At 42.0% G+C, this 144179-nt stretch overlaps 1 long non-coding RNA gene across 1 annotated transcript; it reads right to left on the bottom strand.

Moving 5' to 3' along the window:
• Positions 1-32783: 32783 nt before the first annotated feature.
• Positions 32784-127755, bottom strand: LOC128139391 (uncharacterized). The gene is made up of 3 exons (XR_008234364.1): positions 127704-127755; positions 39299-39371; positions 32784-33170 (listed from the first exon to the last, which is right to left on the bottom strand). It is a non-coding gene; the product is annotated as an uncharacterized LOC128139391 (long non-coding RNA).
• Positions 127756-144179: the final 16424 nt, after the last annotated feature.

Here is a 144179-nt window from a genome sequence, read left to right as displayed (position 1 = left end):
AAACTGCAATTCGTTCAGTGTAGTAACTATGAACAATACTCCTGGTGTATCTCCAAGAGTCACGAAGAGCAATGTGCTGAGAAGTCTTAGGAAGTGATGGAGCCGGTCTAGGTCTACAAGTTAGACACCAACCTGGCTTCTGTCCCTTCCCCTTCCAAATAAATGGCTGCCTGCACTCCTGTCCTCTACAAGTTAGCATCTTGGGGGCAAATCCTTTTCTGTCTCCCTTTGTTCCCAGTCCCCAAGCTCCAAATGTTCCCTCCTCTCTTGTAGTGGTGACAAATTAACACCAAGTGAGTGAGGACAGGTGGAAATGGGCTCTGAGATCCTGAAGGCTGTGATGACTTTGTGCCCAAAAGCAGCTACAAGCTGAGCTGAGGGCAAGGTGCTGCAGCCACACTGGTCCTATGGCTACATCTCACTTCTTCACTCCAGGCCCCTTGTCTGGAGTGGGACTGCTCTGAGAAGTGAAGCATGCAGACATCGTGGGAAGGAGGACAACACCCTCATGGCACCCTGTGGGGCCTCGGGAGGGCTCTCAATCATTTCAAGACACCAGTGAGGCGTGGAGGGGGCTTTTAAGGAGCAAGGGCTGTCCCTTTTCCAGGGGGAAGGGAAGAGTGCAGGCAACATGAATTTTTCACCTGGGAGTGAAGACTATGATGGAAGAGTTTGTCTAGTATCCCACTCTTTCCAAAGCTTCAGAGATGTAAGCAGGGCTACAGCAGGCAATTCTGCCCCATTCAGAGCCAGGACCGCTAGACCACTTACTTACCATTATTTTTCAAATAACTGAAAACTCCTTTCTTTCTCTAAAACAGCAGTAGTTGCCTTTAATATAGTACAGTTGTAGTGAAGGCTCAGGTAGTTAGAGGCTGCGGCTCTTATCCACCTGCAGAAGTTCAAACTCACATTTCCCAGAAGTGCACGCTCACCACAGTGGCTAGGTTATGGGGGAACTCCTGTTTTTTCCTATTGAATCCATGCAAGCATGGCAAAAACAATGTTGACCTGGTCCTGGTGTGCAAGGAAAGGCTGCCTGAAGGATGTGGCGACTGTAGCCTGGGAGTTAGGGCACTTGGGTAAAAGCAGAAAGTTTGGGACACTGGTCCCTATTCCCAGGTTTATTGCTCGGGGGTTTAGGTATCTCCAGAGCCAGGCTCGTGTCTAAGCTTTATTCAGCATCACTTTAGACTTCTACGTTCTGCCTAGGTCCCAGTTTAGAAATCTTTCTTCAAAAATACGTGCTGCTTTTAATCCTGGGTGTAGCTAAACTGCCTCCCAAAGGGAGGTTTCAGCTGTGCATTTGCTGGCACCCAGGAGACAGCCTGTGTGTGCTGCTGCAAGAGAAGGCAAAGGATGAGAAGCAAGGCTATGGAAGAAGATCCTCTTTTTCTTTCCACCCAAAGAATTAGAGCAGTAAACATGCTATTTATTCTTTCCTGTGAGAAACTCTGTCAAGACTTTGAGATGGACTGACTTTTCCGTAACCTTTTTCTGATAGACTAGTGTAGCTTCAATAGTCCTGTTGATCAGAACATGGATTGTCCTGGTTTCAGCTGGGATAGAGTTAATTTTCTTTCTAGTAGCTGGTACAGTGCTGTGTTTTTGAGTTAGGTATGAGAAGAATGTTGATAACACACTGATGTTTTCAGTTGCTGATAAGTAATGTTTACACTAAGTCAAGGATTTTTCAGCTTCTGATGCCCAGCCAGCAAGAAGGCTGGAGGGGCACAAGGAGTTGGAAGGGGACACAGCAAGGACAGCTGACCCAAAGTGGCCAACAGGGTATTCCATACCACATGACATGATGCCCAGTATATAAACTGGGGGGAGTGGAGGTAGGGGGATCACCGCTTGGAGACTAACTGGGCATCGGTCGGTGGGTGGTGAGCAATTGCACTGTGCATCACTTGTATATTCCAATTCTTTTACTATTACTATTGTCATTTTATTAGTGTTATCATTATCATTATTAGTTTATTCTTTTCTGTTCTATTAAACTGTTCTTACCTCAACCCACGGGTTTTGCTTCTTTTCCCAATTCTCTCTCCCATCCCACTCGGTGGGGGGGAGTGAGTGAGCAGCTGCGTGGTGCTTGGTTGCTGGCTGGGGTTAAACCACGACATGGATCTATGACCCAAACAATAAACTGTTGTGACTATGAGCTGAAAGGAGTATGGAAGCATCGGAGCTGCTTCATATCTCAGAGGTTTTCAGTAGTTTTTCACACGGTAGTTTTTATGTTTGTTTTGTTGGTACCAGAAGCCCATCTAAAGTAGCTCTTACCACCCACCTACAGACACTGACTTAAAAGGAGATAAGCCTTACCATGCTCCAAAATCCACTCCTTCAAGTGCAGATGTCCTGTCTGCAGCACAAGGTGGGGAGAAAACATAGGGTGCAGTAGAGAGGGTAGGCCAACATGGAATTGAATTCTCAAGTTTTGCACATCAACTCTAAGAAATAATCATCTTCTAGCATCTCCTCCTATCTGATCTTTAGCTGGATTTGTCCCCACAAAAATCTTCATCCCTGCTCATGCCTTGGCAGGCCTGCAGGTGACCAAACATAATTGAGTGCTGCAGCACGTTGAATAAGAGATTGATTGATTTGGCAACGACTGCCATGCACATGATTCCGCTTATTGAACAACCTTTAGTTAACAAACCAGCATGCTAAGATGGTGTTAGTATTATTTCAGCATCATTTGTCATTTGCTCATGTTCTTTTAACGACATAAAATCTGTTCACTCCGCAATTCTTATTGCATATGATTCTTTACAGCTCCTCATTTTAAAAGTCAAGTGCCTATTGACCTTGCTGAACAGAGCTACATTATTGTAAAAATTATTCTAAACGTTTACTACTTCTGTAGGTCTCTTAATATATACCACAACTCCGCAAGTTCTGACCTGACAAAGGACAGAAAAGTATTTTCATCCCCCATTTTACAAAAAAGGAAATTGAAGCGTGGAGAAGTTATTAGTCCAGTCATGGGGCTAGTCATTGACAAAGCAAGGAGTAGTACGCGGGGCTCTAAAACCCAGGCTGCAGTGCGTACAAAAAGATTGGCAAGAAAACAAGTGAAAAGAAACATAGCAAAGTAATGGAAGGTTGTTGTTTATCTTCGCTGGTGACATAAATGAGGAATGTGTACAAAGCAAGAAATTTCAGTGCTCATCCACTCAATTAGTCTTGGGACCACTTCTTTTAAGAGCCTTTGGTGCAATTTCCAGAGAAACAAGGATCAAAATAATTGATGCTTAGACCTTCACAGACCATCTCACTGAAGAATTTGAATGGCTGATGAACAATTTGCCAGTTCATTTGTTTATAGTCTCTTTCTTCCATCTAATGGTCAGCAAAACTACTCCTCAAAAATTCCATTAAGTTTTATAATTACTATTTATTATCTACCCTGGATCCTTTACTTCCAGCCTCTTCTGCCTCTTGAGTAACTGATCTTCAAAATGCTTCTTTTTGGATTATGTATTGCTCCAATCCATCATCAGAGAGTTGAATTAGTGCAATACATCATAAAGGAGTTGCTATTCAATCACTCACTAATGTAACTACCCGACAACAGCATCTAGGGAATACTCCAGTTTTATATCTAATGTTTGGCTTCAGCGTTCAAGTATTTAAGGTTATTTTTTTAAGGATTTAATCAATAAAAAGTCATAGTGAAAGCAATAAATCATTAGTGGAAGAAGCCATTCTCAGCACAGGAAAGACATGGACCTGTTGGAGGGGGTCCAGAGGAGGGCCACAAAGATGATCAGGGGGCTGGAACACCTCTCCTGAGAAGACAGGCTGAGAGAGTTGGGCTTGTTCAGCCTGGAGAAGAGAAGGCTCCGGGGAGACCTTATAGCAGTTCTCCAGTACCTACAGGGGGACTACAGGACAGATGGGGAGGGACTTTTTACAAGGGCATGTAGTGATAGGACAAGGGGTAATGGCTTTAAACTGAAAGAGGGTAGATTCAGACTAGATAGAAGGAAGAAAGTTTTTGCCAGGAGGTTGGTGAAACACTGGCACATGTTGCCCAGAGAGGTGGTAGATGCCCCATCCCTGGAAACATTCCAGGTCAGGCTGGACGGGGCTCTGAGCAACCTGATCGAGTTGAAGACGTCCCTGCTCACTGCAGGGGGATTGGACTAGATGACTTTTAAAGGTCCCTTCCAACCCAAACTGTTCTATGATTCCAATGAGAATTTTATGTGAATAAAGTGAATTGGAAATATTTTTATATAATGTGTCTTAGAAAATACAATCACAATGAAGGGTTTGAAAATTTAAGGAAAACACTTTGGCTTTGCTTTTGCAAATTTGTGCTTTTTGTTGGTGCCAAATCACTAAAGTACAGAGATTTCCAGGAACTCTGTCTCACTATGCACTTGCGTAGAACCCAGCATGGTCATGTTAAAACCAGCCCATTAACTAGGACAAAGCTATAGTGTTAAGAATTGGTTCCTGGCATGATTTAGTCTGGACCAACTGGTACTCTCACCAGCCATTCTCAGACCAACCACAGGATTTGTCATGGTCAAGAAATCATTCCCAATAAGAAGTTTGGATGTACACCCCCAGTTTTGGAGGTTAAGAGAGTCAAAATATTATGGATATGGGCTGACCATGCCAGCTGGCCTCAGAGCCAGAGAGCAGACCTGGCTGCTGTCATAGTCCTAGGCAGAATTGTCTGCATGTAAAATTTCTTCTGAACACTTTCCAAGTAACCTGAGGAAAATAAAAGCTAAATTCTCAAAACTTCTTGAAAGAGCAGTATTTCAAGAATTGAGAAACAGTGTCAAGAAAGTAGCTTAGAGACAGTGTTTGACATTTTACAAAAGTAACAGCCCAGTCCTGCATGTTTGTAAAAGCTGATACATAAACAAATATATTGAACCTCTTAAAATTAAAAATTAAGTTTGCTGTAATTGCTTATGCCTTTTGCATATTTCTGTATATATTTCAATAACTTTTTGTATTTATACTGCACAGATCAGAGGGAAGAGTACGCAACTATCAAAATAAACACAGTGCAGGTTCCCAGCCAGAGTTCTTTGGAGAGGGGGATCTCCAAAACACCCATTTTCAGATGAGCATGCTTTTCAATGTGGGATGTGTGGATTGGATTGGGTCGGGGTTTTGTTTTAGAATTATTAGGTGACTACCATTATTTCATTATTATGGCCTTATTTAGTAAATTCCAGACACAAAGCACATCCACACTCTGTTGACTTGAACAAATGAATATTCCAAATATGGCTCACCTTGAAATACATAACTAACTTGCTACAGGTCACCAATCAATGTTTGCTTTCCTAGAGGTGGTTTTCTGTCTTTGTATCCAACTACGTATCCAATACTGGGTGTTCTGAGGAGGCTTTGTCTGACAATTCAAAGCACTTTTTCACCTTGGCCCAAGGATGTAAAATCCTACTTTAGATCCCCTGAAAAATAAAGTAACTTGTCATTATTCTTCTTCAGTGTCTTTGTTCTTCACAAATAATACAATAGTCTACCTCTAACCTGCACTGATTTTTTACGATCTGGGTACCAGGCTCCTGAAAAGCAACCAGTAGACAAGATTTCAGCCAAAGCAAGACAGTAATCAAGGGAGGGTGACCCATGTTGGTGGTGGCAGGGGAGAGGAGGCTGCATGGTATTTCTGAGCCCGAGCAGAGCACACAAGTTGAGTTACGAGCCCTTTATCCTGCTAGTCAACATGGAATTCATAGCTGAAAACATCCTAAGCTTTGCACTGAGAATATATCTGCTTCATACCAAGTCACACTGAATTTGTATAAACTAGGATTTGAGGGAGGTTTTTTTTTTAATTTATTTTTACATAAATACATCATCCCTTTACACTTATGTTCTGGAATAAGGGTGCAATTAAAAGATTGCCCAACTTCATTAAAACAGAGAGGAAATAACATACTGTAGCCATCCTGATATTTCACCGTCGGCATCCTTGGCACTTTGAAAATTTTTAAGAATACTAAAAATTCTGGCTGAGTTGCCTACATTCCCCAAGGACCACTTGTAAAACAAGATATTTGTAACTTAATGAGATTGACCCATTGCACTTTTAAAAAATAAATAGATACAACAAAGAAATTATGGCTTGAGGATTTCCAAGAAAAATAAATCTGGCCATGCAAAGGTTGTGTCCAACTTGTATCAGCTCCCTGTGCTCCGAGTTAGTCTTTTATACGCGAATATTGTCTGTTAACATTTTACTGCTATATATTGTTCTGTAGTTTCCTATTGTAGATGTAAAGAAACAAAGCTCTAAGTAGGCCCACATTTAAATTGTGTTAGAAGTTTCATTTCAACCCACTATTTATTATTCTCCTCCTCAACCAGCTGCAGATAACAATAAAGATAAGAATTAATGAATTAAATCCGAATGTAAACGGTATCAATAGGTTGCGTTAAGTTCCAGTAAGACTGTGAATTAATTCTGTTCATGGGGAAGATACCTAAATAACTTGTGGCAAGTTATTAAGTCTTCCTGTCCCTTGTGGTGTAGTTTCCATAACTCATGGAGTTCATTAAAGGGTTTGCATAAATATAGATCATCCATGGAAAGTAATTAATCCTGTTACCTGTTTGGTAGCCTGTGTGTTCTATCTTATTAAATATGCCATATAAATATTAATAGTCCAGGAAAAATGCTTATGGGAAAGGTAAAATTTCTGATTTTGCTTTTATATTTTACTGTAGCGTTTAGCTGGGGTTTTCTTTTTTTTTTAATAAGTAAGCAACTATGTGCTTAGTGTCAGGGCATAATTAAGGTAGCAAAACCAGGCATTAATAATAATTCATTACACAGTGAGGCTAGTCATAATCCATTGAACTCTGTGAGAGATTTGCCATTGATTTCAATGAAAGCAAGGTCCAGCCCACTGAGTTTCAAGATAATTGCTGTAAAGTATCCATTAAATAATAAAGGAGATTATGAATAAGTGGACACTAAGATGCTTTCATTTATCATTAGATTAATATTTTAAATTATCTTGAATGTAAGCAGTACTCAAGAAACAAAGCATTGCAGCTTATCTGCCAGAAAGTATGTTGTTAAATAATTAGCCCAGCTGAACCTGAATGAATGGTAGTTTATACCACTAATTCTAGAACAACTTAAAGCAATAGGTAATTGTTTTTCAGAATTGTCAGAAATTTTGCATAAGTAAAATATTTGCTATATATTTATACAATACATGTTTGCTAAGAGAGCAAACTAACAAACAATTTTGGATAAAGAATAACCCCATACACAGAATCATAGAATCATTTAGGTTGGAAAAGACCTTCAAGATCATGGTTCTTTTTAGGCTTCTCTAAGAAAATCCTGCATTTATCCAAGAAACATAAATTCATTAGTATTTTGTACTGAATGCACGAGGAAGGACTTCAACTTCATAAGACCATAAAGTAAGAAAGACAACAGATTAATAAAAAACTATTTAAAAAGAAACTTAAGTAGGGGTAGCTAACTTTACTTAAGGGAAAGATACAAACAAAGGCTGCTTAAAAGACTCCTTAAAGATTGCAAAGACTACCCCCCACAAGCTGTCCATGACAAGGGGGTGGCTCCAGCCCCTGAGATCCCCCATGTCTCTGCTGGCCCCCCGAGATCTGGAGGAGGAGGAGAAGGAGGGAAGCAGAAGGGCATTTCTGTGCTGCTCTCCACACACCTGCACTCTTTCCTTTGCATTTTTCCGACCGATTTAAACTAATTTTATAGCAGTGAAACCAAAAGCCTTTGAATGCCCCCTTAGGCCAAGTATGGCAGGATGACGTGATGGACAAGAGCGACACTTACCTGCTACCAGTCGCTGCTTTGTAACAGAGAAAACAAAACAGGATACTTGCCCAGTTACAGCTGCCCCAACTTTCAATCACCTAACTGATTGTCTTGAATAGTAATTGAGTAAATAAACTTCAATTACCTAACTGATTGTCTTGAACAGCCAGTAAATAAGCTTTCAGGTGTTCAAATTGTGCTGTTGACTTGCGAGGTGAAGTTGACCGCCCTTTCTATAGGACGGTCAATGCCAGCATGAGCGAGGTACAAGAGGCAGATGGGGCAGTAATGTTAGAAATCACCGTGATAGCCCCAGGAAAGGTACAGCCCCAGCAGGAAGAAAGCCATGACCCTCAGACTAGAGCTGACCAGCACTGTGAAATAGAAATGAGATGTGTCCCAGGGTGAGAATTCACTCACTGGGACTTAATCTGGACAAGACTGAGAGAGTGGTAGCAGAAGAAACCAAGGAAGATATGGCAAAACATGGGCTTAATCATTGTGGTTTCTAATATCCTGCTTTCCAGAATAGACCCAGCTCCTTCAGGACAGGACTGGAAGAACTTTTTATTTGATTCTTTTTCTCATCTTTTAAGATAGATATTCATTTGTCATAAGATAGAAGAAAAATCAGTCCTATATGTTGCACTCTGAACTCTTTGATTTTTTTTTTTTTTTCTTTTACAACCCCAGTAAATTTTATGGAAGTGACAGTTAGAAGTAAGTTCTCTGGGTTTTCTTTCTTTTTTCTTTTTTTTCTCTGACACTCAATCTACAGTGAGCTGGCTGTGTTACTTATTTTTGTTTATGGATGAGAAGTCATTTCATTTAATTCTTTATTGGTTATACAGTATATCAGTAATGCTAAAATATAGTTAGAAATATTGGGTTTTTTCAAATACCTGTGTATTGCAGTATCAAACACCTGTAAAACCACATAGTATTGAGAATTTCCATTAGAGAGGTTTTTATGATAGCTTTAGACTGATGTGTGGATGAATCTGCATTTCATTTTCCCTTCAGACACGTGAAAGACACATCTTTGGGTTGTGTCCTCAAAAAGTACAGCAAATAATTGTGTGTATTGTGTCCTTGCTTGTCTTTAACTGTATACCATTTTGAATGCAAGTACAGTGAAAATGTGTTCTCCTCGTGAGAGATCATCTGAGAATTAACCATCTCAAAGCCCTGTGGACAATATTATTACTTATTATATTCAAATATTCTTCTTAACAGTAATTCCGTTCATGACTATTTAGGTACATCATTGCCAAGGATTCATTCCCATTGGTGTCCTTCAATTGCTTTATGAAATGGTCATAAAAATTGCATGGATGAGAGGAGAAGTGTTCTATGTGGAAAAAAACATCAAAGGCAAGAAAGAATTTCATATCTCTTTGAAGTCACTCAGCTTCAGGTGAGAGCATTACAGCTTGCGGGAGTGCTAATTAAAACCAATAGTTATTTGATTGACTTTAAAATAGCTTGTAAAACTTGCCATTCCTGACAGGAGGAAGATCCTGGGTCCATGAATGATTTACAAGTCTAAGTCTTCCTCCTTTTCCCTTACAGACATAAATGTAATGATCTTTGAATCTAAGAACCAAAAGATGGAGCTGTGCATACTAATCTTAAGAGCACAACAATTCACACTAGGGAAAAGCCTTTTCTTTTCCTGCCATCTTTGGGAGATCAGTGAAGGAGAATTGATTAACCTAAGTGTGATATTGACATTGTTTTCCTTACAATTGTTTCTAACAATGTCATTTCTAACCTAGGACAAAGCTGACGCTTACTAACATCACCTCATTGGAGAATGTCACTAGCAGCTCTGCCTTGTTACTCTTTCCCTGGGTGACAGCAGTCTCAGATACACCACACACTTTCTCTAATCCTCTTAAGGAGATATTGTTGGAGGGAGTGATGTCATATTCAGTCTTGGATCAAAATCAGTAACTTATTTTCTTTTTCTTTGTTTCGGTAATATCGGTTATTTCACTACTGACAGCCCATATGGCCTAGAACAGATTAACAGGCAAAAAACGTGAAGTGCTCATGAAAGATCATTTTTGCTCTGGGAAAGATTTTCCAAAACGTGTGAAGTATAAAAAAGAATGTACATGAAAGTAATTCCTCTTCAAAAAGTATTTGCTGGCAGCTTTCAGTTTCAGCTATCATGAGCCAATTAGATAGGAAAAAATAAACATCTTCTTGACACCATGGAATATTTCTCTATAATGAAGGCTTGGGCCATTGAGGGTAGTGTCAAAACATTGAGTGTCTTTGCACTCAAAGGGGATGTAGGACTTTTCCTGATGATTTGGGGGGGGATTCTGCTGCTTTCTGTGTGCTGTTTGTAAATACTGTTTTTCAGCTAGACAGGTTTCTGTTGGGTAACTTTAGAGTAATTCCATTGCTTGTTTGATTTTTATGGCAATAGTCCAGACAAATGCAACAGTCAACAAAGGGGTAATTTGGACCAGTGTGTGTTAACCTGCTATCCACCATTAGATTGTACTGTATTTCCCTGGTTATTCTCTAACTACCCATGGCTAAATACCTTGTCCTTCACTTTCACTTCTTCCTTTAGTCTCTAACAGCTAGTTTGCTGTTTCTCTTCTTCTGTCTCATCTGAGGCTGATGAGTATATGTAGAGAAATCTGCTTTTTATATGTCCTGACTCAACACAAAGAACTGTTTGTCCTCACATTTCAGCATGCTGCCCTGTAAAAGTTTGTCTGCTGGTATATACAATAACCTCAGACTAAAAGTTTTTAAGAAGACAAGACAGATTGTGTAACATGTTTGGTTTTTTTTTTTTTTGCAATAAGGTATTTTCATAGATTGATAGCACCATGGATCCATACAAGCTGGAAGGAACCTCAGGAAATTTCTGCTCCCACCTTCTGCTCAAAAACCAGGATCAACCATGAATTCAGACCAGGTTGCTCAGGGCTTGATCAGAACTTGAAAATACCCAAAGGTGTTAAACAAGACACATCCCAGGATAACGCCCTGTGTCACTCTACTTGCCACAGCCATCCAGGTAAACTATAACCCATTAACCACTATTCTGTAAGCTCAACCATCCAATCATTTGGATACAAGAATATCGTGGGAGATAGTGTCAAAAGCCTTGTTAAAGTGGAGGTAAATGACATTCACTACTCTTCTCTCATCCACAGATCCAGTCAGTTTATGATAGAAGTCAGTGACATTGGTCAGCATGACTTATCCTTGGTAAAATCAAAATCGTCTCCCCTTTGAACCCTGTTCCTAAGCACAAAAGTGTGGGAGACCTTGTTGTTGAAGACTGAGACAAAGACATTGAATATGGCAAAGCCCTTATCTGCATTTGCTGTCACTAAATCATGTCCCATTCAACAGCTGGTCCACATTTTTTTGTTTGTTTATTCTTTTCCTACTGAGGTAGTGGTAGAAGCTCTTGTTGCCCTTGCCAGTTTTCCAGATACCATCCCTTCATGCCTGGGCAATATTCTTCCATTGTAGCCTGTCCTCACTTTTGCCTCCTTCGTACTTTTTATATTTTAACTTTATTTTCCCCCTTCACTTTCCCTTTTCACCTTGGAGCATTGTCACAAGTACTTTCTTTAGCCAGGCTGGTCTCCTGATATGTCCACTCAGTTTTCTGAGTATCAGGATGGACCACTCTTGTGCTTTGGCAAAGGATGCATTTGGTTTCCTGAGGTCCTCTGAGCTTCAGAGCTACATTCCTTGGGATCCCATCTACCAGTTACCTGAATAAAAAAAAGAGATACTGTGGTCATAAAAGGCAAGGCACTGCCTGCAACACTAATCATGCTGCCAGCTGTTAACTTGCAAGGTACATCCACTCCCACTTGAGCCTTTCCCCTTGACCTGAAGGATTAAGGAAGACATCGGCTGAGTCCCTGTGTCTCACTTTTCCCCCAGAACTCTCTGTAGGCACTCTTGATTTGCTCCATGTGCTCCTTGGTAGTGTCAAATTCAAATCTGAGGGCAGAGAAGCAGCATTGCTCCTGCTGTCAGAAGTCACAAATCTCCAGCTTTCCCCATCTTGGGAGTATCCAGCCACCACTCGTTCAAGCCTCCAGCTGTCCCTCTTTCCTTGCACCATGTGGCTCAGGATGTCTGCAAGGTTTCTGTGAAGACCCAGCCTCTTATGAATAAGAGGGAGCTATTTCAGGCTTACCACTTGGAAATTTCTGAAATATCAAGTTGTTCTGAACCATACTGTGCTGCCTCAAGAAAATTGCTTTACATATATTAAGTATATCAGAGTAAGCAAAAGCATTTTACTTCAAAATCTGTTTATATCCAAATGCCATCTGCTGCTGGGTGGGTCCTTCATGAAATAAACGTTGATATGCTACAAAGGTCATACTTACTGCTCTATTGATATTTCAGCATGACACCCAATTTCAAAGAGGAATCTCATGCAGAAATGATTTGTTGTGCTACAGAGTCTGGGTGTAATGTTTAAATGCTCTGTCATAAAATAAAGGACAGTTTCTGTACCTTAGCACACTGGAATGAGTACGTTCATTGATTTTAGGACAGCTGCATGCTAGTGTTACAGCACTGGAAGTTATTGATATAAGGAACCTGTGGAGAACACAGGAAGAACAAAGCAAGTATTTAAGTTGTGTGGTGCTAGTGATCAGTACTCCTTCTATAGCTAATTTCTATGATCCTTATATTGTACTTTTGGACATCCAAGTAGTAGGTAAAAATTCCTATCATTCTTTTCCTGTGATGTCTTAGAGTATGTCAAAATGCCCCTTTGCAATGGAGGTTATGTTATTCTTTCTAGTAGCAGAAGAAAATATCATTCTGAGAACGTCCTAATGTGAAACATGAACTTTAACACTTCAGTGTAAACATCTCTGTAAAATACTCATGCCACAATCCCTGTTCCACGTATTTCTCTGTGACACTATATGTTGCCATCTGTTAGAGAATGGTTCTGTCACTCATTGCTGGATCTTAGGTAAATAATGAGTAAAAAACTGCTCTTTTAAAAAACAAAGAAACAAACAAATAAAACAAACACTACCTTGGTCTTATTTTTATCATTACTAGTACTGTTTGTGGTCAAAGCTAGGCTCAGATGAACAACGGCATTTTTGCTGTTGCTGTCTTCGGCTACAATATCACATTCAAATGTGATCCTAGCAGGGTGCCTGTGCTCTCCCCGTGCCTGGCGAGGCACGCACAACAGAAAGTACAGCCTTGTTAGAAGGCGCTGCGACATCCCAGTTAACCAAGGGGGAAATGCTGAATGCAATGTTGTGTCTTAAATCCTGCTCTGCTTTGGGACCTCAATGTGTTATTCGGTGCTTGCAGAGACAGCTGCTTCTGCTAAGACTTCACAGGTCTGCTCTCCTCCTCGGTTAGTGGAAGCACTATCTATAGCCTTGTCCCGTTCTCGTTTCATGCTTCTAGTATCAAATCTGATTTCTTCTGGACAGAACTTGCTGATGGAAAGGAGGGTGAGAGCATGAGGGACAGGCAGGGGTCTGGTGCAGAGAGCCCAGGAGTGGGTGAGGACATTCCCCCCCAGGGAGGCAAGCGTGACTATGAATCCCTGCAGTACAGACATAAGATCTCCCATTGAGCTATCACGTGGAGGAGTGACAAAGGCAGCAGGAACCGCTGTTTCACGGACAGCGTGACTGCTGTGGTGACTGCTGCAAGGCTCGCTCTGGGAGATGGACACGAGGGAGCCTGCCAGTCCACCGCCTTCAGGGAAAGAGCACCCGCTCTCTTGGATCCACAGCCGGCTAAAGTGTAATCAGCTAAAGGCTGATTTCAAGTTGTTCAAAATTTGTGGTAATTTGTGCATGTGCAGGTGTGAAATGAAGGTGCTCAGGCATTAAGATGTCAAATACTGAGAAGGTTACAGAGCCTGGGAAACTCGGTAACTAGGAACAGCAGAAGGTTTTTGAAGACTGTATTTTTATTAGGCTTCTAAATCGCTAGCTTCAATCTCTCCACAGAAACCCTAGTGGAACAGTTACAAATGGATCTGGAAACATCTGACAGCTAACAGTGGCACAGCCTAGATCCTTTAAGAGACGTTTTTCAGATGCTCAGAGCTCAATTTTTTCAAATATTTTTTTAACAGAGTCAAGTCTGTGCAGTGAGAGAGGATTAAGATGAGGAAAATTTGAGTGGTTTAGAGTAACTAAAGACAGCTTCATAACACAAATGTGCCAAATAGTGTTCATCTTATGTTGAATCTTCTTATGTATGTGATACCCACCGTAAGTATATAGTCATCATACTCCTGCCTCTTTGCAAGCATTGAGTCATTGTGACTTAAGTGTTCAGGGGTGCAGCCTGTATTGTATTCTTACTCATATATATATGTATATTTAAGAAATATTCAGCGTGAGGTATTAATATGACAGCTACAAACTGGGAACTTCCAGCTTAATGCTTTTTAAGCAGTACCTAATAATTCCTCAAGTTAGAGAACGCATGATTTTCACTCTCTCCTTACTTTAATCATTAAATGGATACTTTCAGACAGCTTGTTTTAAGTGCATGCTACTTCTACTAATCCATTGAAAAGTAACAGGGTAGAAGTGCCCTTCTCTGTAGCCAAATTTTTAAGACCAATGCACCTGTATACCTTCCAAGCCTCAACAACATGCTGAAAGGAAGAAAAAAATCAAAAAGTACTCTGTTGAACTGTTAACATTTGCACCACCAAAAGATTGCTTTGGTTTCTTCTGTATTTTAGCTCTTTCCCTCTTAATTCTGGCAAAGCAAGGCCGCAAGAAAAAAACAAATCAAGCAGATTTCTATCCATACAACCACAGGATTCAGAAATCACACCACCAAAAAAACAGTAACAGAACAACCTTTCCACTATAAATCTTGTTACATTTGCAACCACTATGTCAATGAGATGATTGAAATCTGAGTGTCTCAACATGATGACCATAGGCAATGTTGCTCCCCTGACTCTTTCCTGTTGCTCACAGACTCAAAAAATGAATACTGATTTTTCAGCCTTTGATACCATTGTGCTCTGCTTTAATTTTTTTTTTTTTTTGGTCAGTTTGAGAAAGATTCTCAATTAGCAAGGATACATTTGTAAGACAGATAGAATACTTACTTCAAAAGAAAACAAAGGGTAATTTTAAAAGGTAGTTGGTGAAAGACCTGCTTGTCTTGATTTTTTCACAAAACTAAAATGTTTAAATATACAGATTGCATCATAAGGCTGACGAACTGTCTTTTGGAGAGCTCTGCTGTCAAACAGGAGCTACAGAAATTTGGTGCTGTCTTGCACTACTTGCTGAATGGTGTAATCTCCTTTAACTGACTGGCCACCTAAAACTTGTAGTTACAATGAACTTATGTGGGCAATATCTGTTCAATTTCATGGTTCCACAAGTTACTTGGGGCTACAGCTATCGAAAAATGGGAGATATGGCAATTATCAGCCCTGCAGCAAAATGTTAGGTGTTTTGCTGCTTGGGTCCAAGCCACAGTCTTGAGCCACACAGACTTTATTGAGGTCAGTCACCTATCATTAGAGCAATGGGAAGGGCGGGGCAGGCTGGCTGGTGGAGCCTTGAGTCATGGTACGCATACCTTATTACTCAATATATTGCACAGGTTTCTTTGTTGGAAAGAAAAAGGGCTTTTTAAGGAAGTCTGTCTTTAAAAGGAAAAACACGGTGGCCTGTTTACTGTGACTTCATTTAATTCTGCAGCTATCTGCTATTTTAAATGGTTTTTTACACAGGAACCATGCTAATATGCTTTCACCGCTCAGTAATTCTTTCCCAATTTTTATACTCTACGATATTTCATATGCTATTACTTGCGTGCATTACAATTTTTAAAAATGTACATTTTGTTCTCATATTCTTTTTTTATTTAATACTAGCAAAAGATCACTTGTTGGTCATGCGTCTGTTTATTTACCTTATGCATTCTTCAAGTATTTCTTTGCAAACATCCTGCTTGTAGGCCAAAGTGAGTAGTTTAGGAATATGTGCAATGACCACAATGTAGAAAGGAAGCACTTGCTAACAGCTACCACACGACACATCATATACCAATATGGATCCAATTTTCATAACAGAAATACATGTAACATTTTAATTACTGCTGCCACAGGTTTTATTGACAATTGAATGCTAGTTATAATAGATATAGAATCAACATGAAAAATTAATCTTTTCTAAGATAAAGGGAAAGATATATGTATTTCTACATTAAGGATGTTGCATCTTCAAATTTTTAGAACTGGACTCTGTTCAGAAAAAGTGGCCATGTAATCAGTAATACTACTGATGCCACATGTTAAAGGAGAGAGCTGCATCTTGTTCTGTCTCAGGGACTCTATTTTTGTCACTTCTCATTTTGTGGCTTTCCTTAGTCCTAAAAAACCAGGTACTTGTAGGACTGAGAAATGCAATGGTATTACCTGAAAGAAGAAGGTTTCGTCATTGTTCTCAGGCCAGTATCCAAAGCAAAGACATCAGTAACAAACAAGAAAACAGTGCAAAACTATGAGGAACTGCTCATCTTTCAGGTAAACTGAGGCTGGGTGTACTTTAAACAGAAGGAAAAAATGTTCTGAGAATTAAGTTCTTATGAACCATTTAGGATATACAAAAGCAATGCCTACAGATTTCACATAGAAAATTGTAAACATCTCACCTTCACTTCAAAACAATAAATCTGATTTTACCTTGGAAATTAAATTTAAGAAGCTCGGAGGAAATAATAACCTAGTGTCTCACCTGAAGCTTTTAATATTGTCGTGGTTTAACCCCAGCCAGCAACTAAGCACCACGCAGCCGCTCACTCACTCCCCCCCACCCCCCAGTGGGATGGGGGAGAAAATCGGGAAAAGAAGCAAAACCCGTGGGTTGAGATAAGAACGGTTTAATAGAACAGAAAAGAAGAAACTAATAATGAAAATGATAACACTAATAAAATGACAACAGCAATAATGAAAGGATTGGAATGTACAAATGATGCACAGTGCAATTGCTCACCACCCGCCGACCGACACCCAGCCAGTCCCCGAGCGGCGAATCCCTGCCCCCACTTCCCCGTTCCTAAACTGGATGGGACGTCACAGGGTATGGAATACACCGTTGGCCAGTTTGGGTCAGGTGCCCTGGCTGTGTCCTGTGCCAACTTCTTGTGCCCCTCCAGCTTTCTCACTGGCTGGGCATGAGAAGCTGAAAAATCCTTGACATTAGTCTAAACACTACTGAGCAACAACTGAAAACATCAGTGTTATCAACATTCTTCGCATACTGAACTCAAAACATAGCACTGCACCAGCTACTAGGAAGACAGTTAACTCTATGCCCCCTGAAACTAGGACAAATATTCATTGTTTGTGTTCCCTGGGTTCTCAAATACAAAGAGGAAAAACTAGAGTTGCAAACACAAAAATAAATTATAGAAGAGTGGTAATACCTCTAGCCATCATTTTGCACCATCTGTGCATCTCAGTACTGCACATCTCACTGAATTACTTTACCTCTGAGTAATTTGCTGTGTTTTCAAGAAAGAACATTCCGCCTTTGCAAGCAAAGTGGAACTTAGGTGGTATTTTCATCTTCCCATAACCATACCTGTTTGGCAGATGTCCCTCCTCCAGATTAGAGCTCTGGGTCCACGTAGGATGTGGAGCTGCTCTGTTTCAATGATGAGACCTGTCTGAGATGCTGACCAGATCCCAGGCCTTGGCACCATACAACAGCCAACTGACCAGCTCTTCTGTGGGACTGCAATCACTTTACGGCACTGTTGTAGGAAATCCTAAAATAACCTGGAAATGTTTGTATTTTTATTACTCCTCTTAATTCCTCCTCAGAATACTGTCCATCTCTTTTCTGGGGTTGCATGGCAAGGTTTTGGTGGAGAGAGGGCTACAGGGGTGGCTTCTGTGAGAAGCTGCTAGAAGCTTCCCCCATGTCCGACAGAGCCAATGCCAGCCGGCTCCAAGACGGACCCGCCGCTGGCCAAGGCCGAGCCCATCAGTGATGGTGGTAGTGCCTCTGGGAGAACAGATTTCAGAAGGGGGAAAAAAAACCTGCACAATTGCAGCCGGAGAAGAGAGGAGTGAGAAGATGTGAGAGCACCAGCCCTGCAGACCCCCAGGTCAGTGCAGAAGGAGGGGAGGAGATGCTCCAGGCACCGGAGCAGAGATTCCCCTGCAGCCCATGGGGAAGACCATGGTGAGGCAGGCTGTCCCCCTGCAGCCCAGGGAGGTCCACGGGGGAGCAGATCTCCACCTGCAGCCCGGGGAGAGAGGACCCCACGCCAGAGCAGGTGGGTGCCCGAAGGAGGCTGTGACCCCGTGGGAAGCCCGCGCTGGAGCAGGCTCCTGGCAGGACCTGTGGCCCCGTGGAGAGAGGAGCCCATGCTGGAGCAGGTTTTCTGGCAGGACTTGTGACCCCGCGGGGGACCCACACTGGAGCAGTCTGTGCCTGAAGGACTGCAGCCCAGGGAAGGGACCCACGCTGGAGAAGTTCGTGGAGGACTGTCTCCCGTGGGAGGCACCCCACGCTGGAGCAGGGGAAGAGTGAGGAGTCCTGCCCCCGAGGAGGAAGGAGCGGCAGAGACAAGGTGTGATGAACTGACCCCAACCCCCATTCCCCATCCCCCTGCACCGCTGAGGGGGAGGAGGTAGAGAAAATCAGGAGTGAAGTTAAGCCTGGGAAGAAGGGAGGAGTGGGAGGAAGGTGTTTTTAAGGTTTGGTTTTATTTCTCATTATCCTAGTCTGATTTGATTGGTAATAAATTAAATTAATTTTTCCCCAAGTTGAGTCTGTTTTGCCTGTGACAGTAATTGGTGAGCGATCTCTCCCTGTCCTTCTCTTGACTCATGAGCCTTTTGTTATATTTCCTCTCCCCTGTCCAGCTGAGGAGGGGAGTGACAAAGTGGCTTTGGTGGGCACCTGACGTCCAGCCAGGGTCAATCCACCACAGCAATAAAACAATTCTCTACTTAGCTGGTGGCTTTTTTTTTCTCAGAGGAAGCCTCCTTTCACCAAAGTCTGACATAAAGCACAAATCCAGACATCTTGAACACTGTGTCAAGTCTACTATTTTGGAAACTTATTCTTCTTGCTTGGCTCCCCTGTACCCTACAAGTGGCTTACTGTATCCACCCAGGTGGCTTCACATTTCGGCTGATGCTGAAGCTTCACAGATCCTCTCTTGCATCTTGCCTTGCCTTCTACTGTATAGTTCAGTATCTGCCTACAGTATCTGAAAGCAACATTATTGGAGATGTGGGCATTAATGATGGAGATTTTAGTCTCATTTTCAAGATCCTTATGCCATGTGCTTATCCCAAGGAATTCAACCACCTCTCTGCTTGTGTCATTCTAACCCCTCCAGCTTGCAGCTGCCTCCTCCCTGAGCTATCCAATCTTTCTTGAGGGCCTTCTACTACTTTCATCTCTTTGGTGTCACAGTAAAGAATAACTTCCATGTCAGCTAGATGAGTAGAAATAAATATCTTCAAAGGGGAGTAATCAGAAATAAAATGTTGATATTGATTGACCACCTGACAGGATTTGAGCAATTTGGGTTTTCTCCCGTACACAGTGATCCATAAGAAATGGAACAAGTTTGTCCACCTTACAGTCCTCCTGTGATGAAGTGGGCTGCCATGACTGTTTTCACATGTCACTGTCAAGAGTTTGACAGCACTGACAGTCAATCAGAAATCTCCCCTTGCCATTTAAATTGCAAGGCTATTTTCTTAATTTCTTCATTAGGGTACGGATTGCCTTTTGTAGTGAGAATTTCATTTTTCCTCTTGTAGGAAAGTAAAACTACCCCCCAATCCTTATGCAAATGGAGAGCAATTTAAACACAGTTATTAATACTACCTACCCAGTAGCTGGAAGAAATACTAACCTCAGGGCTAGAAAATGAGTCTGTCTTGTTTAAATGCTGGAAGGACCTCTTTGCTTTTGTGCTTGCAGAAGTAGACCAAAAAAGAAGGACGAAGGATCACATTATCACATTCCAAACACAGTCCTAGGCTTGTCTTTTTTTCCCCTCAGTTTCATGTTTTGCACATTTTCAGTGTTTCATGGAGACAAAGAAAGCTCAACTCATTGCTAAAGTGACACAAAACATACTTGGGAAATTTGTCTTCCTTCTAGAAAAAAACCTTTCCATTTAAATATTCATTTCTTCTCAGCATCTTTGTCTTGAGGGATTTCTTGTATAGATTGTACAGAGCTGAAAACTGAAAATCTGCATTTAGATAGAAATCTCAGGAAAGGCCTTCTATACAAACTAAGCACTATTGCTTTTTTCTTGCTTCCAGTGTAATATGAAATAATTTTTCTCTTCGATTCCTTAAACAATGACACTAAAGCAGGGCTTCAGGGTCCCCTAAACACTGACAGTGAAGATGCTGTAATAACTCTTAATTTTGTACGATGAACCAACCTTCCTGCATCAAATGCCCCAAAAGCTGTAATTTTTTGTTTACTATAAACATCTTCTGTTTTTCATTCAAGTATGATGACCATATTAGAGGTCAATGGAAACGAATGGGAGAACTAGGGAATAAAATTCCTATTATATTTGTGCGCAAGGTCTTGCTGCAGTCCATGTACTGTGAAAAAAAAGGTTAAAAGTGACTGATGACATTTTAATAGGTTTTCCTAGATTTCAGTGGCTGTCATTTGTTTTCAGTCAATAATTCACATGGTTACGGAAGGCAACACCATTGATTTTTAGTGTAGCAGTACTTGGACAAAAGGATTGTAAAATGCTTCATAACCTTTTACACATGCTGCCCCAGCTCACATCCCAAGTAATATCACTGATTTTGCAAAGGCTGGATGAGACCCAGAGGAATGACGTTGGAAGTAACGCATGTATAATCTGTATGAGAAGAGAAATGCCTCATTCGCTCGTGGAATACCAGGTGCAAGGAAAAGGGGAAGAACACAGTTTGAGAGCAAATGGAAATCTTGGGCTCAGAACGATCCCATGCACTCTATTGGAAAAACACTGACCCTCTTGAAAGGAATAAGAATTTTCCCGTTGATGTAAACAGTAAGTTTATTGTGGCCTTCTGTTTTTCTCCACAAATAACGGTCTTCGCTTAAAGGGCAAATTAATGAAAGTCACTTCTGTAGCACCAAGCATATCTGTAAGTTACAGCAAAATGTCTTTAACGTGGCCAGGGTGGTTCATACCAAATCTACCAGACAGTAAAATACAGGCAGATTTAATGAGGTGAATTCACAGTCAGCAGTTTTCCAGGAACCACGCACGACTCGATACTTATTATGATTTCCAGAGGAAACAAGTCAGTCATGTAATTGTACTTTCAGTTAATAATGGTATGTGCAAAGCAGCTTCCTCAGAGTTGTGTTTTCAAGCATTATGCTTATGATAGGGACGTATTTGCAGCAGATGGCTCCCAAAAGACCTTTGTTATAGAAAATTACAGCTTGGTGATCACAATTTACTTTCCTTTATGAAAAACATACAGAAACCTCATGCCATTTAACGTGTTTCCATGTAAATTAACCTAATGAAACTTGTGATCTGAAAGACAGAGGATAAGGCAGCTTGAGTGGTCAGACCCCGGAACGACGTACCGTGATAAATAACACTGACCCTGAGGATCCCAGTGTCCTGGATGCATCATTAACAAGCTGCAGAAGTTGAAGGATCTGTTGTAGTGCTGCTCTTTGAGTGAAGGAAAATGATTTAATCATCTTCTTCAGAAGACTTATAACCTTATGGATCCAATTGAGTGCCCTGGCCAAAACCTTTGAAAACATGTTGACGTGAACATATGATCCTAGGAATCCTTACAAAAATCAGAATACATAAGCTTTATAATGATCTTTGGTTTTCTGATGAGCCTTATTGCAAGTTTAGAAGCAAGGGAGGGTGATCACTGTTTTGCTGGCTCACTCCCCATTTGGGAAACAAACTTGAAGTAGTCAAAGTTCAATTTATGTACCATACAGGGCCAGGAATGAATGGAGTTCCTGCATGGATTTACTAGGTTAACAGAATACTTTATTTTAAATTATCGAGTCAAGATATTCACCATTCACTTCAAAAATACTGTCACCTGAAAATAAAAACTATTGTAATGAAATTCAGCAAGTTTAAAAGAATTTGCAAGGGCTGGGACTGCACATTATTCTTACAATCTATTCTTTATTTATCCTCATCAACATATTGCTTACAGCAGCTTGGTGAAAGCTCTATGGTACCTGAGCTGAGAGGAGCAGATGAATAATGAAGTAGAAGCATAGCAAGGCTTCATAACAGATTGATTGTGCTTACAGGTTATAATTAATCTATTGTTGCTATTTCTCATAACTTTTCATTGTTGGTAGCAACTTGTAAAATACATAACTCTATTCCTACTAAGGATCTGATAGTTTCAGAGTTAAAATGAGTATTTTTCCAATTTAAAGACATTTAAGTGTCCATCAGGCTGTCTTATGATTTAAGACACTTAGATCCAAAAGAAAGCACAGAATCACAGAATCATTGAGGTTGGAAGGGACATCTTGAGACCAGCTAGTTCACTCCCTCAGCTTAAACAGGCTCAGCTACGGCAGGTTGCCCAGGACCACGTCCAGTTGAGTTTTGAATGTCTCCATGGATGGAGAATCCACAACCTCTCTGGGCAACTTGATCCAGTGTTCAACCACCCTCACAGTAAAACTACGTTTTGGTGTGTTTAGACAGAACCTCTTGTGTTTCAATTTGTGCCCATTGCCTCTTGTCCTGTCACTGGATACCACTGAGAAGAGCCTGGCTCTGTCTTCTTTACTCCCCACGTCAGGTATTTATACACATTGATAAGACCCCCCCCCCGAGCCTTCTCTTCTCCAGGCTGTGGAATAATTACTGGGTATTTCAGGGTGGAATGCAACTGGTATGCAAGGAATCCATTCCACAGTGGTTCCCTAGACAGCATTGCCTGCAAAATGGCACGGAGGGTGGAGCGGAGTGAAGACTCTGTGGCCAGGCTCTGTGAATCACTGCAGAGATGGGAACTTCATGGTACTATGGTACTGATAAGCTGCCTATTTGCCACCCTGGGCTAATAGTCTGTCATATTTTGACAAGATGTTGTCCTTTGTGTGAACTTTGCTCATTATAATATCATTATAATACCAAAACACACCTCCATCCCAAAAGTTACCACCTCCAAGGTGCAACCACCCCCTCACGGAGCACGTGCTCTGAATTTTTTCTAGTATATACCTTTAAAAGCAAAGCGAGAAAACTTTATACCAATCAAAATAAAGGTATGTATGACTAGAGTCACTCAAGCTCCACCTAAAAGGAAAAATAGGATAAAAAGACCCCAAAAGAGGAAGACTATTGGGGGAAGATACCATCATAGACAAGTCGGGAGGACATCTCTGACTTCTGGGATCAGTCGATGGGCTGAACCTCTGTCCCCGCCTCCCCCATAGGGAAACCTATTGGGTAAGATTCGAACCCTCAGTTATACCGAGTGCTTCCCTGGGAAACTTAGAAATCTTTAGAGCTCTTTTCTTTCATAATTTTATGTGCTTGTAGTTGACTGTATTATCATTTGCACGTGCTTTGCAGACAGTGTATTTATCACCGGCAGTCCTTAAGAACCTGTATTTCTCTTGCTTTAATAAACTGCACTATTCATTAAGCTACCCGTAAGAGTTTCTCACTGGGAGCTGCCAAATTCTCAAAGTCTGGCCGTGTGAGTCCATGGAGTGCAACTAAGCTGAAAGTGCAGTGCGCTATTAGTGCATCCATAATCGTGAGAGTTCAATCAGTTGAACGTGACCGGACTAATAGTGCCAAATTGGATATCACTCAGAATCTAAACCTAGCCACCCCCAGCCCCTCTGATATCTGAGGATAAGCTGGAACACAAAGGGGTTTATGTTCTGCCAAATTACTTTACCCTTTCACGTGACACAGGCTGAACAGTCCCAACTCTCTCAGTCTCTCCTTATATGTCACATAATCCAAGCCCTTTATTATCTTCATGGCCCTTTGCTAGACTGATGACTCTTGTATATCCATGTCTCCCTTGTGCTGGGGAGTCCAGAACTGGGCCCAGCACTCCAGGTACATCTCACCAGTGCTGAGTAGAGGGGAAGGATCACCTCCTTTGACCTGCTAGAAATGATCCCCCTCCTGCTGCCCAGGATGCTGTTGGCCGCCTTTGTCACGAGGATGCATTGCCGGCTCATGGTCAACTGGTTGTCCACCAGGATCCCCAGGTCCTTCCCAGCAAAGCTGCTTCAGCCACAGCAGTATTATATAGTATTAAAGCATTAAATACTATTAAAGAACCTGTAAATGGTGCCGTTTCTTCTGAGTGGGTTATTTTCTGCACCAGGAGACAGTTGCTTTAATTGTCCTCTATTAAGACACGTAAAGAAGATTTTAATGTCAGTTAAAGAGTAAAGACTGTTTAATTCTTTAAAATGGCATCATTTGTGATATTATACCACAGGCTATATAGAGAGTTCTGCTTTTACTTAACCTACTAATATGCCTTTTGATTTACTTAAAGCCAGAATTGCTCACTAGGGATTGAAGACATCTGAACTGGAAAATGAGCCTTTCAGTCACTCAGTCTTGGCTCTAGATGAGAAATTAGTCCAAAGCTTGTTCACTGAGAACATCTTTCTCATTCCCCAGAGCTTCATTTATAGGAACCGAGAGCATTAGTGCCCAGTGAGAAACTGTCTAGATGGTATTTAGCCAGAAATTAAACACTCTATGTTTCCAAACCATTCTATTCAGTACAGGGTGGGTTTTTTTCAAGTAGTGTTTTTGCAGGAAACATAAGTGGAGGGTAGGTTAGCAGACTATTGCCCCCTCTGTTAGCACTGCTCTCTTGTTCTTATGTCCCAGTATGGAAAACCAGTCCAGTGTAACGTCAGTTTTGCTCTGGCTCTTCTGTCCCGTGTACAAGTTGCGAGGAGCCAGCTGTGCAAGAACAAGGCAGTGTATATCCTTGCTTATTTGAAGTTTTCTGCCCCATGACACATCTGAGTACAAGTGGGAAGGGGATATCCCTAACACAAATGTGTAAAAGCACACAGCCCTTATTCAGGTAGCAGTTACATCGAACCCAGACCCTGTAAAAACCCAGTAACAATCAAGAATATAAAAGCACAGTCTAGTTTCTACCCCCTGGACAAGAAGTGAGACCTAAGTTCTTCAACAACTAGCTGACTCTAATTGTTTGAGCTTTCCTCCAGCTTGCTGTGATTACCATGCCTTGTCTGGATTTACCCAATTCCTTCTCCCTTAGCTGTGTGGAGGGGGGACCAGTAGGGCAGGTCGTTCCAGCCCTTCTGCTCTCAGTCCTCAGGGAGGATCCTGGCTCCTTACATTGCAGTATGTCTCCTGTGGGTATTTACTGGTTTCTTCTATATGCCCTTGGCTTTCCGTCTCAGCCTGGAGAAGTAACCTTAGAAATTTGGGCTCAATTGGAATAAGAAAGGTATTTTGTAAACAAATTAGGACACCACTGACCACAAATGATGGGACAGGTTGAGACACACAAAGTGTGTCAGTGTGTGGGAGATGATAGATGATGGGACAGAGTTTACCTAGAAGCTAAGAAGAAATGTTCCCTCCTGACCTAAAAAGTTATATTTCCATGCAGAAATGTGTCAGTATTGGCTCAAGAACTTTACCAGTAAGCAGCAGAAATGTTTCCATGATGACCTTGCTTCGCCCAGTGTCCTGTTTTCAGCTGGGATAGGTTAATTTTCTTCCTAGCAGCTGGTATAGTGCAGTGGTTTGGATTTAGGATGAGAGCAATGTTGATCACACACTAATGTTTTCAGTTGTTGCTAAGCAGTGTTTAGACTAAGGCAAGGACTTTTCAGGTTCTCATATTGCCCTGCCAGCAGAGACTGGGAGTGCACAAGAAGTTTGGAGGGGACACAGTGGGACAGCTGACCCAAACTGGCCAAAGGAATATTCCATAGCACGTGACCTCATGTCTAGTATATAAACTGGGGAGATTTGGCCAGAGGACACCACAGCTCAGGGATTGCCTGGGCATCAGTCAGCAAGTGGTGAGCAATTGTATTGTGCATCACTTGTTTTGTATATCCTTCTATTATTATTATTATTATTATCCCTTCCTTTTCTGTCCTATTAAACTGCCTTTATCTCAACCCCTGAGTTTTAACTTTTTTTTTTTTTTTCCCCCAATTCTCTCCCCCATCCCACTGAGCAGGAGAGTGAGCGAGCAGCTGTGTGGTGCTTAATTGCCAGCTCGGGTTAAACCATGACACCCAGTAAGCACATTCCACTTTCCCTATTCAAAAAGCAATAAATTCATTGATTGCTACCTCATGGTGCTGGGTTTTGGTGGGACTCCTAGGTTGATTCACTGACCTACAAATAATGAAGTAATGTATTTGGAACCGGGCATCTCTGCTGTCCTAAGATCCATGGGGTCCTGCTTTTAAGCTCTTCTCCATCTCAGGCTATTGGTCAACAGAGCACTGCTTCAGGCAGATTTCCCTGTGGCAGCATCAGGGTGTGATACTCGACTTTAAACTCGTGTTGTGGCTCTGCTGTTCAGTGCCAGACCAGCAAGGACTGAAACACCTGCCCTCTCCAGTGCCAGGTCTGCAGAGACAAGCTGGGGATCGGAGGAGCTGGCCTGCCAGCTCCAGAAGTTTTGATGCAGCATTTTGGCAGTTATAAGCTACATCTTGGCTTTTCCTCTTCTGTCTTCTTACTGACCCACTTGTTTCCCAGGCCATGTGGTATATGGGGGTTTGGCAGAAGCAAGGAGAGTGACTGCACACTCATGATTTCCTTGCAAGAAGGAGTTATAAGCACTATGAAGAAAGAATAAGACATTGTGTAGACATTGGAAAATAGCGTCAAGGTTGTTGGGGACACTAAAATGCACCGATCATGGTCTGATTGCCTCTTACAGAACAGATATTTCCTAGCTGCCCAGCTCATGCTAAAAGGAAGATAACAGCCTAACAGCCGAAGCCTTCTACCTATCAGCCATTTGCACCTACGGGAATCAGTCCTCAGGCTTGGGGAGTTGCTAGACAGTGAAAGGCTGCCCGTTTGAGGAGCCAATTAACTGTAATTTGGTCAGCCAGTTTTGTGGAGGTGAATCCAGGCAATAATTCTTCTATAGCTGACATAACCACATGGATAGAAACCGGTCTTTTCAAAGACTCTTCCAGCACAAGGGAAGAGAAGACGATGCAGGAGTTGACCTGAGAGCTCAGCCTCTCCTGCTGATACCGTCGTGGCACACGGTGTTAACCAGGCTGCCAGGTACGTGGCTCACAACCACCAGCGGATGAGGGCAAGGTGTCAGGCCAGCCTGCATGTCTGGAAGGGGAGTCTTTTCAGCTGTCTGACTTATAGCATTAGGGCTGAAAAGCACGTGAAGCCACTGCTGACAGGACTCAGAGTACCTACACATTTTCCTTGCTTAATTTATTAAAGTTCCTGATTCAGTGATATCTGGTTAGGTTCCAAGCCTTTAATAATCCAGAGCTCTTCCACAACCATCCTTTTAAATTTCCACCACAAAGAGTTTATTCACTGACAGCTTTAAGCCAACTGATACGTGAGCAGTGCTCTCCGGGTGGTTGTCTGTCTTGTAACCTGACACATAAATGAACCCCTCTCTGTGTATTTATATATCTCAGATTGCTTTTGACAGAACATGTTATTCTGAAGTTCTTCAGTAAATACCGTAAGCACCAGCTGCTCACTACATTCACTACGCTCTTGTCTTAAGAATTAGCTTATTGTTGAGTGTTGTAAATAATCACTTCAGAGCTTTGGGGATATTTTATTTGTTCTGTCACACATACCAGCATGGCAATATTCATGCATAAGACAGATGTTTAACCATGATAGTTTACATAGACAGAGCTCCTGACTTCTGCAGTTTTGAGAAACAAAATGCACTCATGAGAGAATAGTAAGCTTTGATATTTCCTCTCCCCTCACCTCCCTAAGCCTTTCAGGAAGATGGTTTCCAATTATGAAATTCTCATTGAAGCCCTGCTTTTGAGGCACTTCTTAAGGCCACTCCCAAGCTAAGTGAAAGGGGTCGCTAAAAGTCATAGACCCAGGTTGCTCACAAAGACAGTAAAATCTTGTGTGAAAGCAACGAAGGAAAGAAACACACGCTCTTAAGACAGCAAGGATACTTTGGTGTGATAGGAAAGAACTTCACATGGTCTCTAGGAGTTGAAGTATCGCAAAGGTGCTCAAAATCTTTGTTTTGAAAAGAGTTTGAAAATGGAACAATGATGCTCTTACCCCACATCCTTAGAAAACCTCTTGATCTTTAAGTAAATACATGAGGAGGACACAGACAGCTCTTCCATGAAAAGCTGTTAGGTTTCTTTTTCCCAATTCAAAAGAAGAAAAAAAAAAGAAAATGGAAATATTCTTATGTGTTAGGCTTCAAATATTCAAAGGCATTCAGAGTTTTAGTATGGTATCCTTAAGAAATGTCACAGTAAAGATTATTGGCAAGTTTTCCCCAAACTTCTGTTTCCAGTGCAGGATATTTGCAAACCTGATCACCTGAATCTATTATCCCTTCTCAACTTGAAGAGCACAGATGAGAAGTTAATAGTCTTACTTCTTGAAAAAGTCTCTTTCATCACCACTTAAGACTGCAGGATTGGATTCTGAGAAGACAAAGTGTCACTCAGTGAGAACCACTGCATAAAAGAGGGTAGATTTAGATTAGATGTAAGGAAGAAGTTCTTCACTGTGAGGGTGGTGAGGCACTGGCACAGGTTGCCCAGAGAGGCTGTGGCTGCCCCATCCCTGGCAGTGTTCAAGGCCAGGTTGGATGGGGCTTTGAGCAACCTGGTCTAGTGGAAGGTGTCCCTGCCCATGGCAGGGGGGGTGGAACTGGATGATCTTTAAGGTCCCTTCCAACCCAAACCATTCTACGATTCTATGAAAATCTTGTCTTCCCCTGCTATATAATGAAATCCCTTCAATTTTCATATGTGTTAAAAGTGTATTATTTTGTGTGTAGTCTTGGACTGACAGTGTTTTGGATTCAGAGTCACTGGTCCTGCGTACTGCACATTACTTTGTATGGCCATTTGGAATTCATGACATATTTCTGACTCTGAGTCTTTTCATTCAGAAAACTGAAATATGGAAAGCAATCTTCCTATGTAAAATGCTTTGGCAGTTAGAAATGGAAATAGGCAAACTAACCACTAGCAGCAGAATGGTAATATTAGTAACACACAATTTAATAAAAATTAGTCCAGAACTAATAAACATCTACTGTAGTATTTCTCAGCAGTAAACTTCTGCCTAACAGCTGTAGAAATATAAACACTAATTGCATTTAGAAAAGGAAGACATTCCGATCATTCCATGAATTCCATCTTAATGAAATAGCACTTCTTCAAAAAATTAAAATAATTTGCCAATTTTCAGTGATTACACCAAACTATGTAGTAAATAGGTAGTTAGATTCATTCAGTAAAATCCTAATACTATTGAAGTCAGGGTGAATTTTGACACTGACATAAACCCAGATATTTTTTCTCTGTTATTCAGAAAGATCCTGTCTGTTGCTTGTACAAGATTATACGCATACTTGAATTAGTAACATCGGGTTATTTTGTCACTGAAATGTCATATAAAAACAAAAAAAATGGAAGTGTAAAATTGAGAAAAAACAATAATGCACAATCTTATTAAACATTTCATCAATACAAAAAATGTGAAAACTTTGTGTTAGTGTTTCTTTAAATCCACTTAAAAGATTCAACTAATCATTTAAATCAATTTAAGATCCCCAGTTCCACAGTATCTGGCTCTCCAGAGTGGCGAATCTTCCCAAAATGTGTTTAAAAGCCATGGAATTATTCATCAGACCTAGCATGAAATCCTAGTTACTGTACAGGGAAAACCTAAAACATCCAATTTTCCATTGCCCTATGCTTCCAATTTTCTGGTGGGTTTTTTTTGTTTGGTTTTTTTTTTAAAAGCTTTAGTGCTGCTTTACAGATGAGCTTGGGAAAAAAAAAAGGAGCATGAGAATCCATTTTTAGACAGTAACACAGTATACGCAAACCCCAATAAAATAATACCTGTTAATATTTAAATTACTGCTTCTTCAAACAGAATGCATTTGTGACTAAGTTACCACACAGTGAGATACTGATTTAATAAGCTTGATCTAATTTCAACTGCTTAAAACTATTTATCATCAAAGATTTTTGTTTTTTACCAAGGAAGAGCAACGACAGAGGGAACTATCAGAACGTGAGACTGTCATTTCTCTGTCTCCCATTTATGGTGGCTTTCAAATTAGGATGGCTAGTAGTCTGAAAAGCCTTTGATCGCAGAATAATAGAGTTTAAAAAACTGGGAGAAACACAACTCTAAACTTTCTGCAGAATGATGCCAGGCCCAAAGAGCAAAGGCTGTCACCATAAATATCAGACATCTTGTGTTTTACTTCTACTCTTTCATCTCTCTCTGCCAGAATTGGGCCTAGTTCTGCTAAGAAATGTTTTCATTTGCCCTTCAAACCTCTACACTGCCAAGAGAATTGTTAATATCATCATCTAATGGTTTTGTTTAACAATGAGAATAAGATTCTACATTTTTTGGATAAATGAATATGTACAAACACATTAAATGTAACTTTCAGAAGCTTGAAGTAAATTGCCATCTTTGCCTGCAAAATACTCTCTTGACAGGGCAGACTTTTTTCTCTCATTCAGTTTTTCCTGAATGATACTGGATCTTACATTTCACCAACAGCTTTTTCCATTTTGGATCAGCCCTAGTTTTAATTCATTTATCATCACAATTGTTGCAGTCACTACTATTCATACATATATATATACATAACTTCCATTACATATATTTCTAAACACAATTAAGCTGATTCATTAACTTCACTCTCTGAAAGTTTAGATGCAGCTGACTTTTTGCTTTACACTCACTAATATAAACATTAACTCAAGTAATCCCAGAGCCTGACCACTACAAATTTCATTAATTGGGCAGAATCCAGCATCACCTTCCTTCATTTTATAAACATCTCCTAGGTTATTCAGAACCTCTGTGACTCCCTCCTAGCACTAGTCCTTCATTTAGAATAGAATACAATGGAATAGAACAGAACAGTTCAGTTGGAAGGGACCTACAACGATCGTCTAGTCAAACTGCCTGGACTTGTCATGGTTTGATCCTTTTTCTCTCCAGTTTTGATAATTTTAACTGAAGATCTAGATTTGCTGTTCTTCAAAAACTTTATTCAGGGTGGTCATGCCATCCTTGCGCCACTCCAGCAGCAATATGACAGTATCATCTGTCCCATGCAGATTTTGCTACAGTTTCCACTGTGGATATGACTCTTCAGTCCCTTTCTTCTGCTTGTCCATCTACCAGCAGATCATTCTACCTCTGTTATCTTTTGCTCTCCAATACATTACTTTTTCTGTCCTTGGGCCTTGTCACTTACCCCTTTCATCACATTAACCTTGTTATGGACCTGATAAACATTCTTGTGATTTTTTTTTTTTATTTATTTCTACTTCTCCTCTTCCTTCTCCACTAAAAACTCTTTATTCTTCTACTCCATTTTCCTGCTGTAAGCCAGTCTCTTCCTCTTTGTTCTGCTGGTCTCACAGTCATGTCTTTTCATGGTCCTTCTCTTCATCTTGTCAGGGATCCATCTTTCCAGTCCTCTTGCTGGGCAGATGATTGCCTTTGCCATCAGCCCTTTCTGCTCAGTTTCTCTGTTATATCTCCAAATTCCTCCATTGCCCTCACTGTCATCCCTGGCTACACCTCTTCTCCTCGTAAGTTCTTGTTCATGAGTTCAGCCAGCAATGCTGCATACATGTGAACTGTGATCTTTATTACCTTCTCGTCCAATCATTTCAGTTGTCTCCTCCGATATCCAGGACCTCTTTAACCATCACAGTATTCTTTTCACAGTATTTCTTTTTAAGCAAAAAGAAGGTGAAATTTCACCTAAATTCCCTACTTGGGGTTTTCCCCAGCTGCGCTCTCTGGTCCCCAACCTCTTCTGTTATTTACAGTGTTTATTAAGCTTTGTGCCTAGATCAGTTCTGATTCTCAGGCCCCCAGAATGACCATTCCTGACCAGAACAATAGTCCACCTAATTTGGTACCCTGTACCTAACAGGGTACTGGACTGCTTGGCTTTCTCCAAAGCATCCTTATTCAGTTTTTAGGAGGTTGCACACAAAGAAATTAACTTTCTGAAAAGCTTAGGGGAAAAACTAGGCTCCCTATGACCCAAAGCCTGGTGCTTTTACAGGATTGCAATGCCATGCATTTTTCCACCTTAGAAAAGCCAAATTAGTGATGAAATTGTGGGTTTAGAGACATAGTCTCTAAGAGACAAGTCTGGAAGTTTTGCCATTCCTCAGGTAGTGATTTGTTTCATGATGCATAAAGCAGAATTATTGCTAGAAGAATATAGAAGAAGGTATGGGGCCTGTAGCTCAAAGGTCAAATAAGGAACCTCTAGAGATGTACCATCAGAGTACCCCCAGTTCAGCACCCCATTAGTTATTTGATTTTTTCCCAGCTAACCGGAGAAGGCACATGACCAGCTGTTTCCAGTAAAGCAGTCCATACCACAGGATCTCAGACAGAAATGCAGCCCCTTAACTAGTCCACGAACTTTGAATAATAGAAAATCTCTTCATTTCTTTAACCGGCACCTAACCTTTAAGTACATTAGGCTTGACCCTCCCCTAAGCAGCACCTGTGAGTGCAATAGTTCTCCTTACAGCTCTCTAGGATGTTCGAGGGTGAATGTCTATGTGGATGTCCGTGCCATGCAGCTGCAGTAATTTGGGGCTGCTTTCAGCTTATCTTAAGACATGTCTGTTCACAAAGTCCTCCTTAAGACAGAGGCAATCTTTACTTCTTTTCCAAGGCTAATGCTTGTCTAAAGCATTTCCATCTTTCTTTCCACGCAGTCTGTGCACTGCCATGGCTTTGCAGCTCTCCACGGCAGACTGGGCCAGGAGGGCTTATGGTCGGTCTGCTCCCGGCCATGTGTTAAAAACACAAAACCTGGGCTATTTGCCTGTCAGCTGAACACACTGTGAATTCAGTGGTTTGGGGAACCAAAGCAGACAAAAACAAATCAGGGTATTCAGGCATCTTCTACAGTGACTGGTATGGCTGGAGCACAGTCACAGCTCACTTGCGGAGTCACTGAAAGTGTAGCATCATCCCCACTCAAAGCAGAAAGACATATTTCCCTAGAAAACACCTCTTTGCAATAGCGCTTCTGCAGGAGATAGTTCTGAAAGCAGGACAGATAAAATAAAGGGGTTAACTTTATAAAAAAAAATGCTCCCTCAGTAAATGAGCTACTCAGATTGTTTGTAAATATACAGATAGTTTTTAGATTGCAGAGTGCCTCGCAGCAACTCCATTTCATTTTTGGAAAAGTATCTTACACATTTTGTAGCACTATCAATAAAGAACAATACTTGGTAAAATCAAACAAGCTGGGAAACAATTTGGTATTGATAACATGAGACAGTGCAGTATCCAAACATACATTCACAGATTGTAAATCTCCCTGATCTGCCTGCAGAATCAAAAAGCTGAATGGACTTCAAAGACCCTAAACATTTAGCTAATCATTTAACAGACTTCTTACAATTTTAATGAAAAATATAATTTACCACAATTACGGTTTAATTACTTCACCCTCAGCATACTCTCTTCTATGATAGCTATCAGATCTAATTATTTCCTTTCCATTTGAGTTTATTAAAAAAGGAATTGGGCCAATGTAATTGCTCGAGTAAATCTAGCTATAGTGGAGTAACACAGCTGAGCTTTTATGATGCATCTACTGGGGCGCCACTAGCTTAAATTGGGGAAATCTGTACTTTGGAAGAAATCCAGAAATTTTAGTGCAAATAAGACCCACTCAAATACCTCTACGTTTTCGCCAAAAAGCTTCAATGCAGCAGATCTAAACCTCCATTTGAACCAATGAACACTTGTGTACTGCAATTGGAAAGGACAGTACACCATTCAGGACCTGAAAATGAAGATGACTTGGCTATTACAACACTGTAACAAAAATTTAAATCACAGCTGGTGGAAACAATCTGGTATCCTCAAATGTCTCAGTCATACAATGTTTTGATAGTATTGTTGGTAGGGAATTTTCCGTCTTACCTGTTTTTACCATTGGTGCTGCTGAAACTCTGATATTTTCACTAGAATACATAAAATGAAATAATAAATTTTAAACTACTTGACTGTGAATCTACATTTGCTTTTGATGCTGCATTTCCTCAGGGCACTTTGGCATTCCCGCTGGCCCCTGGCTTAGAAAACACAGCACAGTCTCGCCTCTGATCTAGCAGTACTGCATGTCCTGCGAGTCATGCAGCTGCAGATGCACCAGCAGAGATACTGTCTCCAACGGCCAACTGAATTACACTTTTCTGGAGACAAGGCAGCAACAAAGATGCAAATTAGTGATGAAATTACTAGAAAAGAAGCATTTTCAAAGAAACCCTAGGAAGATGGCGGGAACAGTATTAAGCTCAAAATGACAGCATGAACTGTTCTGTTTCATGAATGTCTTAAGTGTGTTGTTTTGGTAGAAAATATCAAACAGAAAGTTTCACCATTTCCTAATCTTCTTTTTCTTCCCTGTAGAAATACTAGCACTTTCTATCAGAGAGAAAAATCTAGTTTTCATTCTGCAGTAGTCATCAGTAAGTTTGGCTAAGAAGATTTCGTTTACAGCACAAAAGTCTTAACATTGATGATATCCTTAACTTGAAGGGCCAAAGGACTTTGGTATTGGGTTTTTTTCCTTGTCTTCAGAACATTACTTTGACATTCTTAAACTCATTTGGTGCTTCTGCAGATGGAGATGTATTAGTTGCCTTCACTCCCAAGCACAATCCCATTTTTACTCTTGCTTATGTTGCCTCTCTAGTTTGACCCATACAGCTTTATGCCTTCCTTGCAAAGTTTTCCCCTCTGCTTAGTGGACTTTGTAAAGATTTGCAAAGACCAGGCTCATTGCTATTTCAGAAGGAATGCCTTTTTCCATCCATTATGCAGTAAAATCTCTTTGCATTCTTCAATGGTCTTTACAACATTATTTAATCAGTCTATTATCCAGAGCACAAAGTCACTTCAGTCGTCTTTCTCAAACACTCTAAGCGTGGCTCAACACCAGCAGGATGAAAAAGCTGTATGAATCTTTAATCTCTGTGTTACAACCCATTTGTCACCCTTTCATTCCTTCTTTTCTTTTGAGTTAAAACCATTGCTCTGTGTACTCTTAATCAAGCAGCAAACAAGTATGACGTACTTGGCATCAGTTTCACTTGAAAAATTTTTGCTTCACATTGGCTTTTCTACACAGAAGTGAAATGGGTCACCTGATCTTTAATAAAACTGCCTGCAGCTCATCAATCTGTTAAGTTTAAGATTAATCAACACTTATTTACTTCAAACAAGAGCGGAGGCTGGATTTTTAAAAACACTCAGCAGCAGTCCCCTCCTTGTCCTCACTGAAATCTATTGGCTTCTGCCACTGATTTCAATGAGCTCAAAAAGCCCTTTTAGAAATCCCAGTCTCTTTGCTTTATGGCCAAGGTTAATGGTTAAAGAGCATCTTCAAATGATGACCTGGGTCATTTCAATATCCAGAACTCTGAAGCTTATAGTCATTTTCTTTCCACTGAGGTCCCTTCCAACCTAGTATTCTATGATGCTATGATTCATACAGAAGTGTTGATATCCTCTCAAAAAGGCTTTCAGATTATTTCCCAAATTTCTCCATGTACTGCAGAATCCAGTGAAATATGACAGTATGAACACTTCCGTTGTTATCCATTTAAACAGTATTTTGAGTGGTCTGCGGTTTTGATACCTCAACAATTTCTGTTTCAGTGCTTGCTACTGAGAAAAGCAAAATCTCTGCAGAAAAGAAGTCAACACATCTTGATAACTCTTTTGTCATCAGATATGGCTCAAAACTTTCAATCTGCCATAGCTATAGCATTGCCTTTAAGACGAATATTATGTGAGAATCAGAAGATATGTGAAATGGGCATATTTTACGTATTTAACACATTTGACATACTTAATTTTGTCTCTTAAAATCATGTCCTGCCTTTTATCTCTAGCTAGGCATACTCATAATGGCCAGCCTCCAGAAACTGAAATCATTTAGGCCTGTTAAGGAGTCCTGAGAGTAGCTTAAAGATCAGGACATTTTTCTAAACCACTTTTTAGATTCTTTGTACCTGTTTTTTGGTGTGAGAACCATTTGGATGGACATACCCAAGATTTTGTCTCACAAACTGAAAAACTGGTTGCTTAAAAAAAAATCTGAGATCTTTTTCTTGGTACAAAAATCCAGAATCTGAAATTTTAGAACAACAAATACCATAAAAAATTGTATGAAAATAATAAAACATGGAAATATGGTACCACACAATCTCCAGAACCTGTCTAATCTCCCACGTTGTTGGCTTTCCACCATTCTTCTTTCCTCTAGGTGAGAAAATATTAGAAGTTGCAGACTATGAGTCTTCATAAGATAACAACATTCTGTTCTAATTTCCCTCCACATCCCCACCCCACAGAGAAGAAATACTTTCCAAATGCAGAACCCAGCTCTTACTTCATTCCCAGCCATAAATATCGTAAATGTGATTCTCTCCTAGGAGGAGATGCAATGGGACTTCATCAATGCCATCCCCAAGGCTTTTGCCAGGGAACAACAGCATCAGCTGTTCCAGCTCAGGTTCTCCTGCAAGGCTGCCAGTGAACATTGTTCAGGAATTGCACTGAATTCCCTAGGGTTACTTGGGAGAAAAGGCAATCTAGTCCATTGCCGCTGGCTCCTTCACTAACCTCCATCAATCTTAACATTTACACCTGCCCTTATTTTCCTGCTGATAGAGCCTTGGCAATGCCAGCAATTCCAGGGTATTCCTGCTGGCTGGGCTTTCCTGACAGCATTCATTAGCAGGTAATTTGCTGGCTGCTCTGAAGGACCATGTTGTGTTCTGTGATTTAAAGATCTCTAACATGCACCTGTTGTGGCTAATTGGATTCTACTAATCCTTGCCGTAGTTACTTTCTTTAAAGGATGCTTGCAGCCTTTTAAAGGAACTATTAAAACACATCCTTTTCCACTTGCAGATTAACAAAACCAGCCAGCTTTTTATCTAGCTATGCCCAGTCTCAGATGGAGCCACACAAGCCTTTCCTTTGCTGTGAGACTTCCAGCAGGTTTTTTTTTTTACTTTGTTTTTACTGCCACTGTTTATTATTTAAGATTAAGTTTCAGAATTACAGCATTCTAGTTTCTCAGTCCGAGCGCTGAATGTTTATGTCCTTTATGTGCAAACTGTATTCTAAGCAATGTTTCATAGCATTTTTATTCAAGAACCACCACACCTTTGGAAAAAAAAAAAATCAGGAAATTTTAGCAGTGCCTTTGGCTGATGTCCATTCATAATAAAAATTAGGCTACACTTTGAATTTTGTTTTCCTGCCATCTGGTATTTCTGTTACATTGGTAGAAATCTCTCTGTTGGATTTTTTGCAGTCATTCCACAGGCCACTCCCCAGTACTGCATGGATCCGTGGTTCACTGAATACAGATTGAGGAATTTTTATCTGACATAGCTGAACCATAAGCCAGGCAAATCTACTCTTGCAAATACAAATGCAGTGCTAGACATGAGAAAAGCAAGCCCGTTTTGATTTTTGAAGCCCTTAAAGGGGGTCTGTATCACAGCCCCTCCTATTTAAGAATATATTTCAATTTTTTTTTATAAAGCTACAAATGCCTGATGCAGCTGAAGCTCTCCTGCCTCCAGAAAAGAGGATTTCAGCCTCAGTGGGCACATGATGCATCAGAATTTCTGATGTAATTTTCCTTCCCCCCCCCCCTTTTTTTTTTAATAATTGCAAAGCTTAAGAACTTGTTTTGAGTGTACAAGTTAGTTTAAATGTAACCATTACTATAAGACAATTTTTTAAATTTGCCTTCCTACCGCTTTATGTAATAATTCTCATTCTCCACGGTCATAATTTTTTGCCTGTGTGAACGATGCAGGCAGTGCAAAACGAGTTATAACGAGATCGTTAGAATCAGCAAAACTTCTGTGCTGCTCTCCAGTACTATGGTGGTCCAGTTAGAGTTGTCCCCAAAATACTTTTTACACCATCTGCACTTATCAACTAAACCTGGAGAGAAACACTCAGGATTATTTAGTGAAGACATAAAAACTGGTATGGAAAGCTATACTTTGGCCTGGAGTATGCTGGAGAGGTCTGGAGGTGAAAGTGCCTTTTTGCCCCATTCCAGTTTTTATACTTCACTGGCATTTCTTTAAGCATCAGGGACAGCTGTGTCCAGCTGCATGGCAGGATTAGACCACCCTTTTACTGCCTGATGCCAGCTCCACTAGGAGACTCCAAGGTGTGAATGGTTTGGGAAGGGAAATTCAAAAGGCTCCTTGCGCTCCAGTGGCTTCTACGTCCTTCCATGTGGGGCATGCCTACATTCTCAGGCAGCGAGTGTTTCCCCTCATCTCTCCTACGTACCGGGTGGCTTGGGTGAGCAGGTTGAGCCTCTCACTCCCAGCAAAGAGCAGGGCACAGTTCTTTTCCTGACGTGGAAATCCTGGCCACTGCTCCTCAGGGCTCTGGTGAGTAATAGTTTAATAAAGTTACGGTTTCCTGCAGTGCCATGTATTTTAGTGGTCCCACATTTCCCAGCTTCTGCCATTTCCTCTCTCTCAAAGTCACTTTCATGCTTGGAACAGGAATTAATTGCAATCCTTTTGTTAGGAGGGTGACTGCTTGCCAGATTAATTCAAATTCTGCTGCTTCTACCCAAAAACCGCCTCCAAGAGCCTTAAAAGAACAAAGAAGCAAGGAAGCTCTGCTCTTAGAAACTCCATCACCTGCTCGCATAGTACTGCAAACAAACATCAAGGCAGATTATGCTGCCAGAATTGAGAATTGTACTGTTCTATCATAGCTGAAGAAATTCAGCTTGGTGCTAGGAATAAATGTAAAAACCTCAGGAGAAACGGAGAAGAAAAAGAGTGAGAAGGGAGAAAAAGTTATGGAAGAGCAATACAGCTGCAATGGAATAAAAATTGAAAGTAAGTAAAAATAACATCCTGCCTTTGACAAGGAAGTTTGAGCTAAGGAAATCATTGCTCTGACATGCCATCTTCACTGGTGCCTGCTGTCAAAACTTCAAAATTCAGAAAATTATTTCCCTTCATAAGGAGACAGAGAAAGTACATTTTAGGTTTGTTTCCACCTATAACTCAAAATAATAGGCCTGTCAGGCAAGGGGCTGCTTGAAGTTCTCTTTTGCTTCCTTTCTTTTTCTTCTTTACTCGTTTCTCTTACCTATGAGGTTCGACTGCAAACGCTTTTGTGAAGGGATGTGGGGGCACATATGTTGGGCAGTCCATTTCCAGACCTAGGGAAACAATAATAAATTCAGTACTTGAAGAGGTGAGTGAAATACCAATTTCTGTTACAAAGACCACCAGAAATTCCGGGACAGCTGCTTCTGAAAAGAGCTGGTGACACCATGAAGTACAAATTTCTCAGACTCCACACAAAAAATCAAACAATTGTCCCGAGTGACTTCTGAAAGATTCAGGGTAGTAATGTAATCCTTTACAAATTTGTCCCTGAAAAACTCTATTTCCTATTGACTGCCTTTTGTTTTCAGTTTATGATGACGTTCAGAAGACTTTGTCTCCCCTTTTTAGCTTTTAATGCTGAGGCATTTGCTCTCTCTTCCATGTTCCCAATTTTTCAATTCTTTTGCCCCCTTCTTTTACGTTATGTTAATAGCGTGACCCTTCTGCGAGGTTTCCTGCCTACTTACCACAGAGAAAGAAAAATAAGCCAACCTCAGACCTTGAGTGGCCACTCCTGGTTAAGCTGGGCTTTCCCTCTCTGGCTGGGGCCACGGTCTGGTGCAGACCACTGGGGTGGTAGGAAGCAACAGCCATCAGACTTTACTGCTCCTGGGCCAGGGGAGAGGCAGGTCTTTCCGCTTCTTAAACTGTATTTTCCCACCATGGAAGAAATCAAATGGACATGTGTATGCTATACCAGCATTTGTCCAGATGTTAAGAGAGTCCATCCGCATTTATTTTTCCTCTGAATATCAGGCAAGCAGGTTGTGCTCCAGGAATTTTTTTTTTTTTCTCTTTTTTACCTCTAGACTGTCACTCTATGTTTGCATTTCCACCTCCACACTCAGGATTTCAGACTTGTATGTGACAAAGCCTTTCTCTAAAAATGACTAAATCACCTGATCTCCGTGGCAACTTGCCTTATAGGACTGCTAATTAACTGACGTTTGTGTTTATAGAGAACTGGCATGCATTATATTTCTTTCCTAGAAAAGCCAGTATCTCCCAAGCCATCCTTTTGCCAGAAAAGGCTGCAAACTCTTCAGCTTAATCCACCATGCAGACTTTCCAATATGTTCATCTGGAGAAAAATGAAGTACTTCTAAGCCACGGTACTGGCAAATTTTTCTTGCCCGGAAATCAAGGAAAAATCCCATACTTTATTTTGTAACGCAGCTCACAGAGTTCTCAGCAGGGGACCAATCCAGACCTAGTTACCAGTTACCTACACCCTGTAGGTGTATTTTCCAAATTAAATACCATGACCCTTCTATGAGGTAGCCTCCAACAGAGAAAACAATGAGCCTCAGACCTTCATTAAACAGTGTGTGGTTAAACACTACTTTTTCTTCCTCAGCTCATAATGTGAGGCAGCTGTTTGGTGGAAAGTGCAGGAGAAACTGGATGAAAAGATGCCAGAGCTGTTTGCTTCCACTCCAGGCACTCCTAAAGGATAGCTTTATTAAACAAATGAAACGGCGAGCTTGAACACAAGCCTGGTTTTGTCTTTTGCTTAAAATCAATGCATTTAGTGATACGCCAAGACTTCTCCTAAAAGCATTTTTTTTGGTTGTTAAAAAAAAAGAGTACAAAGGAACAGAAACCTGAAAAGTTTCCTAATATTTATCTTTGCCTGAGCTGTCTTGATGCCATTTCTTCTGCAGCTGTTTTTCACAAGCTCTCAGATTTGTCTTTTCTTGACTAGGAAGTAAGTCTCAGACCCACATTTGAGTCACATCTGGAAATGCTGCGGGAGTTCCAAAGACTGTGAAAACACCTGTTCGGATCCTGAAAATAGTCTGAAAAGCACCTGTCTGTGGGCATCAGACACTGTAAAATCCATGTTTCCAGAGCACTTCAACATCAATTAAAACTCCTTTTAAATGTGTCAGCTGAACTTAGCTATTCAGCAAATTCCACTGGAATTTTCTTGGGAAATTATCTATCATTCTCTGCACTTCTAATGGCCACATATAGATGCAAAAGAATCACCTTTAATTAAAGTTGTGTTTACTTCTTCTGACCTAAGATACCACAGTCCATGAACAGTCATTTCATTATCCCACTCTGTAGTTATAAAATTGTTTGCTTTTTACAGCAATTCCTGCAAGAGTTTTGAGATGTATCGGTTAAATTTTTTTTGAGAGTTGTGGCTTATAGGACCTTATTTCAAAAAAATTTATTTTAAAGATATCCTGGCATTTTTTTGTCCTTCCATTTCTGGTCAGTATCTGCATCCTTTCCACCCTCACACAAAGTATGGCAATAATATTTCATTCAGCTTTTCTACCAGGGGTTGTATTTGCAGTATCTTCGATATACTTCATTTTCACTCAAAACAAAATATACTGCTCAGTAATTTCATGAGCATCCTGTCTGTTATCTTCTTTCTTCTGAGAGGACTGTATATTTTTCTTTGTGAGAGGACTGTATACTTTTCCTTGTGACTTTGAGGAAGATACCAAGTGCCTAAGGGTGGTTGCATGGTTTTACTTGACAGCTGTTCAACACAAATGACAGAACAAACATACACACACACACACATATTATTTTAAATAATACTATTTACTTCTTTTAGCCATCTTATACCACCACTGCCTTCTCTGTTGAAAAAAAGAAAGAATAGAATAGAATATACTATCTGTGTTGACTTCACTAGAAAGCAGCATTTTATAACAGAATCACAGTGCTAGTAGGAAAGCTGCAACTTAACCCACGTAATCCCATGAACTCCTCTCTCACCCATACAATTTTATAGGACAAAAGCTAAGATAGCATATTAAGGAACCCAAGAAACTTTGATTCTGATCTTGGAGAACCCAAAGATTAACAGAGAGGTGTAAGCACCATAACAGCCAGCTTGCTGTAGCCCTTTGTGAAAGAAGAATGTGAAACATCTGTGCACAGAGTGGATGAGAACACAGAAAAGAGCCAGTGAGGACACAACTCTTCTAAAAGAAATTAGAAGACTCCCAAAGTCTTCAGAAGACAGGCAACAGAGCTGGACTTGTCCTAGATATCCCAAAAGTAAAAGAGTGAGGGAAAGATGATTGGTCACTTTTACAGAAGGAGGGAAAGAAGAAACCTCCTGGCCAGCTGAGCTCACAAAATGTGGAGGTTCCTATAGGAGGAACCAGTTTGTTTTATGGAAGTTATGGAGTTAAGACTCTTGAATAAAGTATCCCATGTGGAGAGCATTTAGAATCTCTTAAGACTAGATTGCAATGGGAACACAGAAATCTTACAATAAGAAACAGGCCTGAGTTAGATTTATAATAAGAAAGAGTGTGGGACAGACCCGGGCCAGGAAGCGGGTCCTGAAACCAAGAAAGCAATACTGCACCCGGGTTACCTCAGACCCACATGAAAAGTTGGGTGTAAAGAAAAACCTCAGTAGAAAAATGAGCAAGGAGCATGAGATCGCCAGCAGCATTGTGGAGGATTTCAGAGTTGAGAAGCAACGTGCTCCACCTTTGGACAGACATGTCACAATTTCATGAAAATATTTTGCGGAAGCCTGCAGAGCAGAATTGTACGCAGCTCTGAAGGAACAAAGTATACACATTCTTCACAAAAAAACAGTCATCGACGATGGTAACTGACCAGAATAGCTATAACTTTTGAAGGTTTAATCACCTGAAAGCTGAGTGGAATATTTTAGTTTAGAAACTGGACACTGGCACACCAGTTCATGTGTGTCAATTGTGGTAACTAGCCTAAGGAGGAAACTTAGATTGAACTCAGGCCAACCTCACATCATACAATAGGCAAAGCATTCCTACTTTGAGTGCATTTAAGCTAGATTTAAAGGTAAAACTTAATCTTGGAAACATGAAATTTATAGCTACTTCAGGAGATAGGATGTCTATTTGAGGACCGAACATACATCAGATAAAAGGTCTCCTTAATGGATGGCTTACTGCAAAAAAATGGGAGCCCATGAAGAGCAATTCCTTGATGACTCAAGGGGCATTGAAAAGCTGTCAAGTGAATATAAAATAATGTTGACAGAAGCCAATATTTTTATCATACTTATGACTAGAATTATCTCTGTGGTGGTCAGATGAAAAATTAGATCAGGAATTAGAAAAACAGGATAAACTCAGGATATAAGAAAAATCAATAAAACTGAAGAACCTACGGGATGGTTTAATTATCTGATAATTATGGAAAAGAAGGACAGAACCCCTTCTCTGTGCATCAGTCCTAAGGATCTAGTAAGAAAGGAACATTTTCCTATATGCTGAATGAAGAGCTTTTTATTAAGTGGCCAGATGCTGCAACCTGATTCTGATATATTCCCCTAGAAAGAAGATTTTTACTGGGTTATCCTCCATATTATGTTCAGGTCCTAAAATATTTTGGAAAAATATATTACTTTTATTTGAAGATATTAAAGTTACTGGAGTTCATACAGCTGATAAGACAATATGGTGTAAAAATAGATGAACATAGAGACTCCAAAATAACTGTGAATGACTTGTGACGATGAATTAAAGATCAGTAAACAATAAGTAAATTTATGGTTAGTGAAATAAACTACCTATGCAGGGGAAAAAAAAAAAAAAGACTGTACAGCTTCATTTGTCATTCTGAAAAAGATTATATGTCAGTATTGGACTGTTCTACCAACTATGCAGCATTAGAATTACTAAAGAACACATCTTTTGAGCATGCAATTATCTGACATGATATCAGAAAGTTGTATTTGTTAAGTATAGAACACCAGCTGGGTATAAGAACTGATAATGGATTGCAATATGCTACGTGTTTAAAAGTTTTAAAAATGAGTAGGATTTTAAGAACGTTTCTTCACAGCCAGGTATGCAGAAACTGGTGAGGATTTTGGTAAATTGTATCAGAAACTGTTGAAAGTATGCTTTAAGAATTATGAGTCAAATTCAGCTTCAAATTTAAATTCACACTCCTAATTGAAGGCATCATCTTTGAATCCAGGACCACCATTTCCTGAAATGCAATGCAGCATGCAGTCTGAGTCATTTCTTGGTGACCTGCACTATGAATGGAAATATGTGTTCTTTTGTACCAGAGTGCAAACTCAATTACTCATTAAAAATAAAATAAATAAATAAAGCCCCTTGCTTTCCTGAAAACTCATGCTTTTTCTTTGAGAAAACACAATTATTCTTGTGGTACATTTTAATAAAAGACCTATCATTCTACAAAGTTGATTATATTCAAATTGAAACTAGGGTGGCATAAGGAACAAGCTAAGAAATCCCCTCAAATGTCAGTTAATCCAGGAGTGAGCTCGCAAGCCTCCTCAAATGAATGTCACTACGAAGCTGCTAGATCTGAGCTTATGGCTTTTTGGACAATTGTAAGATCCATGGATACAGCTTTTATGCTTCACAGGCTTTTATACTAACACTACGGCTCAACGTGTGCTTTTACATGCGGGTACATTAAATGCCACTATTTTATGAATTCACGTACAAAAAAATATGGGCTTGTCTGTCTGGGAGAGACTTCCTACAGGAAGCAGAGTAACACTGTGACCTATGTCACATTCACAAAGAAAGCGTGATCTGTTTCTCACTAGCAATTAGCTTTCTGGTACAAAACTTGCTTTATCCCAGAACCTCAGAAAGATACTATATAAATGTTAATGCCTGAATGGATTCTGTCAACTTTTTATTGTAACTATAACCTTTGCACTAACATTTAGTAGTACATTTCACATGCTAAATCCAAAGAACTGATCTACAATGTGCACTTAAATTAAAACTGAATTTTAAATGATCTTTACCCACTAGCTAGTCAGAATAGTGTTGCTAGTGCTGTACTTAAGCGGCTTGAAAAGACTAAAGATTAAGGTCAGAAATCCAGCTATGTGTTAAATAATAATTGAGCAAAGCGTGCTTTTGGAATCAAAATGCTAAACATTTAGTGTGGTATGGATCTCATGTTGCACAGCTCCCAAGGCAGTGGAAAGGATCCATCCCCTTGTGAATGAATCCAACCTTCAGCATCGGACTTCTTCCTTCAGAAGAGCCACTACTGGCCACCCACCCACAGCAAGTGCCTTTAATCACAGTGGGGGGCTTTGGAAAGTCTTCATATCTGCTCTGCTCTCCTTTGAGTGTTGGGAGCCAATATGGACCTACACGTGCAACACATTTTTTAAGGGTAGGTGGAAGCGAGCATCTGGTTCATTAAGTTATTTAGTTAAGGACTATTCAGTACAAAACAAATAAAAAATAACAAGAAAAGTGATAAATGGAAAGGAAAAGTGACCATAACGAAGACTAGAGCTCTTTGGCCACTGACTGATGGCCATTAAGGAAACTGCTCAGGCACAGTCTTGAGGAGGGTCACCTGAACTGTGTAACTAATAAGGAGGGGAAACATGATTATCATGAGCATTTGGGGATATTTCAGGGGACTTCTATGAAACTTCTGATGGGCTTTTGGAAGGGTCTTGTAGGATTATGTAAAGCTTATTATGGGATGTTTAGGAAAATGGCCAAAGGAAGGATCATAGCATAGCAGGGAGCAACAAGCACAAGAAAAAGAAGAGAGGGGAGAAGGGGCCGGTCACGCATATGCAGCAATATACCCATGGCTGGGTATAGCCACTATAGGAGGGGTATATAGTGAGTGTATTAGGCAAATTTAAGGCCTGTGCTAATATTTGAGGAATGCATGAATGTGGGTGTGCTGGCAAATTGGGAGGGAGACAGGGACGCAGCATATTTCACTAGTGAATTTCAATCCTGACTCAGTAAGTGGTAAGAAGAGGATGGGAACACAAGCAATTAGAGAGAGTTTGTCAGCACAAGACACCTCATTTCTGTTGAGATGTAGCATTACAAACGGGATAATGTGATATGATAGACTACACAGCAGGGGCGTGACCGTGTTGACCCTGTGTGGAAGCTGACAGCAAAGCCCTGACACTCTTCCTGGTCTGGGCAAAGAGAAGACACCAATTTCCATTGCTGCATATATGGCATCTTTCGGAAGAAAACTCTCAGCAGGCAAATTATAAATAAACATCTCATAAAAGAAAATATCCTTTCCTACATTGTTTCAATGAAAATATTTATTCTAAAGGAATGTTTCTTTAATCTAAAAGAAATTAAAGCTGTTAAATCTTCCTGCACAAGTTGTCACAAAACCAGCACAAATCCTTTATCAACAGTTTTCATTAGCCCAGAAAGTCAGCGCAGCAAGAACCCTAACTCTCTATCCATCTGGTATTGAAACAAATATATACATATATATATGTTAAAAAAATCAGATTACTTTTGTACTCCCCAGAGTCTTAATTTTCAGACTGTTGCTTTGAGCACCAGCAAGCAAGATGATACAGCCTTCACATAAAAGAGAAGCATCACACCTTTTGTGTACATTTTTCTGTTCTGTACCTTACTGTGTCTGTAGACAATATGAAACGTAAGAGTGAAACCAGGCTTCTGTGGTTAGGGCAGTAACATCATCAGTAGGTTTACGCTGCTAAATTTGAACAATGAAGGATCACCAATGTGTTGAAAGCCATGACCTGCTATGGGGGATATCAGGAGGATAACCTTGGCCTGAGCCATCTATGGTTATAAGGCACTTGTCATCATCTCATGTAGACTGCAAAGGATTTGTCAACATGAGATAGTCTTCAACTCAGAATCACTGAGGCTGGAAGGGACATCTGTAGATCGCCCAGTCCAACACCCCTGCTTAGAGCAAAGCCAGCTACAGCAGGTTGTTCAGGGCTGTATCCAGGCCAATTTTAAGTATCTCTAAGCATAGAGACTCCGCAATCTCTCTGGGCAACCTTTGCTGTTCGACCGCCCTCACAGTAAAAACTTCTTACTTAAGTTAAAATGGAATTTCCAGTATTTCCAGGCAATTTCCATTGCCTCCCAGCCTGTCACTGGGTGCCACTGAGAAGATCCTGGCTCCACCTTCTTTAGTTCCCCCATTCATGTATTTATATGCATTGATAAGATCCCCCTGAGCCTTCTCTTCTCCAGGCTGAACAGTCCCAGACTTCTCAGCCTCTCCTCGGACATTAGATGCTCCAAGCCCTTCATCATTCACCCCTTCACTGGACTCTCTCCAGTATGTCCACATCTCTCTTCTACCGGGGAGCCCAAAACTGGACTCAGCACTTCAGATATGTCTCACTAGTGCTGAGTAGAGGGGAAGGATCACCTCCTTTGACCTGCTGGCAACACTTCTCCTCATACAGCCCAGGAAACAGTTGACTTTCTTTGCTGTAAGGGCACATTGCTGGGTCACGTTCAACATGGTGTCCACCGGGACCTCCAGGTCATTTTCTGCAAAGCTGCTTTCCTGCCGGTCAGGCCCCAGTGTGTACTGGTGCATGGGGTTGTTCCTCCCCAGGTGCAGGACTTTTCACTTTCCTTTGTGGAAACTCGTGAGCTTCCATGGCCCATTTCTCCAGCCTGTTGAGGTCCCTCTGGATGGCAGCACAGCTCATGTGATATATCAGTCACTCCTCCCAGTTTTGTATTGTCTGCAAACTTGCAAAATCTGTCCCATCATCCAGGTCATAAATGAAAAGTTCTGGCCCTAGTATCAATGCAATGGAGCACACTGCTAGTCACTGGCCTCCAGCTGGACTTTGTGCTGCTGATCACAACCCTCTCAGCCTGGCCATTCTGCCAGTTTTCAGTACACCTCACTTTCCACTTATTTATCCCATACTTCATCAGTTTGTCTGCGTGGATGTTATGGAAGACAATGTTGAAAGCCTTGCTTAAGTTGAGATAAACAACATCCACTGCTCTCCCCTCATCCACCAAGCCAGCCACCTCATTGCAGAAGGCTGTCAGGCTGTTTAAACATAATTTCCCCTTTGTAAATCCATGTTGACTACTCTCAACCACCTGCTTCTCTTTCATATGTTTGGAAATGGCTTCCAGGATGATTTGGCCCATACGGACTTGTTAAATGGTGGGTTAGTTCAGAATGTAAGTATACAACTTTTAGGCAAACAAAATAGGCAGGGAACTGCAGGTGATCTAAGCCCAGCTGTACGTCGGTTGGCTAGAGGAGTAAACTAGACTGTTCATATAAGGTGGTGGTTTGGTTTTGGAGTGCTCAAAACATTTCAGTTATCCTTAGACAGATAAATGGGGGACAGAATGTCCTTCCAATATTCATTACATGGAGACTTAGTCAAAAGTATTGAAGCTTTTGAAATGACACGAATATATTCTGGTAAATTCTGTTTGTCTCTAACGTAACTGAAGCCCTTTTGCTATGGGTATAAGATTTGCATATCATGAAGTTGATCCTGGACTTTGGCTGTTTTAACATCCTTGTTGAACACAGCAATGAGGATAAGTTTGTCAAAGGACTTTTTAGTGCAGGAACTGAAGCAGGAGAGAAAAAAGAAAAATAGCTATAGATGTTTGTACATGAGGACTTTGTGTCCACGCTCCTGTTACTGTCAGTGGTCACCTTATTTTGATTGCCCAAACGTAGGTGCCCAATGCTATTTGAGATGCCCTGAGCATGCCCACATGCATGGATCTGGTAGATAAAGGAACCATAGAAGACCTACACCTTTTCAAAGCAGCTGATGGAGGGCAGGTAGGAGACCCTAGAGCATCTCAAATGGCACTGGGTACCGACACTGGGGTGATTGAACCCCACCCATAATCTCCACTACCTACAGAGCACACCACAAACACTAATGATTAGGTGACATTTTCTCTTCAAAGCAGAAATGTTTTTCTTCCTTCTAGTATCATAGTCAACAGATAGGAGACAAAAAGGACAGTCAGGTACATTGTTTCCCTTAGGCTTCGCAAGCTGGCTGCCAAACCTGTACAATTTATACTTCTTCTCCACTCCCACTTTTAAATGTTTCAAAATGTGTCTATTAAAGCTCTTAAGGGGGAAAAGTTTGGTGTTCATAATTAACAAGACAAATTAGTTGTATCTTTTAAATTAAATAAAAAGTGGAAGCCATGGCTGTAGTGGCTCTTTTTGCAGGAATATTGCAGCTTTGATTTTGTCATATCTGCCTGAAATTCTACTTCCCTCCTTGTTTAGTAGCCAGCCAGGGTCTAAGGATTATATCCAAGCCTGGTTTAACACCAGTCCTAAAGGTGATAAAATCTAGTTTGCTAGGAAGAGAAAAACTCAGCTGAATAGAAATTCATACATCTATTTCAAAAGACTGAACTCATTTGCTCCATATGTTCTTTCATATTTAGAAATTTACATGGAAACATTGCATTTAAGGGCTGATGTAGATAAATTATTTGTGTGCTCAGCAAGCCCATGAAGACTAAGAAAAATACATTCAATAAGAGCATTAATAAAATGCATGATGTAAACGGTAGGTATTGATGTAAAGCAATTTGGTGCTCACTCAAGTGTTTCTGTTACTAAGAGTCAGCACAGAGAATATATTCCCTTCCTTTCTCTGCAGTTCAACAATAGAATGGAAATTGAACTTTTGTGGAGTATGAGAGGTATGTGTCACTGATAGATTTTGGAAAGCAAAAGATACTGAGATACAGCCTCATTTTAGAAAATTCTTGGGTGTTCTGAAAGATCAAAATGATGGTGGCTCAAAAAGGGTTTTAAAATGGCTCTAAGGTTCTTAATACCGAAGGTTATGCAACTCACCTGATGGGTTTTGGGGGCAGAGTTAATCTTTAGTATCAAACAGTTCAGCAAGGCAATTTCTTTGCAGCTTCTATTTGCCCCAGTTCCTCTTTTCCAGAACGTTTAGAAGTACCATGGTCTGTCGCGCTCTGGGGACCATCTTCTGCCTCAGATGCTATGCCAGGGGAAATGCCATGGTAGGAGGAATACAGAGAGCTGCCAGCTGGGTTCACCTTTGGCAGCAAGGCTGTCGTGATACAGCGCAGCACATCAGCACCTCTCTCCTTCCCTGCTGAAGAAGGGAAGGTGGTCCAGAAAGGCCCAGCACCAGGAACTGCAGATCAGGAAACATGCTGCAGCATGATGGGGATGGGGAAGCACACGGCCAGGGGCAAACATCAAAGAGGAAAGCAGGACCTAACACAAAGACGTGAACAAATCAATTTGATGCCGTTTTCTTCCCATTCTTCCTTCTTATTGTCTTCCAGGCCCTTCTTTTTAACTCTTGCTTCTCAAGAGCAGGAGTTTTCATCAATCCTTTCCCCCATGCCCTCTAATCTACTGAACAAAGATTTTCTTAACCAGATTTTCCATACTTTAAAACTTGATTTCCTTTGTTCGACTTTTCTTTCTTTTCTTCCCCAGTATATTTTTCCTGGAACACTTAAACAAGTATCAACCCTACCCAGTCTTTGCTACAACTTTACTGCTCAAATATTCCACCAGTGAATCATCTTTTTCATGTAATTCCATTCGTACTAGGAAACAGTATGATGTGATAACAAGGTAAAAATACTCACCTTGAAATAGTGCTGATATTTGTAAAGTGAACCAACTTTTCTTGCCCACTCTGGGTTCCAGGATGTGTGCTGCAATATTATTATTATACATTTTTACTGGTAACATCAGCAAACACTTCCAAAAAGTGTAGTCACCAGAGGTTAAGCTGACATGGTTGGCTGGCACTACATATAAACAGAGAGTCATATTTTAAAATTTAATTCAAGATAGAAAACCTTTCTTGCCATTTTCATATCACAGCAGACTTTCTATGTGTGTATCACTGTAGTCCAGTTCTGCTCAAGAGAAACAGAAAAAGCACTGCCCTGCTGTCTCAGTGGGAGAGGGCTAAATTATAAAGATGAAAATGAGCCCATCCATGTTGGTAACAACTGGGCAGTTTTGACATGGCTAAGCTCCTAAACTCCTAGTGATCTCCCTTCCTTCAAGCTAGAGCCACTGAGGTTTTTTGGGTCAGCATGGGGTCTTCTCTTCCTGAACAGGAAGAAATGTGACCAAAATTCCCTCTGAGGTGGAAGGAAATGTTCCCCAATGGGACACTTAATTTCTTTGGGGACCTTCTTCCCCTCACCAATCGCAGACATGTTTAGAGAGCCTATCTGATCTTTCCAAACCAGAAAAAAGAAACATCTCTTGCAGCCACTGTACTGTCTGCTCAGGAAGAAAACAGAGTTGGGAAGGAGAGGCTGATTCCTTAAGGCTGATGTCATTCAGAAGTGTCTGGTTGTCTGTTCATTAACACTATAAGACTCAGAAACTTTCTTCTGCTTTACCTAGTCAACCGAGACGCTAGTACGCATACCAAGAGATGTCTTGCATTCTGCAGATCGTATAATGAAATCAGATGGCTATTGGCAGCTGAAATACAATCAAATGCATTGTTTTATATGGAAAAATTATACAGAAATTTTGAAAACTGACTGAATTCTTCCCTTTGTCTATAGGGTATATACCAGGCTAGGCTGTTCTGGCTTATAAACACTCACTGCCCATCTCTCACTGGAGAGTGTGTCTGCCACAGAGCGAAACACTGGCCGTTCTGGCTGAAGGCTGTTAGCTGGCTCATGAAATAAACACCTTTAAAGTCTTAAAAAGCTGCTGGGCACCCAGCTTTTGTTACTTACTACTTAAACACTCTTTGATGCAAGCACTATAGCGTGTTGGTCCACAGCCAGACATACCTTTAAAAAGCAATGTGTGGGGTCCGTCTGTCCATCAGCAGAGTTCTCGCTCACCGCTCTGGGAAGAGCTGCATCACAGGTGTCCTCCTTCGCTAGCTCTTCACTGTGAAAGTCTCCTGACCAGCCCTTAGTTTCTCTCAAGCACTGTTGAAAAGTTGAATTTAAGAAGCACAGAAGAGCTTTACAATGGAATTAACCTGCATCATTGTTGACTTAAGAATCTTTTTCAGTTGGATCCAACCAAACCATCAATTCCTTCAAGGTTTGGTTTTACTTCCAGCCATCTTATTTTCCAAGAACTGTGATACATGACACCTGTGTCTCTCCTTTTCGTGCATTTATTTAATATTGTTCATACTCCCCTCCTTAACAGCAGCCCTGGAGATTGTTCCAGTGCTTTTCTTTTCATACTGCATGAATCAATGAACTGTACACTTGACCATGTGCAGCTGTATTTGTCCCCGTGGTGATCAACTACTTCACCACTATGACAGAGTAATGACTCAAATACATTGTCCATCTATTACCAACTCAGATTTAAGAAGTGGTTGGTTAGAAGAAATCGGGACTTTTTACTTACAAGTAGGTACAACAGCTGAATAATCCCAGTGGGTCTTAAATTTTCAGTCCATCGCTCCAGAAGTCCAGTCACTCATTACAGCACAGTGTGTGATAGTTTTCTAAGAAAGCAATGGCTAATATTGGAGGAAAAAAACAACACCTCAACAAAAAAAAAAGGTGGAGGGAATAAAGATGTATCTGATCTGAGCTCACTATGTACAAAAATTGCTATGGTATTGCAAACAGTTTTTTATTTAGTCAGAGAAAAGTCAGTATTTTCATCAGATTTCTGATCGTTAGTTCAATGCTTTTGTGCTTAACCTAGGAATTTCTTTTCCAAAATACTTTGCTAGCAAAATAAATGCCAGTAGGAAATGATAGGATAGTTTAAAGAAATGTCTTTCCATAGGGCATATTGCTGATCACTGTTAAGTTATCCTGATATGGCAGGGTACCAGATTTTAAGAGAGAAGAGTTTTAATTAAGTGGGAGAGAGCACTTATTGCCTGCTAGAGACAAATCTGGCAGAAAGGTTTGTCATTTCGACTGGGGCCATGTTTCCTGTGCAGAGAGATCCTTTTAAGCCAATGCAATTTCCTTAGTAAGTAATTGAAACACGCTCAGGTGCAATGCTGAGAGCAAATGTCGTGAAAAAGATTTTCTGGGAAGAGTCAAGCAGTCCTACTTCTGATCAGTAATTCAGGCAGAGTTTCACACACAAACAGAGACATAATCATTGTACTGCTGAATGGAGTGATGTGTCGGTGCAGAACTTCACTTCTGATTCAGTGGTAAAGGAGAGCACACAGACCTCGGCCAAGGCTCTGGCAGGCACTGGACAAGCTCACAGGTAGATCCAGTCCCTGCTACAGCACGCTTACTTTTTTTTTCCCTCTGCAGATAGCTTTTCTGAGCATACCAATGCCAATGTATTACCATATTTTATTTTTTAAATGAAAATCACACTCTATAGCTTTGGTATGGCTGTTTTAATACACCACAGAAAGTGGAAATTTGCTTGAATGCCTGTCACTCGACTACTGCAGAATAGCCAGTTGTCCTTCCCTCTTTGTCTGCAATGACAGAGAAGCTGTAGCAATAGGATGATCAGCACCTCTCCACGTTATATATGTGCACACAGGTGCAGCAGCAGCCCTCGAGCAGCGCTTACTGCCTAGCAAGCAGTTACTCACTTTTAAAACGATGTTATGACATTATAGAGAGGCACACTGAAAGGCTAATTTCTCAGTGGCCAGTGCAATTTTGCATGTGAGTGTTATGCAAACATACACACACACAAGGAATACTATCTCATAACAAGAGGGTAATAGGAATAGTTTCATCTGTTGCGATGAAGGCTAGAATAGGTATAGCACTGGTGCATCATCTCCTGCATTTTAACTGTGGTATAATTGTGACGTTAAATAACAATGACCTTGTAAGGGGTATCACAGATGTTATCGTTAGGAAAAGGATTCATAACAGTGTAATCCTATTGTGACATGATAAAACAGATTATTTTTTCTTACAAGGAAGAAATATAAATATAGAAGTTTGTCCTGATGAATTATTCCTTTTGAGGGCTCACCATGATTTACAAAGAACTTACTTTAAACAGCCAGTCTTCAGATTTTGCGCATACTTTAACAGTTTGAAACGTGTAAAAGCAAATGTAGCATAAGCTTTAAGATACGATTTACAGTAAAGTCAGCTTCCTCTAACTATGCATTGAGTTCCTGAAACTGGTTCCAGTACAATGGACATTTCTCTCAATTCCTGTTAAATTTTATTCATGTTATACTGGGGAAAAAGAGAAGTAGAATGTAATTTGTTTCGCAGCATAAACTTTATGGATGCTGGGATTTAACAGTTTGAGGACAGAACTGAGTGGAACTTCAGGAATATAATCTGATATCCTCTGTCTGCTGAGCTCACTGCCAATGACAGAAACAGCATTCCTTTTTTTGTAACAAATCAGTTCTGAAAAAAAACCCCACAGTATAGTTCTTTTGTGATATGTCCATAGAAATCCCCCTGAGTTTTCATTGTGATATGTGTGTTCACATCCACTTTTTTGGTTGGTTATTGGAAACAACCATCATTGCCATACTACAGATATTAAAGCAGGACCTCATACAATAAATAAAGCATAACAGGTAACGAACAACAACATATTCCAGTAACCACATTAGCACACAAAACCCTTTGTCTCACCTGTCAGGCACTCCTTTGGAAAAGCTCAAATCGTAGATTCTGATTTAATGTAGTCCAGAAGCTGGATACAGCAGTGCCGAGACCTGACTTCTCATTCATCAAATGTCGAGAGCTTGTGGGTACGCAGACTCAAGTGGAAGTTTGCAATCTATGGAGATTTCATCTGCTGTGATCCTAATGCTGGGGTGTTGGGTAATTAATAACAAGTGCTGACAGCTGAGATTAATTGATCTGGATCCATGTTATGGTTTTTATAGGAAGCACTGGTTGGAATCTTGGAAAATGTGAGGGATTTGTTAGGTCATGCCAAATGAAGTTGTCCATTAATACTAACAGCAAATAAATCAGCTGTCATTTAAAAACCAGATAAGTAAATTTGGGCAGATTCTGAAAGATTAGCAAACTATTCATTATCTGGAATGTATTAGAGGGAAATATAAGCAACCCGAGTGTATGGACAATGCAGAGAATTCAGATTTTTCCAGACATCTAGGACACCTACACAAACCCCATATGGAAGCAAATTTTTATGTACTGGAGAAATCCAAGAGTGCTGAAATTGGAGCCTTTTATGATATAGAATCACAGAAGAAAGAAAATATGGCTAAAAAAGATATAGAATATTCTACCAAGATGAGAGATGTTAAATATTAAGAAGAGAGAAAAATATGCTTTTGGTATAATAGTAATAATTTCAATGTGTTATTTGTCCCACAAATACCTCTCTGCTATGCAAATTCCAGTGGAGCATGAAAAACAGGAAATTTGAGCTGGAACTCAGTCTGCGCAGAACCTTTCTTGACATCTCTACAGTGCAAAAGCTTTTCTTTAGTTAATGGCTCCACATTAAGAAGGCATATGTATCATGACTAAGTAATGTTTCATAATGGAAGTAGAGTAAGCAGTAAGTAGATTTAATGGAATGAAATTAATCGATGGAAAATTTGGTCTGGTTACAAGAGGAAATTCCTCCTGGGAGTTTAACTTATAATTGTCGCTCAATAGTACCAACTCCATCTTTTGTGTCTCCAAATTAGCTGTAATAGACATGTTTCTTGAGGAACAAACCAAATTGGTTAAATCACTAACAAATCTATCCTACTAAACTATGTAGGACTGTTGGAAAATTATCTGGACGCTCCAGATTTTTTTGCCTGAAATTTCACTGAAGTTACCAGTAAATTTGGTTGCTCTACTGGGATATATGTAATTGTAAGCTTTAAACAAGTGTTGCTGGTGAACACTGAGCTTTAAGAGCAAAAAACAACTCTGGCCTCTGTGTTGATCCATGAATTACTTTATCTTCCAAAAGAAGTTGAAAAGCCTTCAGTAAAATTGAGTAAAAGAACAGAAAAAGTTTAAAATAAGAAAAGGCTTAAATATATGAAAATCAAAATAAAAGGATACCTGAGAAAAAGTATTAGCCCAAACTATTCATCTTTCGTGGCACAAGTATGTATTTCAATGTGGTATCTAATTTATATGCTGCTGTATGCACTCCTGATGTCAAAACAGAAAAAAATAAGCTTACAAATATTCATACAACTGCCTTCCAGTAGGGAAAATGCAATTACACATGTTTCTGCAACCTCTGGCTATGAGGAATAGCAGCAGTGATTTGATTTTAACTTTCCCCAACCTTGCCTAAGAAGCATAAAGATTTCCCTTTTTACCGTGATGTGTGTCCACATGTCAGCTAAAATTCAGCCCAAAGAAAAACTCAAAATGTTATTGTGAGAAAGAAGTGGAGGTTCTGACCACTGAAAACAGGAGATACAATATCTTAAAATAAAATCTCATAAGAAAAGAGGAATTATAGACGAATTGAAAGCCTAATGTCCTTGGGTAAAATGCAATGTGCTTCGTAACTGCAACTGAAATGTCCATGCTGCACTCCACCTGCTCGGATAAATCACAGACTCAGCTTATGCCTTTCCAATAGCTGGACAAAGCATTAAAACAGGAAGCACCTGGGAGAATTTTGAAAGTATTATTTTTTTTTATTTTTCAAAGTGGTAAATTTTTAATTAATTTGGTTACCCACAGAGAAAACAAAGATTCAGTTTGGGGGTTGGGGGGGGGCTGGTTATGGACAAAGAAATATTCTTGGTCTGCCATAAAGAACGTGTATTACTATTTCAGGCATATTGCAAGACTGTCCTTTCTCTTGGGCATTAAAGGAGACAGAATTTTTCTTAAGGGAAGAGGCTGGGGCCAAGGGTAGACTCTTGTAGTGAAAGGTCTAGGCTGATTGTTTACCAAGACATGGTGTTGGTATGCAAATATATATAGATTTATACATGCCTATTGATATGGACTAAGGGGAATAAGTTTCAGGAGCAGACCTACAGGTCAAATTCACTGGCACTTCAGTGAAAGAACACGGCTTCTCCATAGGTCAGCTGAGATACCACAGGAGGTCCTACGGCTGATAAAAGGCACCAAGAGAACGGTAGCTTGGGTCTAAATTACTGCGGAGCCATGACACAAGTTTTAGTTGTAACACAAAACTCTAGGATATTTTAGAGAGAGATGGCTTTCTACAAACGGCTCATAAAAGGCACCAAGAGAACGGTAGCTTGGGTCTAAATTACTGCGGAGCCATGACACAAGTTTTAGTTGTAACACAAAACTCTAGGATATTTTAGAGAGAGATGGCTTTCTACAAATGGCTCATTAGGAGAGGCTTTTTGTCTTCCCTCTTCCAGAATGTAAAGCAGAGGAATTAATTAGCAGAAAGCCTTTAAGTTAGATGACTATTTCTCCAGGAGAAACTGTGGGAAAAGTTAGCTCCCTATTGTCAGGGTATCACGGAGTCTTTGTTGTGTGTGCTTCAGATGGCAGCTTTAACTCTTATGAAGTGTGAGGGTTTATGCTAATTAATTTGAAGAAAAGGTCAAATCCATGCTAATAACCGAATTGAACTGGTGCCTCTGTGTAAAGGTCGCTGGAAAGGAATATGATTATATACAGTTTTCACGTAGGGACTATCAGCTTCATTGTGGCTTTGCCTCTCTTCAGCAGTGTTTCTGTGAGAGCTGTATTTTGCAGAGCTGCAGGAGTCTGAGAAGAGTTTTGTAAATTGGAAAACAGAATAACTGAGGAACACCTCTACTGGGAAATCATATTGGAAGATTGTTTTATATAGTCATGTCATCACCACAATATTTATTCCACTACATTCATAAAAATCCCTTTCCTTAAAACATGCAATGCACCGTGTCCTCTGCAGGTATTCTCCAGGGCCAGCACATTCAGGAACCTGCAGCATTCTAAACCGTCTAAATTTTAAATAGATAAATATAGGTTTTCTTGTCATGGAAAACTAGGGGGACAGGGAGAGGGATGACTACTGTTGTATGAAAAAGCAATTTCCTTTGCCAGTAATCTTTTGAACTCCCATTCCTATTATTTGTGGTGCTTGTGTTTGAATAAGGTCTTTATCTTCCTCAGTACAGCTCTTACATAGATGGAATTATTTATTTTCCTATAAAAATGCCTATTTCCACCAAGAGTATCTATAATTCAGCCTGATTTCCTTTGCTAGGTTAGTTTTGTTAAAAACCCAGGAAACCAGACGCTCCTTCAAGTGTAGAAAGGCAGAAGAAAATATTTCACAAAAACAGCTGGTGCCTTTGACAGAGTAGTAAAATGTTTGTCAACTTTCCACTATGAGTAGATGGACCCCAGAGAGACCTGTCAGGAAAGGATCCCACACAGTAAGCACATAGGCTTCTCCTAAAAAAAAAAAAACCAAACCAAAACACATTGAAAAGACGGAATAAAGGATCTACTTTGAACATACTATGGAAAGAAAGCAAAGCTGAGCAGGGCAGGAAAAACACTTCCACACAACAGAGTGCATATCATAAAAATAAAAATTTTGAAGCGCTCTGCATCTGCCGTGCCACATGGGTGAGGGGTTAAGAACTCCAAGCACTTTCAGATATTTCACTGCTGGTATTTGACTCATTCACTGTGAAATTTTACTTGGAAGATGCCACTGTATTGAACATTTATAGAGAAAACCCAACCCTTCCCTACAGAGAGCAACTCAGGTAGTACACCCAAACCTATCTGAGGTCTGTCTGCTTTCTCTGAAGTGAGATGTTGTGCTCTAGTGACCCTGAGCTAAATTCAGTTTGAGGATAACTGGTAGTCTCTGAGATGTTTGCACTCACTTATGTAGTAACCACTGGCAAGCCTCTGGCTTCAGAAAATACACTTAAACAAAACAAGCATTCTAAGGACTTTTGAGGTTTTAAATTGTATTCCCCAAACTTAGCATCTGGTTATTCAAATTAAGAGCATATTGGTCTCTGAAGACATGAAATTAAAATGCTAGGGCAGTGCAAAGGAGGGTTAATAAAAGCCAAAAGACAAGTCCTTAAAATGTAAAATCAAAAGTTCGTAAGGTTACAGATCATTTGCACAATATTTAGTTTGCTACAAATAGTGGCAGTAGACTTGTTAGTATGATGGTAGCGGATCAGTAACTTTTCTGATTCTGTAACTGAGCTCCAATTCCTGGTTTGATAATTGTGTATTAGATGTTCCTGAAACAATTGCTTATACTTTCACACCAAACAAAAACAATAACTTCTTTTGCTGTGTGCTCTCACCAAATGACAAAAGCAGCATGATCTAGAATATTTGTCAGAGTTTATAAAATAAAACTGAGATCCTTGACTGAGATTAATTTTAACTTCTGGCACATAAAGTAAGGCTGGCATTAATCCTATAACTTTTAGTCATAAGTATCTACTTTACATTGCATTTGAACAAATTAAGAGTATGATTTACCAATAACTTATTGCTTGTTTTCCATTAAGTTTTGCTACAGTGAATGTTAACCTAAGGCTGTGGTTGGTTTATTCTTCCTCTTTGTTTAGATCTGCAAATACCCACTGGTGGAGGTCAACTGGAATGTCAGAAACAAGGGTGCAGGATAGCGTTCCCACTAATAAAAGCAGACATTTTGGATAAAATTAAAACAAGAGCTGAAAATAAGTGGAAGAAATAGTTAAGACGCAACTAAATCCTAAATTCAGAGGAAAATACTCCTGTTATTCCTCTATAAGAGTTCTTTATTTTGAAGGCAATAAATTCTGAACAAGTAAAGGTTTATGGCTCAGTGAAGAAACTGATAGTCTTCAACTGCAGTGAATCTAGATAATGAACATGGGGGTGAGGGCCAGGATACCAGTACTCTGCAACCCTCCTCCTGAGTGACAGAAAGACTCTGATTCACTGGCTTAAAGCTGTCAAGAAGAAAGTGATGGATCTAGGCTTAATACCCAAAGTGGAGTAGGAAAGTTGCATTTGTTGTCACTTGAGAAATTTCCTGCTTTTGTGGGAGGCTGTTGCCCTGTGAGGAAGCCTTACTCCATGCAATGGCAGATGAAGAAAGAGGTAGAAGCCAGAGAGAGAAAAGTCTCTGACTTTGAAAAGAGAGTGGCATGTGAAGAAAAGATCAGGCAGTTCTTCTTTCAATGTTTCCCATATGGAAAAGAAAGAGAATAATCACTGTAAATGTGCCGTTAACATCAAGCACAAGCCACTAGCGGATTCAAGAGCTTAAGTCCTGCCTAATTGTGCATGAGCTCCTTAATCCCAAAATATACGGGGTCAGAGTGTTTACTAGGCTGCTTTCTGGAGTTCATTTCCACACTAGATTTTTCTTTTCTCCTAAAAGGTCTGTTCCTGGGGCTAGTCCAGTAGTACATCATTCTTGACGCCGGGACTAGATCCAAGAGGGTCGGCACATATGTAGGACTGAGTTGCCAAATTTGCACACCTGGCAACTTTCTGTTGCTCACGCATCCTCAGACGGGCATTTTGTGACACTAGAATTTCCTGAGCACCAGAAAGTCCTGCTGTTGGACATGTGCAGAAGCGTCCCAGTCTGGAGACAGCTGAGATTGCCCAGGCACAGAGCATAGCCAACACTTGCTTTTGTTGCCTTGATTTATCAGGCGGTTTCAGGGGAGGCCTGCAGACCTGGGATCCCTGCAAAATCTAGGTCCTTCAAATATGGGTTTTTTCTGCTTCCCGGGTGAGTGCACTAACCATTAGTTACATTATCCTTTCAATGTTACCTTGCTCATGCCTGGGAGGAAAGGTTGCAGGCACCAATATTTCGGAGAGGGATCTGGACTGCAGGAAATGCTGTCTGATGCCTTACCTGAGGGATTATATTTAAAATACATACACAGGGTTTGCACTTCCCACCAGGTACTATGTTCATTATGCCTGCTTGCAACATCTAAAACTACAGCAAGGCAGTGCCTACCTTGTGACTGTGCAAGTTCTTTTTTCTCTTCTGGCTGCATGTCCCTTATACCTTTCAATACATAAAGCTGTTCCTCTGGGCCATTAATGATATGCGAAAATGTGAAACTATGAAGATAATGCATTAAGCCCCTAATTGCTGAGTGAATAAGAAGGCCAAAGATTTGATGGACATACTAGAGGAAGGCTGAAATCTAACTAGTCCCTCTTCCGTGACAGCAACATATTCCTTTATAACCAGATCAAATCTTAGGATTTATGTCCAACCGTTGTGCTATTCTGCCTCCTGGAGAGGAGCCCAGTGGCAGTTCCTCTACAGCCACTCATAGCCAGAGACAGCACCTCGTGCAACAAACTGTTAATCATCCTCCAGTGTTTGGTGCTCACCACAGGACTGAATATCAGAAGAAATCACTGTCGACCAATCTTACTTTGAGCCTGCCATGAAGATATAAGACACAGGTCTTGAAGTCCAAATACACATTACTCCACAAAAATCTGTTTCTGTCATGCTTACGCTAGTAAACAGCAATGACTTTCTTTTAATGAAAGTGGAAACTTTCTGCTTTTTAATGATTATTTTTAAATTCTGAAAAGATATCTAGTAAGTTTATTTTGGGGAGGGGGATTCATTTTTGGTTCTTCTGTTCTCAGCCAATGCAAGCTTTAGGGTAAGAAAAGCAATATTATTTAGGAATTTTTGGCTTTCTTCAAACTTACATAATCACCATCAGGTTTATCATTCTGTGTCTTAGTTTCCAGACAAGGATAAATGTTATCGCATTTATAAAGCCTGTATGGGGAAGGGATTTGGAGACTCAGCAGCTCTGCTCACCGGGACAGAGCACTCACATGTCAGGAGCTGGGCTTACACAAATGCATTTGCCTGACAGGCAGAAATGAGGCTCCTGACAAGCATCCATTCTGTTATTCACCTCCCGCCCATGGGATTCACACCTTGAGACTAGCGAGTCACGCAAAAGGATGAGTTCAGACTGATGAGGGTTCAGATGGGAAAAAATAATGTTGATTTCTTGTGTTATTCAGAAGCGTGACTGAACTACCAGCACATTTTCACACCAACTTTGTCCATACTAGGCTTCCACCCTATGTTTTCCTTTAAATAATATCAAGTACATCATAGTTCCCCTGAGGTTTCACTGGACTTTTAACAAAATTCATGTCTGTGTATCACCGTGAAAGAAGGAAGAAAAGACTGAATACACACAGGTGTGTAAACACTCAGCTACCACCATGAGTCTGAGATACTTCTTCTCAATCACATACCTATTTTGTACAAAGCGAAACAGAGTTGGAGGTTATGGAAGTCCACTTTTTTCACAGTCTGAACTTCGGAGGGGATGATTGTCCACCCATCCTACCATGACTCAGTCACAGACATCAGTTTAAGAGCCTGAAGACACAACAGTCCATGAAAGCCAGGCTGTTCTTGTTCACTGCAATGACCGCACCAGAATTACCCATGTGGCCCTCAGCATTTAGAAGAAGGAAAATGTTAGGGCTTAGTCCTCTCAGACCCTGTATGACCCCAAAGACCTTCATCTCAACAAAGAGGCAGTTATGACCTACATGGATTTAGCCAATTTTAATGTTTGCATCAGTGTTCAAAATTGAGTTGTAATATAACATTCAGCAGAGGAAACGGTTTCATGTGGAGCCATGCCTACAGGGTCACAAACAAATCACTCAGAATACTTTTATCCATGGTTGATGCAAACAGTTATTAATTAGCAAGCCCAGAACAGAAGATGACATCTGGTTTAGCAAAGAGATACTTGCATCTCGGGAAAGAGGAAAAATGTTTTTTCTGCTTCAGAGGAAAGTCTAGATTATTGCCAGGTAAAGAGGAAATAAAATTTACTCCTGGAAGAAAGATGAAATCCGTCCAGAACTGGCAAAGGACTTCAAGGGGGATATTAGCTAACAAGCTCAACTAGTATGGAGTCCTCACTAATGAATGCAATTTGAAACACGAGGCAAGTGCGAAAAAAAGAGCTTCTGACAGCCATCTCATCAGGAGAGCCTACAACAGGTCAGCTGGATAAGGAAGATAGAGAGAGGCACCTTTCTGATTCAGTCTTACTATAAGTAGATTAAGGCAGGCTTTTTTTCCTGTGTCTTTTTTAAACATTCATGACTGAGTATTTTGAGTGGTGTAAAACGTAAAAAAAAAAATTGAACTTGGTTTGAGCAAGGAGTGATTTTGAGGTAGCTGGGTAATGGCAAGGCACCTTGCCATTAGGAATATTGCTGGTGGTGCAAATCCATAAAGCTGGTTCCAGGATTCCCTACCAAATGCCCCAACTTCCCATCATCTGTCCTTTATGATACCCAAAGGGTGGCAGAGGAGCACCCATGAAAGCTGGCTAAGCCAAATGGAGAACTAATATGGTTGGAGAGGGAGAACTATTTTCCATTCCCTGGAATGGCTCAAGATATGAAGGAGGCAGCATACTTGAACCCCAGGGCCAATAATCTGTGCGAAAACACTAAACAAGGCCAAGGCAGAGACACAAGCCCTGGCATGCAATGATCCAAACCGATGACGCTATTTCTGGTACAGCCTGAGGCCAGGATGGTACCTGACATGTTTAGGGGTATCGATGTAGCCTGATCCAGCAGGTTTAAACTCTTGCTGCATGTCAGCTGGATGAGCCTTTCGTTCTAGAGATGAGTTGTTTCTGTCTCTCTGAGAATTTGGAAATAGCTACTCTGAGTAGAAACAAATGAGCAATGTCCTGAAATGCAAGACATATGGAGAGTTTTCTATTCTTCTGCCAGGTTTATTTTAACTAATGGATTCCTGAGAACATACTCTGACCATGTAAATCTAGTAAAATATTTTAAAACTACTTACAGCATCACAATTTTAACAAGCAGCTGGGACTGATTTGGGGTTTTCTCTCAGTAGGATTATAAAAACTGTTTTTTAAAATATCACTATCTAAGCTTAAATTGCTTTCACAAATCCCAAACCTGAATTATTCTAGACAACCAGCAATCATCTGCCTAGACTCTCATCAAACCACAGTTCACATGGGCCCCATTATCTGTGCACACCGGAGAGAGCAGAGCTTACCTTGAACTTTCACAACATACAATTTTGCTTCAGACAAACCAGAACTGTTTGCCCTTTTTTGTGTACTTGTTTAAGTATGTTTTCTGTGATGCCACTGTACAGATACCATATTGGTAGCATCAAGTGACCTGCTGAGCTAGTATGGATTTGGATCCACACAGCTGTTCTTTGGCTCAAACAAAATCTCACAGTTAGGGTTAGTTCTCTCTATTTAAGAAAAATGTGTTATTTGGGGTTGATTACTGTAATTTAAATCTATGGGTAATGGAGGATGAAGTTATTATGCATTATCACAGCTCTTTCATAGCCTCTACAGCACAAATACTTTTTTTTTTCCCTTTTGTTGAAATAGTGTTTTGCTGACTCCAAAGACAGGCTTATTTTAAATTTGCTGGTATCTGTAACAACCGCAATTTGTATTTGATGCACATGGATGGTGTTCACAATTGTTTTAAAGCAGTGGTGCAGAAGCATTCTCTATTACTTGCTGTCAAGAAAATCTATATTACTGCTTTCTTGTAACACTCTCATTCTCTAAGTAGTCAAAATGGGCATTGGCTGCAACCCACAGAGAGTTAATGTAAAAGTATGCTGAAGCTTCTGCAACTTTCAGAAATTGTCTTGCTCTCCCTATTGTAATATCACTTCCCTTTTTAAAAGCTCAGATGTCAGCTTTTAGTTCAGCAGATGATAAGAATTGAACTGCTGATTTCTTCAAGAGAGGTGAACATTAATTTTGACTTCATAAGGAGCAGCTCCGTGGCTAGTTTAAAAAATGCTGTGCAAGTAGCAGAGGATCTTCGTCTACAGTCTCAAAAAACTATCATCAGGCACTTTCTTGTGTGATTACCAGGAAACTTCTCTGGCTGCTCCTAGTATTGCCTGAATAAGGACAATGCTGAAGAGAAAACAGAGCTGAAAATGATAGGTAGCCAGGAAGGGGGTCAAATGAAACAGAAATGCCATTATGCCAACTCATTTTTCTTAATGTGTAATAAGGACTGGCTTTACCACACGCTAATAATGGCTCTCATTTATTTTCTTCATTTGTACATTGGAGCAGTGAAAGAGATCTAAAAAGGTGCTGTACTCAAACAGCATATGTCCACAAAGGTGGGATGGCTCAGCATCTCCTGTTTGTCTGACAAGAAGAGATACCATTGCCTAAGGTAAATAACCTGTTTATTGCTGACAAAGCATTAAGACTGGCACTGGCTGGTAGAACACTGCAAAAGCAATATTATGTGATTAAAAAGAAGCTGAGTTAACCAAAACTTCATATGACACAGGAAACAGCTTTATAAGTCAATTATTAGGATAAAAGATTACAGAGCCCCATTTGTGGATTTGTACTTATGAACTATCCAAAACCATAGTTTTGTGAAACGGTAGTTCTGATGGCCATACTGGCTTCAGAAATGTCTCTTTCTCTCTGTTGTGGTTTAACCCCAGCCAGCAACCAAGCACCATGCAGCCGCTCACTCACTTCCCCCCCACCCAGTGGGATGGGGCAGGGAATCAGGGAAAAAAAAGTAAAACTGGTGGGGTGAGATAAGAGCAGCTTAATAGAACAGAAAGGAAGAAAATACTACTACTGCTAATAACAATAATAAAATGACAATAATAATAATAAAGGAATTGGAGTATACAAAACAAGTGATGCACAATGCAATTGCTCACCACTCGCTGACCGATGCCCAGTTAGTTCCCGAGCAGCGATCCACCCCCCCAGGCCAACTCCCCCCAGTTTATATACTGGGCGTGACGTCACATGGTATGGAATATCCCTTTGGCCAGTTTGGGTCAGCTGTCCTGGCTGTGTCCCCTCCCAACTCCTTGTGCCCCTCCAGCCTTCTTGCTGGCTGGGCATGAGAAGCTGAAAAATCCTTGACTTAGCCTAAACACCACTCAGCAACAACTGAAACCATCAGTGCGTTACCGACATTCTTTTCATACTGAATCCAAAACACAGCACTATACCAGCTGCTAGAAAGAAAATTAACTCTATCCCAGTTGAAACCAGGACACTGTCCCTGGCTACTAATTCTTGTTTTTTTCACCAGTGTATTTCTTGATTTTTAGGCAGTTACATTTTTTTAGCCAGTTCAATGACCCATTTTAGCCCAATCCTAAAAGCAATGGTGCTTGGCGGGGTTATCATGCTGCTATGGAGGGGCAAGTGTGAGCAGACTGTCTGGGTGAAGAGATGGGCAGAAGTCCTTAAACTGACATTGCTGCCTAAAACTGCTTTAACAGGAAAATACATCTGAATCTGGGAAATTAAGAAGAGATTTCACCTCAAATAAATTCCCATTTTTTTGTTAGCAAGCCTGAGGACAGGACTTGTCAATGACTGTATTTCAGCTCTGGGGAACTGTTTAAAATACCCTGGCAGATAGTTAGACAGTCTGCTATCTGCAAGTCACCTAGAAGCAAAACTGCAATAATTTGTTTTTAAATAGAATAACATTTGTGGTGCCTTTGCCTGTTCCTTTAAGGTCTGGTAAGCGTTAAGAGCGATTTCAGGAAACTCAGCAGAAGAGAAGCACGTGAGTTTCCAGTGATCCAGAGCAGAGCAGAGATGCTACCTCTTGTGCCCAGGATCCCAGCATGGTCCCAAGGCTGCTCCTCCTGTGCAGGTAGGATGGGAGTTCCCCGGGTGGCACATGCCAGGAGAGGCTCCTTCACACTCATCAGGCTATGGGGAATGCCAACACTGTCCTCAAAATCATAACAGATGGTTTTTATGCAGGTAAAGATTACTGATATGTGAATGTCGTTGTACTGGTCTGCATGTCCTATCCTGCTGCTCCAAATGCATATAATAAGGATTTCTCTCCTAACCAACAGAGAGATGATGTGCATCCTGCATCTGTAGGGCATACCTTTTTTATTCGTTGTCAGTTCTAACATTAATTCAGTGGTAAAGTATCAATTAGCTTCAAATATGTAATAACTTAGTCTTTTACAGTTGGCCAATTCAGCAATGAAAAGGGCGGTAGAAAAACGGGGTTTGTAGGCCAGCAAAAATTTCTCTGCATAACAGAGGTTTGTATGGAAACAAGCACATGGTGACCAGCTTATCTTATGCTCAGAGCAACAGTGTCTTCCAAAGATATGGACTCTTAACATACAGGCACTCCATTCACTTTGCTTTATTGAGACCCCCACTACAGTACGAACCAAGCCCTAAATGACTTGCCCCCAACCTTCTGAGAAATGAGAGGAAGGAACAAACTCAGAAGCAGTGATAGAGCCCCTGCTGAAAGTAGGGATGCTGCTGGCAAAGGAGTTGGCTGTGCTTAACATTTACTGCAAGGAAAACTGAGAAGTGCCCAGTTGAAGCCAATGAAAGAGCAGTGTGCAATGGAGAGAAAGAATAAGGTTCTAGCACTTTTTCTTTCTCAATGTTTGAAATGTAAAGGAGGCACAAGACAAAGCAAAGGATTAAATCCAAGTAAAAAGTCTAAAAACACCCAGCATGGCCTTAGATGTTTATGTCAAACGTGAATAGTGTCCATCTAATCCTGGAAGTGCCTAAACCCTTGAGTATGATCTTTTCCTTTATATATTCTCCAGAGTTCTGCTTTTTGGACTTTCCACTCTGAGCATTTACTGCACACCTGTAACTGACAGGGCTACGGACACAAGGTGGCTTTCCATCTCAGTCGTGGACGGTGTTGGGCCAAGCCCTCTGTGGCAGTACATCCCGTCCCCCCCATCCTGCCAGCAGGAACCAAAACTTCTCCAGGAAGGGAGAAGGGGAAGGAAACCCTGGAGGCTGCAGGTTGAAATTTGAACTGGCCAATCGAGATGCGCCAGGTACACCGAGGTGACCCTCCTGGCCAATAGAATTAAATGACCACAGGTCAGATTCGACAGGGGTATAAACGGGGTCCCGCCGGAGGACACGTTGGCAGTCCTCCTCGGAGCAGCGGGTCTGCAGTCGGGGACTCCCCCTCGGGCCGGGGCACCGCCCGAGGTAACTCCTCGAGGGAGAGAGCCCTCAGCTTTTAGGTGAGTGATATGCGCGTTTTGAGCCATCACTTTAAATCTTGGGAATTCTTAAGTTGGCCGTGTAGTATTAATTCTCTTTACATCATTGAGCCTGTGGTTTTATTAGATGTTACCGGACTTCTAACCAACTTTTGCTGAAGAATAAATCTGAGTTTTAACACCTGTTGGATTTGGTTAGTCGTGCATCCGTAACACCCTCACAACACATATGGGATCACTTCTTTTGAAAACTTGGGTGTTTCAGGAGTTGCTTGGACTCACCCAGGAAATGAGAGGTCTGAGTTAAATGATCTCTGCAGCTTGAGGGAATTAAAGTCTCATATCCAGGTGTAACCTAACCACCAGCTCTGCAGAGATGAGATACCGCTGCTCCTTGCTTTTTTTCTATCTAGCGACTGATTGAGGCTCAAGTCTGAAAGCATACAGCTCGTTCATTAGCAGGGATGAGCAGTAGTTCCCCCAATTCCAGTTTCTATTTTAAAAGGCAACTGTGAACCTTGCTTAGTTCTGTCAGAGAGAGGTACTTCAGGCTCTTTCCCTGATCATGGGAAGACTCTGAACTCTTGATCCCAAGTGCATGGAAGTACCTGCCTAATGCCGGGGCTCAGGCTTTTGCTCGTGTACCTCCTGTCCTGCAAGTGATTTCATTGCCAGGGTGTTTCCACAGCTGAGAGCTGCGTCAGAGAGGAAGAGTCAATCCCACGTCTCAGTGTGAAGAGCTGAGAACAAGTTTCGAGCTAACTCGCAGAAGACATACCAGTGTTTCACAGATGATTTAGGGAGTGACACTCTAGTTTCAAGGTTGTTGCATTCCTACTAAGAGCAGAGAAGGGAGACTGTGTGAATATGCAGTGGAAATGTAAACACAGACACCATAATGCAATCCCAGAGTAAAGCTGTTGTCTGCAAAAATTGATAGGGGACACAAGCTGGGTTTATCACCTTAAATGGGATTTATCATCTTAATCTAACAGCACACTAACTTGTCTGTCAGGTTTCCATATCAAACCTACCTTGTGTCCTGTCAGCCCAGACCATGGGCTGGACCAACATGTGACAGCATTGCTCTGTATTCATCCCTCCGTATACTTGTTTCAATTTTATTAACTTCTGTCACACCCCCCTTCATTCAGTGCCTTTTTTTTCAAGCTCAGGAATCCTAAACCTATCTAATCTTTTCTCATATGGGAATGATTTCACACATCTGTCCTTCATATACTTGTCCTTCTCTGCAGATTTTCTAGCTCTAAAACTTCCTTTAAAAGGAAGATGACAGATGCATGCAATATTCAAGCAGTGGCAGGAGTTATGGATTTGTACTTTGGCTGCTACTGTAATGATACTTTTTTTGTTTTGTTCTCCAATCTGATTCTATAATGGCATTTGTCTTTTGACTGCCATTGAGTAACAAGCTCACCCATACAGCGTTCACAATACTGTCCACAGTGGTGACTTCCTGAGTGGTAATAATTTCCTTTGAGCTCATTGCCTTGTGTTCATATAGCAGGGATTATTTTTGCCATTGTCACTACTTTGTGTTTATCAACACTGAATCACATCAGATCTCAGCTCACCCCAGCAGCCTGTGCCAAAAGAAGTTCCTGCAACACTTTTTGGTAACTCTGGTTTTGACTATTCTAGTTCTGTAAGATCAGATCCCTGTCCACTCCCTTTCCAGACCACTAACGAATGTGCTGAACAGCAAAGTCATCCTACCTCCATTGTAAAATGTCTTATTATTCCTATCTTTTCTTCTCTATCTTTTCATCCATGTTAATCCATGCATAGAAATTTCTTCTTATACTATGACAGCTTGTAGAAAATAAGTCTTTTGCAACAGGCCTAATCAAACTCTTTTGGAAATTCCGTGTACCATGTATCAAACAGTTCACTGTTATCAACATGTTCACTGACTCTTTTAAAGAGCAATACAGACATGTGAGGCATGACTATCTGCTGCAAGAAAATGCTCTTTTTCCTTGTTGTACCATTTTCATCCATATGTCTCCTAATTCTGTTCTTTATCATAGTTTGCATCAGTTTGCTCAATATAGTAGTCAAGCTTACTGTCGTTTCCTAGATCTCGCCACAGTTTTGTTTTTTTAATGGATGTCATATTTGCCAGTTGACATTTCGCTGGTACCTTGGATGACTTAAACTGTTAGCAAGTCACAGTTAATTGGCAGTTGCATACGCAGGATCCCTCAGAACTCTTGGGTGAACACCCTCAGGTCTCATAAATCAGTTCATATTATTTTCAAAGGCCACTAATAGTTTAACTATTTATGTAACATTACGAGAATTCTTAATGCTAATTAGGAGTGCTACCAATTCTGAACAAGGAATAAACACAAGATTTTATTTGGTGGAGTAACAGCTGCTGCTAAAGCTGCTTTGCAGAGTGACTGCATGTATCAGGAATACTGAATGACTGTCAAGAAGTCAGGTGGTATTTTGTGGCAGTGTAATAGTGAGTGATACAGGTGGGGTACACTCATTGAACACCACAGGAGAGAAAATCCTGTGGTTTCCTAAAGTACACAGCCACTCACAGCACTTAAAATTGTACAAGAGATTAACTTCTGAGGAGTTATTTTTAGAATCTAAAAAGAGGGTGCTTAGATTGAGAAGCCTGATATCCTGTTCGGTTATCTAGTAATAAATCAAGTTTCACGTACCCCCTTCTCATTAGCCTTTTAGATGACAAGCGTCTGCCAGACTCCCCAGGTTGTTCAAACCAAGAGGCATTTTACCTACTTAAAATACATCATTCAGACATAGACTGGACTGCCATGGTTCTGATGCTCTCCAGTGTTTGAGCATAAATTTAGCCTAGAGCTTTATCCAAATAATCATAAAGAGTTGCCACTGTTGTCCTGCAGCTTTCACTGGAAGATACATCAAAGCAGCCTCCAGATTTGGTTTTGCCTGAGCAGGAGACCCGCCAGAATCACAGGATTATTATCACAAATGAAGGAAGCAAGGCTACAGCTCAGCGGAGGAGGTCCGTGTGAGAGGGGAAAGGATACCAATGCCTCAGTTTCTTCTGGATCTTTACAAAAATAACCACAATACATTTTCCTCTTTAATTGATGCTGTCTTATTAGACAAATTGTATCATTTTCTGTGCCCCAATAAAATACAACGTGTGTTGTCTTTCCCTTTGACAACCTCAGGCTTGTGTCTTACCAGGTCAGAGCTCTCCCCGCTCCGGGCCATTGACGACTCAGACACTCATGGAGTAGAAGCAGCAAATGGCGTTTATTGCGTCGCAACAATTACATTTATAGTGTCCAAGAGCGCGCCCTCCCCTTCGTGGGTGTCACCCTCTACCCCCAAGCGCCACCCCTCCGAGGAGGCCGGTGCAATACTTATACTGCATTGCCACTAGTTCCCCACAGTTCCCCCTCCCCATCCTAAAGTGCTGTATCTTCTTGCGTTAAGCGCATATATAAAACGCGATTCTCTACCCTTATCAGCCGTTGCCCTGCTGAGCGTAACCAGCGCACTGCTACGGGTAAAACACAACATAAACATATCCAAGCAATCAATACTCCACCTAAAATCCACCAAATCCACTCCCAATTCAACAACAACAATAGCCATTGCCATACTGAGTCAAAGATATTACCCAACCATTCCCATCCCCCTTGTTTTGCCTCTACGAGCTTAATTATTTCTCGAGCCATGTCCCTCCACCGCGACTCATTAATGGCAAGTTGCTGATAGTCGTCAGTTGTGAGACAACAAAAGGTGGTGTTGCTTAGCACCGCTGCCTTGCAACCCCCTTGCACTATGACAGCGGCCAGCACCTCTATCATCTCCCGGTGTGCCAGAAGAACGTGCTGGGTCTGCTTTGTGACTCTTACCGTCTCATTTCCTAACCACTCCAATACTTTCCCTTGCTTTAATACTTGACATGTTATGCCTTGCAAAGCTTGGGTATTCCGTACCCCAAGCTCAAGCTCGGACCCAGTACACTGTAACGGTGTCTCGCCCCTAAAGCCGCCTTCCGTATTGAGAGTCACGCAACACGACCAACCTCCTGTAGGTAGCTCGCTATGGTTGAGAGGTATTGCTACCGAGCAGCTCTGTGTCCCCAACGGCACACACACTTCCCCATAGGAACGTTTCTGCGCCACGTGCCGTAAGGCTTCCATAAACTGTCCTTGTGCTCCCCCAAGCACGGCCATAAAATAGCCGAGCACCCACACTACCCCGCTACCGCCGAGCCCACCGCCCTGCCCTCCGCTTCGCCTGCTGGCGTTTGACCTTCTCCCAGTCATTTTCCGCAATCTGCCAAATCTGCGGGACCCAGATGTTTCTCCGGCACTCCACGCGGCTTCCCCACGCGCCCAAAGCGTTGACGTGGATGACTTCAGCGGCGGCATCAGAGGCGGCATCTTGTCGACTTTCATGGTCTGCTGACGCACCTGCTCTTGACTCACTTAGATGCTGTAGGCCTTCTCTATAAGACACAAGACAAGGCCTGCAACGAGTTAACAGCCAACTGGCGTGCAGCCAAGAGCGTTTCCCACAGTCAGGACACTGCACAAGCAGCCAAGGGGCACAATCTCTGCAGTCCGGGCACACCACCCGGTTACGTAGGTACCACACCTGTAAAAGACACAGTTACATTTGAGGTTTCACGCACCGTGCTGGTACCCAACGGGTCTGCCCCGTGTCGTCTTGCACGGCAGCGTATCCACGCCCCACCGTTACCAGCCGATACCCCTCCTCCCATTGACCGGTCTTCAAGTCCTTAACGCGCACAGGCGGCCCGATCGCTGGGGATGCTGCCGCCCAGTGTCGGGCCATCGGGGCCCCTGTGGCTCCCGAGCGGGCGAAAAAATTGAGAGAGTAGAGTGCTCTCGCTAGAAGTGGGCCTTGATGTGTCACGGGAATCCCCTGGGAGAAACCTTCCCCCTCCCCAAGCACAACTAGTTTGGCTTTGAGTGTCTGGTTCGCCCGCTCGACAATGCCTTGGCCTTGGGAATTATAGGGGAGGCCCTGTTTTAACTGTATGCCCCAACGGTGTGCCCATTCTCGGGTGCTCGCAGCAGTAAACGCAGAGCCGTTATCTGTTTTAATGCACTGTGGACGGCCCAGGCAGGCTATGACGGCCATCCAATGATGTCGTGCGTGAGAAGCTTTGGTGCCTCTATGGTGTGTAGCCAAGATGACTCCACTGTAGGTGTCGACAGTGACCGCCAACCATGCATTAGGCTTGAACGGCGCAAACCAGGTAAAGTCGGTTTGCCACAGCTCATTGCTACATAGACCACGAGGATTGACGCCCGACAACCAGAGAGGGGTTTTTTGGCAGTGTGGGCAGGCACTGACAACTTCTCTGGCTGTGCTGATAGGAATGTTGCACTCTTTGGCTATCGCATGCGGACCAATATGTAGGTCTTCGTGTAACCGGAACGCTTCCTCCAATGTCCATATCTGTTTAGCTACACGGTCTGCTTCCGCATTGCCTTTAAAATAGCCTTCCGCACTTTGGTGCGCTTTTACATAGGCGAAGAACACTGGTTCCGTCCTCGCCTGTAAAGCTGTATAGATACTCAGTGCTATTTTTGTTCCGGGCCAGCCAGGTTGTCCCATGCGCTCTGCTAACATCACTGTAAAACGAGAGTCAGACACTATGTTGATGGCCGTATGCGGCATGGCTAACAGCGCCATGGCGACAGCTCTGGCCTCCAATTGCTGAACTGAGGCCTTTTTGTCTGTCTCGGTGATGCGTTTCCATTCCCCTTGTTCACGCCACACCACTGCGGCTTGATGCGTCAAAGATGAGGCGTCTGTGAACAGCGTAGGACCGCTTACTGGTTGTTTGGAAACCTTCGGCTGTACAGGGATCAGAGTCCGGCAATGTCTAAAGATGTCTAGAGTGGCTTGTATCTGTATTCGATGTGCTGTGTCTTTCAGCGTGCTAAGGAGGTAATCATCACTGTGACAAAGAAGCTCCCATTCCTGTCGCGTAAAGGGGAGTAGGATTACATCTGGCTCTTTGCCCCAATAACGCGTGCATACGTGTCGTCCTTGGAGTATGAGCAATATGATGACACGTACTACACTCGACCACGCTCGGTCTAACCGTGTGGAGCTCAGCCAATAAAGAGGTCGCAACGCCGAGTGTTCTCCTTGTGCTATTACCCCGACACCGCCATGTTCGGTATTGGTAACCGCCAAGACAAGCGGTAGGGCTGGATCCCATCTGTGTACTGAACTCGTTTGTAGCAATTCCTGTATCCGCTTTAGACTCTCCTTAGCTTCCTCACTTAGCTGACAACTCTCTGTCGCCTCCAGTTTGCCCTTTAATAGGTCAAATAGAGGGTTCAATAGTTCTGGCGTAATAGGTAACAGAGGTCGTAGCCATTGTAGGCAGCCTAAGAGCCTTTGGGCATCATGTAGCGTCCGAATGTCCGTGGGTAGCTCTACCGTTTGCGGAACTATTGAGGTATCTCGGACACTCAGCCCCAGGTATATGACGCCGGGGCTCCTTTGTGTCTTGGCCGTCTGTAACTGCAGTCCCTGACTCTCGCAAGCAGTACACACCGCTTTTTCCGCTTGTGTGAGTTCAGCAGCGGTACTTGCGGCTACTAAAATATCGTCCATGTAATGAATAAAATACACGTGCGGATACTGTTCACGGACAGGCCTTAAAACCGCTGCCACTACTTGTTGACAAATGGTGGGTGAATTCTTCATTCCTTGAGGCAGCACTGTCCACTGATACCTGTTCGCCGGTTGCTGTAAATTAGTCGTGGGTACTGTAAATGCAAAGCGCTCCCGATCCTGCTCGGCTAGTGGTATCGAAAAGAAACAGTCCTTAATATCCATTACCACCACTGGCCAGGTGGTCGGGACCGCCCCCGGCCATGGAATGCCAGGCTGCAGAGCTCCAAAACTCTCGACACAGTTGTTGATCGCACGTAGATCGTGCAGCATGCGGTATCGTTTCTTATCTTTTTTCATAATTACAAAGACTGGTGCATTCCATGGACTCCGAGAGGGCTCAATGCGCCCATCAGTCAGCAAGTCTTGTACAATCAACATGAGGGCGTTCAGCTTTTCTGTCGTCAAGGGCCACTGCTCTACCCACACCGGGTCATCTGTTTTCCATTTCAGTGGTATCGCCCATTTCGCGTCCATTACTAGAACAGTGGCCCTCAGGGTAAATTTGACATCTGACAGCCTATAGCAGCCAAGATGTCTCGTCCCACCAAGTTGGCCCCAAATTGGAAGACATAAGGTCGAACGCCGCAAAAGTCCCCGCCATCCACCTCACAACACAGTTTATATACACTACGAGATGCTTCTACCATTCCGCCGACTCCTTGCACCCCACAGGTTCGTTCCAGCGGCCATGTAGGTGGCCAGTGCTTCATGTCGATAACTGTGACGTCTGCGCCGGTGTCCACCATAGCTTGTACTTCTATAGTCCTCGTCCCATCGGCGCACCGAGGATTGCTCAACCTCAGTCGCACCATCGGGCGTTGCTCAAAGTCTACGACCAAGGCGACGGTGGAGAGGTCTGGGGGTTCTCTCCGGAGTTCTGCCGCATCCCGGGCCTCTGTGGCTGTTCTGGGCGAGGGCTGTTGGCTCCAGCAGTCAGGCCTCGCCTCCCGGCCGCCGGTCCCCCCGTTTCCCTGTCTTCTTCGGCACTCCCTAGCTGTATGTCCAAATCCCCCACACGCCCAGCATCTTATTCCTGCCCTTTGCGTTGTCCCCATTCTTTCTGGACACTGACCTTTAAAGTGCCCTGGGCGACCACACCTATAACATACTTTCTCCCGACCTGCCTGAGTGATAGCTGCAGCGAAAGCCTGTGCTTGTGTCTGCGCTATTCCTTGTTGCTGTTTCTCCAAAACCCACTTAATTAGGCCCCCTACGTCTAGCCCCGTTGGAGCACCGACCATGAGCTGCTGAGTTTGTGGGTTCCCCCTCTGTCGAAGACATTCGGCCATAATCGGGCCCTTAGCCCCCTCGGGAAGGTCTGCCTTTGTTAACGCCTGTTGCAGGCGGTCGCAGAAGGGAAGAAACCCTTCATCAAGCCCCTGGCGAATCGAAAGCCAAGGCTCCCCCCTCTTTTCCAGTTTCGCGATCTTCCGATACGCTTCCCGTGACGCCTGAGTGGTGGCACGGATTTCACGGCCTCTCAGACTAGCTGCCTGCAGCTGGGGTGTGTTGGCAGCTGGGTCAGACCCCTTGAGCTGCTGTAGGGTGGCGTGCCTCAATGGATGTCCCCTGTCCCTAGACGCCTCCGTTAATTGCTGCTGCAGCACATTCACCCATTCCATCTTCCACATTTGGCACATTGTAGGTGGTAGCAGGCATCGCGCCAACATGCGACAATCCCAGGGAAGAAGCCCTGACGCATGAACCTGGTCTAACAAAACACCTGCTAAAGGACCATCAGGCCCTTCCTCCGTCACAGCGCTCTTCAATTGTGCGACCAACTTAGGGTCTAAAGGCTGCCATTCCACCCCTTGGCCCCCAGCCAAAGCGCGCACAGGCGCAATAGTGGGTGGTAGTTGTAACTTGAGCCCTTGTAATGCACACTCCGTGGCGACTAATTGCCAATCCGTCAACGGGAGGGTATACCCCTTTCGCTCTGTCTCCCTATCTTGTGACGCCTGAATTGCTTTCCGGCATAGTTCACTCTGCTTGCTTGTGGTTTCCTTCTGTTTCACCACTTCCTCTCTCAGCAGCTCAAAGAGCCGCTCCAGCTCCGCCCAATTCTGCCCCTCCTCTTTCTCCACCTCCTGAAACCGGACCCTCCTCTGTCTACGCCCCCTGCCTTTTCGCTCCTCCTCCTCTTCCGTCTCACTCCCTGACTCATCGCTTGACCGCACCCACTTCCTGATCGGAGTACCCGGTATCCAATCAACATTCAAGTCCTCGTTTTTCTCCTTATTTGGCCCGTCTCTCGGTCGCCTCCGACCGCCTCCCTCTTCACCCCTTTTTCCCTGCGTAGGAGCCCGTTCTTCGCCCTGTTCCCTGATCTTTAGCTTAGCCAACTCTTCCCAGGGATAGGCGGGAGGTCTCTCCGCCGTTCGATTGTCCTTCTCTTCCCGCCCCTCCGTATCTCCCTGCTCCACGGGTGGTGCAGTGGGCACCTCCCGATAGTCTCCACTGTCCTCATCACTAGCTACTGGCTTGGGCTCCCTCCAACCCCCTTGCCCTGGGCTATCTTTTTGCTCTCCCTCCCCTGACTTCGGGGTCGGTCTCACCGGGCAGGCAGTTGGTGGCTGATCTTCCGTGGTCTCGGTTTCCACAGCCCGTTTCTTTATTTGTTCTTGCGCAATCTCCGCTGCTGCTCGAGATCCGGCTTGAACTGCTACAGAAGAGGGCAAACCCATGATTGCTCTCGCCGCCTTCCACGCTTCTTTCTCTTGATGGGCATGTCGGAGCACGGAGACGATTTGTCCCCACGTCTGCAACTCTTCCGCTTTCCCTGCCATCGCTCGCTCCGTGAGCTCCCGCAAACACTGCGGCCACACACCAGTTGAAAGAACATCAGCCGGTGTGTTGATCACTCCCGTCTTCAGGAGATACCCCACACACTCTCGCACCCGTTTCGATTTCACAGAAATCTCGGCGTCGTGGGCCAGTGCCTTCAGCACCTTCACAACCGCTTCCATGGCTGCAGCCTTCTCGCCCTACCCGGGCCACCTGGCAGTATCACGTCGGGGTCACCACTTGTTGTCTTTCCCTTTGACAACCTCAGGCTTGTGTCTTACCAGGTCAGAGCTCTCCCCGCTCCGGGCCATTGACGACTCAGACACTCATGGAGTAGAAGCAGCAAATGGCGTTTATTGCGTCGCAACAATTACATTTATAGTGTCCAAGAGCGCGCCCTCCCCTTCGTGGGTGTCACCCTCTACCCCCAAGCGCCACCCCTCCGAGGAGGCCGGTGCAATACTTATACTGCATTGCCACTAGTTCCCCACAAACGTGTTTTTATATCATTGTATCTTTTATATTGCAGTGGAAGAGAGGAACTTTTACCTCTGAAAATCTCATTTTTACCTTTTCCCCTCTTCATCAGTAATAAAGGGACCGTTGGTATTTGTATATTAGAAATTCATTAAAAATCGAGTTGCCCGTGAGCCTGTAAGAGTAATACAAATAAATCTGAAAGAGCTACAGTTGTGCAGACAGGTTCTTAGACTGGCACATGGAAGCACTCTGCTCTGACAGCCATGTAATGGCCTCTCCACTTCATTTTTCTCTGCTCACAACAGTGGCTTTACGTTGACTAAATGCTTTTGCTTAGTGTTTTTTACAAATTCATGGTGTCCTAAATGAGGGAGAGTGGGATTTCCAAAGAGCCCTCAGTGTTAGCCAAACCCCGCTCCATGAAAGTTGACCAGATGCCTTACGGAGGGGCATGAGGCCAAACGGGAGTACCGATGAGCTTACCACAGTGGGGATATCGGTCACACACTTCTGGGGAGCACCAGGGTGTAGGACAAATGGCTGGACTTTCCTTCAGGAATTTTAGTCTAGTAGTTGCATTTATTTTCCCTATTATGTTCTGAATTACTTCATATAATGCATAGTAATTGTACATAACGTAGAGTAGATGGACAGGATTCAAATAATTCAACCAATGCCGGTCTCCAGTGTCTCACTTACGGAGAAGTGATGTTCCAGGAACTGCTCTAGGTCTGGCAGCTGGCAGCCTCGTTAGATGCGGGCCCGCAGACCTGTTGTGTGACAGAATCATGAGACTTTCCAGCCAGGAGCAGGGGACACATCTCAGCAGTATCACAGCTCAGGGTCATGGGAGGAAAAAATTCTGCATATAAATACTCCAGAGCTCAGTCTTCCTTCTGGCTCTTGAGTGTTTCCTGTCTCCCAGCCACAAACTCAGAGAGATTATTATTTATAAGATATAAAACTCAGAGAGATTACCATTATGTTGATACAGGGGTATGTCTGAAGTAGAGGAAGAGTAAGAGGGCAGGAAGGCCCTTGTAGTGAGGCGGGTGTTGGTCTCTTCTGTCAGGTGGCTAGAGATAGGACAAGAGGAAATGGCCTCAAGTTGAGGCAAGGGAGATTTAGGTTAGATATTAGGAAAAATTTTTTTACTGAGAGGGTTGTCAAACATTGGAATGGGCTGCCCAGGGAAGTGGTTGAGTCACCATCCCTGGAGGTATTCAAAAAGCGAGTGGACAGGGTACTCCACGGCATGGTTTAGGGGGCATGGTTAATGGTTGGACTCGATGATCTTGAAGGTCTTTTCCAACCGAAATGATTCTATGATTCTATGATTCTATGATTCTTCCTAGCAAAGCAAGGAAGTGTGAGGTGTGACACAGGTTTTGATGGACTGCATGACTGTAAAAAGATGTAAATTATTCTGTCACTGTGCAACAGTAAACAGTTAGAGGGGCACTGGGTTGCAAGTTCAGAGATTTCAGCATGCCTTGTATAATGGTGACAACAACCATTAAAAGTCTTTACAGTTTTGGTTTTTTTAAATACAAAGGAAAAATAGCAGAGTTAAAGCATTTAAAATGTATGGTATGAAATAGTTTATTTTAACCATATTTTTAACATCTTTTCACTTTCTAAGTAAGAACAGAAACCCTTTGAGTGACAATCTCTTGTAGGCTGAAATGATCTTTAGCTACCCTCTGTCCAGAAAAACTCTATTAATCTGAATGTGCTGTGGAAATTACTGCTACTTTCAAAACCCAATCTGCTTCCCAGAAGATGAAACAAACAGAAAAAAGGGAGAAAAGAGAAGGAAGGGAGAGAACAGGGAAGGGAGGGAGAGGAGGAGGGAGACAAGGAAAGAAATAACAGCACAGCAAAGTCTGCAGCTCTGCCATGGTGCGGACTGGCTTATTGCTGCATAGAAGGCCAGTCGCAGCAGCATCTTATCAGCAGCCTCAGAACCTGACATATTTGTACCCAAGTCAGGTTAGGCCAGACTTTTATTAGTGTCTCTGGGCCCAGGCTCACGGCTGTGTTGAAAAAAGATGCAGCTTTGACTAGCTAAACCAAACTTGTTACACAGAAGGCAAAAAAAGGAGAGATAGGGAAAGAAGAAGTCATATAGAGAAGCAAAAGGACACAGAAGGGAGAAAGCGATAACAGGAGTCCCAGTCTCATATCTAGGATTTCACTGAAGCCAGGACCCATGGTGATGGCTTCAGCTCGCTCTTTCTCTGTCTTGAATTTGCCAAGACATCTCTGATCAGATAAAGTCATATACTGTCAGACCATTTGACTTTATCCCAGGGTCATGGGAGATGTGAGGATCTGTGGTAGAGAAATTTGCTTCTTTCAGGCTAGGACATATTCTTAACTTTTCCCTTTTCCTCTTCCCCTTTCCCTTCATTCAGCTTTACAGATGAAGTGTTGCCCAATTTGCTGCACCAAACAGAGAAGGAGATTTACCATCCAGGCTGTTCTTGCTGGACCTGCCTACGTGAGCTGTAAGACTCTTACGAGGCCATGCAGAGTTCTTGTGCTCTGGAGATGCAATCATCATTAGCCAATGCAGTAAAACAGTAATTCAGTACGACAAATACAGAGTGCTGTGATGTCACACGAACTAGATTTGTTAAGTTGATGCATGATGAAGTGAAACTACCACTGTTAGCACCTATTCAGTTCATGCTAGGTGACTGACCTCAATTAAAGTATTCAGAGCTCTCTACCCACATTGTTAAAGTCCATCTGGCAACTCCTTCTGAGCTCCAGTGATATTAAATGTCTCTTCAAACTTGGTACAATCAAGAAACTATTAAAGGGGTTTTCAAGATATAGCCACCAGTAAAAGACCCATTTCTACCAGGGATCTCAGTTTAGTCAGAATTTGGTGTGGTTTTACATATCTACTAAAACTGCCTTCCTGGGAGTCAAAGCTTTGGCTGTGTACGTGGGTGACTTCTGCTGCCACAGGAGACTTTTCATCGTGTTTCACAAAGCTAAGGTGCTGCTCATCTATCCCTAAAGTCTTACTTGAAGTATTTTTCATTTCTGCAACCAAACACTACAACCAGATGCAAAAATTGCCAAGTTTCACCCTTACGTGTCACAAAGGAAAAATTTCTTTACTGAAAGGGTCGTCAGGCATTGGAACAGGCTGCCCAGGGAAGTGGTGGAGTCACCATCCCTGGAGGTATTCAAAAAGCACATAGACAAGGCACTTCAGGACATGGTTTAGTGGGCATGTTGATGGTTGGACTCAATGATCTTAAAGGTCTTTTCCAACCTAAATGATTCTATGATTCTATGAAACACAGGAGCTAATCAAGAAGTTCATACTCTAGAGAGATGGAGAGCAACACCCACACTACCTACAAAGTTTTCTTCAATTGCACAGATCACTGAGCTCTGTGTAATGTCAAGTTCCCACACACACAATCCTAAGTATCAAGCTATCCCTTCTAGATGGTGCACAGAGGAAAAAGATGACCAATCTGAGCTGTCTCAAGTGGTGTAACCTATGAAAGTCCATCCATCCAAATCCATCATGATCCATAATTCAGAGTCCACCTGTAATACCTCAGTACAAATAAACAACCACCATTTACCTGTGTGACATCATTTTAAAGAAGAAGGAAGAAAGAAGGAAAAGAAAAGAAGAAAACAATCTTATTTACCCTCTTCATCCCTTCTGTCAACAACGACTTTTGTCAATGCCACGGTTGAAGATGAGCAAGGACTAAGATACCTGTTATTCTGGCTGGGTCCACAAGACATTCTGCTCCTGGGGGACCAGAGTAGATGGAGGCTGGCTGCCTCGTGCTGAAAGGTGGAAAGGCCGTCAGAGTGAATGCAGCATCAGCCCTAGCTGTATTTATGTCTATGTTGTGAGGGTGAATTCCTACACTGCCTGAACTCTTACCCTCGTGGGTAGGCTTCAGTATGGCAACTATGGACTGAAGGAACTAAGATGAAGAACTGCACCATTTTACTTTGTGCTATAAATGAGGCTTTTCATCTCTTACCTCAGGAAGGCATCTCTGTAAAGTAGGCTGCTTTGCATAAATTCAGTCGCTACCATGAAACATTGTTAAAGAAGGCAGCATAAATATATCACAGCATTTTTACTTGCAGCCAGCTGAAGTGAGTTGGTAGGGTGAACAGGAAGCAGCAAATGAGGTTTTAATGAGTGATACATCTCCTGCTTCTGAGAGGAAATTTTTGCCTGAGAGAAGTAAAACCAATACCACTGCAGAGGGAAGAAAACCACAGCTCTCAGCTCTCTTGAGTGAAATCTCCGCTGTCTCAGCAAATGAGCAGTGTAAGACAGCAGACGATACTGGCATGCAGACAGTTTAAGAGTAGAAGAGAAGTACAAAATTTATGCCGCTCCAAACTCATCTTAAAAAAGCAGATAACAGTCAGGGGGAGAAAGTGAAGTCAACCTGACTCTAATAGAGCTCAAACGATGCAAGACTTTGGAAAATAATCTGTGTCTTATTTGATCAGCTTGACAATACAATGTCTAAAATAAATCACCTAGTTAAGAGAAGAAACAGAAGAGCTGAAAGAGGGGAACTGATTTAATGGAGAAGTAAATCTCTGAGCTAGATTTGTGATGGATTAATTTCTTTGTTTAAAATAGGAAAGTCTCCGGAGAGTCAAATGTGATAGCTTACAAAACAGAGTAGCTTAGAAAACAGGGCAACTTAGAGAATGGAGTGTTTCCGATCCCTAAGCTTAAAGAAAATAGTGAAAAGAAGATAATTTTTGTGCTCCATTTATACAAAGAATTTTTAAGTATACAAAATAAACGTACTATATAGAAAATCTTTGGAGCAAGAACAGCAGAAGGAAGAGTTTCCACAAAGTCAACCACAACCAAAATTGCCATGTTAAATAAGGAACATGGCAGAATTATTGAAGAAATTGCCTTATTACATGACAACTGTTAGGCCTTAATGTCCCAGCTGGTCCATATGCCTTGGGGACGTGAAGCTGGCAGCACCCTGGCTGCTTCCCAACCCTTCCGTGGTTAGGAAGTTTTTATGGTGCTTATATTCATCAAGCATGAAGACCTGATTAGCCATTGCAAAGTAGTTGCAGAGCAGCTTGTGGAGGAAGATGTTGGTTTCCTAAACATCATGTTCCCATGTCCTTCACAAGAGATATCATCAAAGGACAATGTTTCAGTAGGTTTCAGGCTACTTCTAACTCTGATTTGTTTTAACTTGGGATAAAAAAAAAGGAGGAAAAAAGTTCAGTTTCTGTATAAAACATAATCTAAGCATTGTAAATTGCATTTTCCAGCAAGAAGCCAGTGGATAAATTGTAATCTCTTTTGAGTATGTGTCGTAACAAGCACCAAGAATTTGAAAGCCTGAACTGAAAAATATAGACTTGATAATATTACAGTTGTAAGAAAATGGTCAAATATCTGTTGTTTGACAGTGTCTGTCACTGCATTTGATGAGTTATCATTATATCTACTGTTTTTTCACCTGAAGTGCACTAGTGGCCCCTCCAACATTTGAGGACAGATCCTAGCTTTAGTGGCCAGCTGTAGGGGCTTATTAATGAATGGATTGTATCACCTGAACCTGTTATGTCAAATCTGCCGCTTCAAGACTTCAGCAGGCTTGAAGTTGATATAAATTCAACGCACCGAATTTCTGTTAGCCTGCATGATCATTCCTGTTGTTTTCTGGCACCATCTTAGCATTAAAAAACTTACTCCCATGGTTCGCTGGGCCAGAAGAACAGGTTGCTCTCACTTGACTTTCTAACCAGTTTCTAAATTTCTTATTGGTGTTTTATAGTCCTGTTTCTCAGAGGCCGTTCTGATTTTTCATGTGCTCGTGGCTAGGTCCTTTAGCCCAGATAGAATTCCACTGGTTTAAACCATTACAAATGGCTTTATACATTTCTACATCACAGGACTTCACCTGTCCTATTCTGTAAATGGAGGCAAGGATTGTCCTAGTGCTTTACTTTGCCCAGAGTAGCCTCTGTCTACTGCTGACATTCAAGACTCAGGAGATGGATTATGCAGAAAGTGTCTCACACCCACAAGGCTGCACATCTGTCCAGGACAGCTGGATGCCAAGTGACCTGATCAGAGCAGTACCTCCAAGTGCCTTCAGGACACCCAGAAGTCCTGAACAAAGGGCCACAGCGCAAGTGCCCATCTCCGTCCCGGAACCCAACGCGTAGTAGCTACTCATGCGATATGCTCACAGTGTGTTTGACATGTTCCCTGTGCCACTAAAGCAGAACTGCAGAAACCCTGTGGACCTGCTCCAAAGTCACAGCATGCAGTTGCATGGCTGGGGATGTTTCAGTGTTTTTACATAAGTTTCTGCTTTTCACGTTTGGGAAAGCAGGAAAGGAAGAAGGAAGGGAGAAAGCAAAAAAGAGAGGAAGGGGAAAAAATCATATTTTTAATACTTTTTTACTTACTACTTAGTGGAGAATAAAAGAATAAAAAATAAATCTAAAATACACTTAAGGACATCTCTGTTGATTTATGACAGCCAGCATACTTTACATTGTATGTTCTAGTTCAAGTTCAAACTGATTGCCAGATTTGAATCCTTCCCTGAAGTTCAGTATGACAGAGCATTTCCCTTGCAGCGTGGGCCATGCCTTCTAAGATCATCTGAACATACTAGATCCTGCCATTTAAGAGTCTTGAGGCTCTGTTCTCTCTTTTCTCTCTCTCTGGTACACACTATAGTCTGATGAAGTCTGAAATGCTTTACTTTAACTCAAGCCGATTAAGCTGGTATAGAGTATCTGGGTGAAATTTAATTGCCTGTGAAATACAGGAGGTCAGTTTAGATGATCTAATGGTCCCTTCTGGCCTTAAACTATACAATATCTGTTAAACAAGCCATTAAAATGTTGCTGTGTCTAGTAATCATGAAGATAACTAGAGCTTTTATAAATGCCCCCTAATTTAAAGGGTACCCCTTATAGCGTGCATACAAGCTCTAATTAGATATTTTAATAATGTCCCTAAATGTGGTAAGTGGTTTGTATAACCTAGAGTTTAATAGTTACTTGTTAATAAGGCATAGTGTACTTCTGGCATCAGAGCTGCACTGAAAGCACAGTAATGTTTCTGTGTTATATTGTCCAAAACCTTTCCTAACAAAACATGGTTAGAAGATAAGCGTAAATCACAAGCGGTAGTCTTTTACCCAGTACATTTTTACACATAGCAATATAGGCTTGGGGCTGGCAGTGAGCCATTCGTAGTCCTGTCCGCCTAGTACAACGGCGTGACTGCTGAGAGTGAAGGCAACGCGTTGTCTCAAGGTTGAGCTACAGAGAAGCAAAGACAGGGAAGTTTAAGTGAGGACACCCATTCTGGTATTTTGCAATAAAGCCCATCCTAACCATGCTAAACCCCTGGCATGTGGAAGAACGGATCCTGTGCATGCAGACCATGCTTGGGTGTCAGGCAGCCCAGCTAAGTTGCATTGGGTTTGCGTGGCAAGGTTTTGGTGGTGAGGGGGCTACAGGGGTGGCTTCTGTGAGAAGCTGCTAGAAGCTTCCCCCGTGTCCGACAGAGCCAATGCCAGCCGGCTCCAAGACGGACCCGCTGCTGGCCAAGGCCGAGCCCATCAGTGATGGTGGTAGTGCCTCTGGGAGAACAGATTTAAGAAGGGGGAAAAACCCTGCACAATTGCAGCCGGAGAAGAGAGGAGTGAGAAGATGTGAGAGCACCAGCCCTGCAGACCCCCAGGTCAGTGCAGAAGGAGGGGAGGAGATGCTCCAGGCGCCGGAGCAGAGATTCCCCTGCAGCCCGTGGGGAAGACCATGGTGAGGCAGGCTGTCCCCCTGCAGCCCAGGGGGTCCACGGTGGAGCAGATCTCCACCTGCAGCCCGGGGGGGACCCCATGCTGGAGCAGGGAGATACCCGAAGGAGGTTGTAACCCCATGGGAAGCCTGCGCTGGGGCAGGCTCCTGGCAGGACCTGTGGCCCCGTGGAGAGAGGAGCCCACGCTGGAGCAGGTTTTCTGGCAGGACTTGTGACCCCGCAGGGGACCCACGCTGGAGCAGCTTGTGAAGAACTGCAGCCCGTGGGAAGGACCCACGCTGGAGCGGTTCATGGAGGACTGCCTCCCGTGGGAGGGACCCCATGCTGGAGCAGGGGAGGAGTGCGGAGTCCTGCCCCCGAGGAGGAAGGAGCGGCAGAGACAAGGTGTGATGAACTGACCCCAACCCCCATTCCCTGTCCCCCTGCGCCGCTGAGGGGGAGGAGGGAGAGTAAACCAGGAGTGAAGCTGTGCCTGGGAAGAAGGAAGGGGTGGGGGGAAGGTGTTTTTAAGGTTTGGGTTTATTTCTCATTATCCTACTGTGATTTGATTGGTAATAAATTAAACTAATTTCCCCAAGTCAATTCTGTTTTGCCTGTGACAGTAATTAGTGAGTGATCTCTCCCTGTCCTTATGTCAACTCATGAGCCTTTTGTTGTATCTTTCTCCCACTGTCCAGCTGAGGAGGGGAGTGATAGAGTAGCTTTGGTGGGCACCTGGCCTCCAGCCAGGGTCAACCCACCACAAGTGGATGCTCCCTGTGGCTTTGTGCTAAGCAGGGCAGCTCTTTAGCCCTGAACTACACCTAACTGGTGTAGCAGGGCTCAGATTCATACAACTAAACACTCCTACCCTCCAAAGCTGAGAGGGCCCCCCTTTCAGAGCAGCATAATTCTTCCCGGCGCACACAAACTCAAATATTCTGCCCAGGCATTATCCAGGTGAGCAGCAGCTGTCCCACACCAAATTTGCACTGAGAACTATATTAAGAAACTAACAGTAGGGATGATTGCATGGGCCCATGACCCCTGCTCTATTTAGTTTTAAAAATACATATTTTTTACTCTTAGGTATAGTTTACATTAATGTATTGGTAGCTTGGCAGGTGCCTGGAGGAACAGGGAGGAAGAATGGCTCAGAAACAGAGTACTGCTCAGCAGGCACTATGTTGACACAATGCCATATCTGTTGGCTTTTGTATCACAAATTTAGGATTTTTGCCTTCACAACCTTATATTCAAAGCTGGGGAACACAGCTTCTTTTGGAGGCAGTTTTGTTCCAACCAGATGAGGGTGACACCCAGCACTCCCCTGTGGGCTCTGCAGAGGCCAGGTCTACCGGGGTTCCCAGCAGGAGAGGGTAAGTGCATGAGTAAGATGGACATGGTTTTTAACTACAGTATGTTAAACCTGCTTCTACAGAATACTTTGCTTCAGCTGCTAAAAGAACATATCGTAAGAAGTCTTTTTGATCAGTGTGGGGCTCTGCCCGCAGGTTCCTGTAACTGTTATCCTGACATAAGGCACTCTTTGTCTTTTTCAGTGTCTACCTTGTGTGCATCTTGCGGTACAGTTATGCTCTTCATTCATTTGTGACACGGTTTGGTCAGGCAGTAATATTTGGCTAATGAGATATTTTCCTCACTGAGGTAACCCTAAAAGTAAATTAAGCAGTACCAAGGTATAGACCTAGGCATTTTGACTCCCAATTGCCTGCACTTCTAGATCATTGAAACAGTCCCTGATACCTACTGTCATGCAATAACCAAAGAGTCAAACAATTTATTCCTAATAGCTTACTGGATCTATTTTTCCTGTTCACAGAATATCTGCAAAAATATGAAATATATAATAATTTAGGTTAAAATTCATTGCACCTAACTCTAACCATCAAAAGTAAATTTTTAGCTCCTATTAGTTGTCTGAGCTATCTCTATGACCAGCCTAGATGACAACTCTAGACTGGCAGTTTCCTTTTCAAAGAGCTACAGTTAGGCAAGATGAATTATCCTCTCCCTCCCCTGAATTATTTATGTGAGCTATTTCCAGCCTTTGTAAGATACTATATGATTATTTGCCATATAGGACTCCATATATGTGATGAGTTGCCCTGCAGCCCAACGTAGTGTTTCCCATCCTTTTAAGGAACAGGAAACTGGAAAAATGTTCTGCACAATTTTCACCTTACATTAGAAATTAAATTTAATTTTGCTATGCAAATGCTCTTTCTTTCTTATTTCAGAATAGCTGGCTTTCTTCATAACCACAGAAGAATGTGACTGAAGCCAGTTTTATCAGGCATTTAACAGATGCTGCACTTGGTTTTCTGTTGTCACGCTAATGCTGTCTAAATGGAGGCACCCTTGTGCACCAACCTGTTTGCAAAAGTTATAGCCAGACCTCATCTAGTGCCCTCCTGCTGAAATAGCTGTGTGAATAAAGCTGGTTTTATGTCTGCAGCATAATGTGGACCCCTCCAAAACCATACGGGAAAAGATGTTGTGTGCAAATTAAGCACACTGGGCTGCAGGTTTGACAGATTTTTCTGCTCACCAAGTCATCTGGGATTGCAGATTTCATTATCAGGTCCTCAGAGCATGCCAGAGAGGTTGATAACTTTAGTGCCAGTTCATGGGTGCTGAGGCCAATGTTGCAGCTGATATAAATATGAAAATATGTCACCTTGTTCAGAATAGCTTTTCTCTCCACTGTCAACTTCAGTATTTCCAACATAATTTCCTTGTGCTGCTCAAGTTATTTGTCTTCTTATTCCAGGACCTTAGAAAGGCTTGCAAATAACCACAGGGCAAGTTCCATTATAAATTTTGATTCAACTATTTGTTCGTGTGAAAATCTGCAGTACCAACTAACAGAAGCAAACTGTCATTACGCATAGAAATATTCTGAAATATATTTCTGAAGTACATTTTTTTGTATCATCTCTAGTAATAACAGCACTGGCTCATTAAATGGAGAAAATGCTCTATTCATACGCTCCTTAGTATTCATAAGATTTACAACCTATAACCATTAGAAGGTATCTTTTTCAAATGATACAAAAAAGCATTTTTAATACTAATTTTCATGATTAATTATTTCCATGAAGAACAGTCCTTGAAAAAGACAAATTCCTCACCGTTTAAAATGACTATGCTGTAGCTGATTCACTGACTGTTTCCATAGGTTAACTAAATTAATTGTTCTCCCTATAGCAATGTTTTCTATTTATTTTATCCGGAAGTTTAATCCAGTTTTCATTATATATAAACCTGTTGCTACTGTCTTGCGGGAAAATAAGCTATTCCTATCACTAGAACTATGTATCTTTAAAAAGAAGAAACTTATATATTCTGCTCTAAACCCTGTAAATAAGAAAGTCTCCTGTTAGTTAATCTTTGTATTTCAGTTTTAAACTTTTCTGCTAAAAGGGGAGGCTTAAACTGAATGAAATTAAAAGACAATTTAAACCAGCCAGAAATATCTAACTGTACACTTCATTATAATATAATATTTTAAAAGCCTATATTAATTTCTGAGGAATTGAGAATTTATGTTTTTTCAGATAGACAATGGTAATATGGGGTTAGATAACATAAAAATAAACACCCTTTTTCTTTTTTTACTTTTTAAAAATTTGTCTTAGCAGCTTAAATGCACTTTTTTTTTCCCCTGGAAATGGTTTATTGTAGAAATCCCTCAGACAATAACAGAAATTGGCAACCGCTGAGTGTGACCTAAAACACATGCCATAAAATGTGTGTTCCTGCATCTGCTTGTATCCATACATTTGGCAAGAGTTTTGTGATGCTGTATTAGTGGTAGTGTTGGGAAGCATAAGGGCTTTCTGAAATTTGATAAACATGGAAATAGGTTTTAAAGTCATGAGGAAACAGTTGCAAACATTTTCTTGTGGCAAGCATGGAACTTGTTTTAAATTCCAGACGTGGTTTTACATTAATGTCTCTTGAGAAAGCAACCTTTCAAAATCAGTCTTGAAAACAAAGTTGTGGTTGTCATATCCCAAGGTAAATAACACCTTTGCTGGCTGTATCATCCTGGAGAGCAAGTTTTACTTGTTTGTGCAGCAAGAAGTCCCAGTCCTTACATTATTTAGACAATTCTTTCCAATGAACATAACTCCTATAACAACCATATGGTTGCAAGGATGTGGATAGAGCATGAGGAGAAGTGGAACAAAGGCTTCCAAACAAGGTAGCAGTGAATGAATGCATTAGCAAGGAGAGAAATAATGATAACTTGAAAGTCAAGAAAATGCCAAGCAATGAAAAGAATGGTAATATGATGCAGAAGTTCTGCTTTTTTTCTTTTTAAACTCATGTAGGTAAAAGTATTGTCATTTTTTTCTGCAGCAGCAAATCTCAAATTAGAAATATATATATGTAAGTATTTGAAACTGGATATTACTTTTTTAAGAAACACCTTAAATACTAAAGGGAGAAATGTATATTGCCTCGACAAGTAAATGGTTTGTAAATACTTTATCATGCACCAAAACAAAATAGCATAGGAAAATAACATGGGAGGGTGTTTCTTACTTTTGAGTTGGAAGGGAACAGTCTTCCTCCTGTAGGAAAAACATGGCATCCTCTTATCCCAGAGGAGTACCCTAATTGCTCTCAGAGTGTGAGATGCCAGAGATGTTTTCTCCCATGACATTCACTGTTTTATAAGGACAATGTGGGAACTCAGATTTCTCACTCCTGGATTCTCCATTTGCTGAAAAAAAAAAAATCCTTTAAAAAAAGAAATCAAAAAATCAATTTCTTTTGAAAAATTGTAACTAGCTCTACCCTGTGTCTCAGCCACTGATTTTTTGGTCCCGGTGGGAAATAACAGGTAAATACAAAGTCCCCTGGAAGAAACATCAGAAAGCTAAGGAAAGGCAGCAGATCTTATTCACTAGGCACTTGCCTGTGGCCTGAAGGTTAAGATTTAACATTTCCTTACTCTCATTACCCTCAAGCTCAGGGAAGCTAGTTTGTGGTCCAGAGGCCAAACACAACCCATCAGTTCTTTTAACCAGACACTTGCAAGACCTCGGATCATAAGTGGCATTGAAATGACTTGTCCTGTATCTCCTACACAGATGGTTGAGAGTTTCCAACCAACTTTTCCTCCACCATAAGGAAACTTCTGGGATCTCAGCCACTGCCTTTGAGCAGCTACCTCATAAGCCATAAAATCTGAGTGAAAAGGTGGCCACACATTTCAAACTAAGCTTCTCGTGTGAAAAATAGGCCCTTGAGCAAATAACTGATGAGTGATAATGGTGCTGTAACTCAACATTAACCATGCTGCAAAGTTCTGTATGAATTCTGCTCCCAAAGGGCAGCAGACTTAGAAACCCTCTTTTAGCAAATCAGATTTTCAGAGCAGGTAGACGTAATTTTTTAAGTCACATCGTCTACCCTCCACTGACATTCCACTCAAACCAATATGTGGCCTTTTACCTAAAGTCACCATTTCACATGTATTTTAGATTGTAGTGACTGTGTGATTTGCTTTGACAAGCATACTGATGACTTTGCCGTTAGGTAAGGTAGGACACTGACCTTCTCAAAACCATGTGAAAAGCAGCTCAGAAGAGAATACATTAACCCTCCTCTAACCCACAAGCAGTTCAAATGTACATTACAGAATAATTCTTCTCTGAAGCCTTTATGAAAGAGCAGCTGCCACGGGGCACCGTATTTTCTACATTCAAAGAAAGATGTAATGCATTGAAGGAGAGACCATCAGAGTCCACTGGAGAGCAAGCAGCCCCTCAAGTAGCACAGCTGCTGCTAAGGTGAATTATTGTAAAACATCCCATTAAAGTATTGTCATAATACTGTAGGTAGTTCAATGGCTATTTTCAAGGAATCAATTACCTCAAGCCAATACGTTACGCTAAAGATTGTCCTGCAAGTCCCAGAGCACACAACGGGCCAGCAAAAGGCAATTTGCCTGCTCTCTGATGGGGGCTGTTTGTGTCTGATTTCATTCCAAGACCATGGATATCATGACTGGGTTTCATAAGGGAGTACTCTATGGTAAAATTGGAATGGTGGCTGAAAACAGGCAGAGAAGCAGTTTCCCCCCAAACCTGCAGAAATAAGCTGCAGGCGGTAAGAAGCAAAAACCCCCACAGGTTCTTCCCTTTGAAGTTTGCAAGTGAAAAGAAGCTCCCTAAGAAAATCTAAAAAGGGACAAGAAAAAGAGAAGCAGAAGAAGGAGAGAAATGATAATAAAATCAAACAGATGCTTAGCGTAAGCGAAGGCTGTGCATAGTGCTGTGTAGTCTGTGAAGAGTACTTGACTTTGCTTTCATGCTAACAACTGGTGTTGCGAAGGATATGTCAATAATTGATGCTGTCAGCTGCCTTGCACTAAGCAGCTAAATGAAGTTCAGCTTGCTTGATAAATTTCTTATCAGCGAGTTGCACAAAACTTCAGTGTTGCCTTTTTATTTGTCATTTATTGTCACCATTAAATACCACCTCAGTGCTGTTACGGTCATCTGCTTGGTCAGTCACCTGAACCTATCATTCTTATGATAAAGCATCTGCCAAGCATGGAAGAAAAGGTTCACTTTAGTCCTACTCTCATTTTAAGCACATCAACAAAACCTTGATAAACAAGCTCATTAGGAACCTGCCTACACACCAGGGAAAGTTTCCACCTGAATTTAATAAAAATACGCAATGCAGTTCAGGTTTTTATGTTTCATACTTTAATTTGAAGTACAAAGTGATGGGTGTTTTTCTTTCCCTTTTAAAGGATACACTCCAATTTGTTACCATAAAACAAAGACGGCTGTAGAAATTTGAACAGTTTTAGAAGCGCAGTACATCATTTTATTGTTAAAAGTGTTCTGGCCAACATGAAGAAAGGTCGGTGGTGCCGTTAGTAAAAAACTAGTAAGGCTCAAATTGCACAGATCTTGAATATGGGCTTTATAAAATAAAAATACATTTGATTTGAGTGAGTGTGAATTAGGCTTCCAAATGATAGCATTCTCCAGGGTAATTGCATTACTATAATGTAGTTTGCTCTTTCAAAAATAGCAGGCAATGGTCACTCATAAGGCAATTATTTTATTGAGATATGTCAAACTCTAACAGAGGAAGCAAAAAAGGAAAGCCGCACTTTCACGTGATGTGTTTTGAGATCATTTTCAGACACCTTTTTTCAGCCATTTTAACTTTCTTGCAGAATCTACTGTTAGCAAAGCTTTCATATTTAAAACCTGCTAGGTATAAAGTATACACAGGAGTTCAAAGCTCCCTGTGTCGTGCTATCAGTCTTGCAAACAGTGCTTGCACTCAGAAAATTCTCCAATATCTGAGAATTTTCCTAAGGAAATTAAATCTGACTAATGTACTTCCAACTCTTAAGTGCAGAAATGTAATAGATTTCTTGGAATCTCAGATCCTCATTCTCTACAGTGTCCTAAATGTTCACATGCAGATTTCAAAGCAATATAAACACATAAAGAAATGACTATTTTTCAAAAAGCTGAGCAGTGGGGTGGGTTTTTTTCAGTTCCCTCCATATACCATGATAATTAAGCATTTAAAATAATTTCTGTGTTTCTGAAGATTAGGGTCAGAGATTATTGGATTGTAAAGTCTGACCTTCTGTATCTCAAAAAACATTACATTTCACCCAGATACCCGTAAAACAAACCCCAGAACACTTTGCCACTTAAACTCTATACTCTGATTTCTTTGAGCCTTTGGGGGCATACAGATACCCAAACAACTCAGTACTTCTCTTTCAGGGAGTTTGCTCTGACTGTCAGCTCTTGTTACAGCTGTTCCTTATTTCTAATTCAATTCTGTCTGACTTCTATTTCCAACTGCTGGTTGCCACTACGCCTTTCACCAGTCAGCCAAAGAGACCATTAACATCCAGCTGTTCTTCTTCAGTGATGTTGCTCCTTAATCGCTTTTTCAATAACAGAAAAAGGATGAGGAAAAGCTCTTCTTCAAGGTATGGATTACACTTGTGGCTTTTTTCCAGATGACATCCAGTCCTACAATGCTAATATCCTCAGTACGTCTCACCAGTGCACTCGTCTATTCACAGAAAAATCCCACTGAATTGCCATGGAAATAAAAAAGTCTTCTGAAGAGTCTGTTTCTCTCTCTTGACCATTAAGGGAACTCTGAGTGATTAGATGAGATGTCTAGTGTCAAAAATAGAAGTCTGTGAAATGATTCACACCCTTCTGGCTGTTAAATTGTGCAGAGACGTCCCTGACTTCTGCTGCACCGTGTTAAAGAACAGCAGAAATGTTGTACCTGGCGCAGATAATTTAAGGAGGTTGATTAAGATGTTGCTTCATTTTGTATTGTGGGCATTTTTAATTGAATTAAATATGTCAATAAAATATGTTGATACAGATTTTCCCATGCCGTTTATTTTCCTGTGAAATTATATATACTTTAGGTTTACTTATTTCAGTTTCAGGTTGCTTCAGAAGTATTATATCAAAAGATAGTTTTGTCTGGCAATAGTTGAAGGATGGTTAGATGTTTGCACTGGAAAATCAATGAATATATTGCATGGTAATGCAGTTACAAATATGGACAGCTAGAGGACTGAATTTTGGATTTACTTCCCATGCCAATGTTAAGTGGAGCAACTTAAGTTTTAGAGCAATTGAATCAGGCTATTTTGCAAACATAACAAGGCATCTCTACTTTAGCAGTCTCTTGAGTCCATGTTAGTTCTGTAATGCACTGTGAAAGGAGTGTAATTTAATTTATTTTTTTAAATGAAAATATAGGTTTGACAGTGTAGTTTTGCTTGAGAATGTGAATTTGACAGCAAATCTCCTGGCTGTGAGAGGCCTTGCTTGTAATAAGTCACCTCCTGACAACCCCTAAATCACAGGCTGAAATGAATATGAATAAATTACATTGAATGCTTCTGTCCTAAAGCTGGGTGCATTTTGCCTTTTCTTCCTTCAGTTTCCCTTCCTTCTTTTAATTCCTTTCTCTTCTGTCACCTTCCACTTTTCTTAAGTCTTTTTCTTTGTTTCCTTGCAGAAAAACCTGCAGTTCTAAGAAAGAAAAGGCAGCTTAGCAGCTACTTTTTTTTTTCACCATTTAAGTGCTTTTTTGTCTCCAGAAAGATTTAAGACATGACTAACAACTTAGCCTAATTAAGTTCTAACTTGTTTTGTTTTGTTTCACCTGGTGATGTGACCACCTCTGGTCACTGCCATCTTTCTTGTCTGCCTCCTCTTTATTACAGTATTTCTAATGCTTCTGGTTATAATCATGTCTCCTACCCATTTCTTTCCTTGAGTAAGTCTTTCCTTTTATTATTATTATTAGCTAGCTATTCTTCTTTCCTACTGTGTCTTTTAATTTACTCCCCCTTTTCAGGCTTTTTTTTTTTTTCTCTTTTTGCCTCCGCGGTGGTGTTTTCTGCCTCGGCTGTACTAGCAAGACTTGAACCATCATCTCAGGTGTTTGGCTCTAAAATCCAAAGGTGAAGGGACTTTTGCCCAGGCTTTGGGAGACTGAAGGCACACACCACCACCACTGCCCCAGCAGCCCCTTCCTTCTCGCCCCGGTCCCAAAACTGCTGTAGCCAATTTTCTATAATGCGGGCAGAGAGTTATTTACTGCTCCAGTTCCTAGCTCCCATAAAATACTGCATTATTCCTCAATCTTACCAATCTAGCATTTTAAATGGGAAACAATTATTGTTGATGGGTGACAAAAGTTTCATGCCAACAACTGTGTTGTATTTTCTCACCTCTATCTTTTTGTTAAGAGAAAACAGCAGCCTAATTCAGCAGGCTGGTAAGCTGAACCAGTAGGAAAGGCTGCAATTGCAGCTGTTTCTCAGTACTCTTAAGCCCATATCTCTTTACTTTTAGCAAAGTTTAAAGCAGTTCTGTTCAGGATTTTTTTCAGATACTTTTTTCCCACTGGAGGACACATCATTTAAATAAATTTATGGTTAAAAAAAAGGATTCTGTCACTGTAAAGCATGTTAATTCAATACTGTTTAGCTGAAAAGTCTCTCTTGATTCAAAAGAACTTCCTTCTGACAGTAACTTAAAGCAACAGAAATTAAAAATTAAACATTGAAAGAGTATTCCTATTGAAATTACTTGGAAAAAAGATCTGGATTATTTTCATTAAAGTGTTCAGACTTTATTTTTATTATGGTTTGTGGTAGGAAAATTTTACAAAATCTCGAAAATGCCCACAGTGGCAGATGCAATTCTGCTCTTTTGATGAGTTTGTTATATATGGTATTACAGAGAAAATTTTGTTTTTGTAACTATACAGCTGCATTTGTATCCATTTGATTCTACACCATGGTAATGCATACTAATTCGCTTTCCCCGCTTGTCATCCTCGTAATCATCGGCCTTACATTTATCCTGGTTTATTGCACAAAAGTAATTTAATACTTTAATAATGGAATAAATTATACACTACAACTCCAGCTTTAAATGCCTATTTCATTAACATTTTATAATTTTATTTTCCACATAAGATCTACCATATAACTCCCTGTTGCTCCAATAAATCATTTTACAACTTTATTCAGTGTTTGGTGATTATATTAAATTTATTCCAGAGCTCATACGCTACATCATATTAAATATACCTCAGCCAGGTGTTGCAGATTTCATTTGCTGAACCATTAAAAGCTCACAAATGAACATATATGAAAAATTTAGCTTCTGAAATAGATTTATTAATATTTTGTGTCTATAACTAAAACAACCTGCCACAAATTGAAAAGGGCATGGATGAGCAGGTAGTATCAGCATTCCTACTCCTCACACACAAGTTATACTACCGACTACTTAAAATACAGAAGGGTTCTCACAATGATGGTATATCTGATTTCTTTAGCCATGTACTGTGTTTCAGGATGTTTCCTAATTGCACTCATGTTCTATAGGGGGACTATTGGTATATTTTCCTTTTCCAGTTGTTTCTGGCTGTTTCCAGCCAACGTCTCTGAAGCCGGTGAGACTCCCTCCCGAAACATCTAGCCTTTCCTTCTTGAACAGCTTGCCCGCCTTGGTTTTGCTGTCTCCAAGGGCAGTAACGCGCTCGAGGCCACAAAAGTGCATAGGCACCTACAGGTAACGTAGGCATCTGCATTCCAGCGCGACCTCCCACAAAACCTCTGGAACCTGCTTTGGTACCCACACAGCTTTTGGACACCCTGGCCAGGCCGAGGTGATGGAGCTGCCTGGGAAATGTCACATTAGCACGGCTGGGATCACTGACTCGTCAGTGGAGCAAGGACTATGGCTTATGGAGATCAGCAACACCAGTCAGCTGGAAGGATGTAGTCTTGAGCTCAGGTACCCTTCCCAAAAACATGTTTCTGCTCCCCACTGGGCTCTAGGCAGGCTCTGGTTCGCTTCTGGCCTCCCTCTCACAAACCCCATGAATCTTGCACGTGGCCTGGCTTCAGCAGAAGGAGCAGAGTCACCTCATCCCGGCCGGTCTTCCCTAGCAGAGGGTGATGTGGGAGGCACGACCCCTCAAGATGTGCAGCTGGAGGAAGGGGTATGTCCACTTCTGGAGGTACTGTGTCACCGCTTGTCCCCTTGCCCCTTCCAGCACCACAGCAGAGCTCAGGTTCCTACCCCCACTGGGCACCTCTCCGCAGGCACTAACACCCCTTCCTGGGGATCTGGGGAAACCTACAGGACAAAGGGAAGCATCCACATGATCATGGAATCATAGAATGGTTTGGGTTGGAAGGGACCTTAAAGATCATCTAGTCCAACCCCCCTACCATGGGCAGGGACACCTTCCACTAGACCAGGTTGCTCAAAGCCCCATCCAACCTGGCCTTGAACACTGCCAGGGATGGGGCAGCCACAGCTTCTCTGGGCAATCTGTGCCAGTGCCTCACCACCATCATCATAAAAAAAAGTCTTCCTTATATCCAATCTAAATCTACCTTCTTTGAGTTTAAAATCATTGCCCCTTGTCCTGTCACTACAGGCTTTGGTAAAAAGTCTCTCTGTCTTTCTTATAAGCCCCCTTTATATACTGAAATGCCACAAGTGATCTTAAATGCCTCTGAGTGTCCTTTTCTTCCCAGCACTGTGAAGGCTAAGTAGCTCCAAGTGAATGTACATGCTCTATCCTAGAAGCTGATCAAGCAAGTTACAGGCAAATATATTATACAGAGAAAATTCAGCTTTACAGTATGAAATTCCAAGTTAGAATTCACAACTATTAATCTAACCCACAGTCTAAAGTATCCTAATCAATTTTTCATACACATCAGAGTAAACATGGAATAAACTGAAAGTGACTCACTTGGAATAGAGGGATTTACTTCTTTGAAAAGACAGTAAGATGAGCTCCTGAATGAATGAACAGACAGTTGAAAGAAAGGACACAGACTACACTCTGGACATAAGGATAGGATTGTCTAAATGGCATTTCTCAATTGCAAAGTTTCTTATGTTCTTGTAAAAATATAATACTTTACCCTCAAAAGAGATATGAAAGTTGAGAGGAAATAAGAGCTGAGAAATAGCCACTGCTCTGTGTTTGAAGGGTATTTTAGCTCATCAAATGTAACCTTTGAGAGAAAGGTAAAGACACCTTTTACGCTCATCAAAGAAAAAGCTTGCATGACATTTCCCAAGTCCCCTACTTACCCAACTGTCCAGCTGACTGCAGCAGCAAGTGCCCAGGAGTAGCACAGAGCAGGGATGGCTGCTGTGTCCTGTCTCCCAGACTGTCACATTTTCAACTCCCACCATTGCTGTTTCTTTGCCCTGGTTTTTTATGTCCATTTGACAGAGCTGGGCTAGATAGATTTTCTATTGGCTCTGAAGAGAAGGCAGTATCTGTGTGGTTTTTGTGCTCCATCATACATTTAAAAGCATGGTGAATAGTTTAACAGGTGGAAGAAAATCTGGGGGCTTTTTCTAAAGAATAAAAAGCTTCAAGGCCTGGGCTAGCAAGGTATTCCTGGAAAGACTATGGAGAAGGAAGAAAGGCGGGGGCTGCTCTGGGTCTCTGTCCCCTCCGCGCAGACCCGTCTGTTACCCTTGAGGCCACTGCAGTGAAGCACATCTTCTCGGGTCAAGTCAAGTGAAGAAAGTCCATGGATGAAGTTCCTGAAATGAGGCATTGCCATCAGTGTTCCTATGCCTCTGTCCTTATGTCCAAGTGGATGTTGAGTGTCTTTATTTTTGGTCATAAGACCATACAGAAAAGGGACAAGAGCATCCACAGTTCTGGAGAAGCACCATTTTGTGGGTGCGTTTATACACAAATAAATGATAATATAAAGAATACTGTTAGTCTTAATCAGTAAAGCCCACAACTTGCACAATCCACAATTAGAAACCTCGGCTCCTTGCAGCCTATTATCTTGCTAACATTATTTCTCATTTCCCACTTAACAAACTGGACTTGGACATCCTTCCTCTTGCCATTTATAATCACAACATCCTTGTACCTTTTTTCTTTCAAAATCAACTATTGAGGGCTTTTTTACCTATTTTACCTCCTGGTCAAATTTCTTATCACCCACTACCTTACCTCAGGAAAACTTTACCCCATTGCCTGTTTTCTCCAATTTAAAACTCAAATGTGCACATTCATTTTATGCTGATATCACTAGAGCAATACAGCAGTGTTTGCACACTACTAGCGGCCCTATATTTGGGGTTCTTTTCCATTCTATAAATGCAGTCCTGATTTCTGTCACTTCTGTTCCTTCAAATGAAAAAATTATGAACTTAAAGAAAAACATGTTTATCTGCCAATGCGGATGGCAGCAGCCCAGTGCTAGCAATTCTGAGTACATTATTATATATTGCTGCTGTCCTTTGTTAGTGAAAGCAGGAGCACTGGGCTCTGTAGAATGAATATTTCCTAAACAGTGCTATACTCTGTACACACAGTAATATTATTGTGATTTGCATATCTTCTTTTTTTCCTTAGAATGAAAACATACCACTTTGTTATAGCTCTGAAGTTGACAATGAACCATTTGTACACTACTAGAAATTATTACCTTTATTTCTTAGGGTACAAAAAAATATTTCATTATAAAGAAGCTGGCAACCTATTAAATGGGAGACACTTTGCCTGAAAAGCAGGTGTTAGCACAGATTCCTGAACCTCTGCTGGTATCTTATTTCATATATGCTTGAAAAGACCAAAAGTAATAAGTAGAAATAGAAGTGGAGATACGAGGCAGAGGAGAAAAGTATTTTATCCATATACACAAGTATGCATAAGTATTCAGCACTGATTTACATTTAACATATATTCTATATTCTTACAATGAGAGATAGCATGGTTCATTCTGGAGTAAGAAACAGCTTCTCTAGATACAACTTATACTGTAATTAACAGAACCCTAAAAATGTATGTATTGCATAAAACAGTCAGCAACACTGGCTCATTTACACCAACAGAAAATTTGTCCTTCATCATTCAAGTTCACCATTTCTGACTATACCACTTCTTTTCTGTTTTTCCAAGTACCTATTGAAGTTTGAAGGTCAGAGAATGCTTGACTAATGTAAAGTTACCTCAGTATACTTTCTTCTGACCTTTAGGTAACTGATGAGGATTTTAAGTAGCCACACAGTTTTTAAGCCATTCCCATGGCATTTATTCAGGAAAGAATTACTCCCGATGTTCAGCATTTCTGTATTTTAGACTGCCAGCGCGTCAGCTATCATCATTGCTCCAGTTCACTGATCAGACAAACAGAGCTGGATGACGTCTGGGGCGTCAGCTGCTCTTGACGGGTTCAGCTTATAAATTCTCATGATCATAGGTTTTAACCTTATTTCAGCAATGTCCTCAATTTCCCAGTGTCTGTTCCTTAACTTCAGGCTTGCGGATCTGCCTCGGTGACAAATGTCTCCATTAGAACAGATCCTTTTATTTTCTCAGTCTCAGTCCACATGTTTAAAAAGGTCTTAGAGATTTAGGAACTAATAGAGCTAGGCAAATACTGCAAGAAATGTCAGTGAATTATTGGTTCAATATTTTTTAACGAACTCTCTTCATCTATGTCCAGCAATAGTCCAATGCATGGCTTTCACAGCTGGCAGAGCTAAAGAATCAGCAATTTTTAAATGAGTGTTGGAGTCTAACATCAAGATTCACTTTCCATAAAATACTTATACCAGAAATCAGCTTTTAAGAGCTCTAAGAGTTTAATAGGGAATTGGAGCACTCCTGTTAGCGTGAAGAAGTCAAGGAAACATTGCAGCTGTGTTTTAGACAGGTGCAAGTCACCACTCTCAATGTAAGAATAACTGCCTAAAATTCAGTGACATATGCTGAGCTAATAGCCTGCTCTGGCCTTACAAATGCTGCTATCACTCTGTCACTGCCTGTGGCAGAGTTTATTTCTTTTCCTGCCAATGCCCTGTGAACAGCAGGCTCAGCCAGAGCAAAAGACCCAGTGCTGACTGGTACTGTGTCCTCCGCACACCCTACGGCACGGTGGCCAGCATGGTGGTACTCTACTTCTCTCCGAAGCTGCTTGCAAAAGATGCTTTGTGGACTGACTGTGGACTGGGACTTGTGAAAATGAATGATAACGGTGAATGGGTCCCTCCCGTCCCCTTCAGAGATGGCAGAAGCATGTTGGCTCTGCACGGTAGTTGGCTACACAAACACACCTACTTCTCATTTCCATTTCTGCTTAAGCCACAGCAAGCAGTACTACAGAATGCACTTTTTTTTCATAGCAGACATTTGACTTGGTTTAAAATCTGCAGGCTACTCGAAAGCCATGTGGCATCTTGAGAGGTTTGTCAGTTTACTGCAAACAAGATTTATTTATCTCCGAGTCAGAAGCAGCAGCGCTTCAGGAAGCACTGTAGTCATCTGATCTGCAAGGGCATCTTGTTTAAAGATTTCATAAGTAGTTCATTATCTATGAATGGGCTATGGGCTATTTTCCAATTAATCTATCCATTTTATTCAGGCCTGCATACTAACAATAATAGATCAAAAGAACATGTGTTCCTCTTGCTTCAAGTGCTTCTCTGTTGTGCTGGTAATATCCTCTCCTCTGGAGCGGTTTATTTCTTTGCTCTTTTTTCACTTCTGGCCTGCCCTGAAACATCAGTCCGATTAGGGTGTCTGAGGATTTGAGTTCCCCCCTAACCGATTTGCAGCGCAACACTGAAAGCGTTTTTCTTCTCCAAACCAGAAACGTTCTCTGTGGCTATAGATAGATTAAAGGAAATCTGAGGAGTAGAGGAGGATGGAGAGAATCTCAAATTCTAAGAGCAATAAAATAAAGCACATCTTTATTGGCAACCTTGATCAATATCAGAAGGGAAAAGAAATCAGCATTCGTTGCTTTTGCCAATACTTTTTCATGAGTAGCCCAGTAGCTCATTTCTTCCTGACAAGGCAGTGTATCAGATGTAAATCCAAACCTCAAGAATATATTCACTTAAGATGCCAAAACCTGTCGCTGTCCAAATGAAATACAAGTAACTGTATAATTAATTTCTATTTTTAAAAAAGTGTCCAGGCAACCAAATAACATACTTATCTGCTTAAAAAAATTACCAAATTTAAACAGAAGAAATTCTGCACTAGTTTGCTAATGCCCATCATAAAAATGTCACCATCATTTATTCTATTTATGACTAGACGTCCGGTGTTTCATCATGTTTTAAACACATTTTCTCTAGTCAGGCTCAATCATTTACAGGAATAAGTCACAGTACTTTGACATAAATACTTTCCTGGGGCTACACCTGTAAAAAAAGTTCTTGAATCATTCTGACGGTGAGTAGTGACAAACAAAGAAAGTGAAATAAATGATAGTGGAATACTATTTTTACCAAATTGAGAAAATTTCCTCAGAACACTCATTGTTTCATTTTTTAGCTGTCAGACAGGGAATCTGCCCTGTGCTAGAAACACAGGAGGTTTTTAGCTACTCTTACAAAGCAAGGGAAAATGGTTTTCATACCAAAAATTGGATATTCAAACTTTGCGTGATTTTGCTATGTCTGGGTGAAAGGTGGAAACATTTAAATACGCAATTAGATATAACATCCTGCAGTTGATACGTGCTGTCTGAATGGACTAGGGGAGCTTTTCCTGTCAACTTTTCTCATCATCATTATTCATATAGGCAAAGAGGTTTCTTCAGAAAGATCCTTGGAGGAATATCGTTGTAAGACCACAGGCATTCACGTGAACATGGATATTTGCTGGGTTTGACCATTTATCATTTATTACTTATTTCAGCTAGATGCACAAAATAAGAGCTAAGTCTCACGTAGCACCCCGTGTAAGTGCCAAAGTCTGAGATGTCAATAATTAAGACCACAGGCGCACAGAGCCACTGCCAAATCTGTGCATTCCCAGAACTGCCACAATGGCCTGATTTCTCAGTTTATCAGCAGAGCTACCATTCATATAAAAAAGGATTCACATTAAACCACATTTGATTTTTTTTAAAAATAAGCAACTAATTGTTTGATTTGCCAAATAGAATCGGATTCAAACTGAGAGTTAGACATCTAAATGTATACATCTACATATAGGGATCCACATATGCCCATTTGAGCTCCTACTAAAGTCTGTGGACACCAACTCAGTGCCATCAACCACATATTGAGGTTGTAAAGTTATTTAACTGACTAGCTGCTATGGTAAGGTTCAGTAGCCTGAATATAGGTGTCTAGTGTAATTTTAGATGCTGTGAATTGTCTTTCCTGTCTTTAGTTGCTGCCACAAAAGGGTGGAGGTCTGCTGTGCCTGCCATACCTGCCTGCCCTGGGCAGATCTCTTGGACATCTCAAGCACTACAAGCAGCCTGTGTTGGAAACTGAGTCCCACCCTGAGCGACTGCTCTGGGGTGAGATGGACTGGTCTCCAAACAAGAGTGACTGCATTGACTGTGACAGGAGCTTAAGCTCCTGGCAAATGCCTGCTTGTAGAAACTTTAATTTGGATATCTTCTTTTTGAACTGAATCCCACCCACAAGCTTCCCTTTGTTCTGAAACAATACATTTCATTCCAAGACAGTCTAGGAAAATGAAATGCTGTATCCCCAGCAACGCCAGAAAAAGAAAGGGCTGTCTTTTTCACATTGTGTTTGGACTTACAGCATTACAGATTTGTTTTCTTCTGCTGCTTTTGAGGACTGGAATGAGTATTTCCCATTTGCAGATGTGATGTATTGGGAAGTACTCTCCCTCTTGTCAACCAACAGTTCCAGTAGTTGTAAATCAAGCCTGGAAATCCATCATCATCCAGGGAGTGTCCAAAACAGTAGGCAAGCATGTCATTTTAATGTGCTTTTATACTGTTTGTGAATCTGTAAGTAGTTTATGCCCAGAAGAGTAACTTTAATAGGAAAGACTTAAGCTGAGGTTTTGCAAGATGAAGCATCCAGGCATTTTAAGATATTCATGACCTACAGCTCACTCCTACCTGATGCTGTGTGTCTTTGCTCTTCTGCGGGGCTGGAATAGCTGTTTGTGTGGCTGCACTGTGAAATGACTCAGGGAACTACCCAGCTCAAAAATAAGCCAGTCATTAAAAAAAGTCATTAAAGAAAAGAGGGTGTTATTTTAAATCTGGATCAATGGATCCAGTTTGCAGTGTAGCCACAGGAAGCAGAGCTGGAAAGAGGGTGCATAGGGATGAGGACGGGGAGAGGGTCTGCAGGAAGGATGAGAAGTGGAAGAATGGAGTAAGAATATTTCAAAATGTCATGCGAAACCGCAGTCTGAAGTAACCTCATTTCTAAATAGGCTGTAGCCTGGTGGTTGGTACATGTACCTGACAGCTAAGATACTCTCACTGAACTCCACTCTGCAATTTCGATCAGGAAAGGTTCTGCCCTCTCAGATAAACCCTTTAATGGAGTGAAAATAGATAGGGAGCATAGTGCGTTTGCAGAGATTTCTGGTTCTGAGGCATCTCAAGGATCGCTGGAGTTATCGAGCTCCTCTGCTAAGGCAGGCAATAGCCTTGCTTCTCTGCAGGAGATAAAAAGCCAAAACCCACACAACTTGGCTGCATAGAGTGATTTTAAATTCCTGGGGGAAGGTCAGGCTGGGCAACCCCACACCTCGCAGTGTGTCGGCTTAGCCACATGCCTTGCCAGAGGCTGATTCAGCTCTGGTACAAATGTGATGGTGCTGGGTGATGGAGGGGCACCCTGCCCTACACAAAGTCCCTCCTGTCTGTCCAGGACACGCTGCACCCAGGGTGTATCGCTGGTCTCTGCGTGCACAGTGACAGCTGATGGGACCGGGCTGCCAGTCACCTAATTACCCAGCCATGCAGCCAAGCCCTGCTTTCTCAGTCTGGAGAACACCTCCAGGCAGTATTAATGGAATTAAATATATATATATATATATATATAGTATACATTTCCTTCCTACCCACCCAGTAACCCCACGCCTGCTTGCCCAGATGTCACATCACAAGGAGTGATGAGGCTATGCCAAGAAGTAAATGGTTTAGAGCCACGAGGGTCCCAGCTTTCAGGTTTGCTTGGCCTTGGTGGGACCCAAGGGCGTCACTGACGGGTGACGTGGTCACACCTCAAGCTGCAGCCGTTTGTTCACATGTGCTCTCCTCTGCTAAGCTGATGCTGTTGCATGAGATAAATTTGACAGTTCTGGAAGAAAAGCAGATTTGCCTCCAAAATCATCATCTGTTCCTAATTTCCTCGTCAATTAAAGAACACCTCACAGGCTCAGAAGGGAACAATAGACTCTCTCCTAGGCAATAACTTTACGACATGCTGCACCCGTTCAACCACTTGCTTTGTTATCATGGTGTGCATTTTATCTTGCCATGAGCTGGAAGCTTTAATTACAATCTTGTGTCTTCCACTGTTTGAGGCAAATGACTAAGTGACTTATAAAGACAATTAGATTTGGATGTGTTCCAACTAATCTCTTTCCAAGCATGGTATCCTATTAGACATGCCAGGTCTTTTTCGGGGGGGGGGGGGGGGGGGGGGGGTGGGGAGGGGAGAGTTACCTTTGAAATACTATTTCAGGCACTGAAAAGCTAGGTGTGATGGGTTAACCCTGGCTGGATGCCAGGTGCCCACCAGAGCTGTTCTATCACTCCCCCTCCTTCTCAACTGGACAGGGGAGAGAAAAATATAACAAAGAGCTTGTGGGTCGAGATAAGGATAGGAGAGATCACTCACCAATTACCGTCACGGGCAAAACAGACTCAGTTTGGGGAAAAATTAACTTGATTTATTACAAATCAACCGGAGTAGGGTAATGAGAAATAAAACCAAATCTCAGAACACCTTCCCTCCACCCCTCCCTTCTTCCCGGGCACAACTTCACTCCCGGATTCTCTACCACCCCCCTTCCAGCGGCACAGGGGGACGGGGATGGGGTTTACGGTCAGTTCATCACACGTTATTTTCTGCCGCTTCATCCCCCTCAGGGGGAGGACTCATCACACTCTTCCCCTGCTCCAGCGTGGGGTCCCACCCACGGGAGACAGTCCTCCACGAACTTCTCCAACGTGGGTCCTTCCCACGGGCTGCAGTTCTTCACGAACTGCTCCAGCATGGGTCCTTTCCACGGTGTGCAGTCCTTCAGGCACAGACTGCTCCAGCGTGAGCCCCCCACGGGGTCACAAGTCCTGCCAGAAAACCTGCTCCGTGGGCTCCTCTCTCCACAGATCCGCAGGTCCTGCCAGGAACCTGCTCCAGCGCGGGGTTCCCACGGGGTCACAGCCTCCTTCGGGAACCCACCTGCTCCGGCGTGGGGTCCTCCACGGGCTGCAGGTGGATATCTGCTCCACCGTGGACCTCCATGGACTGCAGGGGGACAGCCTGCCTCACCATGGTCTTCACCACGGGCTGCAGGGGAATCTCTGCTCCGGCGCCTGGAGCATCTCCTCCCCCTCCTTCTTCACTGACCTTGGTGTCCGCAGGGTTGTTTCTCTTACATGTTCTCACTCCTCTCTCCGGCTGCCGAATACCGCCGTCCCAACTTTTTTTCCTTCTTAAAAATGTTATCACAGAGGCGTTACCACTATCGCTGATTGGCTCGGCCTTGGCCGGCGGCGGGTCTGTCTTAGAGCCGGCTGGTATGGGCTCTGTCGAACACAGGGGAAGCTTCCAGCAGCTTCTTACAGAAGCCACCCCTGTAACCCCACCCGCTACCAAAACCTTGCCACACAAAACCAATACACTAGGTAATTAATTGTCACTGCTCAATCTTCTTTGGTTGTCACCAGCTACATTTGTCTGCTCCTCCCACACTTAAATACATCCAGTTAAAGCTAGAGCTACGAGAATCACAGAAAGTAGATGAGAAGGGTAACTCCAAGACACTGTTTTGTGAAAAATACATTTATCAGCTGCTTTGCAGGAGCTGGACAAGATCACATTCTGTGGTGCTTTGCTCTGATCGGGAAGTTCTTGTATTTGGGGAGAGAGGAGGGTGCCTGGCCATTCATTCGCTTTGAGCTTGCCTTATTGGCTTTAGGATCTCATGACCTGTCTGTGCAGCAGGACATTTGTATAATTCCATATCACATCAGCTTTGCACTGAAGAGATCATTAACCAACCCATTACACCAAAATGGAATAATACCTTTAAAAACAGAAAAAACTTCTCATTTTTCTTCCTCAGTCATTCCTACAAATGCATGTTTATCTTTCTCCACTCACAGCTTAGTGCTGCATTTCTTGTCCCCTTGGTGGTCTGTGCGGACAAGTAGATTTTTGTCATAGCCCATGAGACTAACCTCAGCTACATGACCAATGATGACAATTAAAACTATAACAATTAAGCATAACAATTAAGACCGTATGCAACATAAAGCATACATGTCCATCAACACTTTCTAAAGCAGTTTTTGTGGTTAACAAAGCAAAAGGTCGTTACCAAATAACAACATCTGTGGATAGCAATGGGGCCAGCTGTTTTGCCGTGTCCTTTCAATTTGTATTCACACCTAGCACAAAGAGCATTTTAGACGTGATCAGAAGCTAGTGTAAGAGACTCTGGAGCTATATTTTGCTAATAAATAATTTAGCATAAATAAATTGCATAAACAGACAATAAAAAAAGACCTTTGTTTGCTTTGTGTATTAGGATAGTTAGATACTAATACATTACTCAGTACTGAGACTTCTAAGCATGAAGGATAGACAACACAACTATGAGGGCATCTGTCAGCGCACATTGTGATGTGCCAAGTCTGAATTATCTGCTACCCTGAAATAAATGGAGTGCTTTAGTCTCAATTAGAGAAAACCAAAGAGAAACACAACAACAGTCTTCAAAACACTTCAAAGCTTCCTACTAAAAGGAAAAGAATAAATTATTCTCTGGGTCAACTGATAAAAGAATTAAGTGTAACAGGTTTACACTGGAAATTCAGGAGATGGGGCAAGAATAATTTCCTAACAGCACAAGTAGCCCAGCACTGGAATATGTCACGCGGGGAGATGACGGGCTCTTCTTGACTGATGGTTTTTGAGAAGAGTTTGGGCAAATCTCTGTCAGAACTGGTTCAAACACAATATTTCCTGCTGGGAAATGCTGGAGGACAACTGGGGAGACATCCCAGGTGGGCAGAACTCAGCCTGGCCTCGCTCCAGGGTCAAAACCAGTGCAGTAAATTATTGCCAGCGTCCTCCTCCCAGTGGTCCTGGGGCAGTTCCCCCCATGTCCCAGCCAGGAGCGGCAGGAGAAGCGCGAGCAAAGGTGTCCCCTGTCTGTAAACCACTCTGAAGGGCTCTGCTGTCCAACAAGTGGGCTTGACAAATGTTGCTCAGATAGATTTAGCTGCTGGAATCTGAAATAACTCTCTTCCCCCCACCCAAAACTAACATATACTTAATGAATTATGAAAGGAAGTAAAAATCAATTTTCCTTGCCAGCTACTGATGCCCTAAATGATTGCTTTCCTTTTTTAAATTGTTTATAATTAGTCTTCTTTATTTATGTTATCTATTAATCTAAAGATGGCACGTCTGGTTATCCTAATGTTATTAAATCACAGTAACAAGAGTTGAAACACTGACAGCATACTTCTTTTCAAGAACCATCTCTAAGATGGTTTCTAAAGTTAGAAGAAATTTTCCACATCAGATTAGAACTTATTTTAGTTACCATGTGTTAGCTAACATGGTACTGCACACAGCAAAAGGCCAAAATATTTCTGATACATGTCTCTAGAAATACAGTTTTCAAAAATACCTTATAGCGAGTGAATTTTATATCTCATAAAACAATAGTTTAGGTGCTCTTCTGCATCTCACTAAACACCAACCTGGATCTTAGACTATCTTTGCAAATTTTGTCTATATTCTTAGGGCCCACAGCATCTGTTTCCCACACTCAATAATTTAAGAATAGTGTATTTTATTCTCTTTACTTATATCACTAAACCTTGGAGATGCGTAAATGTTTTCTAACTTTGAGAGGTATGTTTGCAAATTAAAATTGATAGAAAACTTAGATTGTTCTAAGTGTAATATAACATAACATAACAGAGTGTCTGGAAATTTGTGACCTACATAAACTTACTTTATGAAGCTTAATGTACTAATGAAAACATTTAATAGAGCCAATTTTCATTTCTACTTGAGTAACCAAAAATGCACTTTAATCTCAGGAAAATAACCATTCGCTTTATACTACTTTGATCACATATTTTTATAAATTCCTTTTCTAGATGCAGGTGAACATCTTCAGAATGAGAACCCTTGGGAATTTTAAAATAACTTCATGAAAGACCTTTCCTTGTAACAAGAAGTGTTTAAGTTTCTGGGCTGGATCTCTTGCTCTGCCAAATGTTTCAGCAATTTTGAAAGACATTTCAAGCATACAAAGAAAGAAGAGTGTTCTCCTAAATATAGGTTTTGAGCGATTCTATAGAACAACAAGGAGTTTGGATTCTCTTCCTATCTGGAACTACTTAAAGGTATCTCACCTACCTAGTTATGCTTTGCAGTACTTTAAGCTGAAACTAAAAATATTTTGCAACATATTATGGTGGGTTGACCTTGGCTGGCCACCAGGTACTCACCAAGCTGCTCTATCACTCCCCCTTCTCAGTGGAACGGGAGGAGAAAATAAGATGAAAAACTCACGGGTCAAGATAAAGGCAGTCTAGTAAAAGAAAAGCAAAGGCTGCTCATGGAAGCGAAGGAAAACAAAAAGATTTAGTCTCTTCTTCCCATCAGCAACAGATGTCCAGACACTTCTTGTGAAGTAGAGCCCCAGACGCATAGCGGTTGCATCAAATGCCTTAATAATGAATGTCCCCCTCCTCCTCCTTTCTCTTCGTTTTATTGCTGAACACGATGTCGTATGGTCTGGAATACCCCTTTGGTCAGTTGGGGTCAGCTGTCCCAGCTGTGTCCCCTCCCAAGCTCTTGCCCACCCCAAGCCCACTGGCCTTTGGGCTGGGGTTGGAGAGGCAGCCTTCACACCGCGGGAGCACTGCTCAGCAGAGGCCAAAACATTGCTGTCTTATCAACTCTGTCATAGCTACAAATACAAAGCACAGCACTATGATGGCTGCTGTGAGAAAGGTTAACTCCGTCCCAGCCAGACCCAACACATGTATTCAAAATATTCCCAGGAATTCCCTCTTCAGAAATGGCTAGAATTTCCTCTACGGCTAAAGCATATGACTGCTGAAATGTTATTTCCTTAGTTCCTCAAATATAGCAGGTGGCTACTCCAAATCAGGAATTTAATATTTCCTTAATTCTTTCATTGTTCTTATTCTTATTTTAATCCTGTAATTATTTAAATGCCTTATTTATACTTTAGGCTTTTTCCCTTCAACTTTGTAGACAGAGAGCAGACTGCAGCCTTGGTATATCTCGAAGGGATTGTACATGCCCATTGCTACCTATATTCTTCTGCTCCAGTGCAGCACTTGGAAATTCCCAAATGAACAGCTAATCCTAGGCAGAAATAACGTTGTGCTTTCTCTGGGAATTGACTTGGCTCAAGTTCTACAAGGGCTATCAAATGAAATAAAAAATGCCCCAAGAACACAGAGCACCAGCATCTTTAAACTACACCCTAAGAATGCGCAATAAAATGCTACGAAGCTGTATCTAAACACAGGCATGGGGTAAATCTTCCTTTCCACACTGGTCAATACTAGTCAGGAAGAAAACCTGTCTCAACAACAGTAAACTTTTCCCACAGAAAAAAAAAAAAAAAAGAGAAAAGTAAAAAAGCTTTGGAGCAGCTTTAGAAGGTTACTTGGGGTCTTTGCTTCTTTACTGAAATGTGGGCTGGTATAAACTTACCTCTTTTCTTCTCAAAAAGAACATTCCAGGGCTGGCAGAGGTATGACCAAACCTTTCTGGTTTAAGGGTCTTTAACCCTTAGAGAATAGAATTGTTATAATTCACCTTCTTTTTTTCAGTGATTTTTAGCTGATCTGGGACCTGTATCTTCCTTTGCTGCCACTTCCGTGTTTCTTCCCAGAAACATGAGTTGTGCATTACCTGTGACCTATCAAGTTTTTTCTCTTCAGTAAAAGCAACAAAGCATGCTTTTTGGAGCCCACTCGCTCTGCGTAGACTTGAATGAGGTGCTGGCATCTGAACTGCCTAAACACAGTGAAGAGGTGGTCATTTTGTATGCATCTAGTTACTATCCAAACCCATTAACTCCACAAAACTAGTTCCTTGCCAGTTTTCAGCCCCCAAAAGGATGCACATGCCATGAACCGAAGTCAAGGCTCCTGGATCTAAGCTTGCCCCTTCCTCAGCCCAGAAATATCAAATGCTCTGCTTTCTTAGCAACTGTGGGCATTCAACATATCGAGAGACTACAGCAATGCAAGTTGTGAGAAGCTACTTTGGCATCTCTGACCAGCTCTGCTCCTGACATTATGTGGCAGCAGCAGCTGAAGAGGAAGACAAAGAGCATTGCAGTTTTACGTGAATTTGCTCCGAGTAAGGAGTCTGAAAAAATGCAAAGGTCCTTAATTCCTGAGTTTCTTCTGAAAAACTTTCCTCCTTTATGTAAAACTGGCTGATAGAAAACATCAGGTGATATTATAAATAGTGCTGTCCAATAGATCATAATTTCTGCAAGCTGAAGCATACTAGCGTGGCATTATAAGAAAATAGGCTGAGTGCAGTTTTTCCCTTGCAGTTTATGGAAAATGTAATTGGCCTTTTTCTTAAAAACAAAACAAAACAAAATGAACAAAAAAACCCCAACAACCGTGCCAGGGAGAGACTGCACACAGACAGACAGAAGGAGGTCTTTCCTACGCACAAAACACATAAGCCAAAACTGAACTTCTGCTGGCCACCCCTTCCCTAGCTGTTCACTGTTGTATTTCATAGCTACTCATCTGTTAAGCTAAATGCTGTATTCCATCTGTGCTTTGTCTTGACAACTGTCATCCTGGTGAGCACTATCTATATTTCAGGAGCGGAGAGGTTTTTCATCATTTTAATTGCTGTCTTAAGTCCTGCTCCTGAAAGGAACCTCACACTGGCCCAGGCTCCTAATTTTATGTGATAGAAATACCTGAACAGAGGGTTTATCGTACGAGTCACGAATGTAGCCATCATTCTCCCTGGGGACATGAAGTACAAGCCAACTCTCCAGATCAAGGCCAAGTACTACAAGCACGTTAAGGATGGTGGGCAGCATTTTCAGAAGTGCCTGTGGAAAGGTCTTCACGAGTGAGCAGTAGGGAAAGGAGCCACAGCAGGACTCTGAACTGCAGCGGCTCCTTCACGCCAGCTTCTCACGGGCAAGTTTTGCTTCATGCTCAGGATGCTGTGAAGTGGTCTAGCTTAAGCCGCTTCGAAAAGAGCTTTTAAAAGGCCAGGATTCAGGAGGCTACTCTCTTCAGCCTTGAGATGGTAAAGCACAAGAAAATTTTGTCAACATGTGACTGAGGACACTATTATGCTCAGAGAACAGCAAGTGTTTAGCAAAGCACTGAGTTTTGACATAATCAAAGCAACTTCACTCACAGAACAACCGCTCAGTCAGTCTGATTCAATTGCAAATGTCTGGCAAATAGCAGGACATTAAATGCAGAGGAGCTATGAGCCATTCAGTTCTTTGTAAATGGTCCATTTACTGCAATAAAGAAATGAGGGTCAATAGGGGACTGCTGGTACTTATTTATTTATTTCATTTTTAATAAAGTCAGTTCATTCAGGACCATTATGTTACATATCCAACCAAACCTAGAATCTTACCAACTTCTTAGAATGTCCTCTTTTTCCTGTTGCTTTTAACAAGTTTTTATACCTTGGTTTACATATAACTGTAAAATGCTCACAAGGGAATTTCTTCCTCTAAGTTCAGACATTACCCATTGTAATGAAGTTCCAGTCCTGTCTCAGGTGCTATGATAGTACAAATATCTATAATAATAACAAGCCAAATTGCTTGCTTCTGTAACTCCATTGATTTAAAAGTGCTAGCTGCAGATAATCTGGGATAATAATTCCCTTCATGTGTTAGCAGATAAAACCACTAGCCAAAAAGATGCCACAGTAGCAGCAGATTCACTATCACAATATACAGGACTAAAACTATTCTTATTTATATCAGCGCAGAGTGATCCACCTTGAATCATCATTAGGCTAGCTGTTGTTTGGAAGCCAGCCATAGGTTTTTGATAATGTGGTACTTCTTGAGATAACCCAAACAGAAGATGCTCATTGGAACTCTTTCATGGAAAGCAAACAGAGGACATACCCAAGAAAGGTCACTGATCTTCACCTCAGGCACGTTTGTGTGGGTGTGGGGTTGTTTTTATCCGGGCTTTAGAAACTGGTGTAGTAAACAGCTTTAGACCTGATCAAATTCTGCTTTTGGATACAGTCTATCCAGTTCTATTAAAATCAGTGGAATTTATCCAAAAATATATTGCACTATCAGCTTCACCTCATGTCATTTTGTCTTACGCTTAAGTTGAATTTGGCATATGATTTGGTCGGTGTTGCCTTTGGCTTCTGCTTACTTTCCTGTATGCACGGATACTCAATGCGGGTTGCCCTTGCTAACCATCCGCACAACAGTCCAGGCTCAGCAGCATTTAGTGGATGTGCTTTACTTTGCAAGTGATGACTCAATGTAAAGACATAGGCTGCTCCTGGAGAAGCTGTCAAAAATGCTTTTGCTAACATAGATACCTGTAAACTGAGAGTTTAAGTCACATATTGTTTCTTCTGACCCCAAATCATTACATCTGGGCATTTTTTTCTGGCAAATTTGAAGGGATTTTGTACACAGCTATTCACAGCTACAATTATTCACATTTTTGTACCGGTATTAGGAGTATTTTAACAAATATTTTGTATGGGAAAGCTGAGTTGTGAAAAGGTCTTTTTGCGAGGTTAATTCCACCCTGCCACAAACCCACTGACTAAAGTGTGTTTATGCCAAAGATTATTATGTACGTTTTTTTATGTTAAATTAAATACAGATGATAATTACAATGAATCACTGCAAAATGGCTGTACAATTTGAAAATGTAATTAAGTGAAAAGTGTATTAGCTTTCAAAAAACATTTAGATGGCTCTAAGTGTGCTGCCGTGGCTTAGATTATTGCATTCCTGTGACCACGACTGATACTAAGGACCATGTTTTAATGGTGCTCTAATGATTCATCATTGAGGATATTCTGATGACTCGATATTCTGGCAGATGAAGTGGATTTACAGAAAGATGTCATTTGGGGGAAAAGCCTCCGATAAATCTGAATAAAACTGCAAAAAGCTTCAGAAAGATAGATGACCATCATCATTTTTATATATGTTTTGCTATGTAATTGCTTTTTCACTGGCGTTGCAAGTTTAAATCTGCAAAAATAGGATTCTGTTTCGCATGAGGAATCAAAGCTTAGGGAGTGAAATGCCCTGCACCCAAACATACAGAATGCGTTACACTCTGTGGCTCCTGTCAGGGGGGTTCAAAAATGCATGCCCATGTCCTTTCTCAAAGCCACATGTCCCTGGCACTCATCTGCCCCAGGCAGAGGGCCAAGGAACACCTCGAAAGTGAGGGAGCCGTGAGGAGAGAAGCAGAAGTGTGTCCCCAGGCAGGAGGAGAGGGAGCAGAGTTCTCTAGGGAGCGGGACTATAACCTGGTGGCACGGGGACAAGGATTTTATGTGGCTTAGTCCCCACCGTGCTGCTGGTGGGCATCTGGGTTGGCCAGCCCCTGCTCCGTCCCCCACCCACCGTTTGTGTGGGTTTCACTGGCTGAGAATGTGCAACCGCAAACCAGCCGGGAAGCGGAAAGCCTGGTTTTGGGAGCAGCCTGCACCCCGAGAAGGTGACCGGGAAAAGAGACGTCGTTTCTCATCACCCTCAGCTTTGGACAGATGTGTGCCGGAATTAAATGCACTGCTCAGACTCATTACCTAAAGCTCCTCTCAGACTAAATGAGGGAAATACCAAAGAAAAGGTGGACATCTGCAGCGATAGAGAAAATTGTCATCTGAATATCTGTGCTAAAATAATCAGAAGTGTGGTACAACAGAGGAGTTACCCAGAAGGTATTTGTGTAGCTGCATAGAGCAATGAATGGACTGTAAGGAATGGATTACATTAAATGCAGTTAATACTGCTACTGTTTGCTTTACTCACACATTCAATAATGCAAACCGGTGCCTTATATATGCACCGAGAAATGCATGCCCCAAAGCTCACTACGTTGTCTCTCCATAGACGTGCTTGTTCTTTGCCCATTTCTCCTTGCTGTTGTAAAGGTGCTGAGAGCATCCCCCCTCCGGGGCTTCGGCTGCCAGGGCTCAGGGCCAGCTCCCCACCAGCACAGCCGGGGGCAGCCCCATCCCTGGGGGGGCACGGGGGGCTCCCAGGCAGCCTGTGGGGTGGCTGTGGCTGTGGCTGCACCCCCCGCCACGGGCCCACAGTGGGGCCGTGGGTTCTCGGCTGACCCCGTTACCGCCTTCGTCTAGCCCCACTGTCACCCTCAGCCCCCGCAAGGCAGCCGGAGCCCTGACGGCTGTATTACAATAGCCTGTGAAATTTGCTTTGTTATGTTATTTCTCCATTATTACACTACAGAGTAAAAAAAAAAAATAAACTGCTGAGAATGTTAGTATCAAACTGCAATAACTTCCCTTGAACTGGATAGTAAATCTTCCTATCTTTTAACTCAATATAGCAGGCATAACATTAAATAAAATTAATACTGCTACTGCTTGCTGTACTCATACATTCAGTAATGCAGACCTGTGCTTTATTGGAGGTTATGTATAAATTTAATATACATACTATTACAACAAGGTCACTTTGGAATAATCTCTTTGATTGATTCCAAGGAGGAGGCATGTAGGGGGGAAAAGTAATCTTGTATGGAAAACCCACAATATCAGCCTACGTGGAAATGGCACAACTGCCTGTTTTCACATCACAGTATATAAATGGCAACTATTACAGTTTTACTTATACTGCACAGCCAAGCATGGTTGCAGCTTTGCCAGCTGTTTTCCATAATAAAATAAATTCTTCTGGATTCTCTTCAGTGCCGGCCTTCGTGCCATGTTTGTCACTCTAGTATCGGAGTACTTTACACACACAAAATCACCTTTTGGTTTTTGTCTTCAGATGAATTCTCTGTACCAGCTCCTCCACTTTGTGCTATCAAAATAATAAGCTATCAATCAGGATGAAAATGTCTTATAAAAACAAGAAAGAACAAAAGTAATATTCTCTAGAACATTTCTCCTCAGCACAATATTGCAACCAAACACTGTGAGGCAACTGACAACACGGGAGGAGAAATTTCCATTACAGTACATGTGTGGACAAAAGAGATCCAAGCAGGAAGCACAAGCTCCCTTGCTGTGGGCACAGCGCATTGTCAATACCTAGTTGGTGCTGGTCATCAACATTTGGGCATCTGTCTCAGTGGCCAGATGAGGCTGATATTTAAATATTAGTATACTTGTATTACATCCTTTGCATGTGTTAAATCTGAAAGGGCTGTGAAACTTTAGCAGATTCCAAGGCACCAACCACCGTGCTCCTCTCTTCTGACCGGCAAGCAAAGGCCACTGGATTCTGGGTCAAACCCAGCAGCTGTGGAGTATCTCTTCAGCTAACTACCTTGTTTCAAAAACATTCCAAGGGAAAAGGAAGTTATTGCAACCTCTCATAAATTGCTCCAGCAGATATTTGATCTGACTATGGAAAAAAAAACCTGTTCATTGTTATGACTTTTAATTTTGTCAGCTGTCAGTTAGTGGAGGTTAGTGTTCCACTGTCCTGCTGGCTTGAGAGCCGTCTGTTACAATAGCTGTTCCCCACATAAGTGTTCATGGACAAATACTTCTTCAACCATTCCTTTGGTATGCTCTACAGACTCACTTCCTCAAACCATTCATTTCTAGGCTTATTTCTCTGATTCTTTCAGTGTTTTAATACCTCTTCCCTGAACACTACAGGTTTTCAACAACTTTCTTGAATCATTAGCATGAAAATTGTCTTCCACTGTGTTCCCATTCATAGAATCATAGAATCATAGAATCATAGAATCATTTCGGTTGGAAAAGACCTTCAAGATCATCAAGTCCAACCATTAACCATGCCCCCTAAACCATGCCCTGGAGTACCCTATCCACTCGCTTTTTGAATACCTCCAGGGATGGTGACTCAACCACTTCCCTGGGCAGCCCATTCCAATGTTTGACAACCCTCCCTTGCCTCAACTTGAGGCCATTTCCTCTTGTCCTATCTCCAGACACCTGACAGAAGAGACCAACACCCACCTCACTACAACCCCCTTTCAGGTAGTTGTAGAGAGTGATAAGGTCTCCCCTCAGCCTCCTCTTTTCTAGACTGAACAACCCCAGTTCCCTCAGCCGCTCCTCATAAGACTTGTGCTGAAGGCCCCTCACCAACTTGGTTGCCCTTCTCTGGACACGCTCAAGCAGCTCATTAATATCAAAGAGTTGATAGAGTCACTTTGTTGCTATTCAACGTTCCCTTTCGCAGATGCCCAAGGATCCCATTAGCTCTTTGACCCCAGTGTTGTCTGGGAAACTCAGGTCCAGGTGAGGATCAGTGATAAGCCTCCTATCTCCTTCAGGGGCAGAGCTTCCCTGGGCAGACCGGCCCATGCTGTCATTACAGCTTCCCATCTTTGTTCCCAGACACGCAACCTCTCACTGGAACGGACTGACTTGTCTGTATGGCTTTCAGGCCCCAAGGTCTGCGTGTGCCTCAGGCGACCTGATGGCTAAAACTAACAACGACCCCACGGAGCACTTCAGAGCACCTGGCTGGAGTGCACACCCTGGCCATCTACTCAACTCCGTGTCAGGGTGGGACTCAAGTAAACTTTGAGACTCTTTCTGCCTTTTTACTCCTCCATCTTCCCTTGTTTAAGGTAGGGTGGGAGTCCAAAACAGAACTGCGGGGCAGGCAGGAGTTCCTGAGCACCCTGATGAGGTCTCTGAACTGGACAGTGAGCGAACAGTGGCTGAGGACTGGGGAAACTGAACAAGGACTCGCTCCCTTCATTGTCACTCATGTATTGTACAGTGTGTTCATATATGGTGTCTTCTCTTAGCACTGGAAGGGGAAACAGAAGTGCTTAAAACATCAGAAAGTCCTGTCTCATCACTGATTGAAAAAAGCAGCCATATTTTCCACAGAACATGAGTACAATAGGATCTGAGAGTACCATAGGCAGGAGATGATACAGAAAAGGTGTGCCTGGTGTTCGCTTTCCTTACCATTTGAGTACAACAAGCTGTTGTGAGTAAGTAAACTTTCTGCTAAGGTGATGCACAAAATCACTTGAACTGCATCAGGCCCAAGACTGCAGGTGGCAGATCGTCTTGGGCTACTTTCGAACTTGCACCTAGATCTACTTTTTATAATTGCAAGTTCTCAAGTTGGATACCTCAGTGAGCAGCTCTCACAGCTTTCCTCAGTCATTGGTTTGTGCCACAATACCCTTGACAAATAAGAGAAACCTTTCCCTTTTTCTTTGTTATATGCATAAAAGAGAAAATATCGTATGTGTTTGTCCTCCATCCACCCTGACTGTCTCTTTTTTTCACTACTCAATGATACATTAGATTTAAAATGCCAGATTGTTCAGGGCTCAGCCCTCCATCAACTTTTGCCACACTATTGATCTTCCTGTACAAGCTGTAATGTGTAGAGGTTCTGAGGATGAATGATGCTACCAGAATTTTTTCTTTTACTATTAGTATCAACATTTTTAAATTTATGTCATTTGGTTTCCCGTGTCACTGATTTGCTAACAGTAGTTCTCCATCCATAACAATGTTTTCCTGAAGAGCCCTGATTCAGCTCTTCTAGTGTGAACATTTTTTTACTCCTTTAAAAAGCTTTTAGACTCTTTAGAAAAGTCAAAAAGCACTCACTATAACTGCCCTCTTCCTTTTAAAAAGCATTTGTGGTGGACTAATATATTGCCTCAAACATGCTAATTACATCTGATAATGGCTGGGTATTGCATTACAGGACAGGTGCAGTAAACTCAACAGCAGCACTCTACTCATTGTGTTCCATCATGTTAATGAAAGCAGTAAATCAATGACAAGTTCCAAACCTTCACTTGCCCCAGAAAAGAGAAACACTAACAAAATTTAGCACATCCAGCTTAGAGAGGGATAGCTCTCATTGCGCCCTGGAAAGGTTTAAATTCTCCTTTCAGCATAAGGGCAATCCTCCAAGATGCTGAGCATGCAATGGATCTGAATGTATGCTTTTGGGAGGGGACTGTATTAACTTTGAAACAGGTACGATATTCAGATTAATGATATGAACAGCACAGGGCTGAGATGAATGATATGAGGAACAGAGGGCTATGGAAGATGATTTTACAGAGATAATAGAAAACAAGGAAACCTCAATTCAGAAAGCCAGGTAAGTCTGTTTTCCCTGTTAGGGTACAAACATGCAGAAAATATCAGTCTCCAGAGCCAAAAAAGTAATATGAAAGGACTTTGAAACATTGCCAGCTCATAGTCTGGAGAATGAAGGTAAAATTAAGGCGAGGTTTGAAAGATCAAAGACTTAAATGACTTCCATTAGAGCTGTACTTCATTTGTCTAAAGGGTGAATTTTCAATGTTGTGCAGTTAAAGTCACTGATGACACATATCCCTGCTATCTACAGGGTGTGTACACCTCAGTCTGCGTGCACTGAACAGATGCTTCTCCTCTGACGTTTTGGTATTCTTCCTTAAGTACTGTAGCATATATGGACATTCATTTTATAAAGCAAAAGTTAAACAGAAATAGCTACTAGTAATGCCCAAACATCGCTAAGAACTAAATTTGCCACGCTGAGAAAGGCCAACATATGACCCACCTAGATTTTTAGTGTCAAATCTGGTCAGTATGCTAGATGTTAATGCCTTCAAGGCAGTGACACATAGATACTAAAAGGCTACAAGCATTAGCCTACCATAGGCTGGCATGAAAAGCAATGAGAGTAACCGAGGATCCACATTTCATTTGTGCAAGGATCTGAGCATCTCTTACAGTTAGCGCAGGACTGAAGATGTTGTTCCAGTTCTCCAGTCAGAGCTGTTTTCATTTCAATGGACACTCTGCATCCACCTGGAGGAGCCTGTTTATACAGAATCTATGGAAATGAAGTGGATTCTTTGCTAAGGGCTGAAGAGAGGTAATGAATGTATCACATCACAGAAAAGCCTTCAGTTGGCTCTGTTAAACTCTTTCACTAGCTGATAATGGTATCTGTAATTACTTGTTAGGGATAGTGTTCTGACACTGTGGCAGCTGGCTCCTACACATCTTTAACTCTGAAGCAGAAGAGTTTTGAAGTAGGTCAGCTCACAGCATCAAAGGACAATGTCTGAAGTAAGGTCATTCAGTCTCCGTAAGGTCTTTGATGAATATACACAATTTATAGGTACAGCAGACACTGGTAGTTGCAATACCCGAATTTCAGTTCCTGTTATAGCAACACCGCAGTACATTATGGTATTTATGACCCCTTTTGGTTTTTGTTTTGGGGTTTTTTTTTGTTATTTAGGTGCTAACAGTGTGCAGGAGCTAAACCAAAAAGCAAAGAAAGAATTTGCCTAGAGAACTTAGTGTAACTGCATTGTAATTTTTCTTCATAGTTCACACAGAGAAGTTCCTATGACATGTTTTTTTCCCTGGATTTTTATTTTAATAATATCTTAGATGTGACATCCTTTGACATTTGGGAAATCTGTCTAAGCATTTATTGAGGTACCATTCTGTCTGTCCTGTCTTGTACAAAGTTATTCCATAAACATCTCAGTTTGATGAATGTGTACTGAGTATGGAGTGGCTCGACAAGAAATGGGTTGGCTGGCTCTTACCAAAAGAGTAGATTTAGGGAAAGTGTAAAACAGACTCTTTTTTGTAGATTTAAACAGAAATTCATGCATTTTCCATGCAAAATTGTATTTATATTAATCACTGTGTTAGGGAAATTTAGGCACAACACTTGCCTCTGTCAGCCACCTCAAAAACTGCCAGTCTGACACCAGTGCTAATCTGTGTAATATACTGCTTTTAGCTGCCATTTTGGAGGTGTTCAAAAGACTCGGTCTCAACTAGCTAAACCAAAGACTCCTTAAACAGAGGGCAAAAGGAAAGACAGGAACGAGAAGAAACAGGGTAGGAAAGGCTGGCAAAAAAAGCAGTGGATGAGGACAGTTCTGGAACTTGTACCTTTCAAAAGGCATGTGGCAGCCAGACAAAGCTGACAGTGATCCTGGTGTCATCTGTTCTCTCCCTCTAGGACTGCCTGGCCATGGCATCTCTCAGAGTCAGGATGATAATGGCACAGGGGTATTAATACAGTGGGCTCTGGAGTCCAGGGCACAACAGTGAAACTCATTTGTCTTAGCTTCATATCTTACCAGTATCCAAATCAAATTGTGATCATTCAGAATAGCCATCTGCTCATTATTTTGTCCACTAATTGACGCTAATTTTAAGTGGAACAATTTTGAGCAAAGAAGGTCATCAGTTTCTATTCTCCTACATCTCCTACTTACAAGCACAATCTCAGCGTTGCCACACTTGTGACATATCCAAAAGCCTTTGATTTATTAGATTAATTCAATTTTTCTTTCTTTGGTAAATTTTTATAAACATTTTTCTGTAAGGCGATGAATTGGAATTCTGTTACTTGGAACAGCTCCTCTGATCTGTGTGCTAAATGCCTCTCCTCCTCTTTGCTGTGTTTAATATGCAAGAGAACTGATCTAGCTGAGACACAACTCCAGGATATTTGTGTCTGTAAAGCTGAAGAGTAATTAGATGCTTTCTTCTGAGGGACAGAGCCTATGGTACACCTCCACCTTAGCTTTTCCTTATGAGTAACTTCAGTAGGGAGCCATGACAATTGAGATTCACTTTCCAAGACACCACCCTCTTTGGGACGGGAGGTTTCCCATCACCCTGACTGGGAATGGGACTTCCCTGGTTAGCAGGACGATGCAGGGGCATTTCCACACTCATCCTTTCTCTTTCCCCCATGCCTGCAAACTTATCTCCAGACTGACTTGTAGGCTTTGACACATATCGGTAAAGTCAACTTGGTGAAGGCAACTTGTAAACTGCGGTAGCCAAGAGTCTTAATTTATTGTATCCTCTGCCAGTGCATTACCATTTTAAAACTCTTATTGTGTCATTCACATTCCAAGTAATAATATACAGATTCATAATAGCTGCCTTAGAAATATGTGTGGTAATTTTAACACATTTGCAATAATGAACTTCACTGCAAAAAAAGCCTCCTTACCTAGGAGGAAGCAGCGGAGACATTCAAAACCAGAAAGGTAACCATTTTTCAGAGGTGACAACTGTAGTACATCCAGACAAATAAAGACAATCCTGGAGTCCAAGCATGAGATGAGCTCAAAAAGGGCAAAGATTTACTCTGCATCATACCTCAAGCCAATCTGCTTTCCAGTCACTGGAACGGTTCAGACCGCTGACCATCTGTCGCAGGCATGGGGGGGTTAGTGCTGCACAACAGCCGGTAGACGAGTCCGTCCAGCCAAGCTACTGTGCTCGTAGGAGACTTTGCAGGGTTTGAGAGTTTATCTTTAGAGTAGTTTCTCTAGACACAGCAGCAGTACAGTAACTTTCCCTTGGTCTTTCTGCTTCAGTTCACTTTCAGATTATTTGAAGCCGATTTTTCTCCAGCCAACCCACATCCAGTCCCAGCAGGTAGCACTGTTCCCTCAATACTGAATGACTTTCCTCCCTTTAGACTGCTTACCGATTTCTTTCCATACTCTTCCTAGTGTTTGTTTAAATATATATATGTATATCTCCCGGCTTTTAAGATAGGAAGAAGAGAGATTCTGTACTTCATCATGCTCTCAGTGCTGTCTCTGAAAACCTTGAGAATTTTGCAGATTATCATATCAGGTTAAGCACTGAAACGTGCCACTGATTTCCTGCTGAGCTGCTTTTCTCGCTCCCCCTGGGCATCTGATCTCTAGGTGCCCAAGTATGGGGCTCCATTTAAAAATCTGAATGTTGTAAGAAATTATAAAGGGCAATGACAGTATTGTTAATGTATATAGGGCATTTTGGCTGGCAGACTGGGCGCTGTGCATTGTTGTACGAGTATTTGGCCTTCAGGAAGACTTTGTGATTTGGAGATCATAAGGAAGGAGACAAACAATGCAGCAGCCAGAAAGCTGTTGAGGATGTTTTGGAAATGATGGAAGTTCACACAGGGCAACAGGGATATGGAGGAAAGGGGAAAGGGGGTGGGATGAAGGAAGGGAGGGAGGAAAGAAGGAGAGAAGAGAGGGAGGAAGGGAAGAAGAAATGTTATCCTTTTCACTGCTTGGTCTCGCTTCTCTTGAAATAACTGAGAATTTTGTGATTGTCCTAAGAAGTAACAGGAGAAAAACATTTTGTACACTCACCTGCAGGTAATAATATCCCTCTCCTTAAAAAGAAAATAAAATAAAAAGAAGCCCAGATATCTCCCAGGTGCCAGTACTCAAGGAGGGGGGGATGTCCTATGCAAATCAGGCTTCCTCGAGCACTGCCTGTCTCTCGTCTCCTGTCTGTAGCAGAAAGCAGTGTGTAGACTGCAGAGCCGTTTTAATTCACACTGAGACCGATAATCACAGATCTCTTTCCCCTCAAGGTGCTCCGTGTCCAGCGCCAGGTTTCACATGGGTCTAGCGCATGTCACCACAGCCTTACTTTGGGTCCATGCTCTTGTTTGGTGGCCTGGTGGGACTGGTGCCAGGACCAAGGAAGCACTGAAAAGAGGGCCACTAACCAGAGCACTGCAGTCAAACAGGACTTCTGAGGTGGCACACCTCACCGCATGCCACAGTCTCTTGTATCACCCATCCTCTTCCACGCGGCCCAATGCTCCAGGCACCTCCCCTGCATATGCCTCCTCTCAGGAGGATGGTTTGCATAGCTTCATTTTGGCATCAAGACATACTTGTCACTTAGCTGGCTAATCTAAATAAATGAATGTGCTCCTCTTCATTCCGTTCAGCCGCTTCTTATTATTAGAGATATTATACGGTAGGCAAAGGCAAAGACTTGAGCTAGTGTACCCCAGGAGTTCAACTGCAGCAGTCTCAGCTACAAAATTTGGAGTGTCCTCAGAGTCATCCAAGGAATTAGCACTCCAGCTTGTCACTTCAGACACACTTTAGGTACCAAATATTTCCAGCTGTACGTAAGGTCACTCTCATTTATTTATTTTAGTCTCCAAATACTGCAGTACGCTCTTTTTTGCTGTATGTCATACTACTGCTCCCTGCTGCCCAAGCCTATTTCAGATCCATAGATCCATTTTATGCCACCTATGCATGAGGCAGATCATATACTGACTGTGGATAACTGGCTTCCTAGAAGCAGAGGAGCTGCTTGCTGTCAATGAGATGTTTGTCTCACCATGATTAATTACTGTGAAATGCCCACAGAGGTTAAAAATCATGATTAATTACTACAAAATGCACAGAGATCTTAAAGACTAAATTCTACCACTAGCTAAGTTTACCCAAGAGCTCCTGTACATCCTGCATCTGGGCACACTTCTGCAACACGCAATCAACTGATAAAACTCCCACAGAACATATGGTTAATTGTCAGGAAAAGGCTAAATAAAAAGAACTATAGCAAGTTCTGTGTCAATATTCGTACATATTCAATGACTGAGGTGTTAATAGTCTATTCCTTTAACTGCTCCTTTGTTTTTCGTAGAAAATACTAATTCATTTGGAAAGGAAAATACCCTTTAAAAGAAGCAATTATATTGTTGTTGGTTCTTTTTTCTTGATTTGGTGTGCTCAAAGACATAACAGTTCCTAAAAGGTTAACATTCCTTCAGAGTAAAAAATGCTAGATCCCATCTATAGGATGCATTTCTTTCCTATTTTATTCAGCACAGAAGCTGAGAGGATTAATAAGCTCCAGTATTTTACACTAAGCTTATTAGAGAGAGAAATTTTAATAGGTTTGAAATCATCTTCTAAAATGCCACATTAAAAGAACAGCTAAGAGCAACTTACTCCCTTTTCAGGGAACTTTCCCAAAGAAAGACCTTTATCGTTCATGTAAAACCCAGATTCCAGACCACACCGTATCATGTAGCAGGGAGGGAAGGGTTAGTCAGTCCACCCTGACTTCTGCCACATTTGGTGCTTGTTGGGTTCATGATAGCCTCCTCCCTTCTGGCAGATGAGCACTCATAAGCATACTCATGCTTCTCCAGGCAGAAGCAATCTGGTGTTATGCAGGGAGAAATAAGATGGGGCAGAGGAGGTGGCAGTTGGGGTGTCTGCAACCTGCACAAACAAGTAACCGCAGAGCACTGCAGTCTGTGTTGGCTACTCCAATTAGTGAATCCCCATCAAAAACACAGGCTCTTTGAATGAGAAAAATGTGTTATGCTAATCACTTCAATCCTTCTTCAGTTATCCATGCAGAGCTTCACTGCATTATTCAATATTTTTCAGTCTAATGCACTGAATTAAGTCCTTTTAAAAAAAAAAAGTTTTGTTCCTGTAACACTTGAAATTCTTACTGAATTTTATCTTTGGGCTTTCTGGGAAAGTATTCCTTTCACCATTTCTTTCTGCTAACCGCAATCCGTTTAACAGAGCTTTGCGACACTGCTGTCCGGCATGTTGCAGTTAAAACCACAGGGAAAAAAAGGTGCTCCGAGCAGTGGGATTCCTTGTCAAGGTAATTTACCCAGATTCACCAACGTACATAAACCCAAGAACTGTAGAGACCTTTAAATACACACACACACTACTTATAAGGTCTAGGTGCAGAGTAATGGTACCTTTTGGTAGCAGGTATTTTATGCATGGGGATTTCATTCTACACAGAGGTTTGGTAGACACAGCAATTTTTTTCTTTTAGCAGACCTCTAAGAGAAAGATCAAACAATCAGACCTGCTAAAGCTGAAACAAACTCCCTCTTTCCCTTGCCTCCTCAGAGCTTTCCACTTCCTCCAGTTTTACAAGTCTGGGTGAAGCTGCTGCGAGAACACTGTGAGCCATCAAATCCGTATTCCTTTGGGATTATTATTATTTTAATAAAGCCAAAAAGAGATGTGGATTCAAGTGTGAAAAAAGAACCATCAAAATTTGACCTGGGAACATCCCACCCTCTGCTGCTTCGATATTTTCACCCATACAGTGTTCTTCTTTCAGGAACAGCTATTGAAAAGGCTCCAACTTAAGCCTAAGGATGAGATAACCCATGAGAGGGCAAGCTGTAAATAATGTTAGAGGAGATGAGCTTTATCTAAGAAGTGGGTCAAAGACCAGGTATACCTCTCTCAAAAAAGTACTTACGAGCTGACAACACAGACCTGAGTGCCAGCCTGGGAAACTCAGTCTGTGTATCAGAGTATTGGCATACCTAGAAAGCTGGCCTTGCTCCTCTACTTCTAGTACAAGCCAGTTGCTAAAGTTGCAAATGCCCCTTTAAAGTGCTTAGGCTGTGGAAAAAACCCCACAGATTGGCATAATGAAATGCAGCTATGAGAAACAGCTTTTTAATGGGAGAGCACAGATGTTCTATGCATGATGGCTATAGTCTAAATTGAAAAGTGCCATTGTTTGGCCATCATTTAAAATCATGATACCCTAGAGGAGACATTTCAGGACATGCACACTTGAGGAGCACATAGCTAAGGTAGAGCTAAATTGTTATCTCTGCTCTGCTCTGAGTAAAAAGAAAATGGTTCTCATGTGCATGGAAAGCAAATGATGGAAAATTGTAGTTGGGGTAGGAGGGGAGAGCAGGAGTGAAAGGCAAAGAACACGGACAGCAGCAGCCTCCCATCTGCAACTGCAAACTGATTTTTTTTCCCCAAAGCTGGGACTGCCGCAGCGGGTGGAAAGGCAGTGCCGCTGCCCCGCAGCCCACAGGCTGGCAGTGTGCTGGCACCGGGATAGGAGGAAGAGGGAACGGGATACGGACTCCCAGAGCTTGTTCCACACGGCAGAGGTGCCCAAGTCAGCCATGCCGTACCGCTGCACAGATCCCCTCCAGCAAGTTCCCCTCTGCCACAATATCACAGGCATCTTGAGCAACATTTAGGCTGCTGCCATAACAGAGCAGAGCAGAGCCTGCCTTGTTGACATGGCGAGCACTCCCACTCCCCTTATTTTTCCTCCACCTCAGAGCAACCACCGTACATGCCCTGAGTTAGGGATGCTAGATCGGACCTCCCAGGTGTGGTGGTAATAGAAGTAATACCTCGTATTTCATCAGTCAGTAAATAAAGAGTAGACACTAGCTGGGTGCCCACAGCTCTTCTCCCAGTACCTACCTTAACTTGGGCATTTCCCATCAGCTGTGGATGGCAGCCCTTCCCCCCCCCTTGGAGAAACAATGACACCCTCCGGATAGTGTGTTTATAAGGAGGGACAACTGCCAGTCAGACTCATTGCTGCTTAAAGTAGGAGACTTTGAAGGCCTCCGTAATATAATGCTTCTGGGGATTTTACCTTCCAAGACAGCACTGGCCACTAATTCTGATTAGCCAGGTCAGTTATACAGCAGCTAATTATGTCCAGGATTGCAAACAGCCCCATATGCTCCCCAAATCTGTTTCACCAGCACTTCTCCCCACTAACTATCCAACAGAAACAGAGGGATTCCATTTAATGAGCAATAAATCTGACTTTTCCACACACTTCACCACTATAGAAAAAAATGGGACAGAAAAAGCTGAAGAATCATGATAAGATGATGAGACAACTACAGTGAAAAGAAATCCAGGCATATTCTGATTGCTTAAAAACTGTCAGATTTATCCCATGGCAAATCATGGGGAAAGAATTGCCAATCAAAGCCACTTTCTTCTTAAGACAGCAGGGAAGAGGGGGACAATGGGTAGAACCTATAAGAGTTTTCACTGGTCAGGAAAAATACAGAAAGGAGGAAAAAAGCCCATTTAGTTCCTATGCTTCAGGAGAATGCAGGTCTCCTTTTTTCCCTTTCTTTTACTTATCTCTCTTTCTGCTCCCTCCTTTTTGCAACCTTACATAGCTGTCAATTTGGGAGTGAGAAAGTCAAGATTCTCTTCAAAAGAGTCTGATCCCACAGAAGGTGTGGGAAGTGGTCGAAAAGCCTTGGCTAAAGAAGAAGAAAATCCCTGGCTCCCACTTCTCAAATGCATACTTTCACCACTAGACATTATGGAAAAAGGTATGTTGTTGGAGACAGGTATCTGCATGCTTCAGGAAAATTAATCCTCAAAGCCTAGCATAAAATACAGTCACAGATTTTTGTTGGTTTGTAAAGTTAGCTCATAAAGTTGTGTGGAATTGTTTTATAACATGCATTAAATGAAGCAGAAAATGAAGCATGGGTTCTTTTGGCAAAAAGAACATCGTCTGCCTATAACAGAATTTCACTTTTAACATTTTTTCTGTGACTATAATAGAAATCTGTTTCCATCTTTGCTACGATTCATACAGATATGTTGCTGGGAAGGCCATTCTCCTTGCTGAGCAGTAGTTAGGGGCTGGGAAAAAAAGCAGCTTTACGAGATTCATTATATGAGATTGTCTGGGCAGAGCACTGGTTAATATTATTTTGGCTTTGGAGTCTGCATACATCATTGCATGTGTCCAGCTAAATTGTTCTTAGAAGCAAGTAGATGTGACACAATAAATAACACCATTCTGTTCTGTCCAAAACTATCTACACCTAAATGGTCTGAGAAGCACAAGCAGCAGGTACAGTGCTGACTAACTTCTGCCATTAAAGTCAATGTGCCACAGTCCTCAGTCAGTGCTTCAAACATTTCAGTTTTGTTAACTGCGGTAGGGTTGCCTAAGCTACACAGCCATGCAGAATTTTGCATTTCTATTAACAATCCCCTGTCGGGCAGAGATCTCGTTAAGGTTCATCACTCTTTATTTATGTTTTCAAAACCCTGTAGCTGCAGTAAATACTGGTAGTTTATAGTCAGCTGTGAGAAGTAATATTGACCTCCAGTCTACATACACCAGTCTGCTGCCGTACATTAAGTACCCAGCACTGTCCACTTTCTCTACCGCTTTGCCTTGCACACAACTTACATCATCTGAGTACTGTTAATTGGTACTTATACATACAACTCACAGCATAGATATGCACACAAAATCAGGAGTAGAAGGGAGTAAGGTAAGGAATAATAAAGATTGGAATAAGAGACAGAGGCAAATGAGAGGGTGGAAGGACAATACAGTAGAGAGCTGTTCTGAGGGGGCTAAGGGAGAAGAGAGGATGCTGCGGTCAGTTACCTTTGTATTACCCACACTCATTTATAACTTGAATGGATGAATAAAAGGGTATTTTTTTCTCCCAGCTATCCTGCTAGGTGTAAGTGTGAAAACATGGTAAATATCCTCTCCAAAATGCATTCCCCACTTCTCATATCCCACTGTGTGCAGAAACTAAAGTTACATTCATTTTAAAATACTTCTTGACTGAGTTCTTTAGCGTCCTCAGGTATGGGAGCAGAGAGTTAATCACTGTTTAACTTCCAAGCTGGTTTTGTCACTTGATTTAAACATTAACTCTCATAAAGCCTAGTCACATAAGATCCAAATCCGTGAGACACCGAGCACCATCCTTGATGCTTAATGACCTCAGCTGCCTTTGTCTTCTGGAGAGGTTTAGGATGAGATCATTAAAAGCAATCACCAAGAAGTCATGCCTGATTAACCTTTCAGTTAGGGTTTGATCCCACAGGCAGGTATGTGCTGTAAGTGCAGAAGCCAAAGGCTGGTGCTGAGTACTCAGTGTTTGCTTAGTGCCTGGTCAGTGAAGCTCAATAACAGAGCAAGCGAAGGCAGAGAGAGAAAAAAAAAAAAGCGATTGGCGATATAGCCAAATTTGTGCAGCCTCTGTGCTGAGTCCTTCAGAGGAGGGGAAGGTGGGCATGCCCAGCCTGAGCTGCTCGGGATGAGAGACAGTCACGCCATTGGATGTGAGTGAGGAATTTCAGGTCCTGCCTGTGTGACAGAACAAGCAGGTCACTCAAACGTGACTGTGCTGGAGATGAATCCAGAATAACGTGAGACCAGAAGTAAGTGAGGGGCCAGTATTTGGCAGTCAGTTGGCCAACTCCACACACAAGGCAGCTTTTTTGCTGTTCCAGGAGATCGCAGCCTGTGCTGGGCTGCAGCAGCAAAGTCTACCCGGCAGCCCTCCAGCAGCTCGGTGCTGCTCTCCCACCCATCCCAGACCCTGTCTTGGTTCCTCACGTATTGGCCTGGGAGAGAGAAACAAACATAAATGACAACTGAGAAAATAATTTTTCTCCTCTGCTGGTATTTTCACTCTTGTTTTGCCTTCATTTTCTGTGTCTGTCTAGCCAGCAGGTTTATGTAGGAGCATTTGCTGAAGCAGCAAATGCTCAGGCAAGCTATAGACTAAGAACTTGTAGAAATTATTCAATGCATAAGGAATAAATTAAAAGAAATCAGATGATTAACAAACAGAAAACAGAATCCAACGACTCATTAGTCATCAGCCCTCCCTAGAAGTTCTGACCTCAGAATGGTTGGTATCTGTTTCACACACCTTAACTGAGTCTCCCACTACCTCCAGAGACCTTGCCACAGCTACTGTTACGTCCCTGAGGAGCTCTTCAACAGCCATCAGACCCCAACAGTCACTGCAGATAGGCAATGCAGGCCAGCTGCCCCGCAGGGGATGGTGGTGACGGTGGGACCGGCAGGGCTTTGTCGGCAAGGTCCATCCCCACCACCCCATGAGTCCATCAGGGCCAGGCTGGGGTGATAATGGGGTTAGCCCAGACCCCCACGGCCACCACATCGGTCAACAGCCACCAGATGTAAACTCCCGATTTGTAGATTTCTCACAAACTCATTGAGAAACACAGCTAAAATTCATTTGTGCTACTTAGTCAGAGACTTGGCTGGTGTGATCTTGCTGTTCCCAGGTGAGTTAGACTTTGGGGACTACTAACTGCCCTCCCTGGAGTCATGGGAGAAGAGCTGTCTTTGGTCAGAATAGCCATAACGTTGAATGAAGGAGAGGATCTCTGTCTACTTTGTCTCAAAGTCAGCCATCAGTTAACCTCTTTCGGTGTCCCTAATAATGTTGATTATATCTATACCACTTTACGCCACTGAAAAGGGAGTTTGGTTTCCCTCCAAACTCCAGTACCTCCTCTAGACGTTCATGACTAATACGCCAATCACTCTCTTTCCCGGCTGCATAGTTACACTCTTTTTTCCACGCTTCACATCTCCTCTGCTTTGGGAGACAATTTTTGTCTCTCAGAGCTGCCCTCGGTGGAACTCGCCATATGCCTTCAGACGCCTGCTCTGTCAGCTGCCGCCCTGCCCTTTGCCTCTGAGAGTTTCTCCTGGGGATTTAATTTGCAAAACATAAGGAGAGGGGAAAGCTGCCACTATGGTGCCAGCAGGAGAGTCTTGATCTCTACAGGACTTCGGTACCTGAGGATAAGCTCCAGAGAGGGTACCCGTGTACTCAACATGGGTCTTCAAACACCAGGTATGGAAAGCCAAAAATATGTGGTTTTCAACTGGGATTTAGTTACTATTATTTCAGGGGATTGCTGTAATCCATCCAAAAGACTACTCGTGCCATGAAGCACAGAGAGCAGTGGACATCCCTTGGTGGTCATTTGCATCCCCTGTTGACTCCTATCGCTTTCACCCTGCATGTCATGCCACAAGGAAGGAACCGTTCCCCTCCAACGGGGCCAACATCTCTGCTCCAGCTGCCCTGGCGATCACACTGCAGACTGTGTCAGGCTTCCTCGCTCACTCTCTTTAGCCCATTGGAAATTGAATGGAAAATCAAATGATGTCACCTGGCGAGATGGAGAATACCAGTCCAAAAATACTTACTAGTCTGGTGGCTATCACTGCCATCTAGAATATCCTAGGACTGGCTTTCAGGCCAGATGTCTAGATTTTCTCTGGAAAGGAAACTGGAGCAAGAAGCACCAGTTTTCAGAAAGGTGTCATTCAGGTTACCAGCTTTGGCGTGAGTTTCAGGTTGCGAACCACAGGGAGATGCAGATATTCCCCAACCACTCGGCTCAGGGCTGCTTACTGACTAACTGAGGAGACTCTCAACTCAGCGCAGTCACTTTCCTCGATCCCGTTTTTAGGTACCTAGCTTTATCACGTGTTACGGCAAGGTGCCCAGGCGACTCATGCGGGGAAGGGAAGGCATCCTAGTAGGAGTCAGTGCATCAAAAAATCGGGAATTGCCCTGCCCCGCCCCTGGGGACCCCCAAGCCCCGCTGCACCCTGGCAGACAGCCTCGAAGAGCCAGCGTCCAAGAGCTGCCGCTGAGCTCTGGGTTTGACTCTGTTGGACTGAGCAGCTCGTACACACCGGAGCTGCGTTAGCCTGCACCGCTCTCTATGCTGGTATAAAATCATGATGAATTATCTAGTCCATTTTGGCTCTGCGCAGAGCTATCAAGACTCTCAATATGCAAATGGGATCTTGTTCATCTTATGATAGATACTGTGTAACGCAGCACCTAAATTACACTGAGTTTGCAATACCATCTGGTTTCATCTTTCATTACATTAGGGGATAACTTTGTTATATTTGACCTGAAAATTGGCACAGGAATAAAGCAGGGCCACGGCTGCAGTTCGCGGGGGTAAAAAGCTCTGCTCACTCATGTGAGGCAAGTGTGTCTCAGACATAAATCTCTTTTCTCATCTTCAGGTCCGGAAAAGAGCAAATACCAAGAAGGCCACTGCCAAGATCTAGCATTATGCCGAGGTTTACCTGGAAGCAGTGTCAGATGAGACTGCCATAGAGGGGGACTTCCATTCAGATATTCTCAGGTGACAGAAAAAGGCTGATGTACGGTGGCTTGAGGAAGAAGGAGACACCAGTGAAGGCTCAGAGGAATGGCCCGCAGGTATTAAGTTACTCTTGGTTTGACAGGATTCTAAGACAGAGAAAAGAAAATATTTCACTTCACTTTTAGCAAGCTCCAAGTCTTCCTATGACTTCAAAGGAACAATAGGCTAATGTATTTATTTTATTGGTCATGCAAGGAGGCTAAAGGAAGTTGACTATTCCTCCTTGTTGTCCACATTTTACTCAATCACCCAAAACACTTTTTTGAGCTCCTCTTGCAGAGCAACTCTCTGGCTGATTAAACCACAGTATGATGATTCATCATTGTCTGTCCATTCCCACTTTACTGATGGTCTAATTAAAACGATTTTTATGCCCAAAGATAATTGCTTTCTTCTATTATTACTCTGAAATGTTAATATAATCTAGCTCACCAGTCTCTGTGTCTATCACTAGAGACAATAAATAAATTAAACACAGAAAAATGATGTTTAAATAACATTAGGATTGAGTTACAAAATTACAACAGCACAGAAATTCCAGTTAAGGCCACACAGTGTTGCCAAAGACATTTGCTGTACATATGGCTGGTTGTTTCTCAGAGTCCCAGCAAAGGTGATGCTATGCACTCTGGGTGCTTCATTAGCAACACATTACTGGCCTTATACAGTCAAGTGAAGCAGAAAATCATTTTACAGCGGTCATTATTTTTATAAGTCAGTACTTACTGACAGTTGTTACCCTGCAGCATCTGAAATATGTGGAACAGAAGAAGTTGGCAAATGTTGGCTTTCCAGTGGAAACTTCTTCAATAAACTATATCTCATTAGTTTATAATTTTTTAAAAACTGCTTTCTCTAGTGACTCTCTGATAAAGGTAGTAGCACCAAATTACTGCCTTCAGAAGACAGAAATAGTGATCAAAAATAAAATTGCCATAAATGAGCTATTTCTGTAAAGAGCCATCAAGTCAATATCAATATTTGATGTTTTGATTTTAAATACCCAGAATTTTTTTTTTCTTCCTTAATGGTTTTCAACTACCACCACCCCCATATTCAATCTGTCACTATTTCCTAGTTTTCAGCACTTTTCTTTTGTCTGCATTGCTTATTCTGGTCCTTCATCAGCCCCAAACACACACGTGTGTAAGTGTACATGCACATATGGGCATGAGCAATGCCAGTTTGATTATAACTGATATTTGGGGTTGGTCAGATGCATCTTATCCAGCCTCAGAAAGCTACAGTGTGCAAATCATCAGGCCCAGGTGAACAGCAAACTTCAAATTTATCCATACACTTTCTGTCATTTCCTAACCTGAAACTTTACCCTGTGCTTTTAGTGGTAATTGTGTTAGCTGCCTGATCTCAGCTGGCCTTTTTAGTGAAGCCTGGAGAAAAAAGGGCGACAAACACATTGGCCTTTCCCGAGACATCTGCTGATAACTTTCCATCCCTGCTGGACTGAGCTGCAGAACTTTGTAGTAACCAATATTATCATCTAAATGCTTCACCTCCTTCTAGGCCTGATCCATGTTCCTGAGGCTTGCTGTAAATTTCCATAATATCAAAAAAACTTCAGAACTTTACTTCTCATCCAAGCTGATCCCACAAGCAGAATTTTTATTTCATGGGGAGAATGTTGGACTTTTTAAATATTTTGAGATATCAGACTGAAGAGTGAAGTTTTTTAAGTCTAGAAGAGCTACTTGAAGTTATCATAGAGATTTGTGTGGTTACTTTCAACACCCTATGGTTAGATTCGTGCCAACTATAAGGAAATTGGTTTTAAAAGACAAGGTCAGTGAAAAGCAAGGGCAGATTTACAGGAGATGTGAAGGGTAACTTGCTGACAGCCTGACGAACACCTTGGGACACAAATGACGAATGGCCATCCTGCTGTCTTCCCTTCCCAAACACTTCTTCTGCAGATGCAGCTAGTCCTGAAATGGCCCTCACACAATGCTGCTCATCTCAGTCCCACCAGATTTCTGTCACATGTGCAGCACTCTTAACTTCAAAAATAACTGTGCCCCCTGAGAGACCTGGGTGTCCCGTCCTTGTCCCTTGACTCCTAGTCCCTCATATGGCCACAGCAAGTTGTGGGCTCAGCCAACTCAAAATTGTTTGGGACGTTTGCCAAAATAATTTTCAGGTGGTCCTTAACCAGCATCAAGCCGCCGGTGAAGTTGCAGGAAGCATCAACTGTAATGTGCCTTTTACAACACAACAGACTTTTTTCTAAGTAGGGCAATGCTCAGCTTGCATGAGGAGCAAGGGAGAGCTCTCTTGGGGAAGCTGTACCATATGCCTGTTTCATCCCAGCATTATCAGCCTCTAAAATTTAAATGCTCAGGGCAAAGGCTTCTGACTTAAAAAAAGGAAATGCCCCCTTAAGCCCTTCCTGACCTTTTTCTTCTCACATGGATGCACATGTGTACTTTCTGGGGACTCCATTTCATTTCCCGCTGCTGGGACCACCCGTGTGGACGTAGCACTCAGCCCAGCTGCTCCTTGAATTAAGCCTGTGCTGCTTCATGAATGCATTACCTGTTGTAATCTTTAATTAGTATAGATTACAGCTTGGTATTACTGATGTCCCATTCTATGTGGACTAGTTTAAGCTCTCTCCTAGAGCTAAGGAACTGATGTGTTCATTGCTAAAAACCTTCACTGACAAAAACCAACAAAACAAGCAATACAGGCAAAAACCTGAGACAAAGCAATTGTAAGAATTCAGATTCAAGTTTTAAATTCCCAGCCCAAGACCTCCAGTGGCAGTAATTGAAGACAGAAAAGACAGATCCCAAAGAAATTCCTCCCTGTCTTCATCAGTAAATGGATAGGAAGGCAATGCCTTTTTCTCACACACACCAAAAAAAAAAAAAAAAAAAGTTGGAAGGGCTCTACCTTCACAGCAGTTTGCTGTCCATCCTCAGAAAAAGGCTTGATTTTCATAGTAGACCAGCTGTTAGCTGGAAGAGATTTATTATGTAATTTCGTCTACATAATATTTATCATGGACCAGACGCTTACAGTGTCTTTCTATCTATTAAGTCTTTATCATCACACTAGACAAGACAGGGAGTAATTCAGATGGTAATTGAGACACAAAGAAAGCAAGTGGCTTGCAAAGCTTATAGGGAAAGTGTATCACGTCAGGACCTGTGGACTGAAATCCAAACCACAGTTCCATCCTCTCCTCCCTGTTTTGCTTGAATATCTGCTTAAGACAACCTTGGAAACTGCCTTGAAAGATCATGTCAGACATGAAACCTAATGCTGAAACGGGAGTTCAGTATTTAGTTGCTTTTCTTCCAAAATCTGCAATTTCTTCATTTACGGTTTAAGCCTCTCTGTTGTATAGGGCAAATTTTTTTTATTGGCCATTGACTGTAGAAGGATCCCTTGATGGGAGATACATGCGCACACACCCGGGATAGGTGGGACTATATGTCTTCTTGAACAGCTTTTCTCAAATCTAAGACAAAACACTCTGCCATGATGCCAGAGTAGCTGACATGAGGCTTGCACAAACAAATGCTGGTCTGTCTGCGGAAAAGGAAATTCAGCTGTATTGCTCCTCAGTCAGTCTGTGGAATTCCTTTCAGCTTTAGTCTGTAAAACACTGCTACTTTGAGGCTATAGCAGCTATTTTGTGTATTATTCGAAAAAGTCTGTAAGATTTCATTATCAAAAGCAGGATCATAAATATGCACAAAAGTAAACTTATAGAAGTGTTTAATTTAATACTGCAGTGTCTCTTTTGAATCCTACAGGAGCTGACTGATAAAAGCAGAAGGAAAGCAATCAATTTAATTTGACTCTGGTTTTTTTTTTATTATTTTTTAATTCCCTCCTCCAAAAATATAAATTTTCTCCTAAATTGGACATGTATAAGACAAAATGCTCTAAGTGGGGCTTTCTGAGTTTCCTAAGCATTCTGCTGTTGCCTTTAATCAAACATTGGTCTACATGGAGTGCAGAACTACCTTCTGCAGAGCATAGCCTCACTATGTGAATAGTTTGGATTGCATTGGATTGGGCTGGATTGTAGGCTTCATGAGCAGATTAAGGTGCTTTACATCTTCTGAATATTTTCTTTTTATGGTTTTTATTTGTTTTTCATTTTTATTCTTTTACTCAGCATTGCACAAATAACATGTAAATTATCTTCTCTAACAGCAGCAATTAATAGCACCATCCGAATACCGAATGAATTAGCTGGCAAAGACTGAATTAATTTTGTTTGGTCATGGTCTGAACTATTTTCTTTTAGTTTGTGAAAAACATTTGCTTTATTCCCTTGGGGAGTGAGAGAGAAGCGCTGGGCACCTCTCCTTCATGCAGGATTAGGTAGGAGCTGCGAATTCACTTGCAGCAGGAGATAGCAATCCAAAACAAGCCTGCACACAGCTGCTCAGAAACTGAGCTGCATGAGCTGGGCCCTGTTAGAGGGCGATGTGTGCATCTGCGAACAGAAACAGCAACAGAAAAGCTTTCCAAAAAACCACCCAAGTCACAAGAAAACGAAATGTGCCCTGAAACAAAAGAAGCATTTTGATACAGTGTTGCTTCTAAGGAAGCTTGAAATTGGGAACAAATAAATTACTTCAATTTTATTTCTTCCCTCTTCAGGCAAGACTTTATGAATATGCTTTCTCAAGAAAGAGGGCTAAGCCTTTCCTCCTGCCGGAGGGAGCTGCCCACAGGTCCTAGACACTGGCTACCTGCAGGAGTCCCAGGGAGCACCAGTACAACAGAACTTAAAAAAACCCAAACGTTCCTAGCAGTGCAATCCAAAGCAATACACTTTGCAGCCAGTCAAGAAACAAAGGTATAGATTGGCAATCGTGAGTCCTCCTGCTGGAAGTGCTCGTATGGATCCCACGAGATGCCGAGAAAGCTCCATTCAGTTCACTGCCCAGGCGTAAATCATCAGCGTATCCCCAGCAGCAGCATCGCTCCTAGGCCTCCCAGGTCTAGGCATGGATCCTGGGCAGATCAACAGAACTAGATCTATGGTTGAACTGTCTGGAATAACAAATCAAGACAAAGAAATTAGGATATGCTCAAAATTATATTCCATGAGCATAAAGGGAGGACGTGTTGCATACGTTATTTTTTGCAGATAAGTCATTCTATTCCAGCTATGAAATTAATCATGTTTCTCCAGAACAGTTTTGCATATCAATAAAGTGCTGCATTGCTTAGGAATTCAGGTATTTCATAAGAAAGCGAAAATCTGTAGCATGTAGAGCTCCACATCAGAATAGGCTCTCACAGTTTCATAAGGCAAGATTAAATTTATAATTGAAAGTTGCAATCATTGTGCTGAAAAGAATGTCGAACTGAAAACCTACCTGCCCTGTAATATTGCAGGAAGGATTTCTTAGCCTGGAGCTGAAGTGATTGATCTGTCATTTAAATGCCAGGGAGAGCTTTTAGGACTGGAGAGAGAAGAACAATAATGCAGGTTGGTGTATCATTGAAATGGGGCTGCTCAACAGAGTTAATTCAAAATGCTTGTCCTTTTGCAACTTTAGTTACGTCTCAGCTTAAACAATTTTCTTCTGCAACAGTGCAGCCTCGGAAAAAAACAGAAGGAAAAAAGGGCCTGTTTCCTCCCTTAAAGTGTTTTTAGGGAATGCTTGTGATTTTTTTACTGTTTGGGGCTTGCTTTACTGCATTAATGCAAATGTGCAACAGTAAGGTCATAAACAAACAGCACCAGCCAAAGCATGCTAGGCAGATGTAACAAAACATCCTGATGCAAAGGTAGATCACAAAGGAAAACTAGACCAAGGATCACATCACCTTGTTGGGTCTTAGTTGCCAAAAATATCAAGCTGTCCCAGCTCCCTTCCCAGAAGCTACAGAGGGAGCCGATTTTAGCCCTGAATAAGCTGACTTCCATACCCCTCTCCACTTTGCAGGCTTCAGTACCAGCAGGTTTTTTGAGCATAGTGAGCTCAGACCAGGCATGTCTTTATTTCTCTCCTCTTCACTTTTTTATTGAGGAGCTGGTTTTCCTCCTGAAAGAGAGTCATGTTGTGAAGTGGAGCAAATGTCAGGTGTAATAACGTATTGACGCCCTAGGCCTATTAATGGTGTCTGAACAGCCCTAATTTTTGTAGCCCTCCTAATCTAAAGCAATAGCTCCCAAAACTGGGACACATAGGTTATAACCTGAGAAACAGGAGGACGGTGGGGACGTTTGCTGTAAGTGTTTCTTGCACATGATGTAAAGGATGGATATTAAAGCTATGGGAGAGGCCCTCCGACAGAGCAGAGCATGGGGTGGTATGAACATGGCTACTGGGAGGAACTGGGGGAGAGAGGCAAGCAGCAAAACTCACAGGCCAGAAGAGAGCAAAGGCAAAGGGGGTCACACCAGGGCAGCCCACAGGAGGAGAAGCAGCGAGCAGGAACAGCACCATATTAGCTCCCCTTAAATCAAGCCTTCCTACACAGCAAGACTTAAAATTGTAGGCTGTGGCTAAAAGTTACTGCAGATGGGGGAAGACCACCAGCTGGCCTGCCCCATGAAGGAAAGAGTGTAAATGGCTGTTAATATAACACCGTAATACTTGCCGTCACCCTCTTTATCTATCAATCAGATTAACGTTTTCCATCTAATAATAAAAATATTGGTTATTAAGGCATTTGACTTGTATTTGCAAGTGAAGACAATCAGTTCACTCATCACCAGAGTATTAGTGTAATCTTCCCACGCTTCTGGTGAGCACTGAGATTCTATTTTTGTGGTCACGCCCTTCAACCTGAATGCGGCCCTTGTTGCTGCCAAGCAAGTCCTGAAGAGAAGCTTGCACGTGCATGCCGTCTGCTCTGTCAGGGTATCAGGCAGAGCACCAGTAATTCCCAGCCAGAACGCAGGCTTTCATGGCCAGCAGGCTGCTAAAAAGTGCATCGCTTCTCTATTGGCAGCCAGCTGGCTGGCAGGTCAAAGAACATACGTATGTCCTCTGGAAAGTCAGTAATCACAAAGAGCTAGCTCTTCTCAACCAGCAGCCAACAGCGGTCGGTCAGAAACAGGGAAATCTGTCACACTACAGCGAGAACATGGAAGAGCCAGGGGCTGGAAGTGGGGAATGAGGAGGACCACAGCGTAGGCTGGGGTATTGTCGCATGAATGAGAAATGACAGGGGAAACTACAGCAATTTTACTGGAAGACGTTACAAGAGGGATTGGGTCAACTGTGAGGAGGACCTTCATTGACAGATCTAGAGGCGTGATGGTGAAGGCCACTAGGACGTGGCAGCATTGAAAGCACAGTAGCTGCAACAGGCTGCATGGAGGGAACAAGAAATACGGAAGCGGAAAAACACTGAGGGGCAAAGAGTATCCTGGGGGGGAGCATGGGGAACTGAGGGTACTTCCATGGGCAGAGGGAAGGTAGGAGGAAGATGCATTACGGTACATTCCCTTGCATCCATTTTCATTTGAAACCTAAACCCCTCTTTGATTAAGTTATGACTTAATCAGTAAAATATAAACACTGGTCTAAATTAAAAGTGAGCAACGTTGCTGGTCCCAGTGACATTCTTCACACTAACTATAGATCATGTTTCCAAACTAGTAAGCTCTTTCAAAAGAGAAGCTGTTTGTTTATGCCCGCAGCATTGGCTGTTTTTGCAAAGCAAGGAAAGAAATGCCTAATTAATTATGTTTGTTACCTATCCCCTGGAAAAGGAAATGAATAGAGGAGAAATTGTGCTTACCTTGAATGATCACCTTCTGTGTCAGCTCAGTAAGAGGGACTTCTTTGTGCTTAACCAGTTCAATCTTCAGTTCATAAAATGAGTTAAATGTGTATCTCAGCAGCTGGTATTCTGTTGCCTTGTAGCCGTGTGGGCTAAGCAAGGGTTGCACGTTATACTCCAGGTACAAGGTTAGGATCAATCCTCCATGGGGCATGGGATGGGGAAAGAAGGTCGAACCTAAAACCAACTTGCAAAACACATCTCTCACAAATAGGAAGGCGTTCACCAAAAGCGGCATTCAAAGTTAACCATGTAAGGGACATACCACCAACAATCCAGGAAAGAAGCATTTAAAATTTAAAAAAAGCCTTGTTTCTGGTGCTGTCTAATAACAAAATAATACACAAATGCCACCAAAAAAAATTAATGATGGGGGATTAAACTGAAATCTCAGTCAAACCTGACTAGAATTTGAAATTTGGTGTCAAAAACTATCTTTGATACAGCTGCCAAAAAGCAGCAGTTAGCAAGACAGTTACGCACCTAAGAGATAAAATTTAGGCTTGTTATAAGTGATAGGCTGGATAATTTTCACAGCACTTTTCCATCTCCCTTTGTCTCTGACAGTTCTTTTGTTTTAAAGAAAGCTACTGAACTTTCTGTAATGCATATTTGTTTAATCAGTCCCAAAGTAAAATTAAGATTTAGATTATTTTAGGTAACACAACATTTTCCCCTAAAAATTTCAAGTAAAATTTGGTTGCTATTATGTTTACAGAAAAGCAATATAAATTGGTTCATTTACTGATCAGAGACAAGCTAAAGTCCCCTGTGAACCAGGCACATCTAAATTAGTGCTTTCCTGTGCAGTGTCCCTCCATGATAAATTATTCATTAAAGCTGGGACTAAAGAAGTGAAAAGGAAGAGGTAGTTTAGAACTCAGATTACAGAAAGGGTACTCAAATTGCAAGCCTACAGAGTTTAGTCAAAACCTTAAAAAAAGAGGAATATAACATTGCATCTAGATAAAATGTTCCGATGTTTATTAACAACCCGTACAGACTTCTTTGATATGCAGTCAGATTATAAAGCCTCAGAGAACAGGCATTGCTGTGAAATACCAGCCCTTCGTGCTTCCAATTCAGAGTGCCATGGTAAGAAGCAGTGATCTGGTTATATTTCTTCAGTGCCCTCTACTGGAAAAAAAATCACTATCCTCCATCACATCTTTCCCACGGGCAGCTTACTAATGCTCTACTGACATTATATAAGGTGTGCAATCGTTTTTACTTAGCAATTTTAAGAAAGCTTAAAGAGTTTTGCTTTCCCATCAGTAAAATCATAATCAAGAAATGGCCTTGGCATCATGTAAGTGTGTCTAGATTGAAAAGTCAAAACTTTTTTTTCTTTTTCTCTTTTCCTTTTTCTCTTTTCCTTTTCTTTTTTCTTTTTCTTTTTCTCTTTTGCTGTTTTTCTTTTTTCTTTTTCTTTTTTGTTTTTCTTTTTTTCTTTTTCTCTTTTTCTTTTTCATTGTAGTGCAAATAATGCACAGTGTCTTACTTCTACAGAGAAAATACTTTAACAGATTGAGTCTGTAATCATTCCTCTTTAATTACTAAAACTGAAGCAAAAAATTTACTGGTGCCAAAGAGTTAAGACTGGCAATAATAATAATGAAGAGAAGGGGAAGTAGTTAATAACAGATCATTAAACACTGTGTCCTGAGAAGATAATTGAACAATTTGCTTTTCAGTTTAAAGAAACATGGGAGGGTAGGGGTTTGAAGGTAACTTAAACCTCTTCCCTAGTCTCAAAGTACAAACAGAATAGAGGATATTCACTATGAGTTGTCAATCTCCTGTCTAAAATTTATTTTTACAGACTAAACAATATTACAAAGGACAACATGTACTTTTTTCTACTTAGCACATTTAAGGCTTAGATGATCTAGTCATTTTTGCATGCCCCAAATACAGTGATTTTGAAGCCAGCAAAAGGATGCTGTGAAGGGAAGTCCTGCCATCAGCATTTGGTCTCACTCTTCTGGCAGTCTGGCCTGGCAGAGCTTGTTTTTTTTCATTCGAAATTCTCTTCTTAGTCACGACTTCAGATTTTAGGTGTTATTGTTCATACCCTCGCTGGCTTCCTGTCTACAGAACCATTATTGCTAGGTACAAAGCAAAGCGGTGCCATGGCGACAGTCAAATTGTAAATTATAAAAGAAAATTAATAAGTGGATTGGACACAAAAACTAACTATAAATGCTATTTGGCACTAGCAGAACTAATATAATTACCTTTGTAGTAATTTCAGAGACATTGAAGCTGACTTCTGCTTTGCTTGTTTGGGAAAATAATCTATTATTACTAGTGAAACAGTCCAGAAACATTCTGAGAAACATTTTGTATTGAGTAACAGCATTTAACAACCAAGTAGAGATAGAAAATAATTACAGAACAATCCTGGCTGTCAAAAGCCCAGAGATACTAATGGCCTGAGGAGGTGTGACATGCTAGTTCACTCAGTATCGGTAGACCTGCTACATTTTCAAGGTCTCAGTGGATAAGGTGGAAAACCCTATCCAAGCCAGCAACCGCAAACTACAAAGCCACCTTTCTGGAGCTGACAGTTTCACTGCTTGTTTAGCACCCTGCAAGACAAAGATGCAAAATACTAGTGATGAACTTTAACATTTCTTCTCTGCCAGTTTTCCGACTTCCCCAAATGTTCCTGAAACAAGCCACCCTCCAAAAAAAGATACAAAACCCGAAACTCTGAATAGAATTCAGTGAAACCCTTTCTGTTTTCCTGTGGTCCCTACAGCTGTCAGACACCAAAGGTCACCAGCTCCTTTCCAGTCCCAGTGTAGATTTACCCATGGTCCCAGTAACCCACATTTCTCCCTGCGTCCACCTGCAGCACTCCCAGCGTGGAGTGTGCACGGAGCATCTCCATCCTGCTCCCTTTCCATTTACCCTCCCTCAGCGGCTGTACACTGTTAGTTTTATTCCCCCAGCTCCTGCCCAAAGGTCAGGGGACCCCCCCGAGCCTGTGGGCTCTGGAGGGGCACAAGCAGCACTGAACCCCAAATGGGAAGGCTTCTACCAACTCCCCTCTGTCCACCACTGAGCATTCGCCAGTTCCTAACAACTCAGCTACCAGGTAAAGAAAGTACCGGGCAGAACATCAGCTCCACCTTC

This window comes from Harpia harpyja, chromosome 3, assembly GCF_026419915.1.
Source record: "Harpia harpyja isolate bHarHar1 chromosome 3, bHarHar1 primary haplotype, whole genome shotgun sequence".
NCBI classification, from domain to species: Eukaryota; Metazoa; Chordata; class Aves; order Accipitriformes; family Accipitridae; genus Harpia; species Harpia harpyja.
The sequence above is the reverse complement of the archived record's forward strand: the minus strand, read 5'-3'. Positions and strand labels throughout refer to the sequence as shown.